At 44.9% G+C, this 118,243-nt stretch overlaps 1 protein-coding gene and 1 pseudogene across 2 annotated transcripts; both read left to right on the plus strand.

The window, feature by feature from the left end:
* The first annotated feature begins 20,735 nt into the window (after positions 1–20,735).
* LOC309552162 (activated CDC42 kinase 1-like) lies at positions 20,736–76,500 on the plus strand. Its single transcript, XM_082252975.1, has 12 exons — positions 20,736–20,847; positions 55,767–56,060; positions 56,152–56,304; positions 57,633–57,910; positions 61,453–61,579; positions 65,140–65,286; positions 67,930–68,024; positions 70,036–70,200; positions 70,282–70,358; positions 71,565–71,968; positions 73,146–73,241; positions 75,968–76,500. The coding sequence occupies exons 2-12, from the start codon at positions 55,815–55,817 to the stop codon at positions 76,097–76,099; spliced, it is 1,920 nt and encodes a 639-aa protein (XP_082109101.1). The 5' UTR covers positions 20,736–20,847; positions 55,767–55,814; the 3' UTR covers positions 76,100–76,500.
* A 9,309-nt stretch (positions 76,501–85,809) lies between these two features.
* LOC309553109 lies at positions 85,810–87,359 on the plus strand (annotated as a pseudogene). Its single transcript has one exon. The product of its transcript is annotated as an uncharacterized misc_RNA (transcript).
* The last annotated feature ends 30,884 nt before the right edge of the window (positions 87,360–118,243 follow it).

Raw genomic sequence — 118,243 nt, forward strand, 5'->3', positions numbered from 1 at the left:
CTTGTTTTTATTTTCTCTTTTATTTCACACATATGTATATATACTGCTCAATAAATTTAAAAGTACACTTTTTAATCAAAGTGTATCATCAAGTCAATTTAACTGCTGGGATATTGATCTGGTTAGTTAGGTAGCAGAGGGGGTTGTTAATCAATTTCAGCTGCTTTGGTGTTAATGAAATTAACAACAGGTGCACTAGATGGGCAACAATGAAACAACCTCCAAAACAGGAATGGTTTTACAGGTGGAGGCCACTGACTTTTTTCCCCCTACTTATCTTTTATTACTGTTTTTCACTAGTTTTGCATTTGGCTAGGGTCAGTGTCACTACTATTAGCATGAGGTGATACCTGGACCTATAGAGGTTGAACAGGCAGTCCAACTCCTCCAGGATGGCACATCAATATCTCCCATTGCCTGAAGGTCTGCTGTGTCTCCCAGCACAGTCTCAAGAGCATGGAGGAGATTCCAGGAGACAGGCAGTTACTCTAGGAGAGCTGGACAGGGCCGTAGAAGGTCCTTAACCCATCAGCAGGACCGGTATCTGCTCCTTTGTGCAAGGAGGAACAGGATGAGCACTGCCAGAGCCCTACAAAATGACCTCCAGCAGGCCACTGGTGTGAATGTCTCTGACCAAACAATCAGAAACAGACTGAGGGTGGCCTGAGGGACCGACATCCTCCAGTGGGCCCTGTCTTGGCACCGTGGAGCTTGATTGGCATTTGCCATTGGACAGAATTGGCAGGTCCGCCACTGGTGCCCTGTGCTTTTCACAGATGAGAACAGATTCACCCTGAGCACATGTGACAGACATGAAAGGGTCTGTAGAAGCCATGGAGAACATTATGCTGCCTGTAACATCCTTAAGCATGACCTGATTGGTGGTGGGCCACTAATGGTCCTGGGAGGCATATCCACAGAGGTACGCACAGACCTCTACAGGCTAGACAATGGCACCCTGACTGCCATTAGTTACTGGGATGAAATCCTTGGACCCATTTTCAGACCCTACCACCTACGCTGGTGCAGTGAGTCCTGGGTTCCTCCTGGTGCATGACAATGCCTGACCTCACGTGGTGAGATCATGCAGCCAGTTCCTGGTGGCTGAAGGTATTGATACCATTGAATGGCCCCCAGGCTCGCCTGACCTGAATCCATTAGAACACCTCTGGTATATTATGTTTTGGTCCATCCAATACACATCTGTCTGTTCAGGAGCTCAGTGATGCCCTGGTCCAGATCTGGGAGGAAATACTCCAGGACACTATTGGTTGTCCCATTAGGAGCATGCCCCGATGTTGTCAGGCATGCATACAAGCACGTGGGGGCCATACAAACTACTGAGGACAATTCTGAGTTGCTGCAATGAAATTTCAGAAAAATGGACTAGCCAGCTGCATAATTTTTTCACTTTAATTTTCGAGATGTCTTTGAATTACGCCCTCTGTAGGGTGATCATTTTCATTTCCATCAAGCGATGGGGCATCATTTTATTCCTAACACATTACCCAGTCTATACCAGTATAGATCCTAACACATTACCCAGTCCATACCAGTATAGATCCTAACACATTACCCAGTCCATACCAGTATAGATCCTAACACATTACCCAGTCCATACCAGTATAGATCCTAACACATTACCCAGTCCATACCAGTTTAGACCCTAACACATAACCCAGTCCATACCAGTATAGATCCTAACACATTACCCAGTCCATACCAGTATAGACCCTAACACATTACCCAGTCCATACCAGTATAGACCCTAACAAATTACCCAGTCCATACCAGTATAGATCCTAACACATTACCCAGTCCATACCAGTATAGACCCTAACACATTACTCAGTCCATACCAGTATAGACCCTAACACATTACCCAGTCCATACCAGTATAGACCCTAACACATTACCCAGTCCATACCAGTATAGACCCTAACACATTACCCAGTCCATATCAGTATAGATCCTAACACATTACCCAGTCCATACCAGTATAGACCCTAACACATTACCCAGTCCATACCAGTATAGACCCTAACAAATTACCCAGTCCATACCAGTATAGATCCTAACACATTACCCAGTCCATACCAGTATAGACCCTAACACATTACTCAGTCCATACCAGTATAGATCCTAACACATTACTCAGTCCATACCAGTATAGACCCTAACACATTACCCAGTCCATACCAGTATAGACCCTAACACATTACCCAGTCCATATCAGTATAGATCCTAACACATTACCCAGTCCATACCAGTATAGACCCTAACACATTACCCAGTCCATATCAGTATACTGTAGATATCCAGCATGGGATTTTTTCCGAATTGAGATCTGATATGTTTTCATATTGTTGTATAAAGTGTTCCTTTAATTTTTTTTTTGAGCTGTTTATATATATATATTGAATAAATAAGATACGCTGGGCCCAAAAGCGGTTACCTATCAACGAGCAAAAGAAATGGAACACCCTCTCTCTATAGAGGAATTGCAAACCACCATAAAACAAAATGAAAGAAGGCAAAATCCCTGGGCCCAATGGACTCACCCTGCAGTACTATAAATGCTTCTCAGAGATTTTATCGTCTTAGCTACTGTCAACTTTCAATGCCATTTCCAACCCCCAGACCTCTTCAGGATGAATGTTAGAAGCCCAAATAACTGTAATATCAAAAGATGGCAAGGATCCCACACGAGTTTCAAACTAGAGACCTAAATCCCTGCTTAATGTGGATATTAAGCTATATGCGAAGATACTAGCCAACAGATTGCTCCCGCTTATACCCAACCCTATCTTTCTAGGCCAAGTAGGTTTTTGTACCAGGAAGGGAAGCCATTCGTGCGTAACTCTCCATCGCTGGCTTACTACAGCTAATACTCAGGGCTTCTTCCTCTCCCTTGACGTGGGAAAGGCGATTGACAGGGTGGCTTGGGACTATATGCAAGAGGTCCTAAGAGTTATTGAACTTAAACCTCGCATGTTTGTTCATATAATGGCATTATACTCTACTCCCTCAGCGAGTGTATGTTGAATGCCTTTACCATAAGCCATGGAACACAACAAGGCTGCACCTTATCTCCCCTATTCTTTGTCTTGACACTAGAACCCCTCCTTAGTAGATTGAGATCTAACCCTGACATTAAGTGACTGACTATAGGAGACAGAAACTCTTGGGTCGCAGCCTTCGTAGATGACATTCTCCTCTCTTCTAAGTCACCTCGGGTTTTCTTATCCAATTTACTGAAGGATATAAAGCAATTTGGAGGTCTGTCAAACCTCAAAATTAAAGTTTCCCTCATTCCACAGAAAGTGGCCCACTGTCAGGATTCCTTCCCATTTCTATGGAAACAGGACACCATCACATACCTTTGTTATCTAGATTACATGTAAACTATCAGACCTTTACAAGCGTAATTTCCAAGTGGCCGTAAGACCCAAATGGATTTGAAGAACTGGGCAGGCCTTAATGTTTCGTGGTTCGGCCAATCGGCTCTGGTCAAAATTATCATTCTTCCACGCTTGCTCTACCTAATGCAGACTATTCTGATCAAATGTCCAACCATCCTTTTTTTGCGCTTTACAAGAAGGCCTAAATATACAAATATAAATCTCAGCACTATAGACAAAATTTAGCAAAATTTTTGCATAAACTTATATGATGTGTTAAAAAAAAAATATTAACTTCACTGCTACCACCATGAATAAATAATATAATCAAAAATAAAAGTAACAGTGTAACACTTAGAAGGTAGCACTGTGAGATAAAACACACAAAATGTATAATATGTGCTACAAAGACATAAATAAAAACACACCCAGTGCTGATCTGTGTGTGAAAGCTATAGATATTCATGACTTTTCCTCCTTGTTCCAAGTTTCCACTTTAAAACACCACTTCACGTGTAGTAAGTGATCCGGCTGCCAATAGAAGGCACACTCGCCAACTATTGTTGCCTTGCATTCTCATGGTCGGCACACCCGCTTGTATATAAAACAACTCCAGGGCAGATGTCTGAGCTATCGCTCACCGCATCGTAATGGATCAATTGTCATGCTGGATTGAGAACTGGCTACAGGGGCGAGTGATAAATGGCGAGTACTCGGAATTGTCCGGTGTGGTAAGTGGGGCCCCCAAAGTATCTATCCTGGAAGCAATTCTGTTTAATCTATTCATAAACGACCTGGGCGAGGCTGAGCTGACGAGAGGGCTCCCCTTACACTTCTTGTTCTGCTTCCCTTGGGGATGATGACAGGGGCAAACAGGGCACAGAGTGGCATGGGTACCTGTAGGAGATCCTGTTTGAAATATCTTGGAAGCAGAGCTGGAGCAGGCCAACTGGCAGTAGGAAAATACTGGATCTCAGATGCGTGGTCAGACGGGCAGAGGTCAGCAACAACCCGGCAGCAGGAGTGCAACTTCAGAAACCAGAAGCAGAATCAGAACCAGGCCAAGGTCAGCATCAAGCAAGCAGAAGATGTCCTGAATTCTGCAGTTTTCAGTGCTGTCACATGACTTCAATTCCTCTTCCTGCAGAGTCCTAGAGCACCAAGTGGGTGTGGTTACTGAAAGCTAGTGGCATCTGTTTATGAATACAATAAACAGAATTGGTTTCAGGATAGATTCTTGGGGGACCCCACTTACCACACCGGACGATTCCGAGTACTTACCATTTATCACCACCCTTTGGACTCGCCCCTGTAGCCAGTTTTCAATCCAGCATGACAATTGATCCATTACGATGCGGTGAGCGATAGCTCAGACATCTGCCCTGGAGTTATTTTATATACAAGCGGGTGCGCCGACCATGAGAATGGAAGAAAATGCAACAATAGTTGGTGAGTGTTCCTTCTATTGGGAGCGGGATCACTTACCACACGTGAAGTGGTGTTTTGGAAGTGGAAACTTGGATCAAGGAGGAAAAGTCTGGAATATAAACATCTATAGCTTTCACAAACTTTTAACACGCAGATCAGCACTAGGTGTTTTTAATATATGTCTTTGTAGCATATACTGTATTTTCTGGCGTATAAGACTACTTTTGAACCTCAAAAAAATCCCCAAGAAATGGGGGGTCGTCTTATACGCCGAGTATAATATCTCCGAGAATTTGTAAAGGAGAAATAACCGCGCTAAGGTAAACAAAAGAAATCAGAAAGCAGCGACTTCAAGTGCGACTACACCCTTAAATAACATATAGAAAAATAAGTCGCGCTGCGTGATACGGGTAAACAAATAAATGTCCAAACAAATGAGTGTCCCAAATATCAACTTGAATGACGTTGGAAACAGTGAGTAACTCCACAGTCTCTTTAGGAAATGCGCTTACCAAATAGCCACTAAAAATCAGCAAGATTCATGAGCCAAGATGTAGTCACAGATCTGGGAGATTGGAGTGATCAGAGTCCTCAACGAATGGTGTTAGTGGTGTACATAAAAAAGAAAAAACTTGCATAGTGTGATACCGTACAAATAATGATCAAATCATGAATTCCACCACCAAGGGAAATCCCTTAACAATTGTGCAGCAGCTCACCAGATAGAAGAAATAGTAGTCAGTGAATAACCCAGTGTCAGGGAGCAAGATAGGAAAAGGAACCACCACCAATTGCTAAGCCTCTTACCAGAGTTAAATTTAGTTTATGCAGACAAGGTCAATCCAAAAAGAACCAAGAAGCCAAAAATGTCACTCAAATGGCACTGCAAGCCTCTTACCAGAAGAAATAATCTGTGCAGTATGATCTCTTAACGCATTCCCATCACAGGTATAGCTTCATGACCAAACGGCATCGATACTGTTGCTGTAAACTCAGTGCCAGAGTGTAATGCACCAGCCAGAGTAAAAGAGAAAGCGCCAATAGTGTGATACAATCTTGACAGATTTATTAAATAAAAGGAATACACTTACAAACGAAGAAGATAAAATCGTGAAGGATGGGAAGCCGCCGGCCGGACGGCAAAGCGCATCCGTTCCTAGGATAACTTCCGGGATGACGTCAGCACGCCGCGACCTGACGGCGTTTCGTCCAAGAAGACGTTATCAAAGGTGACCTTTGATAACGTCTTCTTGGACGAAACGCCGTCAGGTCGCGGCGTGCTGACGTCATCCCGGAAGTTATCCTAGGAACGGATGCGCTTTGCCGTCCGGCCGGCGGCTTCCCTGAATCTTGCTGATTTTTAGTGGCTATTTGGTAAGCGCATTTCCTAAAGAGACTGTGGAGTTACTCACTGTTTCCAACGTCATTCAAGTTGATATTTGGGACACTCATTTGTTTGGACATTTATTTGTTTACCCATATCACGCAGCGCGACTTATTTTTCTATATAATATCTCCAAGGTAACCTAAGTAGAAGTATTTCCGGTAGATGTAATCTCTCAAGACGCTGGCTGTGGGAATCCTGTACCGGTATACCGCATGTACCGTAGCTTCGGCTACATACAGTGTACTGCGCTGAGCCAATCAGGGAGAGCGATGTATTCTATTATTGAATGTAAAGCCTGCTTGGATTGGCAGAGTAACATCAGCCCGCCTCTCTGACTCTGCCAATCCGAGCAGGCTTTGCATTCAATAATAGAATACATCGCTCACTGTGATTGGCTCAGCGCGGTATACTGTATGTAGCCGAAGCTACGGTACATACGGTATACCGGTACAGGATTCCCGCACAGCCAGCATCTTGAGATTACATCAACTGGTAATACTTAGGGTACCTTGGAAATATTATGAGAGATTACATGTATTACAGTACTTGGGGTACCTTGGAGATCTATGAGAAATCTGATGTTTTTCAATGGTGTTGCCTTGCTTCAGAAGGGGGGGGGGGGTAGTCTTATATGGCGAGTATAGCCCAAAACCTATGCTTTAACTTGAAAATTAGGGGGGTTGTCTTATACTCCCAGTCGTCTTATACGCCGGAAAATACGGTAATATAAATATTGTGTGTTTTATCTCACAGCGCTACCTTTTAAGTGTTACATTTTTGATTACAAGAAGGCCTGCCTGACATTTATCTGGAGAAACTCCCCCCCCACTTATTAAATACGCCTGCCTTACATATCCAAAAGCTAAGGGGGAATTGGTTTGCAAGCTCTTCATAAGTATTATCTCGCTTGACACTTCACGAGAATTATAAATTGAAATATTCCTAAGTCTAGGAAGGTATGGGTGGCCCTAGAGAACTCTTTTATGCATATCCCATGACACACATTCCCATGGATATCTCACCGGCACTGGCCACAGGAGCTCATGACGCACCCCTTCACATATCCCTCTATTGCAGCTTTTACACAGGCAACGAAATCCACAACATTCTCCTCAGTTCCAGGGCCCTTGACCAGGTTAAGGGTAAACCCTGAGTTTCCCCCAGGTGAGTTAAGCTCCTTTCTACAACTTGAATCGCCTCATGATGATGTCATCGCACACTGATTCTTCTCAAAAGGAACTCCTCTTTCCTACAAGAATCTAATGTCCACATTGCGCACTGGAACTTTTCTCTTCTAGACGTCTAGACAACTACGACACTTTCTTTCAACCCAAAAGTCAACAACCATGTGGACAAGGCAATTTACACCTTTTCAAATCCCTATGCACATGGAAACCACCGTAAAGACATTTAATATCCTACATACCTGTATATACCATACTCCTAGAAGATTATCCCCCAGTTCTGAATCCTTCACAGATGTCCTGAGAGAGGGACCTCCAGATGACCCTCACCGATGCAAAATGGGATACCATCCATGAGTGCACAGACAAGAGCACTCTGAACGTAGTGATCCAAGAAAACTGCTATAAAATTGAAACCAGATGGTACAGAACTCCATCTCGCCTCCACAAATTTCCCTCACCATACCCAACACCTGCTGGAGACGTAGGAAAGCAGAAGGTACTATGCTCCACATCTGGTGGGAATGTGATCCACTCCAACCTTTTTGGAGGGAAGTTCATGATCTCATCACACATGTTCCCACATTCACTTTAGACAATTTAGACACCCCCACACAATTTCTTCTACACCATACAACCTTGACTAAAAAAAGACTACCACAAGTCACTGGCTATGCACATGGTGAATGTGGCAAGACTCTGCATTCCTGTACATTGGCATTCCACACGCATCCCTATGATCGGAGAATGGATTTCCAGGCTCTCTCAGCTAGAGGTGATCGAAGAACTAATTCATATCTCCCAAGAGCGGATACAAAAATTCACGAATACATGGATGTGTGAATTCACTTTTTAAACCAATAAGCATTCATTCGTATGTTCCTTAAAGTGATTGTCAAGTCTTTTTTTTTGTTCCTAATAAAATAACAAACATATTATACTTCTCTCCTCTGTGTAATGGTTTTGCACAGGGCAGATCCTCCTCTTCTTGGGTCCCTGGCGGGAGCACCTGGCCCCTCCCTCCTGTTGAGTGCCCCCACAGCAAGCAGCTTACTATAGGGGCACTGGAGCAGCTCCATCTATCCATTCAGACATGCAGCTGCCATTTGGCCCCGCCCCCTCTATCTCCTGTTGGGCTAACTGGGTTTGATTTACAGCAGCCGCTGCTGTGTCTCAGCCAATCAGGAGAGAGAGTTCCGGGCAGCTGAAGCACTCGTAACAATCGTTGGAATAAAAAAAAAAAACCCCACTGTGAGGACTTGCAGGTAATATAACCAAATGTGCAGAACAATTTAAAAAAAAATATTCAGGTGCATCTCATAAAATTAGAATATCATTAAAAAGTTAATTTATTTCAGTAATTTGAATCCAAAAAGGGAAACTCATATATTTTCTTTTCAATAATTTTTTAGTGATTTTACAAATAATAAGATAGAAATAGCTATTAGTTAGGCCAACATTGCCAAGTACATTTCAAGGAGCTAGTACAAAAGTGTTGACTTTATCATGAAGAATTCCAACCATTTTCTCCTGGGCCATGATCTAGGAGCCTGTGTATTCCAGAATCCTCTAATTCAGGGGCAAGACCACTAAGTGTGGAAAAGGGAGCCCAAGTGATTGCAGCCTCTGCACAGTGGGGAGGAATCTGGGTAGATCTTAGCTAGTTGGGTGCTAAACTGGTACCAATGCTTGAAAATTTACATTTGCCTCCACCAAGGAGGTGTTTAGAATACCTTTAAAGGGACAAAAATATTTTTGGTACCACTTTTTAGGTTCCCATTCTGCCTCCAAATCTTCCTCCCAGGACTTGGCATAAAATGTTTTTTCCAAAGCCTTGAACAGGGAGGAATAAATAATGGAAATACCTCCACTCTGATCCATGATATTCGCACACCATTGTTTATAATTTGTTAGTCTGGGGCAGGGGTCTGCAACCTTTAAGACAAAAAGAGCCACTTGAACCCTTTTCCGAAGGAAAAAAAAAAAACTAGGAGCCGCAAAACCATTGCAACATTTAAAACAAATATAACACTGCATATATGCCCCCTTTCAAAGCAGTGACCAGCGTACATGCCCCTTTCAATGTAGTGACCAGCGTACATGCCCCTTTCAATGCAGTGACCAGTGTACATGCCCCTTTCAATGTAGTGACCAGCGTACATGCCCCTTTCAATGTAGTGACCAGCGTACATGCCCCTTTCAATGCAGTGACCAGTGTACATGCCCCTTTCAATGTAGTGACCAGCGTACATGCCCCTTTCAATGTAGTGACCAGCGTACATGCCCCTTTTAATGCAGTGACCAGCATACATGCCCCCTTTCAATGTAGTGACCAGCATACATGCCCCTTTCAATGGTAGTGACCAGCGTACATGCCCCTTTCAATGTAGTGACCAGCATACATGCCCCTTTCAATGGTAGTGACCAGCGTACATGCCCCTTTCAAAGCAGTGACCAGTGTACATGCCCCCCTTCAATGCAGAGACCAGCGTGCGTGCGTGCCCCCTTCAAAGCATCACTTCACCTTCCTGCCGTCACCGTGCCTGGCGTGCTGCTTACGGGAGTCGAGTCTCGGTCGGACGTCAGCTTCTTCTTCTTCCTCGACCTGCATTCGCGCCGCTGCCCTCCTCTCTGACGGCGGGCGGGAAGCTGACGTCGGGACGGTGCGTGACTAATGCACGCACCGCCCCCCACGCGACGTCACCCGGGATGTCCTCTATGATTGGCCAGGACAGCGCCACAGTGGGGGAGTGTCGGGCGCATTGCTATCGGTGGCTCTGCGTGACGCACAGTGCGCCTCCTCCCCTCATCCGCCCCGGAGCCGCGGCAAAGGTTTAATAGAGCCGCATGCGGCTCCGGAGCCGCGGGTTGCTGACCTATGGTCTGGGGGGTTCCGGCTTATTGTGCCATAGAGTCTGAAGGAAGTGAGTGATTTGGGTTAGCCTGAACCTCTCTGGGGGCATTCCAAGTTTGCTTACACAATGACTTACAGATAAGGGGCTCATTGAGTTAAACAAATGACCTATCCTAAATAAGCCCTTGTTAAGCCACCATTTGACATTTTGGATATCAATCCAAGTTGTGAAACAAGTGAGCTAAAGGGTGAATTTCCAAAATCAAAGAGGAGTGTTTATTAAGAAGATAGCAGAGGATCAGGGCGTGGGATAGGGTGGGGGCTACAGGGGCGTAGCGTGGGTTGTCAGCACCCAGGGCAAGGCAAGTAATTTGCGCCCCCCAACCCGACTTTGAGGTCACAAAAGTGTGAAAGGGGCCTTCAGTAATCAAGGTATAGTGTGCCCCCTTTCAATGCAGGGTGACCAGCGTGCCCCCTTTCAATGCAGAGTGACCAGCGTGCCCCCTTTTAATGCAGAGAGACCAGCGTGCCCCCTTTCAATGCAGAATGACCACAGCATACCCCCTTTCAATGCAGAATGACCAGCGTGCCCACTTTCAATGCAGAATGACCAGCGTGCACCCCTTCAATGCAGAGAGATCATCGTGCCCCCATCAATGCAGAGTGACCAGCGTGCCCCCTTTCAATGCAGAGAGACCAGCGTGCCCCCTTTCAATGCAGAGAGACCAGAGTGCCCCATTCAATGCAGAGTGACCAGTGTGCCGTGCCCCCCTTCAATGCAGAGAGATCAGCGTTCCCCTTTTCAATGCAGAGAGACCAGCGTGCCCCCTTTCAATGCAGAGAGACCAGCGTGCCCCCTGTCAATGCAGAATTACCACAGTGTGTCCCCTTTCAATGCAGAATGACCAGTGTGCCCCCTTTCAATGCAGAATGACCAGTGTACCCCCCTTCAATGCAGAGAGATCATTGTGCCCCCATCAATGCAGAGTGACCAGCGTGCCCCCTTTCAATGCAGAATGACCAGCGTGCCCCCTTTCAATGCAGAATGACCAGCGTGCCCCCCTTCAATGCAGAGAGATCATCAAGCCCCCATCAATGCAGAGTTTCCACATGCCCCCTTTCAATGCAGAGAGACCAGCGTGCCCCCTTTCAATGCAGAGAGACCAGCGTGCCCCCTTTCAATGCAGAGAGACCAGCGTGCCATGCCCCTCTTCAATGCAGAGAGATCAGCGTTCCCCCTTTCAATGCAAAGAGACTTACCTGCAGCGGCAGCTTCTCCTCAGTTTCCCGAGTCTCCTCGAGTCCTCCCACCTCCTCCTCGGCCAATGGCATGCATTTGCCTTTCGGCCAATCAGGAGGAGGATCCGTGTGACAATAGCAAATTTTTTATTCGCTATTGTCACACAATAGGTGGGCTCGGGGCGCACTGCTCTTCGCCCCGGGTCCACCCTTTTTTGAAGCCTATTAGAGCCTCTGGCTCTAATCAAGTGATTAAAAAAAAAAAACACTCTGTGACAGTGCCAGGCTGCTGACTCAATCGCTGCTAAACTGACTGAGAAGTGAGGAGAGGTGGCATAGGCGGGGCTTGGCTTTCAACACCACCCCACCCTACACCAATGGACAGGTGAGGCACAGTCCAGCCCTGCCCCGACCCACCATTTTCAGCCATAGGGCGGCCATGCTGGACATCTCCCAGCCTAAAGATGGAGGCAGCTGCAGACAGTGTGTGAACTGTGTATGTCAGAGTCAGACAGACAGAGTGACACTTGCGAATGCGCCTCCCCAGATGTTGCGCCCGGTGCAGCCGCCCCCCCCCCCTGCACCCCCCACGCTACGCCACTGGGGGGCTAAAATCAGAGGTCTGCGTCTGGAAGGGGTCCAGAGAAAAAAGTCTATCGTATAGTCAGGAGCAGCTTGTCTTTCCATTAGGAGCCAATCTGGTTTGGGGCTCCGAGAGTAGACTTTGAAGAGCTGAGCTAGCTGTGCTGCCCGATAATACCACCACAGATTGGAAAGAGACAGACCTCCTTGCTTTTTGGATCTAAAGAGAGCCTCCTTAGAGCAGCGACGACCTTTAGATCTCCAAACATATTGTATTATTTTAGACTGGAATAGAAGCAACAGAGTTTTCTTGATCGGGATCGGTAGAGACTTAAATAGATATAGGAGATGAGGCATGAGTGTCATTTTAAAGGAGTTTATCCGGCCTAGTCATGAAAGGTCATGTCTGGACTAGGAAGAGAGGTATGTCTGTAATTTTTTAAACTTTTAAGGATAATTAGCAGAGTATAAAAGATCGAACCTAGGAGTCAAATTGAGGAATGGCATAGATGAGGAGCTCCAGGTAAAAGGGAAGTGATCCTGCAGGCGCTCAATCAAGGAGGGAGGTATTGAGACATGTAATGCCAAAGATTTGGAGACATTCACTTGGAGACCCGATACCAGACCAAATTGATGAAGTAGTTTAAAGGAGATGTACAGCCAAAGCTTGTTTTTACATCTATGGATCTCAGGAGTGCAGTTCGTTCTGCACTCCTGTGACCCATTTTCAGCAGAGAGCAGACTTCAGCCCATCACTAAAGTCAGTCAAGGCACTGCGTCATCATGACCACGGAGTCGGGATCCGCCAGGTGCCTGGACAGACACTTGGCTCAGCCTCCCAGCAAGCCGCTGAGAGCCTGAGCCAGCCGCTGCCCCCCTCTCCACAGTCCAGCGCTCCAATGAGCGAGGAGGGGGCAGAACAGAGAGCTGTGACTGACAGTCAGCAGATCTCTGCTTGGGAGCTGTCAGAACTTAAGCGATTGGCGGTATTCAATAGCTCTGTTCCTATGTGCAGAGGCGCCGGGGGGACAGATCCAGCATCGGAGCGATTCTGCATCCGCCTAGGTAAGTATAGCTTTGGAAAAAAGCCAAACCTCATACTTCTCTTTTAAATATATTTGGGGTTGAAATATTCCATGAAGGGCGTCTCGTCCATATAGTGAGCTCCCTTAACTGCTTCCCCTTTAAGTGAAAAACACTAAAAACAAAAATAATAAATTTAAAGCAGGTACTGGTAAGCGATAATGGCTAATGTAGATATAATGGAAAAAACACATACAAATGTGTCAATAGGATGAACACAACAATACACTATTGCAATATAACCAACAGAAATTAATAAATGTGAAGCTTTCACAGTCCATATACAAAGAAGTCGTCTTAGGAGGAATAAATTAGTGCACAAATTAGTGCACAATAAATGCTGTCACACACAGCGTGCCTTCTTATTTTGATTCAAGTGCTCCACCTCGTGATAAGACTCATAAACATGCTCACCAGAAGCCTCAGGTCCCAGGGACCATACAGTGTTATCAGCAATCAGGACACCTGGATGGGTCTGTACCTCTCTAATCCCTCCCGGATAGCCGATGTTGATTATATGGAGGTAAAACAGAGACACCCATAATAGTGCAACACTGTTTTATTAAATATTAAAATGCCACCACACACACATCAATAGTTAGGCTTACATAGAATGCGCCCTGACCGTCACCAGCTCAAATCGCATAGCAATTGCATCCCCTTTCCTCAACCATGTAATGGGCTCACCCCTCTCTAAACGCTCCGAGAAGCCAGCCGGCATGCGTTCCAAGGAGTCCAGTGAAGTGACCTCACTGGTTAGTAAGGAAGTGTAGACAGGCGGACATCAATGCATTTTGCCCTGAGATTTCCTAAAGACACCATACGGTGAAATGCATTGATGTCCGCCTGTCATCTGCTGGTATTGGTTCACTGTGTTTTATCAAGTCCAAAGTCAGCGCAGCCCTCTAGCAGGAAATTCTAGAGCACTTAATGCTTCCCTCTGCTGACTAGCTTTATGGAGATGCTAATTTCATTTTCCAGAAGGACTTGCCACCCGCCCACACTGCCAAAACAACCAATACCTGGTCACATGATCATGGGATCACTGTGCTTGGTTGGACAGCAAACTCGCCTGACCTAAACCCCATAGAGAATCTGTGGGTTATTGTTAAGAAGAAGATGAGAGACCCAACGATGCAGACGAGCTGAAGGTCGCTATCAAAGCAACCTGGGCTTCAATAATGCCTCAGCAGTGCCACAGGCTGATCACTTCCATGCCACGCCTCACTGATGAAGTACTTCATGCAAAAGGAGCCCCAACCAAGTATTGAGTGCATACTATACTGTACATGGACAGACTTTTCACTAAGCCAACATTTCTGTATAAAAAAATCCCTTTTTTAAATTTTTTTTTATTGGTCTTAAGTAATATTCAAATTTCCAGAGATAATGAATTTTGGGGTGTCACTAGCTGTAAGCCATAATCATCAAAATGAAAAGAAAGATATGCTTGAAATATATCACTCTGTGTGTAACACATGTGTATAAAATATATGAGTTTCACTTTTTTACTTTTTGATGATAATTTATTTTTCGTTCAGAAAGGGAAAATCGGCGCTCGATCTCTAGAAATGGTGAACCAAGATGGATGAAGTTGTTAATAAACACTCAATAGAAGTATAAACGGTATCCTAAATGTGGTGAAAGAAGATGAATAAATATGTGATATAATAAATAATAAGTAGAATTCCGACTTAAATATCCCAACATATAAATGAATGGGGAGAAGAAAAACATCCAATAAATCAAATAAAATAAAACGGTGGAAACAATTGGGTAATAAATGAATGTGAATGTGCCAAATACACCAAAATGTTTGTGGTAATAATGATAAGTAATCCACTATGTAAATAAATATATATAATCATGCAAGTATAATAACATAAGCATAAAAAGTGCCACTATGCGTGATAAATAAATATATTGCAATAAATGTCCATGTGCAAACACAGTGTGCACCCAGCAATGTGCTGACAATAAGAACAAAAAGAACAGAAGGTGAATCTTGTGACTTTTTTTTACAAAACTTCAGTGACTCTTGTGGTTCCCCTTTAAGTGAGGGCAATGTGCTGCCAACGTGAGCTAATCCTTAATCAAGTGTAATGGCCGCTCAAATCCATTAACACTCAAAAGAGTGTTTTGGTGTTGAAAATCACCAGGTAGGGCATCAGGGTATTCTCCAGCGTATGGGGCTTTAGATTTGGACAGGTCCCTCCTTTAAGATAGTACTGTCAGTGGTGTGGTATTTGGCTGCCTCCTTATGGGATGTGGTGGATCGGGTATTCTTCTTAGGACACTCGCTCATCCGGGGGCAATGATTAAAGGGGTCTCATAGTGCAGTAAGCTTAAAACATTTATTGAAAAAAAGCACTAAAATAACTTACAGTATGGTAGAATACAGCAAACAAACCGCTGATGCGGTATACTAAGATACTTCCAGTCTCGGCCGTAGACCGGAAGTGACGTCACCCGGCTCCTCCCAACGCGTTGCGTCACTGAACACATGATTTTCTCAAGGGTAAGGCCGCTGGGTGACAGACTCCGGGCTATATTGCATCTTGGTAACCAGGGTAACCAATCAATGTAATGCCGCCATATAACAGTTAAATCATACGATGCTGAAGAGGTCAAATGGCCAAAATACATTCAGATACTCCCCCCAACATAAATGTTAATGGGAGGAAATGTATTTTTTGTATAAAGGTGAAAATAAACAGTTCTTTACAGGTCATAAATTGGCAAAAAAATATTGTAAAAATGAGAGTGATTCCAGCTTCCCGCATGCAATTCCTACGGAACAATCGTTGTGCAAATGTATTGATTCCACATTAGAAGTGTGTCACCACCGTGTTATATGCATAGGGTTGGCCGCTTACCAAATTGAATGATCCCACCAAGAGATCATATGCGTGTATATGAATTCGCCTCTGAAGTCAAGTGGTTAGCCAGCTTCATGAAGCAAACTCTGGCTCGTCCAAATAGACTACCACGCATTGCTGCAACATATCACAAAATACATCATTGATGAACTCCTGGAAGACAGCGGGCGCATTGCACAAGCCAAAGGGCATAACCAGAGATTCGTAATGATAGGTTCTGGTATTAAACGCAGTCTTCCACTCATCGCCTTCCTTGATCCTTACAAGGTTATATGCGGCCCTTAGGTCAAGCTTGGTAAAGACCGTTGCTCTCTTGAGGCGGTCGAACAATTCAGTAATCAAAGAGTCAGGTATGCATTCTTGACCGTGATGCGATTGAGACCCCTATAATAAATGCAAGGTGTCAACTCAACCCCCGTCTTCTTTATGAAGAAAAAAAGTAACCACCAAACCTGCTGCCCAGTAGAGGACAACTTTGATTAGCGGTTTATCTTTACAGGAAACAGGGATGAGGAAATTCCACCTAAGATATGCCCCGACAGGACCTTAGGTGCGAGCGTTTCCCGGACAGGTAGAACAAGATATCAGGAAATGCCCACCAAGGCCACAATACAGGCACTGGCCCTCCCTCCTCCTAAAGGCCCGCTCAGCTACGGAAAGGCGAGCTGCATGGGTTCACAGCCAGATGCACCATCCCCCATGCTGGTTTCCAGGCTCGATACACATATATAGGTGTGATAGGAGCGGAGACATATGCCTGTTAATTATTTCATTAGCGCAAGCATAGTGTTCTGCTACTTTCACACCTATATATGTGTATGTGTATATATACATACATGTGTGTGTATATACCCCTATACAGAAGTTCAAATGTTTTGCCTGCCTCCAAAGACCCCAACAAAATGCCCAAAATGGGCATTTTTTGGGGGTCTTTGGAGGCAGGCAAAACATCTGAACTTCTGTATAGGGGTATATATACACACACACTTATATGTATATATATACACATGCACATATATAGGTGTGAAAGTAGCAGAACACTATACTTGCGCTAATGAAATAATTAACAGGCATATGGCTCTGCTCCTATCACACCTATATGTGTGTATGTGTATAAATACATATAAGTGTGTGTGTATATATACCCCTATACAGAAGTTCAGATGTTTTGCCTGCCTCCAAAGACCCCCCATCAAAAATGCCCCAAAAAAAGGCCTGCAATAACACACCTGGGCGTTTTTTTTTGGCGCAGGCATTTTTTTGGGCATTTTTTTGGGGTCTTTGGAGGCAGGCAAAACATCTGAACTTCTGTATAGAGGTATATATACACACACACTTATATGTATTATACACATACACACATATAGGTGTGATAGGAGCGGAGCCATATGCCTGTTAATTATTTCATTAGCGCAAGCATAGTGTTCTGCTCTTTTCACACCTATATATGTGTAGGTGTATATATACATACATGTGTGTGTGCATATATACCCCTATACAGAAGTTCAGATGTCATGCCTGACTCCAAACATGTCCTCAAAAAAACCCTATAAACGTCTGCAGCAAAAAGCAGGCTGACAGGCGAGAAGCCATATCGCTGTTCTATAAGTCACCTAAGAGAAACAATCTTTTCTCTATAGCGGTCACCCTGAAATGGAAGGGTTTTGTCACCCTGCCATAGCAGTCAGTGTCAGTTCACCCTACACTACACTACGGTCACCCTGGCACTTAACATTTTCCCTACAGAAACTAGATTTTTTAATCTAACTAAAGTGGAAAATAGTACCCTAACTACACTAGATATCCCTTTCCTCACACTAATAATTGCTAAATTACACTTTTGAAGCAGAAGTAACAGAACTGCTTCCACTCTCTTCCACATCCCTGTATTAAAATGCTAGGAATTTGGCAGGGCTATCTTATATACTGGGGGGCGTATTCACTAATGATTGGCCTCTGGACCCCCTAGTCACTCCAATCACATTCCTAGCATTCTCCTGCCCCCTCAATTGGCTTTTACTGATGGTTCTGGTCCAATCACGGGCTTTTAAAGCCCAGTTCCTGTCCCATTGCATTTTGGTCGGTTCTGGTTGCCGAATTCCAAACTTTTTCAGAAATTTCGAACACCCAATGTTCGGGTCGAACCGATGGTCGACCCGAACCGTTCAATCATCCCTATGCATAACCATTCAAGAACACGTGCACTTGCCAAGCCTATCGCTAATGTTGGAGCCAATGGGACTATTTAAGCTGCAGTAGTTCTATTAGCCACTGTTGTCTGATCTACAGTTGGTACCCGTGTTCCTGTATCTATTCCTGTGCTTCTTTTATTGACCCGGCTTGCCCTGACCTCACTTGAATGCTTCCTGCCCTGACCTAGGCCTGTCTCATGATTTGCTCTGCCTTCTACTCATCTGCCTGATTCTATGTTGCTGACTTCTGTTTGTAACCTGACCATTCTCTGCCTGCCGTTTAAGCCTGTATCTGACCATCTGTTGCTGACCTGGCTCATCTGATCTTGTGTCCAGGTATCCATCCGTCCTGCTATGCATGCTACATGGTCCCTGCTGGTCCTGCACCTGCTGTCTGCACTACCTGCCAGCTACCTGTCAAGCACCTGCCGCCTGCTGTCTCTGCTGCCATCTGCTGTTCCTGCAATCTGTCCTGTCTCTGGTGACGCACCTGCTACCCACTGCAGCAGCTGATGGACATTTTACAGGCACTCATACCTCGCAGGACTCTCACGCCCACTGGAGCAACATCAGTGGTCTCAGAGCCAGGGCTGTATAAGAGGTCTCCCACTTCACATCAGGCTCTGCCACAAGGTATGTGTCATTGGCATTGAATTTGCAACCATTTTGGAGCTTGGCATAGAACTTGGAACCACCATCAGATGGGGGGAGGGGGGTCAATTAGACACAGTTTAACCACTTCTCACCCACCATATAGCAGAATGACGGCTGCATAGTGGTTAAGTTACCCTTGCTGGGCGTCATATGACGTCCAGCAGGATAAATTGCTCACGCATGCCCACAAGGGTGTACAGAGCAGTAAAGAGCATATGACATAGGCTTTTTTGTACCCAGACATTGTAACCAGGAAGTGCTGTTTATCGGCTTTCCTAAGTTTGGGCTGACAAGGCGCGAGTAGAGGAGAGATGATCGGCAGCTCTCCTGACGGGGGGGGGGGGGGGGGGATGTGTCTGTGCTGATATTCAGGGCATTGATTATCAGTGCAGAGCCATCAGGGTTGCCAACCTGTGCCCACCAGGGATTCCAACCCATGCCACTAGGGATGCCAACCTGTGGCCACCAGGGATGCCACTTAGTGCTCATCAAAGATGCCAATCAGTGCCTATTGGAAAATGCTGTCAGTGCCTCCTCATCAGTGCTGCCTATAAGTGCCATCTATTAGTGCCCATCAGTGCCGCCCATGGGTGCCCGTCATTGTCCATCAGTACCACCCATCAGTGCCGCCTATCAGTGCCCATCAATGTCACCTATAAGTGCCCATCAGTGCTATATATCAGTGCCTATCAATGCCACCTATCAGTGCCCATCAGTACCGACTATGGGTGCCCATCAGTGGCACATATCAGTGCCTATCAATGTTGCATATCAGTGCCCATCAATGCTTTTTCGGTCTTTTTTAATTGTTTAGCAAAAAAAAAAAGAATTGTGGTGATCAAATACCACCAAAAGAATAAGAATTTTGTTTGGGTACAGTGTTGCATGACTGCACAATTGTCATTCAAAATGCAACAATGCGAAAAGCTGAAAATTGGCAGGAAGGGGGGTGAAAGTGCCCGGTACTGAAGTTGTTAAGAAACCCCCAACAACCTCTGAAGGAACCCTAGTTGAGAATGTCTGAATTAGATAAAACATTTACTGTATATCTTCCTCAAATAATGTCATCTATATCTTTGCTGCCACTCGTTACCAACCTTTGAATTGTTCTTCAACTACAATTCCACCCGATCTCAACCTGTAAGCTTTTGTTACTGACCTTTGGCTTGTTTACTTATTATGTTTCTGCTTGATTCGTACCTGCTATTCCTGCTACTGGACCCCAGCTTGCTCACCTCCTGATGGGGCGATCCTGAGGACCGTGACCTGGTCCTAACTAATCTCCACCTTCAAGAGTGTTAGGGGATTCCCCATAATTCTAACCAGACCCCTATCAAAACTTGGATGGATGTAATCCATGTCGATCATGGTCTCTAATGATGTAATCTATATCAGTCATGGCGCACAAGGATATAATCCATCTCCACCAACAGTTTGTGTTTACACAGTGTCAACCTGCACCTGCCTACACATGTCAATCACAGCCTATAGTGAAGGGAATCCTATCACTGTCATTGATTACATTTGGTTGCTAACGTTGCCTGAATTAAATGCACCCAAATATTGCAGATGTTTGGTTCTATAATTTGTGGAAACAAATCTGCATTGATTGGTCCAAATTTACAATTATCCTTAACTTGAACTGCAGCCCTAATAGATTTCAGTGAAGAATGCTAAATGTAGAGAACCAATTCCCCCTCCCTTACTGCTCACCCCTCCCTTCCATAAAATGAATAGTCTTGATAGACAGCAGCCATATCTCACCTCTCCTACCTGCAGCTGCCTTCATACAACCTTCCTCACACTGCATACACCTGTTCCTGGGGAGCATTTCAACAAAAATAAGATTTCTCTGGATTTAGGTCATAATACTGTGGCACAAAGAAGAGGACATGTGACCCTGGAGGGGCTAAGAAAAAAAACAGAAAACCTACCGTCATCTTTCAGTCTAGTACTTCAGAAAGGTAAGTTGGCATTTAGAGTTCTAAAATATGTATTTTTCTAGATTAACAACACTGAACTTTGGGGTGCATCACTTATACCACTGAACCTTTGGGTACATTACTGATAACACTGATACTTGGGGTACACTACTAATAACACTGAACCTTGGAGTCCCCACTTATAACACTGATCATTGAGGTACACCACTAATAATACTGAACCTGGTACCTGGCTAATAACACTGATCCTTGGGGCACCCCACTAATAACACTGATCCTTGGGGTACCCCATTAATAACACTGAATCTTAGGGTACCCCCACTAATAACATTGAACCTTTGGATTACCCCAATAGTAACACTGAACCTTGAGGTACACCACTAATAACACAGAACCTTGAGGTACACCACTAATAACACTGAACCTTGAGGTACACCACTAATAACAGTGAGCATTGGAGTACACCACTGATAACACTGATCCTTGGGCTACCCCACTAATAACATTGAACCTTTGGATTACCCCAATAGTAACAGTGAACCTTGAGGTACACCACTAATAACACTAAACCTTGAGGTACACCACTAATAACACTGAACCTTGAGCTACACCACTAATAACAGTGAGCATTGGAGTACACCACTGATAACACTGATCCTTGGGCTACCCCACTAATAACATTGAACCTTTGGATTACCCCAATAGTAACACTGAACCTTGAGGTACACCACTAATAACACTAAACCTTGAGGTACACCACTAATAACACTGAACCTTGAGGTACACCACTAATAACACTGAACCTTGAGGTACACCACTAATAACACTGAACCTTGAGGTACACAACTAATAACAGTGAGCATTGGAGTACCCCACTGATAACACTGAACCTTAGGGTACCCCCACTAATAACATTGAACCTTTGGATTACCCAATAGTAACACTGAACCTTGAGGTAAACCACTAATAACACTGAACCTTGAGGTACACCACTAATAACACTGAACCTTGGGGTACCGCACTAATAACAGTGAGCATTGGAGTACCCCACTGATAACACTGATCCTTGGGCTACCCCACTAATAACACTGAACCTTGGGATATCCCACTAATAACGCTGAACCTTGGGGTGCACCACTAATAACATTGAACCTTGGGGTGCACCACTAATAACACTGAACCTTGGGGTACACCACTAATAACACTGATCCTTGGGCTACCCCACTAATAACACTGAACCTTGGGGTACACCACTAATAACACTGAACCTTGGGGTACACCACTAATAACACTGATCCTTGGGCTAGCCCACTAATAACACTGAACCTTGGGATATCCCACTAATAACACTGAACCTTGGTATTACCCCAATAATAAGACTGAATCTTAGGGTACACCACTAATAACATTGAACCTTGGGATTACCCCAATAATAAGACTGAATCTTTGGGTACACCATTAATAACACTGAACATTGGAGTACACCACTAATAACACTGAACCTTGGTATTACCCCACTAATAACACTGAACCTTGGGGTATCCTACTAATAACACTGAACCTTGGGATTACCCCAATAATAACACTGAATCTTTTGGTACACCATTAATAACACTGAATCTTGGGGTACACCACTAATAACACTGAATCTTGGGGTACACCACTAATAACACTGAACCTTGGAGTACACCACTAATAACACTGAACCTTAGAGTACACCACTAATAACACTGAACCTTGGAGTACACCACTAATAACACTGAACCTTGGAGTACACCACTAATAACACTGAACCTAACCCTAAAGATCAAGGTGGTCTGGCTGTCCCACACCTACAAACGTACTTTTTTGCTGCACAATTACAGCACTTTACAGGCTTGGACTTATCCGCTATAACAGACTTTTCCAGAGACTTGTTGATCTGCCTATCTACAGAATACTCAGCTCTGTCTCACAAGGAAATGGGTTTTCCTGGTGCCTATCCATGGCAGCATACGTGTGATAGCTCACAGGATGATCACATTTAGCGTAAATCATAGGAAAACAAGGCACGATGGGAGCACAAGAACCCTAAACTTCAGAAGAGCAAACTTTTCTGAACCGTGCTCAATACTAGAGAGCATCAACTGGGACCTAACCCTAGAAACACTGAACATGGAGGAGAAATTGGAATGCTTTAGGAACATATTAAACAAAGGCATCACACAGTGTATTCCAAAGGGAAATAAATATAGAAGAGCCAAGGTCAAACCGGGGTGGCTAAACCGTAAAGAAAAAATTCATATTAGAGAAAAAAATGGCCTTAAAGAAATATAAAACGGAGGGGGCACTGTCAGCTTTCCAACAATACAAGGAATGTAACAAGAAATGTAAAAACGAAATCAGGGCGGTTTATAAAGCCTGCGAGAGACACATAGCAGAGAAGAGTAAAAAAAACCCTTAGAAATTCTTTAGATATATTATTAGTAAAAAAACGAGGTCAGAGTACGTTGCGCACATAAATAACGATGAAGGGAGGATGGTTACAGATGACACAGAGAAGGCAACTGTACTAAATGCTTTCTTCTCCTCCGTTTTTACACAAGAAAAGGAGGGGTATACTGACATGACAGTATTGTTAGCAGCACATCACAGGACGTACTGCTGTGGCTAAAGGGGAGTACACACTTGACGAAAATCAGACGAAATATCCTCCGATTTTTCTCTCTCTTGCTCAGCGTTCACAACCATTTTTAGTTGACAGTGCATAAATGTTCTCGTCTGACGATAAAAATTTTGGTGTTTGTCCCTCCGTTTTTTTTTATTTGAAAATGTCGGCATCGGCTGCTGAAAGTTGTGTACACACTAGGCGAAAATCGTACGATTTTACCTCGAATGAGAACTTTCAGCAGATTTTCTACTAGTGTGTACCCCACTTAACGGAGGCTGGAATCAAGGAAAGATTTGTTAAGATTAACACAAATAAATCACCAGGACCAGATGGCTTACACCCGAGAGTACTCAAGGAACTCAGTCGGGTTATATCTAAATCGCTGTTCATAATCTTTGCGGACAGCATACTGACAGGAACTGTACCAGTTGACTGGAGAAAAGCCAATGTGATACCAATATTAAAAAATGGACAGAGACATATTCCGGGAAACTATAGGTTGGTCAGCCTGACATCAATAGTATGTAAAGTATTGGAGGGGATGATAAGGGACTATATCGAAGAATTTGCTGAGGACAACAATATCATTAGTAGTAATCAGCATGGGTTTACAAAGGGACATTCTTGCCAGACCAATCTGTTAACATTCTAAGAGGAGGTGAGCTGCAGTCTAGACAGGGGGAGTCCTGTGGATGTGGTGTATCTGGATTTAGCAAAGCCATTTAATACAGTTCCCCATAAACACCTTATCTACAAGCTAAGGTCTGCAGGCATCGACCACAAGGTTGGTACTTGGATAGAAAACTGGTTACAGGAGCATGTCCAAAGGGTGGTAAAAATTAAGGTGTACTCAGACTGGTCTGAAGTGGTAAGTGGGGTCCCCCAAGGTTCTGTCCTGGGACCAATTCTGTTAAATATATTCATAAATAATATAGAGTACGGGATTATTAGCTTAAGCTCGGTTTTAACGGATGACACAAAAATGGGCAGGGCAATAACATCACATCAGGATATAGAAATCTTACAGAATGGCCTGAACAAAATAACAGAGTGGGCAACTAAATGGCAAATGAGGTTTAATGTGGAGAAATGTAAGGTAATGCACTTGGGGGCTAAAAACATAAATGCATAGTACTCACTAGGGGGGGGGGAACCTCTGGGGGAATCAAAGATGGAGAAAGATCTGGGGGTCCTAGTGGAAGATAGACTAAGCAATAGCATGCAATGTCAAGCTGCAGCTGCCAAAGCTGGCAGAATATTAGCATGCATAAAGAAGGGAATAATTTCCAGAGATAAAACTATAATCCTGCCACTTTATAAGGCTCTAGTCCGGCCCCATCTGGAGTATTCTGTCTAGTTCTGGTCGCCAGTCCTCAGGAGGGATGTGCTGGAACTGGAGAGAGTCCAAAGAAGGCCAACGAAACTACTTGGGGGATTGGAGAACCTTAATTACGAGGAGCGCTTACAAACACTTCATTTATTCTCCCTGGGACCAATTCTGTTAAATGTATTCATAAATAATATAGAGGACGGGATTATTAGCTCAAGCTCGGTTTTCATGGATGACACAAAAATGGGCAGGGCAATAACATCACATCAGGATATAGAAATCTTACAGAATGGCCTGAACAAAATAACAGAGTGGGCAACTACATGGCAAATGAGTTTTAATGTGGAGAAATGTAAGGTAATGCACTTGGGGGCTAAAAACATAAACGCATAGTAATCACTAGGGGGGAACCTCTGGGGGAATCAAAGATGGAGAAAGATCTGGGGGTCTTAGTGGAAGATAGACTAAGCAATAGCATGCAATGTCAAGCTGCAGCTGCCAAAGCCGGCAGAATATTAGCATGCAAAAAGAAGGGGATGTATTCCAGAGATAAAACTATAATCCTACCACTTTACAAGACTCTGGTCCGGCCACATCTGGAGTATTCTGTCTAGTTCTGTTCACCAATCCTCAGAAGGGATGTGCTGGAACTGGAGGGAATCCAAAGAAGGCCAACTAAACTACTTGGTGGATTGGAGAAATTTAATTACGAGGAGCGCTTACAAGCACTTCATTTATTCTCCCTGGAGAAGAGACGCCTAAGAGGGACATGATAGCGATTTGCAAATACGTCAATGGTGATCCCAGCATAGGAAAAAACGATTTAGTCTCAGGGAGTGTAAGAGGACACGTGGCCACACAATGAGATTAGAGGAGAGGCAGTTTAACCTTAAGCTGCATAGGGGGTTTTTCACTGTAAGGGCAGTAAGAATGTGGAACTCTCTTCCACAATTGGTGGTATCAGCGGGGAGTATCAATACTTTTAAAAGACTCTTGGACATGCATCTCAAAGAACACAATATTCAGGGATATGGGAAATGAATATCATCACTGACACACACATACCTGCTAGGTGTAACTGGAGGGACTGTTGTCTTTAGTCAATCTTAACTACTATTTAACTATGCTACCATCTGCATAAAGACTCCCTCAGCAGAGAGCAAGCCAATTGCTGGAAAGGAAGAACAGAGAGGATAAGCTGGTACTTTGTGTTCAGCCTAAGGCTTTGCCCCTGCTGGCCATTCTCTTTAAGGTAAGTAAGTTTACCATCAATGGAGAAGAACCAGAGGAGCCAGGTAAGAAACCAGAGCAGGCTCTAGATAAGAAAGTTGCCACAGCATTTCCTCAGTCGGAAGAAGTTGCCTGCATGGCCTTCCAGGGACAGGTTCTTTTTGAGACAGTCCAGGTCAACAGCATTAGAGATGCGGCTGAAGTTGAACACTTGTCAGTACTAGTGGAAGAAGGCTACAGTACAGATTGCAAGGTCTTTTTCTCCTTCTAATTGTTAAGCGTCTTTTCTCCATTTGAGATCTCTAAATATCCTCTGAAGGTTTTCAGGGTCAAGGTGCTTTCTGCCCCAATTGTGGTGGCAAACAGTTCGCTGTCCAACAGCCCATGGTGGCATTATCTGGTATGCATCTTGAAGCTTTAAGGGGTTCAGATGCTAGTTTTCCATAGAAAACAACAACATTTTCATTGCCTCCCTTCGCCTGGGACACTTTTTGGCTTGGTGGACATCAAAGATAATTTATGTTACCATCTGGTAGTGGGCTCGGGCGTGTTCGGGATCCTGGTCCTGGCCTCGGGGGGGGGGGGGGGGGGGGCTGCGCAGTTGGTTGTGGGTGGTGGGGCATTTCCAGGTCCGCAGCTGTGCGTGCCAGGGAGTCTTATTGCCTGTGGTTTGCAGTGTCAGCTTCCTGGTGGGGTTGGGTGGGTGGGTTGGGGCTGGGGTCCTGAACGCACCTGGGCCAATCTCTATTCCCATACCTTGCTTTTGGACCCATGCACTACCATACTGGGATCCTGCCCCTTGTCTATTGGTCAGCACCTCATGTATTAGGATTCTGGACTCAGTACTAGCCTCATTACCTTTCTGAAATATTCTCATAGAGATCCTTAGATGGGGAAAAATTGGTGCAGGCTCTATTAAGCAACCTGACATGGTCCTCCAGACATTCCAGTAATTTGGATAGGTTCATACACATTCTGGTCTCAGATTCAAGCTGTCTGTACCAGGAGCGATCTGGATCTTCACTTTTGTAAGACAAGCCTAGAACCTGAGGGTAGCCTCATGTAAGGCAATTTCTTTGGCCTCTTTTCACCCAAGGCTTTTACAGGCCTCTATTCTTTGAGGAACAAGTTGACTCAGCCTTCGGTCAGGTGGTTTCCCTAATGCTAAGGCTCAGGGATCTGGCTCTTGTGCAAGTAATTCTTCTCTTCCTTTTTTAATGAATCCCCATGGAAAGACAGCTCAGACAGTGGATCATTCTGGGGAAGAAACCTAGACACCCTTGATATCAAGGGGCTTGGTTGTCTTTGGCGTCTTGTTTCCCAAAGTAACATCCAGAAGTGCTGGATTGTTTTATATAATCTGGATCCAAGTAGACAATGCCGTAGAGGTGGCATCCTTCAATTTTCAGGTGGATTCAGGGTTTTGCAGTAGCAAAAGGCTAGATTGGTATCCTTGGCAAAACATCAGTCTCCAGCCTTTTCCGGCATGAGCATTCCAGGTATACATCTTGGCAGGCAAACTGCAACTGACAGCAGTGCCTAAACCTATGAGACAGATTTCTATCACTGGAGCTATTCCTGGAGGTGTCCCAGGTAGCCAACTGCCGGAACCCTGAGTTCAAACTAAAGGCTAGGCAGTTTTGGCTCATGTGCATTGGTCCTCTGATAGGATGCTCCTGTGAATTTCAGTACTTTCTTCCCTTGTTTGTCTCACATGTTTGGAATAGAGAGCATTCCTTTATTCCAGGCAGATGTGGTACGCCAACCTAAAGGGGTGCCCGACAGTTGCTTTAAGGAATCTACTGGATCAGAATCCTCTGTTTCTAAGGAATGTGTTTTGCCATCCAGCTTCAAGTTACCTTTGACAGCTTGATAATTGAAGCTCAAATTATCCCAGCATCATGGAGTCTAGGAAACCCTTGATGCTAAGCAGGAAGGTCTACTTCTTCATGTTAAATCTATTGCTGGACATGTGGTGATTGCTTATCTTGGTGTAAGCCTCAGAACTTTCTCCCCAAACGTTTCTTCACTGGACAAGTCCTCTCCTGCAGTTAGGGCCCAAGTCAGCATTTAGCTCTTAATATTGCTGCCCATGTGACTTTGTGGGATCTTAAGTAGTTCACTCGTAGCCTTCACTTGGAGAGTTGATTGTTCAAGACTGGTGACTTTAACTGGCATGGAACCTTTCACAGGTTTAACATAAGACAAGGTTGTTAGAATCCAGTTATCCATCTTGCTCCATTTAGTTTCTGTCTTCTCAAACAGGACATCTTTATTCAGTTCTTTGATCTGCATCCAGTTAACCCAAAGGAATTTTCTGTCTCTTGGTTGGTTGTGGTCATGTTGGAAAATTTATCTCTCATCCTTTACTTTCCTCTTATATTTCAAGATGGATCCTGCACTGATGCTCTGTTTTTCTTACTCCATCATGTCAAGTTCACCATCAACCAACTCCATGGTCTAGGGTTCAGGTTCCATGCTGTCCTGACAAGATGCGCTCTACTAAATTTATGAATGCATCCTTAGCATTTGACTGCAGACTACAGTTTCTTAGATCGGCTAGGCTACCACCTAGACTTCTATCCTCACTTTCCCTGTGTTCTACCAGGGGCTTGGGGTGATTGTAGCCTGATTAACGCACTTTCTGCTGGAGCATTTGGGTGTTATCCGTGGTCTTTTTTCCATCTGCGTTGTAATTTTTGGGGCAGGCTTGGTGGGCATGTCCTTTTTGAGGGTGTGCACTACAGGGGCCTGTCCTGGGGATTTGCATAATGATGCAAATGGGGAGGGTATCACGGATAGTGCTCAATTGTTTTTCTACCAGGCAGACATTCGCCCTTATTTGAAGCCAGCTTCTGGTATAAGAAATATTGAGGAAGCTTTTCAAGCTGCAGGAAGTTCACAGCCTTGCTGTTGTCATGGCATCAAGATTGCTTTGTCCGACTTGGGTAAAGTACTTCTTCAATACATCCAGATCAATGATGGCACACTTGCAAATAGGTATTAGCAAGCCAAAATAGCTATACCTAGCTCCTTAGAAACCAAGAATGGTAGAAGGCTCCAGCGCACAATTACCTTGCAGTTCCTAAAGTTAATTCTAAGGTCCCACTATATGGCCAGGCTGCAACCACCGAAAATAATTGCTGTACGTTCCTCCAGCAACAGCTGAACATTGTGAACACCTTATGGAGAGATGTCAGACAACATGACAGGCAGAGGAGCCAATCCGGTTCCATTTTGGCACATTTTTTTTCCTGCACTATTGATGGGCTAGTAGTCTTTACTACACCTGTCTTTGGCAGGAAGCCAGTAGCCTACTCACTTTCTTATGATGGAATTTTCTGAAGCTTCCCACCCTGATAGCTTGTTTTTGATCTATCACACGTATGCTGCCATGGAAGCACCAGGAAAGCAGAAAATTGTATCATACTTACTGTGATTTTCTTTTCCTGGAGCCTATCCATGGTAGCATACCGTACCCACCCAGTTTGTTCCTAGCGATGTACAGGGAATGAGCTGTTTTGTGGGTGTTAACATTTTATAGCTATGCACTAGTCCTATGGGCGGAAATAGGCGGGGTTACTATCACACGTATGCTGCCATCGATAGGCACAAGGAAAAGAGAATTATGGTAAGTATGATACAATTTTCTGTTTTCCTACTACCCCCTCCCACTGTCCCACTGTGCAGCTAATGAGGAAACCATTGAGAAATACAACGCAGAGATTGGGTTTAACAGGGTTCCTTTCCAGAACGCCTATTTGGGGTAACCGATTTTACACGGAACTGACTAAACATAGAGCAGGGGTCCTCAAACTTTTTAACCACTTGCCTACAGTGCACTTTCACCCCCTTCCTGCCCAGACCGATTTTCAGCTTTCAGCACTCTCACACTTTGACTGAGAATTACTCATGCAACACTGTACCCATACAAAAATTGTGTCCTTTTTTTCACACAAATAGAGCTTTCTTTTGATGATATTTGATCAATACTGGGTTTTTTATTTTTTGTGCTATAAATAAAAAAAGACTGAAAATATCGTGAAAAAATGCATTTTTCTTTGTTTCTGTCATAAAATGTTGCAAATTAGTCATTTTTCTTCACAAATTTTGGCCAAAATTTATACTGCTACTTATCTTTGGTAAAAAAAAACCCAAATAAGTGTATATTATTTGGTCTTTGTGAAAGTTATAGAGTCCACAAGTTATGGTGCTATTCATTGAAAATTGATCACACTTGATCACACCTGATGTACTGAAGGCCTATCTCATTTCTTGAGACACTAAACGGTCAGGAAAGTACAAATACCCCCCAAATGACCCCTTTTTGGAAAGTAGACATTCCAAGGTATTTAATAAGGGGCATGATGAGTTTTTTGAAGTTGCAATTTTTTCCCACAATGCTTTGCAAAATGAAGATTTATTTTTTTTTATTTTTTATTTTTTACAAATTGCCGTATTAACAGGTTATTTCTCTCACACAGCACATGTATACTTGCAACTACACCCCAAAACACATTCTACTACTCCTCCTGAGTATGGCGATACCACATGTGTGAGACTTTTTCACAGCCTGGCCACATACAGAGGCCTAACATCCGAGTAGCAGCGTCCGGCATTCTAGGAGCACAAATTACACATATCATTTCCTGACAACCTATCGCACTTTTGAAGGCCCTGGAGCACCAGGACAATGGAAACCCCCATAAAATGACCCCATTTTGGAAAGCAAACAGCCCAACGTATAATTTTTGAGGCATAATGAGTCTTTTGAATATGTCATTTTTTTCCACAAGTTTTTGGAAAATGTGGAAAGAAAATGAAAACACATTTTTTTTTACACAAAGCTGTCCATTTATGCAATATTTCTAACACATCGCATGTACATAGCAAAACTTGCACCCCAAAATACATTCTGCTATTCCTCCTGAGTATGGCGATACCACATGTGTAACACTTTTTCACAGCCTGGCCACATACATAGGCCTCACATCCAAGTAGCGCTTTACACAAAGTTGTCCATTTATCCACTTTAAGACTGGGCCTATTTTTGACACTTGGTGTTTACTAGGGATGATCGAACTTTTGAAAAGTTCGGTTCGACCAGAACACCCGAACTTCACGAAAGTTCGGTTCGGATTTCAGAACCCCATTGAAATCAATGGGACCCGAACTTCTGTAATCAAAAAACACCATTTTTAAGCCCTAAAACCCAATAAATGCCCCTAAAAAGTGCCTAGGGTTCTGGGTCATGCCCCAGGGACTATTAATCACACAAAAAAAAGTTCTTAAAAATTGTCGTTTTTGATAGATAGCCAATTATTGAAAAAATAAAAAAAAAAAAAAAAAAAGAGATTTCTTTGGATTTAGTGTCTGGGGGGTCTAAAAGTTGTACCTGTGAAGTTTCAGCTCTGTAGCATGTCCAGAACCAGAATTACAGCATACCAAACCTTCAAAAATGACTTTTTTGCTTAACCGCACCTTTCTTTTGCTCCTAATCAACGGCTCAGCCAATGTGTATGATGGGGACATAATGCAGTGCACTGGGAACAAGATTAGAGGTTTTTTTGGAAAAAGGTGCTGTCTCTTTAAATGTGCATATAATTAACGGGTGTATTTCCACAATGGGGCTTTTATTACCAAATGTTTCAAGAAGTCCAAAGATGTATGTAATTGCACTTTATTTCATGTAAAATGGTGTTTGGTGCACTTTAACTTGAAATCTCACAAGAAACAGACATATATGCACGGATACATTGAGGGTTAGGGGGAGGGGCCACAATGTAGTGCAGAGTGAACAAGATTAGAGATGTTTTGGATGAATACTGTTGTCTCTTGACTTTGAATAGAAGTAAAGGATGCTTAAAAATTGGGCATTTGGTGGTGCGGACGATGCCTTGACACCATATCCCTATGAAAGTTCTGGTAATGAAAGCAATAATTGCCTTTGTAAGGAAAAAAATTACAATGATATGCATCTGTGTGACAGGTGCGCAAAAATTGTTGTTTGGGTGTTGGCGGAGCCATACCACTGTAAGCCCAAAGAGCTGGTGTTGAAGAAGGCGTAAAAATTATGAAGGTGTGCACCTGTGGAACAGGTGCGCAAACATGGTAGTTTTGGTGTTGGCGGAGCCTCCCCACCATAACCCCAAAGAGCTGGCTTTGAAGGAGGCCCAAAAATTGTAAAGGTGTGCACCTGTGGAACAGGTTCGCAAACATGGTAGTTTTTGTTTAGCATAGCCTCCCCACCTTAACCCCAAAGAGCTGGTGTTGAAGGAGGCCCAAAAATTGTAAAGGTGTGCACCTGTGGAACAGGTTCGCAAACATGGTAGTTTTTGTTTAGCATAGCCTCCCCACCTTAACCCCAAAGAGCTGGTGTTGAAGGAGGCCCAAAAATTGTAAAGGTGTGCACCTGTGGAACAGGTTCGCAAACATGGTAGTTTTTGTTTAGCATAGCCTCCCCACCTTAACCCCAAAGAGCTGGTGTTGAAGGAGGCCCAAAAATTGTAAAGGTGTGCAGCTGTGGAACAGGTTCGCAAACATGGTAGTTTTTGTTTAGCATAGCCTCCCCACCTTAACCCCAAAGAGCTGGTGTTGAAGGAGGCCCAAAAATTGTAAAGGTGTGCACCTGTGGAACAGGTGCGCAAACATTGTCGTTTTTGTTTTAGCATAGCCTCCCCACCTTAACCCCAAAGAGCTGGTGTTGAAGGAGGCCCAAAAATTGTAAAGGTGTGCACCTGTGGAACAGGTTCGCAAACATGGTAGTTTTTGTTTTAGCATAGCCTCCCCACCTTAACCCCAAAGAGCTGGTGTTGAAGGAGGCCCAAAAATTGTAAAGGTGTGCACCTGTGGAACAGGTTCGCAAACATGGTAGTTTTTGTTTAGCATAGCCTCCCCACCTTAACCCCAAAGAGCTGGTGTTGAAGGAGGCCCAAAAATTGTAAAGGTGTGCACCTGTGGAACAGGTGCGCAAACATTGTCGTTTTTGTTTAGCATAGCCTCCCCACCTTAACCCCAAAGAGCTGGTGTTGAAGGAGGCCCAAAAATTGTAAAGGTGTGCACCTGTGGAACAGGTGCGCAAACATTGTCGTTTTTGTTTAGCATAGCCTCCCCACCTTAACCCCAAAGAGCTGGTGTTGAAGGAGGCCCAAAAATTGTAAAGGTGTGCACCTGTGGAACAGGTGCGCAAACATTGTCGTTTTTGTTTTAGCATAGCCTCCCCACCTTAACCCCAAAGAGCTGGCGTTGAAGGAGGCCCAAAAATTGTAAAGGTGTGCACCTGTGGAACAGGTGCGCAAACATTGTCGTTTTTGTTTTAGCATAGCCTCCCCACCTTAACCCCAAAGAGCTGGTGTTGAAGGAGGCCCAAAAATTGTAAAGGTGTGCACCTGTGGAACAGGTGCGCAAACATTGTCGTTTTTGTTTTAGCATAGCCTCCCCACCTTAACCCCAAAGAGCTGGTGTTGAAGGAGGCCCAAAAATTGTAAAGGTGTGCACCTGTGGAACAGGTGCGCAAACATTGTCGTTTTTGTTTTAGCATAGCCTCCCCACCTTAACCCCAAAGAGCTGGTGTTGAAGGAGGCCCAAAAATTGTAAAGGTGTGCACCTGTGGAACAGGTGCGCAAACATGGTCGTTTTTGTTTTAGCATAGCCTCCCCACCTTAACCCCAAAGAGCTGGTGTTGAAGGAGGCCCAAAAATTGTAAAGGTGTGCACCTGTGGAACAGGTGCGCAAACATTGTCGTTTTTGTCATAACCAAAATGAGGTTCTGTGAACGTAAAGAGAATGAGAGGAGGGTTTGAGGGTGGCACCATGGTCCAGGCTTAAACTGAGGCTCAACTGCCACATCACAACGATAGCCTAGTCTACAAGGTCTGCATCAGGTGCATCAAAGCTTGATATCCACGACTGATTCATCTTAATGAATGTCAAACGGTCGACTGAGTCGGTGGAGAGTCTAGTTCGATGGTCTGTGACGAATCCTCCTGCTGCGCTGAATGCCCGTTCCGATAGGACACTGGAAGCAGGGCAGGCCAACAACTCCATGGCATACTGGGCCAGTTCTGGCCAGTGGTCTAATCTTAAGACCCAGTATGCCAGTGGATCGGATTCGTCACATGAAAAGCCCTCTGTGTCACTTTGTGCCCTCACGTAATCGTCCACCATGTGATGCAGACGCTGTCGATGCGATGTGGCAGCTGAGAGGCCTGGGCGGTGAGGACTAAAAAAAGACCGAAAGGCATCCGTCAACCGCACGCCTTCTCCAACGCTCCTCTCGTGACCACCAGTAGAATCCATGGTAGGTTGTCCCCGCCCCTGCACCCTACGGGAGTCGGGGAACATGTTCACCAGATTCCTCTTGAGACTGTCCTCAAGGGATTTGATCCTGTGGACTCTATGGGTGGATGGGAAAAGCTCCGAGACTTTACACTTGTACCGGGGGTCAAGTAGGGTGGCCAACCAATAGTGGTTAGTCTCTTTAATGGCCTTGATTCTGGGGTCCTTTCGCAGGCTCTGGAGCATGATGTTTCCCATGCGTCGCAAATTAGCGAAGGCCTGAGAAGCTGACTCCTCGGGGTCACTCATAACGACATTATCTTCAACGGGCTCCTCCTCCTCCCAGCCACGTACTACTCCAAAGTGTCCCGAGGGAGTCAAACTAGGCCTTGCAGATTGCCGCATGTCTTCCTCCTCCTCCTCCTCAAACCCTGCAAAAGTTCCCGCAGAATCGTCCTCCTCCTCCTCTTCCACCCCTGGATCCTGCTCGGGCCTCTGGGAGCTAGGCATAATGGGGTCAGGATTCTCAGGATAAAGGGGGCCTTGAGAGGCAAGGAAGTCCTCCTCTTCCTCCTGCTGCTCTGCCTCCAGTGCCCTGTCCATAATGCCACGCAGAGTGTGCTCCAACAAAAACAGTACCGGTAGGGTGTCACTGATGCATGCGCTGTCCCGGCTGACCATCCTTGTGGCCTCCTCAAATGGCGAGAGGACAGCGCATGCATCCTTAATCAAAAGCCACTGCCGTGGTGAAAAGAAGCCCAGGCGCGCAGAGCCAGTGCTGGTGCCGTACTCGCATAGGTATTCATTGAGGGCCCTCTGCTGCGTGTACAGGCGCTGCAGCATAGCCAAGGTGGAGTTCCAGCAGGTGGGCATGTCACAGATGAGGCGGTGTACCGGCAGGTGAAACTCGCGCTGCACTTCGGCCAAACGTGCAGTGGCACTGTACGACCGCCTGAAGTGACTGCACACCCTTCTTGCCATCCTTAGCACATCCTGCATTCCCGGGTACGAGTTCAAAAACCGCTGTACCACGAGATTCAGGACATGCGCCAGGCATGGCACATGGGTTAACTTTCCCTGACGAAGGGCGGCCAGGAGGTTTGACCCATTATCAGTAACCACCATCCCTGGCTGCAGCTGGCGTGGTGTCAACCACCTCTGGGCCTGTGCCTGCAGAGCCCCAAGAATCTGAGGGGCAGTGTGCTGCCTGTCCCCTAGACACACAAGCTGCAGCACTGCGTGACACCTTTTGGCCTGAGACATAGAATAGCCCTTTGAACGTTTACGTGGTATCTCATCATATTCAAAGGACCATTCTGCAGAGGAGGGCATGGAGGAGGTAGAGGAGGAGGAGCAGGAGGGGGTAGAAGTGATCGATCTACCCGGATCAGCGACACCACCAGCTGTTTGCAGACGTGGGGGCAACACTGGCTGCAGCACCGAGCCCTGGCTACAATCCCTTCCACTGGCAAGCAGTGTCACCCAGTGAGCAGTGACAGAAATGTACCGTCCCTGCCCATGTTTGCTTGACCAAGTGTCAGCCGTCAAGTGTATCTTACGGCTGACTGACTTGGCCAGGGATGACACTACATTGCCTTCCACATGTTGGTATAGGGATGGCAGGGCCTTACGGGAAAAGTAATGCCGACTTGGCACCTGCCACTGTGGAACTGCACATTTTGCGAAGTCACGGAAGGGAGCAGACTCTACCAGGTTAAATGGTAATAGTTGCAGAGCCAGTAGTTTAGCCAAACTACTGTTTAGACGCTGGGCATGTGGGTGGCGGGGAGTATACATTTTTTTTCGTTCCAGCATGTGTGGAATCGAAATTTGGCGTCTAGATGATACAGCTGGTGGTGTGCTGGAGGTAGATGCGACACTGCCTGCTATATCATCATCCCTGCCAGTGGAGGCTGCCAACAGGTGACGAGTGACTATAGCAGGGCCAGGAACAGACTGATGTGCAGGTGGAGCAGGTGGAGCAGATGGAGCATGAGGAGGAGCGCGAGGAGAACTAGGAGGCCGACTGACCAATCTTTGGCCCTTTTGTGGGTTCTTTAAATGCTCCTGCCAACGGGCCGAGTGGTGGGTTGTCAAATGCCTGTTTAGGCAGCTTGTACCCAGGTGGTTGACATTTTTGCCACGTTTTATACCCTTCTTACAAATCTTGCAGATCGCAACTGTTTTATCTGCATGGGATGTCTCAAAAAAGGCCCAGCAAGATGAGGTGTGTATAGTGGCCCGGGAGACAACAGGTGCGGCCTTAGATGGAGTAGGCCGTCTGCTCTCCGCTCTTGCTTGCTCTGCCTCCTCCTCAACCTCAGACCCAACATCTGACTCCATCAAAGACTGAGCATCAGGCCTGGCCTGGGAGACAACAGGTGCGGCCTTAGATGGAGCGGGCCGTCTGCTCTCCCCTCTTGTTTGCTCTGCCTCCTCCTCAACCTCAGACCCAACATCTGATTCTATCAAAGACTGAGCATCAGGCCTGGCCTGGGAGACAACAGGTGCGGCCTTAGATGGAGCGGGCCGTCTGCTCTCCCCTCTTGTTTGCTCTGCCTCCTCCTCAAACTCAGACCCAACATCAGACTCCATAAAGGACTGAGCATCAGGCTGGAGTAGATGGCCGACACTGTGGTCAAACAGCTCAGCTGACTCCTCTGCCATGTCTGAAATTGGGTCTAAGGGAGGACATGAGGTGGACATGGACTCATCTGTATTTGTTCTGACAACTGCAGAAGACTGACCACTTTTCTCTGCCTGGGTCACTGTAGTTGCAGATGATGCCGATGATGAGGGTTTGTTCATATAGTCCACCACCTCCTGTACATACTGTGGACGTATAGCTTGGCCACTGCCGGAGAACAATCCAAATGGTGGCCTGGCTGAGGACTGACCACCACGTCCACCCCTGCCTCTAGACACCCTAGAAGCTGTGCCCCTTTCCGCAGCAGGGCCACGTATGCCTTTTCTTGGTCTACCAGGCATATTTGTCACTGATGCGTTGGCAACTGTGTGCGGTGAAAAACGCACACTGCTATGCGACCCACAGTTGTCGCTGGATACAGCACAGCAGTTGCGGTTCACGCACAGTAGCAAAGCCTTTTGCACAGTGGACCTAACGCTTTGAACAACAGGCGTTAGGTTGTCACTGATGCGTTGGCAACTGTGTGCGGTGAAAAACGCACACTGCTATGCGACCCACAGTTGTCGCTGGATACAGCACAGCAGTTGCGTGTCACGCACAGTTGCAAAGGCTTTTGTACAGTGCACCTAACGCTTTGAACAACAGGCGTTAAGTTGTCACTGATGCGTTGGCAACTGTGTGCGGTGAAAAACGCACACTGCTATGCGACCCACAGTTGTCGCTGGATACAGCACAGCAGTTGCGGTTCACGCACAGTAGCAAAGCCTTTTGCACAGTGGACCTAACGCTTTGAACAACAGGCGTTAGGTTGTCACTGATGCGTTGGCAACTGTGTGCGGTGAAAAACGCACACTGCTATGCGACCCACAGTTGTCGCTGGATACAGCACAGCAGTTGCGTGTCACGCACAGTTGCAAAGGCTTTTGTACAGTGCACCTAACGCTTTGAACAACAGGCGTTAAGTTGTCACTGTATTTTGCTGCCTAGCAAGCACGTATACCTGCTGTGATACAGCAGCACTGTGCCACGTGCTCACTAAACAGAACCCTCACACTTTCCCTACAGAAACTAAATTTTCAAATCTAACTAATGTAGTACAAAGTTCCCTAACTACACTAGATATCCCTTTCCACTAAATAGAAAGCTCCATACAGCAGAAGACTGACACTGTCCCTTAAGTTTTTTTTTTTTTTTTTTTAACTCTAAGAACCAGCACAATCGCTGTATCTAACTACACTGGCTGTAAGCTAAATACAATTCTGCTATATGGAGCTTTAGAACCACTCGATATGTAGGAAATGTAGTGTAGCAAGCAGGAGTCAGACAGAACTGCTTCAACTCTCTTCAACAGGCTCTGGATAACTGTGCTAGGGGTTAGGCGGGGCCATCTTATATAGTGTGGGGCGTATTCACTCCTGATTGGCCTCTGGTCCCCGTAGTCACTCCAATCACGTTCCTAGGAGACTCCTGCCCCCTCATTGGCTTTTGCAGACGTTTCTGGGCCAATCACGGGCTTTTAAAGCCCAGTTCCTGTCCCAGTGCATTTTGGGCGGTTCTGGTGGCCGAATACCGAACTTTTGCCGCAAAAAGTTCGGTATTCGGCCGAATATCGAACATCCAATGTTCGGGTCGAACCGATGGTCGACCCGAACCGTTCGATCATCCCTAGTGTTTACAAGCTAAAATCATTTTTTTTGCTAGAAAACTACTTTGAACCCCCAAACATTATATATTTTTTTTTAGCAGAGACCCTAGAGAATAAAATGGAGATCGTTGCAATATTTTTTATCACACCATATTTGCGCAGCAGTCTTCCAAATGCGATTTTTTTGAAAAAAATTCACTTTTGTGAACTAAAAAATAAGAAAACAGTAAATTTAGCCCAATTTTTTTCCATAATGTGAAAGATAATGTTACGCTGAGTAATTAGATACCCAACATGTCATGCTTCAAAATTGCGCATGCTCACAGAATGGCGCCAAACTTTGGTACTTAAAAATCCCCATAGGCAACATTTTAAACATTTCTGCAGGTTACTAGCTTAGAGTTACAGAGGAGGTCTAGGGCTCAAATTATTGCACTCGCTCTAACGATCGCGGCGATACCTCACAGGTATGGTTTGAACACCGTTTACATATGTGGGCGGGACTTGCGTATGCGTTTGCTTCTGCGCGCGAGCTAACGGAGACAGGGCGCTTTAATTTTTTTTTTCCTATTTATTTTATTTATTATTTTTTTATTTTTACACAGTTTAAAAAAAAAATGTTTTGATCATTTTTATTCCTATTACAAGGAATGTAAACATCCCTTGTAATAGAAATAGGCATGACAGGTCCTCTTTATTGTGAGATCTGGGGTCAAAAAGACCTCACACCTCACAACTACACTAAAAAAGAAAAAAAAAAAAAAATTGTTGAAAGAGGAAAAAAAAAAAAGCAAAAAAAAAAAGCGGCCCTTTAAACCGGTTGCTAGGCAAAGTCTTTTGACGTAGCTCCGGTCCTCCAAGACCATAGAGTTGAGTGAGGGCCATCTTGCCCTCACTCGACTTCCTGTCTCTGAGGATCCGGGACCGGATAGTTTTCCCCGCTGCCGGCGGGTCCGGTAAGCTGGGAAAACGTCTGGGACGCGGCAGGAGGGGGGGGGGGGGCACCTCTTCCCCTGCACCGTAAGGGTAATTCCGCGGCGAATCCTCCACTGGGACCACCCTTATCTGAAAGCCGACCGCCCGCCGTTTCAAAAAATACCGGGGTTATGGGGGCTATCTGCTGCCATAACCCCAGTATTTAGCTTTTAATGGCCGACGCATATAGTCGTTAGGCGGGCAGTAAGTGATTGCATGTATATGGCAAACAGGTGACGATGACTGACGGGGTGACAGGTGACGATGACTGATGGGGTGACAGGTGACGATGACTGATGGGGTGACAGGTGACGATGATTGATGAGGTGACAGGTGATGATGATTGATGAGGTGACAGGTGACGATGATTGATGGGGTGACAAGTGACGATCACTGATGGGGTGTCAAGTGACGATGACTGATGGGGTGACAGGTGACAGTGATTGATGGGGTGACAGGTGACGGGCGATGGTCACTGATGGGTGACAGGTGACGGGCGATGGTCACTGATGGGTGACAGGTGACGGGCGATGGTCACTGATGGGTGACAGGTGACGGGCGATGGTCACTGATGGGTGACAGGTGACGGGCGATGGTGCATTGCTGATGGCAGTCTCTGGTGACCGGTGAACTTTAGGCTACGTTCACATGTGAGCGCAGCGATCGCGGGCAGAATCACTGCGATTCTGCCCGTGATTCAGAAATCATTGCAAATTGCGGGGCGCCTGTGTGTTGCCCGTGATTTGCAATAGCACCCCAAATGCTGTGCGATGTTGCTGCGATTTCCGCCTGCCGAATTGCGGTAACATCGCGCAAACAACGAATGACGCTTCAAAGAAACTCTTGTACCTTTTTTGGGCGTCATGCGATGTTTGCGCGATGTTACCGCGATTCGGCAGGCGGAAATGGCGGCAACATCGCACAGCGTTTGGGGTGCTATTGCAAATCAGGGGCAACGCACAGGCGTCCCGCGATTTGCAATGATTTCCGGATCGTGGGCAGAATCGCGGTGATTCTGCCCGCGATCGCTGCGCTCACATGTGAACGTTATGGGTGTCAATTTCTGGGCACTGATGAGGTGACTGTTGGGTGACAGGTGACATTGGGGGGGGGGGGGCTGAGGACTGTGTGGGGGGACCTTTATTAGTGTGATTTTTACTTTGTGACATGTGTACAGAGCAGTAACTCACTATTTCTAGCTCTGCTCCCCTCACACTGGAACCTGTATGAGGAGAGAAGAGCTAGTAACACTGAGTTACTGCTCTTTGTTTACATTTTGTGATCGGCTGTGAATGGATTCACAGCCGATCACATAGTAAACAGTCACTGTCACTGACTGTTTACTACTGCCGGTGACAGCTGTGTTCCTACGGAACACAGTGCCACCGACATGACCGCGCTGCGCGCTCCCGATCGCGCATGCACGGTCATCTGGTGGGCGCCTTCATTGTGATCGGCTGTGTCATTGGAACACAGCCGATCACGTGGGAAACAGCCACGCCCATTGGCTGTTTCCCCCCTGCCGGTGACGGGGGGTGTCCCGGGGACACCCCGACACCGGCAGTGCAGGGCGGCGCGCACGCGATCGCGCGCCTGCCCTGCTTAAAGTGCCGCCGTCATATGACGGCGGCCCAGGATAATGGTCGCTCCGCTCCGCCGTCATATGACGGCGGGCGGGCGGCAAGCGGTTAAACAGGGGGCCAGTTCACCGTCCCTCAGACACTGTTGGGGGCCAGACTATAGTTTGAAAAAAAAATATGAACTAATTCCAATGCACATATTTTTTATTGTTTTATTTATATAGTGGCGGCTGGTGCTCAAAATTTTTGGGGGTGGCGCAAACAGAAAAATGTAATAGGCATTGCTTTGCGGCAAAAAACACTGTAAAAAATTGCGTGACTTTGAGGTCACAAAAGTGTGAAAGGGGCCTTTAGTAATCAAGGTATAGTGTGCCCCTATCAATGCAGAGTGACCAGCGTGCCCTCATCAATGCAGAGTGACCAGCATGCCCCCTTTTTAATGCAGAGTGACCAGCATGCCCCCTTTCAATGCAGAGACACCACAGCGTGCCCCCTTTCAAAGCAGAGAGACCAGCGGGCCATGCCCCCTTTCAATGCAGAGAGACCAGCGTGCCCCCTTTAAATGCAGAGACCAGCGTGCCCCCTTCAATGCAGAGATCATCATGCCCCCTTTCAATGCAGAGACCATCGTGCCCCCTTTCAATGTAGAGACCATCATGCCCCCTTTCAATGCAGAGACCAGCCTGCCCCCTTCAATGCAGAGACCAGCCTGCCCCCTTTCAATGCAGAGACCATCATGCCCCCTTTCAATGCAGAGACCATCATGCCCCCTTTCAATGCAGAGACCAGCCTGCCCCCTACAATGCAGAGACCAGCCTGCCCCCTTTCAATGTAGAGACCATCGTACCGTGCCCCCTTCAATGCAGAGAGACCAGTCAGTGCACTTACCTGCAGTGGCGGCTTCTCCTCAGTCCCCTGGCGTCTCCTCGAGTCCTCCTGCCTCCTCCTCGGCCAATGGCATGAGCTTGCCTTTCGGCCAATCAGGAAGCGGGTCTTGGACCCGCTTCCTGATTGGCCAGGAGGAGGATCTGTGTGACATAAGCGAATTTTCATTCGCTATTGTCACACGAATGGGTGGGCTAGGGCGCACTGCTCTGTGCCCGGGTCCACCCTTTTCTGAAGCATATTAGAGCCTCTGGCTCTAATTAGGTGACTCATGAAAAAAAAAACATGAATGATACATCCCGGCAGGCGGGCCGGGTTCAGGACCCTGGCGGGCCGCATGCGGCTCGCGGGCCGTAGTTTGAGGACCCCTGACATAGAGAATACTCTGTGTGGCTGAATGCCCTAGTCATATACATGTCCCAACTGTCTGACAATTCCGGGCTGAAATCATATGACCAGTTATTGGCAGAATTTCCATTGCTAAAGAATTACCATGATCAGTACTTACAGCTGTGTCACGCTGTTGGTAGTCAAAGCAGATGCTCCTCCATGCACTTGACTGATTCATCTTTTCTTGAGTCCATTTTTATTGATGCAGAGAAAAAGGGTATTATAGCTAGGATTTATGCACATCTACTGACCTATATTCAGGCACCTGACCTTTTGCCCTGTCGCTGGGAAATGGGAGAGAGATGTTGGGACTTTAGATGGGAAAAAATGGAAACAAATACTTGAGGCTGGTGTCGGTGTCAGCAGCTGAATAATGATCCCTTCTGTTTATCCTACATTGCACATATAGGACTTCAGTACAGCTTCACTAATGGGGTAGATAAGAATCCCCCCATCTGCCCTAAATGTAGATTCATTCAGGGGATTTCATCTATATGCTATGAAAATGTCCTAAATTAGTGAGATATTGGAATCAGGTTGTGTCCATTATTAACCAGGTTTATCAAGTTCAACTGGCAGGGATCCACTGACGTGCCTGCTGGGAAATCTTAATGAGGAGTTCTATTCCCCTCCAGTTTAGCTCTTATTCGGCTTTTTTTACCTAGCTAGAAAACGAATAGCGAGTAAATGGCTCTCAGCACAATCTTCAACGATCACACAGTGGATCCAGATCATACCATACCATACTAGTTTGTGAAAGAAACACGTACTTTCACAGGAATTCTCTAAAGAAATGTATAAGTATCTGGCACTGTTGGCTAAACACACCAGGGGTAGCACCTCCCCCCCCCCCCCCCCCACAACTTGTCCTTGATAGATTGTTACAGACATAGTTAAGTTTAGAAATAAGGTTTCCTTCACTCTCTCTGCTGTTCCACCCTATAGTTATAGTATTCTAGGCTGTTCAGTTGTTTGTTTTATACCTGTTTTATGGGGGGGGGGGAATGAAAAAGAAAAAAATATATAGATTTTTTTTGTACTATAAGTATGAAGTATTATCCATTGGATAGAATACCTGATCTATCTACAGACAGTTATGCCATTGGTGTGGAGATGATATACATTGATATGTAGTACCTTTTATTACTTGCGCTTAATTTATAAAATAAGGTCTGCAGGTATCGACAGCAGGGTTTGCTCGTGGATACGGAGCTGGCTAAAAGGGCGTGTCCAAAGGGTGGTGGTAAATAGCGCATACTCAGACTGGTCTGAGGTTGTAAGCGGGGTGCCCCAGGGCTCAGTCCTGGGACCAACCTTGTTCAATTTATTCATAAACAGCATTGAGGATGGGATCAGTAGTTCGTTATCAGTTTTTGCAGATGACACAAAATTGGCCAGGGCAATAACTGCACAGCATGAAGCAGATATCCTACAGAATGACCTGGACAAAATAACGGAGTGGGCAACGACATGGCAAATGAGGTTTAACGTGGAGAAGTGTAAGGTTTTGCTTACTTGGGGACTAAAAACATAAAAACACAATACACGTTAGGAGGGGAACCCTTGGGGGAATCAAAAATGGAGAAGGATCTGGGAGTCTTGGTTGATGATAGATTAGGCAACAGCATGCAATGTCAAGCGGCAGCTGCCAAAGCCAACAGAATATTAGCATGCATAAAGAAAGGGATGTATTCCAGAGATAAGACTATAATCCTTCCACTTTATAAAACTCTGGTCTGACCGCATCTGGAGTATTCTGTCCAGTTCTGGTTGCCAGTCCTCAGAAGGGAAGTGTTGGAGCTGGAGAAAGTCCAGAGAAGGGCAACTAAACTAATTAGGGGATCGGAGGACCTTAATTATGAAGAGCGTCTGCAATCGCTTGATTTATTCTCCCTGGAGAAGAGACGCCTGAGGGGGGACATGATAGCAATTTATAAATATCTCAATGGGGATCTCAGCTTAGAAAAAAAGCTATTCAGTCGAAGGGATTGCATGAGGACTTGAGGGCATACAATGCGATTAGAGGAGAAGTGATTTAACCTCAGGCAACGTGGGGGTTTCTTTACTGTTAGGGCTACAAGATTGTGGAATTCTCTTCCACAAGAGGTGGTTTCTGCGGGAAGTATGGTGGCTTTCAAAAGACTATTAGACGTACATCTCAAGGATCAGGGCATTCAGGGGTATGAGAGATGATTAGGGTCACACACACCTACACAGGTTGAACTGGATGGACTATTGTCTTTATTCATGAAAAATAGTGATTAAATGTTGCGCTAGACAAGGAGAAGGAGGGAGGAAGAAGCGGGAGGAGAGGCCTGCTCTGCGGATTTGCAGCCATTTCACGTTTGGGGCTTCCCGATTCCATTGCTGGAAGGGAGTGCAGGAGAGCCAGGGCGGCGGGGGGGGGGGGGGGGGACACAGCCCAGACACCGGGCACCCCCCATCTGTCATCCCGATCATCCCCACACCCCCACTGCAGAGATGATGCCACAGCCTATAGTAATTGAGCCTGCTATCTTGCTGATGAGGAAACAATGATAAGGACAGCTTGGAGCCTCTATTGGAGATCAATGCTGAATATGACCCCCTGTAATTAAGGGGTCATATGTCTCTGGTAAGGAGTATTTAATCAGAGCACTGGGTGGAGGTTTATTGGTGAAGGCTTTTTTACATCAAGTTCAAGTCTTTTCAGATTGCTGAGACATCACTTTGCACTGAGCACTTTAAGGACTACAATATTTATTTATTTATTTATTTATTCACATGAATCACCTAAGAAGGACTGTATTGTTTATTTATTTATATATATATATATATATATATATATTTATCACTAGCTGATTTTTGGTTTTACCTGAATATTGCATTGTTGCTATTTATGGTACAATATCAGCCCTATAAGCACACAAGCACTTTTTTGTGAATTTTGATTGCTGAGCGCAATATATATTTCCTTTTGTTCATAGAATATCCGTATAGGCTTTATTAATGTTTTGTCCCCAATGTCGTCTTCCAGATGATAACCTGTGTGTCAGGTTGTGACAAAATGTCACTGACAGGGCTGGGCTGACCTAGAGGCAAGAGAGGCAACAGCCTTGGAGGCTAAAGTGTGAAGGGTGTTGCTGGGTTGGATTCTCTCCAACTGCCTCCTGAACTTTGATGACTGTTTACACAAGTAGATTGGCTCTTCATTCATAATCATTGGGGCCCCAAAGTCCATATATTGGCTGTCCCTGCACTTTATCGAAAGTACTTGAAAGCAGAGTACAGAGGATAGTCATCACATGGACATTGCAGCTTCTTTGATTGCACAGGTAGAGCTAATCTCTAATGATGTTAGGAGAGATAATCTCTAATGAAGTTGCGAGAGCTAATTTCTGATAAAGCTTGAAAAGCTGATCGCTGATGACATCAGGAGAGCCAATCTCTGATGGTGCCAGGAAAACTGATCTCTATTGAAGCCAAAATGGCTCATCTCTGATGACGTTGGGAGAGATAATCTCTGACACTGGGAGAGCTTTTCTATGATGACACCAGGCGAGTTGATCTCTGATGATGTCTGGAAAGCTGATCTCTGATGACATCATGAGAGCCAATCTCTGATGATGCCAGAAGAGCTGATCTCTAATGAAGCAAGGAGAGCCGACCACTGATGAAGCCAAAAGAGCCGATCACCGATGAACTTGGGAGAGCTGATCTCTGATGACGGCGGGAGAGCCAGCCTCTGATGAAACCGGGAAAGTTGATCTCTGATGATGTCTGGAAAGCTGATCTCTGATGACATCATGAGAGCCAATCTCTGATGAAGCAGAGAGAGCTAATCTCTGATGATGCCAGAAGAGCTGATCTCTGATGAAGCAAGGAGAGCCGACCACTGATGAAGCCAAAAGAGCCGATCACCGATGAAGTTGGGAGAGCTGATCTCTGATAATACCAGGATAGCTGATCTCTGATTACTCTGGGAGAGTCAACTTATGACACCTAGAGAGCTAATCTCTGATGACTGGGAGAGCTGATCTCTGATGACACCAGGTAAAACAAACCTAAACACCTAAGCCCAGTTTTGCTATTTTGTCATCTGTTATACAATTGTACATATCATTGTATCTAGGTAAAAAAAAATAAAAATCACGGTACATTTAGGCCTTTATTTGGTGATGCATTTTAATAGATTTTCTTGAACCCACTTTTTTGACCCCCATCTCTGACCTTGACCCTGACACTAAAATAGATCAAGCCCTGATCCAGCTATTTTATTTTTTCTTGTTCAATCTTATTATAAAAAATCAGGTAGAACATAAACATCAGTAAAGATTGTAAAATTACAGTATAGAGTGGGATTTGCCCCCACTTTAGGGATATTGTATATTGTGACAGATCTGTACATCAACATATAACAGTAGCATATAAATTGACTGGTATTGACTGATGGGAACGGAAACCAAGGGCACCGGGCCTTGTAAAGTTTTGGCAATATAAGCTAATAGACACAAAATAGGTAATCCAGGGGACCTGAGGCACCTAATAGGCTCAATAAACCAAGTAGCATTCACCAGAGAGTAAAGAGAAACAAGCAGGAAGAAGGTAGATAAGGGAATGGGGAAGAGGGAAGAAGGTCCACTTCCATTACTGGGTTGGGGCTGCACCCAGTATGCCTATGGGATACTAGAAAATTAGAGCTAAAACGTGTCGGTAAAACATTATACACCCATGGTTGCGAAACTTACCAATATATAGGGACTGAGCCCAGTAGTCACCTCAATCTTACTGTAAATCATGGTCTGTGTACCTGGTTTTTCGTCTCCATAATGTTCGGGTCTTTCAGGTCTTTGCAATAGTTTGTTTGGAGGCTGTCATGGCCTGTAGAGAGATTTTCAGCTTGGCTTTCGTGAAGTTCAGAGAGCAATGATTCAACAGTAGGAACACTGGGTCTGGCGCTGCAGAGGTTTTTTACCTACAGAGGAAAATGTTAACCGAAAAATGCTGCACTATCAGGCAAAACCAGCAGATGGGAGAGTGTGTACCCTATTCACCACAACCATTACCAGTACAAATTTGGAGATTTTTCTTGGAACCAGGTACCAGCCCATTAAGACTTTTTAGTTGACTTCTATATTTTATTACCTTTTTTATTTAATTTTTTTCATTTTGTTTTCTACTCTTCTTCTCTGGAAATACAATGTGTATTTTTTTCTCCATTTAATGGTCTCCATGCTGGGGCAAACTATGGAGTGCGCTTCCGGTACAATATGAGTTATAATGTACATTAATTTCCACGCTAAAGAATGGTTTTAGGTTGTTATTATTATTATTTTTTGGAAATTTTGGTTCTGTACTTATTATGACCAAATCGGAATAATCCAACCCACCATTTTGTCTTTGGACCAAACATGGTAATGTTAAGGCTGTTGGCCCTGCCAATAAACGCATGACATGCATTATTCATCCATCTCAGCTCCTGGGGTGGGCCATTTTGCATCTTAACCTTGGATGCCGCAGGAGCTTCTCCTGGTACCGGTCAATGGGACTGGAAGGGAGGGTAAGTCTTTCTAACTGGAATCAATTACAAGCTAACAGAGGTTTGAACCCTCCTACACTACATGCAACTCACTGATTTACAAATTGTAGCTAGAATTCTTATTTCATGTGCTGTTTAGTTCTGCTATTTAGTTTTTTTCTTTTTGTCTTACTTTTTTTATTTTTAACATGAGTTTCAATGTATTTTACAAAAACGATAGTACTACAATGGAGACCGTTCACCTTCAGTTTCATTCTAAGAAGAAATTAAGTGACTTTGACAAAAATAGATTTTGCCGTTGGCTGTTTAGGTGAAAGTTGAGAGAGAAAATAAAATCGACTCCTATTCTTATCAAAAGCTTTTTTTGTATTTTTAATTCTTTATTTACAAATTGATTTTGTTATACTTTGTTTTTGTATTTTAAATTCTTTGTTTAGTAGTTTTTTTTTTATCTATTGGATTTTTTATTCTTTATTTGCAAGGTGTGTTTTTTCGTTTTGTATTCTTAACTTTTTACTTAGTACAGTAATTGATTTTTTGTACTTTATTTTTTAATTCTTTATTTAGAAGTTGTGTTTTTTTTTTCTCTGTTGTCTTTTTTATTCTTTATTTAGAAGGAGTCTTTTAGTATAGTTTTGTATATTTCATGTGGGTTTTGTAGACTTTATTTTTGCATTTATTTATTCTTTATTAGAAAGGTGTTTTTTTTTGTATTGTATTTGGTATTTATTTTCTTGTTTTTAAAACGATATTGATTTTTTTTTCACAATATAAGGCTTTATTCAATAAGAAAAAAAATTACAACATTGTACTGAAAGAAAATAGTGAACATGTAACACAATAGTAAAGTGCAAATAAATTCAACCAAAATTGTCGAATAACCTTTAGAGCCGGTTCACACTGAGGCAACACGACTACTTACTACTTCAGTGGCGACTTGTGCAGTCCCGTGCACCACGACTTCGGAGCGACTTGCAGGGACTTCACAAAATGGAAGTCTATGCAAGTCGCTCCGAGGTCGCCCCGAAGTAGTACAGGACCCTTTTTCTAAGTCGGAGCGACTTGTGTTGCTCCTATTAGAACGGGTCCTGTAGCGGTCAATGGACCGCGAGGGAGCGCGACTTGTCAGGCTGACAAGTCGTCTGACAAGTCGCGCTAGTGTGAACCGACTCTTAACATCAAGATTAAACAAATATAATGAGCTTTCGACTCCAAGGAAGGGGAGAAGGTGAGAGTGCAAAAACATCACATTAGTATAAACTCCCATTTACATGTTATGAGTATATCTTGATAGTAGTCCAATACTCCAGTGCAGTATTTAGAGGATGAACATAGAAAAGAGGAGAAAGTTCATCTCCTATTTAGAAAGGAAACAAGGAAGAAGTTAAGATTAGAAGAAAGAAGAAAGATAGTAAAAGAGGGAGGAAAGAGGGGCGGAAAATGGAATAAGAGGAAATTATAGGGGAAGTGGGGGGGGGGGAAGGAATGATGGGAAATTATGCTTTCCAGTCATAACCTGCTAATGAGTCGTTTGTTAGGGCTTTGTGTCCATTAGTTCTTGATATTCTTTTGAGACTGTAAATAATTACCAGGGGAACCATAGCCTTTGAAAGAGATCATTTTTTTACGTTCTAATTGCCAAAGTCTCTTCCATCTCGTAAATGGACCTCACCTTAGTGAGCCATTCCGGGATGCTAGGAGTTTTTTTGGAGTTCCAGTGCAGGGGTATCAGAGCTTTAGCTGCATTAAGGAGATGTCTTGTTAGTGAACGTTTATATTTCCGGTAGGTAAGTTGGTTGAGATGTAGTAGACAGCACGCCGCATCCAATTTTAATTTGGTTTCGGTGATGTGACGTATCCAGCTTTTGACCTTTTCCCAGTAGCTTTTGATATGTGTGCATTCCAACCAGATGTGTAGAAATGAGCCTCGCGAAGAACCACATCTTCAACATCTATCCGAGCACTGACCAGACCATCGGTGAATGAGAACAGGCGTGCGGTACCATTGTGTTTAGATTTTATAAGAAGTCTCCTGTAATCTGGTGCTAAGTGAGCACTTTTGGGAGAAGTAACAAACCTTTTCCCATTGTGCTGAAGTGATGGAGCGCCCTAAATCCTTTTCCCAGATTTTTTTATATGGATCTTCAAAATCCGAAGGCGCTTCGATGAGCAATTTGTATGATTGGGAGGATGCTCCATCAATTCTGTCGCCGCGAAGGCACTGTTTTTCAAATTCGGTCAATGGTCTACTGAGTAAGTCTTTGTGTTTAAGGTGTAAAATAAAATCTCGTATTTGTATGTAGTTCCAATACTGTAAAGGCGTTTTGCTCGACCAGATATCTTTCAAATCTACATAGGGTCTGATGTTGGAGTTGTTGAAACAATGCATAATGAGTAGTGGGCGCGCTGTGTCTTTTTTGAGTTGTTAGTATAGAGCGGTTATTGACACCAGGTTGAAAATCTGGGTTATTTAAGAGTGGTGTAAGTGGGCTTGGAAATGTGGATATGTTATGTTTATGTGCAACATTTTGAAAAATGTTCAACAATTACTAGTTGGTCTACTTCTTCTCTATACTCTATCTTCTAACCTATCTCTATACACTTTACCTCTTCACCTCACCCCCCTGCCCTGTTCTACCCTTCCCTCCCCCCCCCCCTCTTCTCCAATTGTAAAAGATGGCATACTCTCATTTAGGTAAGACACCATTTCTCATATCTCATTATGTTAATGGCCTTAATTTGCCGGAAAAAAGGAAACGTTTGTTATATGAATTGAAACAAACTAAGGCCCCGGTGGTCTTTCTTGATTGTTTAACTATTGACTGCCAGTATCTAAAAAACTTTAGAAATCTCCACATCATATGGATAAGAGTCCCTGCAGCCCCGTCTCATCTAGAGCAGTCAGGGGAAGAGAAGGGCCCCCAAGTTAATCTATGGTAGGCTCTATGGACAACTGAGTTTGTTTTTGTGTTTGGTACAATGAGGTGAGAGGTATGGATTCCAGGGCCATAGACCATTCTTCAGTTGTGGGGTACCTACCTATTCCTACTATTTGGCTTCACTTTTTTCCATGGCATTGGTAGGACTTGCAGAGAGAAGGGTATTGCAGATTTTGGCAATGAGACCTCCCCTATTGACATCCCTCTGTGCTATCATAGTGATCAGGACCAATCGAGAGCAGAAAGGAGGCGCACTGTGCATTTGGGACTGTCTAGCATGTCTTAATTACAAGTACTGGAAGATGAATGCTATGGAAAGGAAAATTCCTTTTGCAGGGTACGAGTGGTACAGTATCTCTGTATTCATTAATGCAAGCACCTATTTCCGTAGACGACTGTTTAGTGGAAACGCGTCACAGAGGAGCGCCGCATCGTCATTGCAAGTTGCCGAGGACCGCACTGCAGGCGGCCACGGCCTCTCCAATATCGGTATCGGTTTCCTGTGTCCATTAGTTAACATCTAACTGTAAGTGCACTGGATACTTTTGTTTTAATAAATTGTCAAAGGTACTGCGCTATGGTCTGTTTCTGTTTCTGTGAGATACACATGGAAGCCCTCATCTGTGCGGAGAGTAACACCCAGAACAAGAGTGGACCGGGATTGGGTTGAGACACCGAAAGATCAGTGAGACAGTCGCCTTTTGGTTTGAGCGATCCGGTAAGAGGCCACACTTACTATCTGATTATTTCATGGTGACCTCCCTGAATTCCCAAGACACTACTGGGCCGGTTATCCGTCCTTAACCTCTTTTCTCTATGGTAAGGGGCTAATCCCCACAAAGGTGGTGGAACCCATCTGCACCCCACGGATCTAGAGGAACCCACAGAGTGGATTTTACTTTAGCCTGTGAGGGGACGATTGGGACTTTATGCACTTTTATATGTATATGGACTATACACTGAGGTGGCAACCATTGAAATATTGGACACTTTTTCTTTGAATTACTTGTGCACTTTGTTGGTTTATGTTGGTATCACATTATCCATTTATCATCACCTATTCACCATAACACACCCAAGTATATGCACCAGGGTGCATAGTATTTACTGTACACCCATTCAAGTGCACATCAATTTTGGAAACACATCACAGGTATATGGGGGACACTCATTATAGTGTCACACCTTTTCCTGATTTGTGACACTAGTGAATTTTAGCGCACCTGATTTCTTTTCTACACAATTTTATCACCATTTGGTTCGAAGGTTGCAGCTATTCACACTACTGATCCTGCGCACTTATTTCATTTTATACACACCTGAATATGACCTGATATCGGCAGAGTTAAAACTAAGAGAAGGAACCATTCTCACCATTTTCTCCCCCAACAGATCTGCACCTTCCAAAATTTAGATGTAGTCTGTCCCTACAGTAGAGCCAGTAGCAAACTGAAAAGTCCACCTAGTTCTTCATAAACCCAACTTTCTCCTTCTTACACCAGTTTATTCCATTGCCTCTTTGGTGTGGCCCCTGGCATAAGAAGTTTTTCTGAAAATACTACATTAGGGGTCCTTTTCTTCAACTTGGTACCCAAGTCACTGAAATATATTTTTTTAGGATGCTCTATTGTCCTTCATATCATTATGTACCATGGCACCTGGGTTCTCCCCAACCCCACCCAACAATAGGTCACCCCGATTCGCATTGTGCCTGGTAAATTGTTGGGTGATCACGGTCCTGGTGACAGATTACAATGTCCTTTGAATAATGGAGTCTCCTACCACTGGTATCTGTTTATCTTTGCCCATACGTACATGTGCTCCCATCCTTAGTGGAGCAGTCATTCCCCTGGCAGCTGCAGGGCATATTGTGCTCCATCATCTTTATTCCTAAATGGATGTCCCCAATATCATGCAACCGGGCATAACTACTGGGGTGTATCAACTCAGGTCTAGCTTCTCTAACACTTTTCCCTCTACAATATCTTCTAATGGTGACCCAGCTACCTATTTCTGGATCCTACAACTCATGTCACCACTTAAATCTATACTGGTCCCATCGCCCCACAAGGAGGTGGGCAAGCCACAGTCCAGCAACAGATATTGCATGTAGGGATCAAGTTGAAGTGTAGTCAGTAAACAATCTAACAGTTGGTAACAAGTGGTTGCAGGTGGGGATCAAGTGAAGGTGTAGTTGAGAAACAAGCTAAAGGTCGGTAGCAAGTGGTTGCAGGTCGGGATCAAGCAGAAGTGTAGTGGAAAAAAAGGCAAAAGAAAGTTGAAGTTGAAAAAAAGGTTGCAGGTAGGTAACAGGTGGTATGGCCGCGCTTTAGCTTTGAGCTCTTTTATAGGCAAGGGGAGGGGGCACCCGGTTATGTCACCAGATGGCACTGCCCCTTCTGACGTCATGTGGCGTCGTGTGACATCATTAGGGGCAGTGCCACTGGGTGACGTAACCGGGTGGCCCCGCCCCTTGCCTATAAAAGAGCTGTCAAAGCTGAAGAGCAGCCATACAGCGGGTAGCCTCAGAAGAGGCGGAATAGTTTTTAAATTTTTTTCTATTTTTTGGGTCCGGCGGGTGTCGTGATTGACAATGGATTTACATTGAGGGACATTATTTTTTTTATTTTTGTTTTTGAATAAATGACTTGTCAAAAACTGTCTTATGTGTTTATTTTTTTGTACACTTTGTTTGGTGAATGGGTAAGGGTACTTGGTAAAGGGGGCTTCCAGATTCCGATAAACCCCCCCCAACCAGAGCCCCCACAACCACAGCCCAGGGTTGTCTGGAAGAGGCTCTTGTCCCCATCAACATGGGGATAAGGTCCTTCGTGGGGCACCCCAAAGAACCCTCCCCATGTTGTGGGCAAGCAGCCGGCATGGTTCGGGGGGGGGCGCTCGCTCATCCCCCCCTTTACTGGCCTGCCAGGCTGCATGCTCGGATAAGGGCCTGGTATGAATTTTGGGGGGGGGCCCACGCAATTTTTTTATTACATTTTGGCATGGAGCTCCCCTTAAAATCTACACCAGAAGCAAAGGGCCTGGTATTGATTTGGGAGGGACCCCATGCGTTTTTGTTTTTTTGATTCTATCATAGAGTTCCCCATAACCACCTAAATACAGGGCACTTTTACCCACTTCCTGCGTAGACTGATTTTCAGCTTTCAGAGTTCATTGGCATCTATGGGAAATATTGGTCAGCTTGGCATTGCATTGCTCCCTGTTGCACTGCTCCCTGTCTTTAACATTGGCATCTATGGGAAATCTTGGTCGGCTTGGCATGGCACTGCTCCCTGTCTTTAACATTGCCGTCTATGGGAAATATTGGACAGCTTGACATGTCACTGCTCACAAACTATAAGTGACAGGAACACAAAACATTGGGAGCACTGAGAGGGGACCCAGGACTACAACATATATATACATTTTAAAAGTGGGGCATGCCTGTACACTACACTGACTGCACTAATCTAACTCAACTCACTATCCACTAACTACCTGCCTAATCTCTATTGTAACACACTATACAGGGCTGCCATATAAGCAGTAGCCTTATATAGGGGGGGGGGGGAGTTGATGTAGCCCCTGAGCCATGATTGGCTAAAGGCATCCTGCATTTGGCCAATCATGGCTCTGACAGGACATTGTGCTGTGATTGGCCAAAGCATACAGGTCAGGTGCATGCTTTGGTGAATCATCAGCAATCAATGCACTGCAACAGTGCAGTGCATTATGGGGCGCTCATCGGAGGACAAACGTTCCGCTGAGCGCCCCATTTGTTTGTGTGTTCAGCAAACACACGAACGGCTGATGTTCGAGTTGAACTTACATTTGACTCAAACACAGAGGTAATCCCTAGCCAGGATCAAGTGGAAGTGTAGTTGAGAAACAAGCCAAAGGTTAGTAACATATAGTAGTGAAGGAATGGATCCTTCTGTAGTCAAGGGAGCAGTGATGGTTTGTTTTGGGCAGTTCAGGGTTTCACAGGCTGGGAGTTTGACTGTTTCTCCTGGCCTCTGGAAGAAGCTTCCAGAGCTTAAGGCGGGAGATTCAAATAGCTGGCTTAAATATTTATCCTGCTCCAACTAATCCCAGAAGAGGAGCATCCAGTAGAGGGTTGTAAAGATTATATATAGTCTGAAGCCCTGGAATGCTGAGTTCCTTCTCCCCAGGAGGGTTTCAGAACCTTGGGGGCTGCTGCCGTTGGCAGCCTATGGAACGTGCAGCTGTTCTGGAAGCCTCAGCATTGTCAGGGCTGAGGGCCTGGATTGATCTCCTGAGAAGCTGATTGCAGAACCTCACCACAGGGGATCTGCTATGGGGAAGGACTGTCTCACTCACTGGACCATGTCTGGAGGAAGCTGAAAGGTGGCAGCTGTCCTGGGGACTTTTGAGTTATAACCCTGGATTGATCCCTGTGACTGTGCAGTGTTCTGGGAATTGCATTGGCTACCAGTAATTGTTCAATGGTGCAAGGTAATCAGACACCAAGGAGACTTGCCTCATGGTCCCCAAATGTAAGGCCTTAGACTGTGCGTTATTCATAGTTACCTAAGGAGAGGACTGTCCTCTCATTGATGCTACTGAGCATTTTGGAGTAACCTCTCTCCTGTTTAGGATTTCTTTAAACAATAAATCCTAAAAAGACATCCCCTGGACTGTGTTAGGAGCTGGTGTGAATGGACTGGTGCCTCCAGTGGTGTGCAGCCACTGCTATCAGAGAAGGACCAGTTATCACCTGCTGTCCCTATGAGGGTAGTAGCAAGACATTTGCATCATCTTCTCCAAACAAAATCTGCCCAAACCATGAATTTGCTGAATGCAACTCAGTGGAGACTAAATATTGTCTTATTTCTGCTTTTCCTGTTCTTTAGATTTTTACATTGAGAAGACCAGAAGCCCATCCACCACTTCTTGAAGACATGATTAACTCAAAGCGTTACCGGTCATCCTCTGCCCAGTCTCCCACTTCCCAATCACCATCTGGCCTATTTCCTCCATCCCTATCACCCACAAGCTCAGTTTCACCTATCACCCCTCTAAGGGACACTGATAGCTCCCTGAAGTGTCTTATCAATGAACGAGACCTGCACCTGTCAGAGCATCTGGGGGACGGCTGCTTTGGGGTAGTCCGGAAAGGAGAATGGAGGATTTCCAGTGAAAGGACAGTGAGTATCTCTTTCCTTTTATCTCTGTTGGTTCTCTCAGTTCTCTGCCCTCCTGTCTTGTTCTTTCTCTATCATCTACTACATCTTACAGGTGAATGTTGCAGTGAAAACCCTCCGTGCAGATACCAGCTATGACCCTGCAGTTCTTCAGGATTTTCTGAAGGAAGTGAATGCCATGTACGCCCTGAATCACCCACATCTTATCCGACTCTATGGCGTAGTTCTTACACAGCCAATGAAAATGGTAAGTGACTGACATTTGTCACAAACTGAGATGTAGACCCTCCTGCTTGCCATGGGAGTGGATTCTAAGGGACAACAGTGTTCTGATTTGTCATTAGAGCTTAGATTTAGCTGCAAGATACTGCTGGAGGCAGGAGTGAGGCTAGGAGCTGCAAGTGCAAAGAAGGCACAGCAGAGGCTCAGACTGTGAAAACTTTGGGTGCAGAAATGGTGAGACCAAGATTGTGGGTGCTTCTGAGGCTGCAAGGCACCTGAGGAGACACAAGGGGCACTTAACAGGTGCAGGGGTGGTATAATGTACCTGGTGGTGGAGCCTAAAGAGCAGGGGAAGGCCTCTCTTACAGCCCTGGCTCTGGAGTCCCTGGTAAGATGACAGGGAATGCTGGAGCTCATAGTGGCATGAATACCTGGTAAGTCTCTTGCTGGCAGGTGCTAGTGTGCATCTGGAACACGGGTATAACATGACCAGACACGCTGGTAGAAAAACAGGAGCCAGTGAAGAATGCAGATTGGCAGGTGCAGATGCAGGATAGGCACAAGACAGAGTCAGACAGTCTGGGTCGGCAACTAGCGAGCAGATCAGGTTCAGGCAGGAGAGTAGTCAAAAGGCAGGCCAGGGTCAGTAACAGCAGAACGGACGAGCAGAAGGGACAGGCAGAAGCGTATTCAAGGGACAAGCCAGGGGTTGGTATGGGCGGCGTTCAGGCAGAGTCAGAGGCAGGATCAGGTCGGCAACAGGAACTGGTAACAGGAACACAGGAATGTAATAGACCAAACAGCACTGACACACTGCACTAGTACAGTGTAAATAGCCCTTCTGGCGCCAATACACTCTTGCGCACGCACCCGCGCCCCCTTTAACCCCACTTTCCCGGCAGGGGAAAGTGGGTGCAGTCAAAGGCAGAGTCAAGGGTGGGGGGGCGGCAAAATTAGATTTCGCCTAGGGTGTCAAAAATCCTTGCACCGGCCCTGGCTGCAGAAGGACCAGGTTTTTGTGAAGAGGAGATTTGGGCTATGGTTGCAGTAATGGCTGGGCTGTGGCTGCAGGGGAGACATTTGAGTGCACATGCGCAGCAATGGCATATTTCAAAAAAGAAAACTATCCTGGCTAGGGTAACTGTAGAGGAAAAAATTTAATATACACTAAGGGAAATGGCATCTACACAAAAGGGGTATCTTTACAGAAGGGAGCTATGAGTCTCAATCCGAATTTCAAGGTGGCATAGAAGAAAGTAATGAGTCTACCCACCCTGCCTCTGATTGGTTACAGAGGTAGGATATGTATAACATTATAATAAGGACATTTTGTCTTTCTTTCTTGTGTCTCAGGTTACAGAGTTGGCACCTCTTGGATCCTTACTCAGTCACCTGCACTCCTATAATGGGGTGTATTCTCTGCAGCTCTTGTGGTCATATTCCATCCAGATTGCCTCTGGGATGAGCTACCTTGAGACCCATAATTTCATCCACAGGGACCTGGCAACTCGGAATGTATTGGTGGTCAGTGAAAAGGTGGTAAAGATTGGAGATTTTGGATTGACAAGGATACTGGCAACAGATGATGATCATTACACCACCTCTCCTGGCCAAAAGATACCCTTTGCATGGTGAGGGTGGAATTCCGCACATTGTTGTGTCGCAAAGTGTAGGATCTAGCCTTCATTGTAACAATTAGGATTAATTTGGGGCTAATATCAAATGAGCAATGGGAAGAAGCATATCAGGTGGTGGGGTACTTGCTCTTTAACCACTTTCCCACTGCTCACTGTGCTGCTACTGCGGCACAGTGGCTCGTTATCGTCTGGTGACGTAGACCTACGTCACCAGACATTCCCCTCTCTCGGCGGCGCGCGGCGCCGGAGGCTCGCTCCCGCTGTATTCAGTCACAGCGGGAGTCGGGCCAGGGGAGGAGCGGCGGTGATTACCGCCGCTCTTCCCCGATCGTCGGGGATCGAGTGAGGAGATCCGCCCGCTTGTGTAAACAGAGCGGGTGGAACTCCTAAGTGACAGGCAGGGACAGATTGCAGGATTCAGCATAGCTCAACCTGCAATCTGTCCCTGTGTCACATAGTCCCCTCCCCCCACACACATTAGTAAGCACCAGGCATACATTAACCCCTTGATCACCAATAAAAGTTAACCCCTTCCCTGCCAGTGTCATTTTTACAGTAACAGTGCATATATATAGCACTGATTACTGTAGTAATGTTACTGGTAACCCCAAAAGTGTCAAAAATGTCAGTCAAGGGTCCGATCTGTCCACCGCAATGTCGCAGTCCCACAAAAAAAATTGCAGATCGACGCCATTACTAGTTAAAAAAAAAACAATAAAAATGACATAAATGTCCCGTTAGTAGCTGCGATAACTTTTGCGCAAACCAATCAAAATATGCTTATTGTGACTTTTTTTACCAAAAATATGTAGCAGAAAACAAACTGGCCTAAAATGTTAAAACATTTAGATTTTTACATTTTTTGGGGGGGAATTTCATATAAAAAAAATGTGAAAAATATTATTATTTTTTCAAAAGTGTCGCTCTTTTTTTGTTTATAGCGCAAAAAGTAAAAATCGCACAGGTGATCAAATACCACCAAAAGAAAGCTCTGTTTGTGGGGAAAAAAAGATATCAATTTAATTTGGGTACAGCGTCGCACGGCCGCGCAATTGTCCGTTAAAGTAACGCAGTGCCGAATCACAAGATATGGCCTGGTCAGGAATGGGGTAAAACCTTCCGTCTTAAAGCGGTTAAAAATACGCTCATTGAGAATTTTTTTGTCAAAGACATGTAGCTAAATACATTTTGGCCTAAATATATGACAAAAATTGAATATATTGGATATTTTTTTAACTGTCAAAGTAGAAAAATATTGTTATTTTTTCAAAATTGTCGCTTTTTTTATTAATATCGCAAAAAAAATCGCAGAGATGATCAAATATCACCAAAAGAAAGCGCTGTTTGTGGGAAAAAAAGGACGTAAATTTTGTTTGGGTACGGCGTTGCATGACCACGCAATTGTCAGTTAAAGTTGCACAGTGCTGAATCGCAAAAAGTGTCCTGGACGTAAAGCAGGAAAATCCTCCGGTGGTAAAGTGGTTAAATGCAGCACAGAAGTTGTCACAGCTGTATATTCTTTTACGTGCTCACTATACTCCCCTGAAGCTGAGCAAGATGAGATATGATATGGAGTCACACTGTCCTAGGTGCAAAAGAGACCATGGGGACTTGATCCATCTGCTATGGAGATGTCCAAAACTCCACCTGTACTGGAGCCAAATCATAAATACCCTAAACATGATATTTAAAGTAAAAATCCCAATAGATACTATATGCTGTCTACTGAACATCCTAGAAGGTGTTATAGAGGAGGAGCTGTGGGAGGGGCCCTTTTCCATGCCCGGAGGTTAATTCTAGTAATGTGGAAATCCGCTGATCCCCCCACTACTTTTCAGCTCAGCAGATCACCGATCATCATCCTCCATAAACTCTTATAACCGAAATGGATGTAAACTTATCAGATGCAAAACATTCCCTACTCCTCCACAAGTACCTCGTGAAAAAAAATGAAGGGGGATCCAATAGTGTAATACGTCCAAAACCAAATGTATTGATAAAGAATAGACAGGTACTCACATAATGCTTGAATGAAAACAACATGGAATATCCAAAATGGCCGTGGCGGAAGCGTGCTTACGTGCGTCATACATTTCTGACGCGTTCCGTCATCATAGACGTTGTCAAAGGTGTTATATCTTTCACTTGGATGTTATAAGTTGCACTTGGTAAAAACTGAGTCTGTCTTCATTTCAGGCTACAAAGTCTGTGTTGATGAAGATTGTTGGTATGCCCGAATTAACCATAGAAAATGAAGATATGTCTTTAACCACTTAAGCCCTGGAAGATTTTACCCCCTTCCTGACCAGGGCCTATTTTGCGATTCAGCACTGCGTGACTTTAACGGACCTAAACGAATTTGACGTCCTTTTTTTCCCACAAACAGAGCTTTCTTTTGGTGGTATTTGATCACCTGTGCGATTTTTTGATCATGCGCTATAAACAAAATAAGAGCGTCAATTTTGCAAAAATAACAGTATTTTTCACATTTTTTTATATGAAATTCCCCCCAAAAAAATGTAAAAATCAAAATTTTTTAACATTTTCGGCCAATTTGTTTTATGCTACATATGTTTGGTAAAAAAAATCGCAAAAAGCGTATTTTGATTGGTTTGCGCAAAAGTTATTGCGTTTACTAACAAAGGGAAAGATTTTTGTCATTTTTTTCTGTTTTTTTTTTAACGGGTAATGGCGGCGATCTGCAATTTTTTTGCGGTACTGCGACATTGCGGCGGACAGATCGGACACTTGACTGCCATTTTTGACACTTTTGGGGTTACCAGTGACATTACTGCAGTAATCAGTGCTATACATATGCACTGTTACTGTAAAATGACACTGGTAGTGAAGGGGTTAACTTTTTTTTAGAGGGAGGGGTTATGTGTGTCCCTAGGGGCGTGATTCTAACTGTGATTGGCTGTGGCTTGAGGTGTAGGAACAGTGATCAACGGTCCTAAATAGTAGAACCATATGATCACTATTCCTACACAGGGGAGAATGACAGGCGGCTTGTTTACATCAGCCGCCCGCCTTTCTCCCTCTGCACCGACGATCGCTGAGTGACCGGCGGACATCGGGTCCGCCGGTCACACGCGCGGGGGGGGCCCGTGACCGTGCGGGAGCGCGCCTCTGGCCGCGCGCGCTTGCTTCCCAGAGCCTCACAGGCTAGTGACGTACCCATACGTCACTTTGCCTGTGAGGGGCTGACCGCTGCAGTATATGTACTTGCGGCGGTCGGCAAGTGGTTAACAGTTGCATAACAATTGCTGCACTTCTTGTGGATTATTCGTTGGGTTGAACTACAATAGTATAATTTCTGATATATATGTAATGTTTTGACCGTATACAGATACCAATATTTTCATGACATCTATGCCCAAAAATGTAACCCTAAAAAATAAAAATAAGGGGAGGGTTGCCAATGTACTGTGATTGTATTATATTGTATTGTTACATTAGGGGTTGAGGTTAAGGTTGGATTATGTTTGGAAAGTCATAAACACTAATGATTCCATTATTATCCCTCTGGTTGGTAGGTGTGCTCCAGAGAGCTTGAAGTTTGGCAACTTTTCACACTCAAGTGATGTCTGGATGTTCGGGGTCACCATGTGGGAGATGTTCACCTATGGACAGGATCCGTGGCTTGGCCTAAATGGGAGACAGGTAATGTATCGATCACATATGTGTGAGTGAGTAACTCCTACACTACCAAGTGATAACTCTCAAATTATAAAAATAAACCTAATAAAAAAAATCAACTAACAATCCGTAGGTTGCTGCATGCACAAAATTGTGTTCAAACAATTCATAATTAAAATACAATAAAAATGTGCCACACTCCCAATCTCCAAAAAATATTAATGTGCAATATCATACAAAACAACGAAATACCAACTGATTAACAAGAATGTCCTTCATACACACTCACCGGCCACTTTATTAGGTACACCTTGCTAGCAGCGGATTGGACCCAATTTTGCCTTCATTCTTGGTGGAATAGATACAATAAGGTGTTTGAAACGTTCCTCAGAGATTTTGCTCCATAGTGACATGATGGCATCACGCAGTTGCTTCAAATTTGTTGGCTGCACATCCGTGATGCAAATTTCCTGTTCCACCACATCCCAAAGGTGGTCTATTGGTTGGAGATTTGGTGACTGTGGAGGCCATTGGAGGACAGTGACCTCATTGTCATGGTGAAGAAACCAGTGGTGAGATGATTGGAGCTTTGTGACATGGTGCATTATCCTGCTGGAAGGAGTCACCAGAAGATGGGGACACTGTAGTCATAAAGGGATGGACATGGTCAGCAACAATTTTCAGGTAGGCCTTGGCGTTTACACGATGCTCAATCAGTACTAAGGGGCCAAAGTGTACCAAGACCATACATACCATTACACCACCACCACCACCAGCCTGAACCATTACCCCCACACCATTATACCGTCAGCCTGAACCATTACACCCACACCATTATACCGTCAGCCTGAACCATTACCCCCACACCATTATACCACCAGCCTGAACCATTACCCCCACACCATTATACCACCAGCCTGAACCATTACCCCCACACCATTATACCACCAGCCTGAACCGGTGATATATCACAAAGTAGAGAAAGTATGGGTTTTCAGGGCCCAATTGAAAAAGGAAAACCAAGAATCCATAATTTATAAAAAATTGAACATTTTATTTATTTTGATCATAAAAGTGTAATGTAGTACATGAGGGATTACTAGAAGAAAAGAAACGAATCCCCCATATATTCACCAAAAACATTAAAAACCACAGCACAGAAATATACCCCTCGTGGGGGGCTAATAAATGCTTCAAGCTGATGTTGGTGCAAGAAGTCTCTGTTGATATTCGGTTTGAGGGTCCCAATGAGGTCCCGGTGATACAAGGCAGGATGGATCCATGCACCAAATTCTGACCCTACCATCTGAATGCTGCAGCTGAAATCCAGACTCATCAGACCTGGAAACATTTTTTCAATCTTCTATTGTCCAATTTTGGTGAGCCTGTGCCAATTGTAGCCTCAGTTTTCTGTTCTTATCTAAGAGTGGCACCGGGGTGGTCTTCTGCTGCTGTACCCTTCTGGTTCAAGGTTGAATGTGTTGTGCATTCAGAGATGGTATTCTGCATACCTTGGGTGTAATGAGAGGTTATTTGAGTTACTGTTGTCTTTCTATCTTCTGGAACCAGTCTGCCCATTCTCCTCTGACCTCCGACCATTTCCTCCACACAACTGCCGCTCATTGGATATTTTCTCTTTTCCCCACCATTCTCTGTAATCCTGAGAGATGGTTGTGTGTGAAAATCCCAGAAATACTCAGACCAGCCCGTCTGCCACCAACAACCATGCCACGTTCAAAGTCACTTCAATTCCCTTTCTTCCCAAAATTCTGATGCTCGGTTTGAAGGTCAGCAAGTCGTCTTCACCACTGGTCCAAATCGTGGTGTGGGGGTTGTTTTTCAGGGGTTGGGCTTGGCCCCTTAGTTCCAGTGAAGAGAACTCTTAAGGCATCAGCCTACCAAGACATTGTGGACAATTTCATACTCCTAACTTTGTGGGAGGAGTTTGGGGATGGTCCTTTCCTGGAAATTCTGAAGAATTATTTGATATACTTCCCAATTTTTTTTTTAGTTTTGGTGCAGAATGAGTAGTTTCATCAAATTCTTTATTATTTTCCAACTACTCATTCTGCACCAAAACTAAAAAAAATTTGGGAAGAATATCAAATGATTCTTCAGAATTTCCAACGGAACGATGTGCCAGAAAGAGACATCAGAATCGTCGCTGTCCTCACTTTCCGTACCTGGTGACAATTTTTCCCACGAATCGCTATCGCTCAGTTCTTCAAGTAACTCGCTTAAGTTTCGCTGTCGCTGTTTTCCAGTTTGTCTAAAAGCGCTTTTAGCTGTCGCTGTTTTCCAGTTCGTCTAAAAGCACTTTTGCGCAAAAAGAACACTTTTTGAACGCCATGGTCATTCTCTATTTTCCAGGCACAAAGAACTGGAAAAGCATAGGCAGAGCACTGGAAAAGCACAGGCAGGGCACTGGAAAAGTCACCAGGTGAAATCCTGTGGTGAAATGGGATGATACAGTGTAATCCGTTAGGATAACAGCTTTCTATCATCTCATTTGGTATATTTACATTTTTGAATTTGCCGCCATTTCCACCCCCCTGCATCACAACGCTCGCAGGGAAGGGAACCGGAAGACCGGTGCCGGCATCGGCCAAGCACACAGCGGGAGGATAGCAGGAGGATGGCTGGAGGATGACGGGGGATCGCAGGGGAAGGTAAGTTTTATTATGGGGGTGACTCAGGGTTACCGCTTTTGGTACTCTATATTAACCCTGAGCCACACTCGGGAATACCGCTAGGGAAGTTAAAGTGTTAAAGCCACTCTAAAACTAAAATCCCTCCATCTAAGCTCTGCAAAGGACATGGCCGACAGCGGCTGTAAAATGAATGGGAAGTGACGTCACCCATAGACTAAAGCCCCGTACACACAAGTCAAAATTCGGCCGGGAATTTTCGTCCGATGACCGATCTGCCGATTTTCGGCTTGTTAGTACGATGCTTCCGACAACCGACTCCGACTTTTCGGCCGAAAAAATTCTGGTGTGCAGGCTATAAAATTTTTGTCCTCCGTCAAAACACGTCCGATTTTCGTGCAGTCAGTACAGATTTTGATGGGGAAAAATCTTATGAGCAAGACTAGGCATGCTCAGAGATGAAAGAACACAAAGAAAGCAATCCAACACATGACATCACTTCTGAAGTAGAATTCTGTCATGCGGGAAAATTTGTGTGCAGTCTAGGCACAATCCAACCAACAGACACCACTCTGGACAAAAGACGGACGACCGGTCGGCGGAAATTCATTGCGTGTGTACGAGGCTTTACTATAGGACTTCGATTGTCAGCTGTGTCCTCTGCACCCGCCTACACAGTGAAGCCGCGACTGACAGCTCAGCGTGGGATCGGGTCGAATCGGCTTCAAAAAAGGTAAATATACTGATTTCTTCTTTACAGGGCTAGATAGGTTAGTGTTAGATCCTGGAGGTCTATAGATAGTGGGAGTTTAGTGTTAGGACGGACTTCTACTTAAACGAAGAATCCAAAACGAAACAAAACCAATGTTTCTGTGATGCACATCTCTACCAATTACCTTCCCATCCTGAAGTTGGTAACGGTCTCTATTTCTCCAGATTTTAGCTGCAATTGAAAGAGGTCATGAGCGGCTGGAGTGCCCGGAAGATTGTCCTCCTGCTTTGTACAATGTGATGATGAAATGTTGGGCGTACATACCGAAAGAGAGGCCAAATTTTACCACTCTCCTGAGCCTTCTACAAGAGGTGAGCGATCTTCCAATTGTATTAAAGAAATTTATCTCACATATTGTCTTCTAATTTGAAAGGACTGTCTCCAATATTGTCCTGTAGGGCTGGGACAAGTGGAGCCTACAGAACAGTATGTGGACCCTACAGTGGGCAAAAGAATGGACACAGGGTGGTACACCTATTCTACACCATCTATTACCGGGGGGGGGGGGGGACACATAATTCTGGATCTTTGCCCTGGGCACTGGTCAACCCTATCCTGGTACTGCTGTCCTGTAGTGTATCCTCTGATGGATTCAGGGGGAGCCAATGTTTGGATTCAGGAGATCCATCTCTGCTATCGGTCTCTGCACTGGTCTGTAATGGATCTAGAAAGACTTTTACAGTTTTTGCCCTCAACTCTTATCTTTCATGGGTCCTACTAAAAATCTGTTTTTAACATTGGTCTGTACTCTAATGCAGGGATTCCCAAACTACAGCCCTGCAGTTGTCTAGGAACTACAATTCCCATCATGCCTAGTCATGTATGTGAATGTCAGAGTTTTACATTGCCTCATTGGATGTGTAGTTCTGCAACAGCTGGAGGGCCGTAGTTTGGGAATCCCTGCTCTAATGTAAAATGTACTCAGGACATCTGTCTCCAATATTGCCCTCTACTCTGATTTGTGATGGATCTAGGAGGACTTTTGCTATTTTTGCCCTCTACTTCTATCCTTCATTGGTCCTGCTGGTCTGTCTTAAACACTGGCCTTTACTCTGAACCGTAATGGTCTAGAGCAGGGATCCTCAAACTACGGCCCTCCAGCTGTCGAGGAACTACACGTCCCATGAGGCATTGTAAAACTCTGACATTTACAGACATGACTAGGCATGATGGGAATTGTAGTTCCTGAACAAGTGGAGGGCCATAGTTTGAAGACCCCCGGTCTAGAGGTGTATTTCCACACTTGCCCACTGCTTTTATTTTTCATGAATCCTTGATGGTCCGTCTTTAACATTGGCCTTTTTTTCTGGTGTAAAATAGATCCTGTAGACAATAATCTTCAACAGATGTGGGATTTATATTTCCGTTTCTCTCTGCTCTCATCTTGAAGGTCTATTATCAATATTACTTTTTATATTATAACAATTTCAAGGAGGTGAAACATCCTATGTCCACAGCACCACCCCAAACCTGCTCTCCTGGTCTTTATTGCAAAAAAGACCCCTTATGTCTCATGGTTTGGTCATATATGTTTTTGTTGTTGACTTAGATTTTGTTTTACTCTATAGACTCTGGTAAAAATTCATGCATATTTCTCCTGAAGAAGCGGCCTAGTTCGCGAAACATGTAGAGAAAACTGTGGAGATATTCCGACTACTCTCCACATTTGTGTCAATTTTAGTTGTCATCAACTGTGTCAATTATATGTAATCCTGTCATAATTGTTGTTATCATGTATTCTCTGATTTTATATTCAATAAAGATATATTTTTTATAAAAACAATGATATCTAAGCTACATTTAACCTAAAGGTATTGGTACCCCAAAATCCAGCTTTCTTCCCACTCCCATTCCCCCTTCCCAGTGAGTTCCTCTAGATTTGGGGAGATTGAGGACTCACTTATCCCTTTACCCCATTTTTTGATATACAGAAAAAGTTTAAACTGGCGACGTGTGAGATCAGGTGGCTTGTGGTTCAGGAACGCAGAAGCAGGATCAGGAATAAGGGATGTGTGGAAGATAGTAGATAAAACCTGATACACTGCGGACCAAAAGGCACCTATCGTGGTTAATCTTTTTTTTTTTTAAGCTAAATTGTGTTGTTATCTTTCTTAATCCATGTTATGCTTGCCTCATTACCAACCATATTGGGTGAAAAAATATATTAGGTTTGTGTTTACTACCTGGTTTTGTGCCCATTCTCTTTGATATAGTATTACTACCAGGAGCCAAGTATTACCTTCAATCATTTCCTGTGATATTTTATTAATGTACCCTCAGCCTGGTGTGTCAGGGAGGCTGGGGTTCTTGAAAAGTTTGAGGCAAAGAACAGAGGACCCATCCTAATCAGCGGCTCCTAAGAGGGTTTCGCTTCATAGATGAATGAGAGCTGCACTCCGATCTCTGCTCTTACAAGTAATTTAATCAAACATCTTTATTATAGCTGCAGCCATAGTGTTTCCATTCCTGAAGCACCATCACCCTAACGTGTTTCACCACGTGTTTCGATGTGATCAAGCTATTTGTTGATAAAACACATTGTGGTTCTGGGGGGAGATACTGTGTCTGCAGCTATACTGTGGATGTTTGAATACATTATTTTTCATCCAATTTCTAGGAGGTCTTTCATCTGTATGTTATGCTTTATTTTTGGAGGAGAGCTTACACTTATTACGATGATCTAAGACAGTGTTTCTCAACTCCGGTCCTCGGGGCACACTAACAGGCCAGGTTTGCAAGAAAACTGAAATACATCACAGGTGATCTAATTTGCTGCTCAGTGATTGCAGTATTCTAGTCTGCATCTCCCCGAGGTAATACTTAAAATCTGGCCTGTTAGTGTGCCCCGAGGAACGGAGTTAAGAAACACTGATCTAAGATGTTACTTATGAAGAAACTCAAATTGTCCTCTCTTGTTAGCCCTTTATTTGATAGACAATGTCTTCCTTCTGCAGATGAAACCTCTGGAGGTTAAGCTTCTAAAGGAAGTTAACCATTCTTTTCAGCTGCCCCTGGATGCTGGGGATGTTGTCACTGTCATTGAGGCTGGGTAAGTTAAAAATGTATGTTCTCTATGTCTATGTACAACCATCAACCTTTCATCTCCCATCGTACATGGTTCATAACTTGTCATGATCAGGGGTCAGGCTCAAAGACCAGTTTCTATAGCATTAGCTTGCATTTCACCGACCAGCAGGATAGGTACATAGGCAGTCACCCTGGGGGATGACATGGGCTCACCTGAGGTGCAGAGTCTAAGTACTAATTGGTGTTCACCAGAGCTCCAGATGGTGAAGATGGATTTTGCTGCGTGTTAGTACCAGGTTGTGGGCCTCAGGATCACCCCACCAGAAGGTGAGCAAACCAGGGTTCAGTAGTGGATAAGCCGGTAAGGATCAAACAGAAGCTTAGTCCGTAAACAAGCCAAAGGTGAGTAATGAGTAATTACAGGTTGGGATCAGGCATAAGTGTAGTCAAAGAACAAGCCAAGGGTCGATAACAGGTGGTAGCCGAATATGGGTGGCAGCAGCTAAAACAAGAACGAGATACTGGCTGAAGAGAGTACAATAATCTGGTAAACAGGATGTGCAGTGACATGCCTTGAATCAGGAAGTTCATGGGAGGAGCAAAGAGTTCAAGATTCAGCAGAAGTCAAGGCAAAAGGCAGGGTTATCCAATGAATCAGACAGGGTGCTGTCCAGCAACTCAGGTAGCTCAGCAAAAAGCATCATTGCCAGACACAGTAGAGGTTCTAGGTTAAAGATCAGGCACTGACATAACTGCTCATCATTTATCTTCTGCAATTAATTATCTGCTTTTCAAAATTAACATCCACCATCAATATTTCCTTATCTCTTGCTGATCTGTCTTTATCAATCCATCTTTACCACCTGTTACTTCTATTTACCATTCTTTATCCATTGTCCATTTATTTCGTCTGGAAGAGGTCGTGTAAGCAGCAGGCCAATCAGTGCAGGCTTTTATTTGCTTTGCCATAGACTCTAGTTTGCCATAAGTTGATTCTAAAGTTAGGTTGCAACCTTTTCTTCAAGCCTAACCTGAACACTTTAATGGCGCGTGGCAATTTTTTTTTCTTTTTGTAGTACACAAAACAAATGAAAAAGGAAATGTAGTACAAATGGATTTAAAACCTGTATCTTTTTAAAAATTGTGCTGCACCAAAATGCATAGTATTTTGCTACCAAACGTTTTGCCGCAGGTGAATCAGCGCAAAAGCAAGGTGTGTGGTTGTGCCAATAAGATTTAATGGCACCACTGCACACCTGTGAAAGGGCTCTGCGTGTTTTTGTGCATTGCAGGAATGCACTCAATTTTGCGCACATTCCCCCCTTACAACTGGTGTACCCATCAGAATTCCCCTATACATCAGGTGCCCTCATCAGAGTTCCCCTATACACCAGGTGCCCCCATCAGAGTCTCCCTTAGATCAGCTGTCCCCATGAGAGTCACTTCACACATCATAATTCCCCCCCTACATCAGGTGCCCCCAGGTGTCCCCCATTTACACATCAGAGTTGTCCCCCCCCTCCTTTCCCTATGTGCTCACAGATAATAAACTGCAAAGAAAGTCCCTCCTTCCTCTTTCTAGTCCCCAGACAGACTGTCTTTACTTCACTGCAGTGCCACGCTGAGACTCAGGTGAGTTCTTAGTCTCAGTGCAAGCTCTCTATTGGCCACTGCAGACTGGAGGGCGGAGAACATCTAATCCTCTCTCCAGCTATCTTAGGGAGCCACAGTCCGGTCTAAATAATGTGTCCGGTCACTGAAAACCGGAAGTATGATTCAAAACCCGGGCTGTCCTGATGAATCCCTGACAGGTGGCAACCCTATTCCTAAGAGTTTAATTCTGGGCCTGGTACTCAATATTTAAGATGTCCAGGACTGCTCCAGCACAAGCTTTTTAGATGGCAACTACAGTGTGTGTGTATGTATGTATATCAGACCCTGTCCTTTTCAAATTAGATTCATTTTTAATTCTTACTAATACTTTTATGTTCATAGTATTGGTAGATAAGACTTTTCTAAATTCCCTCCCTTAGGTTAGACACCAACCTCTGGAGAGGACAGAGTCAACGGACTCTTAAGATTGGACCTTTTCCCGCTGCCTCAATCTGCCCAGAGGACTTTGCCAATGCCTGTACTTCTGCACACTTGTCCAATCATCTGGAGAAGCTTTCTCTTAGGAATCATGAAACACAGAATGAGTAGGTCTTTTACTACCTCCAAGTAAAGGAAGTCAATGTACTTCTCACATACTGTACTTATGAGCTTTTTATTTCTTTCAGCATAAGAGCCAGAGAAAAGGAGGACCACAGGTTTGGTCATGGGCAAGATAGAGGTAGAAAAGGAATGCTTAGTCGAGGTAAGTGTATATATGTTGTATTAATTAACCACCTCCTCCCCTCTTCTTCACCTCAGTTCTGTCACAACTACCCCTAGCATAGGTGGTCAGGCACTATAGCTATCTCTGTGTTCTTCACCTATAGCAGCCCCCGTTTCCATAAGGCAAGCAGGCCTTCAAGGACTTGGTTGCCTCAAGGCCTTATACACAACGCTATAGTGCCTGGCTACCACACCAGGGTGTGTGCAGGTTAAACACAGCAAACAGGTACTTGTAGTTGGCAGACAGGCAGAGTGGTGCAATTGGAGTCTGGGTTCAGGCAGGCAATGTTCAGAGAATAGGATAAGGAGAAAAAGAGGTGCCTCTGAGTGTAGACTTGTAAACACATTTATTTAATAAAAGTATGCACTCACATCTAAAAATCAGCAGGTACGCATAAAAGACCCTCCTGGAGGTTCCAAGATAGGTGGGTGGTAGGTAGTGTCATCCAGTCTGTACAGCCATCCTGCTGGGACTGACTCCTCTTCACCGGGGCCGGCAGTGACGGCGGAGTAGGGGCGAGAGCGAGGCTCGGAGTCCGGCGATGGAAGTGAGGCTTGGTCAGCAGTCGTATGTGGATGACGTCACTGGAGGTGCGACGCGTTTCTGAGCATGCTTACTGCCGGGGGGACGCTCCTTCTTCACAGCTTATGCGCCTGTTACATGTTTGGTTTTTCCAATGTTCAGAGAATAGTCAGGGTCAAATCCATTGTCAAAAGGCAGAGTTCAGAGAGTAGTCCAAAGTCCCATCCGAGGTTGATAACAAGGAAATCCAATCTAGCTGGAAGGATGGGGATAAAGTGAAGGCAAAGGTCAAGGCATGGGAACAAGGCAGGCAAACAGGGAGCTTGAACCCCGAATGCAAACACTATCAAAAACATAACACTGAGGGTTTGGAAGGCTATAAACAGGTTTGGTCTGCACCAAGAGGCATTGTCTAAACCAATTACCCTGCAGGTGGACAGTCTGACAGGACAGGAAGAGTGCAACCCAGCCAAAACCATGATGCTGGATTGAGACCAGCAGCTGCCATGGAACGGGAGCGTTACATGCTCCTGAAAAGTTAAAATACATTACACATTTTAATCTTCCAACCATCATCATTATTTCTATTTACTTAGGTCTTTTTTTTTTTTTGTCATTCTTCTCTTTTCCTTCCTCTCACATTCTTTTGGATTGCACCTATAGGTATGTCTAAAAGTATGGAAAACATTCCTGGCTGGGAGGTAAATGTCAAGCATCATGGGCCGCTCACACCTGAGCCATGTCAGCAAGATTTGGATTTCATAACACCTCTGACCCGTAGGTCCTCTATGAGAAGAAGTAGGCAGCTCCCACAGCATTTAGTGGATAATCCCCACTGCTCAGCTCCTCCTAAAACAACATCTTCCAATGATCAGTTTCTGGCTGTGCCCACCACCACGCATTGCCCCAGACGGTCCTCGAGCTTCAATAGGAGAGATAAAGTTTCGTCTATTGCATCCTTGGGTCCAGGAGAGTCTCCAATTGTCCGTCGACCTTCACAAGTATGTCCATCTCGAAGATGCAGCAGCAAGATGACGCAAAGCGAACTGCAGAGAAGGATCAGAGAGGTGAGGACACCAAGTGGTTTACATGTTAATAAAGAAATTGTGCAAACATTTTGGGTGGGCAGGAGGAGGGAATTTGATTGAAGTGTGAAGTTTTTTTAGCTTTTCAGTTCTGGGGTTCTAGTGACAAGCACTCCCCCATCTCTCCTGATGTCCCTTTGCCTCCTCTGGCTCCTCATAGTCTTCTGTCAGACACGTGACTGGAGGAGATCAGAAACAGAAAATTGTATGTGTGAGAGCTTAAAAGTGGACAGATGGAGCTGAGGGGCACCCCTGCCTCTCCCCAGCCAATCTACATGGAGTAGGCCTTCATGAATTTTCTCTTCCTTTTTAGATGTAACTCCATCATTGATTCCTTCATTTAAATGATTGGGTGTCTTGGTGATCCTCTGACTTCAGTACTTTGTGAGTAGTGATGAGCGGAAAGTTACATAGGAGATGGGATTTGGCCCAGGTTAGCCTTACATGTGGATGTTTTTTATTGTTTGCTTATCCATTGTCAGGCTGGCTTAGGCTACTAAAATGGTCCTGCCTTCCCTTTTGAATGGAGTAATAGGTGTTTTCCTAGTGTATAAACAGGGGCACAGCCATATGAGTGTGCTACATCGTCATAATGTAGACTCATTTTTAGGGCCTATAAAGGGCACCCTCACCAGTCCACTTCGATGCTGACAGATCCACAAATAATCCATTCAATTAAATGTGTGGTATAATCAGGTCTTTGTTTGGTTTTGGGATTAGAGACATGTTTGCTAATAGCATTTCCTCTGGAAAATCATTTCCTTGTAGTATATGAAAAAAAAAGCGGTGTTCATTTTGGGGTAAGGGAAGTAGAGAATGTCTTATAATATAGAGAAGAGTAACCATCTGGGCCAGGGACCGAAGATTTTTTAAGAGTTTTAATTGAATTTCCTACTTCTTCATTGGTGATTGGGGCATTTAAAGAGTCTAGCTGAGAGGGGGATATTTTCGGGATAGGTACATTATCGAGCCAAGTTTTAGAGATTGAAGAAATGGTGAAGTGAATTTATTCATGGCTGCTTCTCAGGCACTGACCCAGAACAGCAGCCTCCATGTTCCTTTCATTACAGGTACACTTTAAAATAAACAATGCATTTTGCAGGCCCCCTGAGTCCTGGCTGATGTGGACATCTAATACTTATGATCTACTTTGCTGCAGGTGGAGGAGCAGGTCCGTGGCGTGACGCCAGAAAAATGCCAGGAAGCGCTGCTTTTCTTCGGAGGAGACGTGAGGCGGGCCGTCCAGCACTTAAAGGTGACAGTTTTTTTAATAAACCAACAAAATGAATGCGAATTGGGGGTCGCCGATAAATGTCTCATCTTCATCTGTGGTGTTGGGCTCAAAGCTGTGTAACAAGAACTTCATGGGGCATGAACCCATTTATTTAATTACTGAGGTCAATTGTAGCGCCATAACATCTGGGACGGGGGTAAACTTCACACCATACACATTATCAACCAAAAATCTAGACAATTTTGCACCCTTAATTAACTGACCCTGATTTTAGGTACCCAAAAATTTGGATTGTCTAGAGCCAGAACAGTTTTTTCGGTTTGAGTACAATCTTTAGAAATATTCCCTGGGGGCCATGGGGAACCTTCTTCCGATGGCCATTAAGAACCTCCTTCTGAGAATACTAGTTTCCGGGCTGGCTACAATATTTTCTGCTTCATTGACCTAGAACAAGCATGGAGATCAGGAAAGTCTTTTTCCCTCATCTTTATACTTGGCCAGGTCAGTAACTGAAGCCAATGGATCAGCATAACAGCCTGGAAGGTGGCATTTTTACAATAAGAGGTTAGAAATGGAAACTATCCCAGATGGGAGCTGAAGATTTACGAAAGATAATGAGGAATTTTAAGCGGAGTTCGGTATACATAAAGACCCTTGTCGGGAAAACTGTTTTCCAGATAAGCTTCTTGCTGGCTGGACTGGTACAGCTCTTCACCATACTGTGTGGTTTGGAGATAAGATGTCAGCACCACCACTGTGACCTTCCAGGCCATTACTTTAAATAAATTATTAAAAGGAGAGTTTATTTATTTTTTTATATTATACAGGATCTTTAGTCTTTAAGCTTGGGTTATATGCAGCTATCTTTCCGGTGATTGGACACTGGCAAAAAAGAAAGCTGCAGAGACTTCCGTAATATAACCCCTTCCACTTCCAGCCAACCCTTTTTTTTTTTGCTAGTGTCCAGGTAATGGACTTCTTCTCTGTACAGAGAGAACCCTACTTTTTATGTAGAGGTTTTTTTCTCTTAAATATTCTTTTGTCAAATTCCCAACTGCACCATAGCCACTGCAGCTGCCTTTGCAGCTTTTGATATGGTTGAGTCTTGGAGGACTATCCCTGGACTCCTCATCAGAAAGATGTTGGGCTGACCCATAATATCCTTTGGGCATCGGATCTTGCATGGGAACTCACTTTTGCACATGATGCATCACTAATAATCTAAAAAAGGTAAAAAAAAAAAAAAAAAACCTATATAAATAAATTAATAATAAATTAAGTGCTACATACAAAAGTGGGATATTAATTATAAATTATCAAAAACTTCCTTACAAACCAAAACTGTATAAAACAATGATCAATGAAAAAAAGGGCGTTTTGATGAAAAAAGAAATGCAAAAAAGTGTAAACATTAACATAAATCCACTTCCAGTGTCCAAATTAGGGCCCTAAAGGCCAAGAAAATATCTGTGTATATATTGGGCACATAAATCCGGCAGGCAGTGTTCCCGGGCCACCTCACAACAAAAGTGCCACCTTCTAAGAGCCGGTTCACATTGCCGCCACTTGTCAGGCGACTTGTCAGCCTGAAAAGTCGCGCTCCCTCGCGGTCCATTGACCGCTACAGGTCCCGTTCTAATAGGAGCGACACAAGTCACTCCGACTTAGAAAAAGGGTCCTGTACTACTTCGGGGGGACCTCGGAGCAATTTTCATAGACTTCCATTATGTGAAGTCCCTTCAATTCGCTCCGAAGTCGTGGTGCATGGGAATGCAAAAGTCGCCCCCGAAGTAGTAAGGAGTCGTGTTGCCCCAGTGTGAACCGACTCTTACTGGATCTCAATATTTTCAAAACAAAAGAGATCAGTAGTGCTTGGACATCTACACAAAGTCACTCCAGAGCACACTGGCACTTTTAGGGCACTTCCAAACCTTCACTGAGTACCAAGGGTCAACAGCTCTCCTTAGTGATAGTGGGAAGAGAAGAACAAAGGACTATAGAGTAGTGTCGCCAAAACATCCAATGTATTGCATATATATTACACTCACAAGTATCACAAGGTACAGTATATAAAAGCATAAAAACGAATCTCCGTTGTACACCAGCGGGCATGATGACGTCATAGACCGCTTGCCCTTCCCAATGCATTTAGTCTGCAAATGGGAGTCTTCAGGGGACAAACAACGAGTTATATTTTCCTGTATCTGGGATATTAGGTGCAGTGTTTCCCTATTGGACTAAGCGCACACAAATATTTGCTTTTAAATTATGCATCACATTCAGTTAGCCGCAGCGTGCTACACAGGTCCATGGCCATAGACTGCCAGGGACAGAGCCCTATCCCTGAAGACCCCTTTGGGGGATACCCATAATGTAGGGTGAAGGCAGGATGGGGTCCTGGTCCCCTAAATCCTGCCAGGCGTAAAGTAAAAGAAGCAGGACAAAGGCAGAAAAATAATTGAAATTAAGGTTCTAACTTGTCCACACACCATCCGAAACTAAAAAAACGCAGAAAAGTAGGATAGTGAGGAAAGAGACAGAGGAGAACAGGCAAGGAATCCTGAAAAGTTGACAATAATCATTGTATTAATGATAGTGGTCAAAGCCTAGAAGATAAGCACAATAATTAGGAAAAAAAAAAACAATCTCATGAACCCTACATCAGTTTGAATTAGAAGTGACACCGATTTCTCAATGTAAGTGTCTTCTCTTTCTGGGTGTCATGGAATACTTTCTTCTCTTTCCAGGTAGTTCATCTGTACAACTTGACCCGGTACAATAAGGAGGAGTGCCGCCAAATCCTGGAGAAATTCAACTGGAACCTGGAAGCTGCTTCCCTCCATATCATATACATAGGGAACCTCACTAAAAAGAATTAATGAAGGTTCTTCCCTTTGAGGAGAATTCCTGCCTGCCTAAGATGGTGCCAGGGGACATACCTTTAATCACCCTCCGGCCTCCGCTTTGAGAGCTGCTGGTTTTTAACAGAATGGTTTCCCTTCCTACTGGTGATTTTCCTTTTAGCTGCGCCCAGACAACAGTGACATAGAGACTTCCACTCCATTGATCTGCTTTTTGTTATTTTATTGACCTGGTTGCATAAGGGGAGAGGATTTGGGGTACAAGTCAGGTTAGAAACTCTTTATGCCTCTGCCACAGGCTAGTGTACATTCAGTAGGCCTGTAGCTAGGACCCCTCTCACAGTCTTGCCTGCACAGGACTCTTTTACAGGTTATGCTTTCTCTCCCAGAGACAGGGCCATATAGACATATACTGGACCTCTCAGCGGCTATACCTATCCCAGGCAGCAGGACTCTGGACTCACAATCTCCCCAGGCAGCAGGACTCTGGACTCACAATCTCCCCAGGCAGCAGGACTCTGGACTCACAATCTCCCCAGGCAGCAGGCCTGGGAAGGAGATATTCATATTTTTACAATACCTTCAGACGAAGTCTGGGATAAAAAAAAAACCTTTGCAGAAGTACATACTCTATAGGAAGAAGCCTAGACGAAAATAACCTTTATAGAAGGTCTCCCAAATATTTATTTATTTTCCCAGCCAAAATCACTGGGTTAAACCCCTCGATGGGTGGCCAAGGTAGAATAAATATATAACCCAATCCATTGTATCTTCTTGCTCTGCCTACTGAAGAACACGCTACAGTAGTATGCAGAATCATACAATGTCCTTGGGCTTAGGGAAACCCAATGAACTCAAATAATGTAAATAGGCAATACTCAGGCTGGCTATAGCTTAGTTGTCAACACAAAATTTGAATTAGGGACCCTTTGGCTTAAGGCTTCCCCAAGGATGGACCTTCCTGCGCTTGATCTAACCCAAGACGGGTGGGAACAGTTCTTCTCTGTGATGCCAATAGATAATGGTTTCTGGACTGTGTATTTGGAGTTTCTTATGTATATTACTTCAATGCCATGATATAGAAGCTGTATTAGGTTATCTTTAAGTAAAAGAAGAAGAATTTGGCTTCTGGCTGGAGGCGTGTTATTGACAGAGGATGCCTGAATACCTGAGAGATAGCTTGCAAAGTGGATCTGTACACAGTTAGGCCGCAGGCGGCTGGGTGGGTGCTGTCTCATATTATGAAACACCGGTGCAGGTGAATGGATCCTGAATAAAAGTAACAAGTGTAAACCTGGTCAGGTCTGGAGTTAGAGGTGGCTAAGAGAAGAGGTCATCCTCCTGGGGGTGAAGAGAGGACCCCTCAATAGAACATGCAGGGGGGCTCAAGTCATCCTATGCATGTTCTATTGAGGGGTCCTCATGAGCCTCAAGTGTTCAGCTGGACTTTGGGAGCCTTAATCACAAGGTCAATACAAGGTCTTGTGGTGTAAGTAACTCCAGACTGAATGGAGCGGTCAGTGCTCCATTCAGTGGACCAGGGGGTTGCAGAGCAGGATTTAGTACCCACCAGCTGTACACATAGAAGCAAACAGAAAAGGTTGGGGGGGGGGGGATTAGAGGCAATTATGGTATAGAGCAGTGTTTTTCAACTCCGGTCCCCAGGGCACACTAACAGGCCAGGTTTTAAGTATTACCTTGGGGAGATGCAGACTAGAATACTGCAATCACTGAGCAGCAAATGATATCACCTGTGATGTATTTCAGTTTTCTTGCAAACCTGGCCTGTTAGTGTGCCCTGAGGACCGGAGTTGAGAAACACTGGTATAGAGAAGTCTTCCCTTGGAAAGTCCTGCTACTAGTTTCCCTTGTTATAAAAGAATGGGTTTAAAACTGCCATTTCTCAGTGTGCAATGGAGTAGTTTTCTTTGGGTTTTTTCTCTTTTATTTTTATATATATATATATATATATATTTGATAAAAATTGCAGCGCTAAATAAATTAAGTTCAAAGTAAATCAATTAAAAATAATCCATATAGTGCTTGGACACTTACATAGTGGCAGATGAAAAAAAAAGTCCATTGAAGTAATATCCAAAGAAATGTGATTGTTTAGATGAATATCCACCTGGTAGACCTCCACCATAATAATAAACAGGATGTGAGCTTACCAGATCTCTAGACTCCACGTTATAGAAGTCTAGACAAGCGTTTAAATCATGATCCAGCACTCACTGCAAATCCCTCAGTGTTTAGACTGAGCCCCCCCTGCCCCAAAGCACCCCCCCACCATGTTAAAGGCATGTAGCCTGGTATGGTGCAGGAGGCGGGGGCACTCGCTCGCCCCATCCCCATCCTGGCCAGCCAGGCTGTGTGCTCGGATAAGGGTCTGGCATAGATTTTAGGGGGAACCCCATGCCGTTTTTATTTTAAATTTTGGCACTTAAAATCCATACCAGACTGGAGGGGTCTGGTATGGACTGGGGGGGGGGGGGGGAGCATGCCGTTTTTTGCAGAAATACTGACATAAACTGTTAGAAACTGAAGTGCCTTTATATATATATATATATATATATATATATATATATATATATATATATATATATATATATATGTATAACTTTGTGGTATACACTGCACTATCTGATCTCAACAAACTGTAAGAAGCAAAATCTCTCTCCCTGCTAGCAATGTATTATTAATTATAAAAGTCCACTTATAAATCACCCGCTGGCCAAGGGATTCAAAACCACCACCATTGCAATTGTATGCCTGGTATTCTACCAGCTATGCCACCGTCAAGTATGCTTAGGTTGAGCACACTTTCCCTGCCTAACTAACTAACTCCTATCTCACCCTACACACAGTGGATGAGATAAACGTTAGGGAAAGTGTGTTCATCCTAAGCAGGCTTAACGGTGGCATAGATGGTAGAATAACAGGCTTGCAATGAGAGAGCTGTGAGTTTGATTACCCCAGCCAGCCAGTGATTATTGGAATTCAGAGGTCAGAGTCCATGATAATGCGGGAACTCAAAGTTCCTGTGAAGAAGCCTATTTGTTCGTCATTCGAAGAACAAGCAAACAGCCAATTTTCATCCCTAATCCTAAATCAGATTCCCACCGTTGTAGGGGGGCTGATTTAATAAAGCTGTTTTTGTGTTGTAGGATGGTGTAGAAGAGTGATATCCCTTTCTGGTGGGGTAGCATTAAAAAAATGCCCAAGCTTGCTGAGGTATCTTGTAAGGCCAAGACGGAAGCAATGACACACAATGCTTTGTCCGGATGTAAAGAAATACATCTTTGTTGGGTAAAAGATAGACTTTTTGTAGGGCTGCAAAGGACTTAGGGGAAGCATTGTCAAAGAGGTAGTTAATATGATGGGGTTGATTTACTAAAGGCAAATAGACTTGTCCACTTTGCAAAGTACAGTTGCTCCAAAGCTTGGTAAATTAGGTAAAGCTTCACTTTGCAAACAATACCGTCAAGTTAAAGGAAAAAAATGCATTTTTGCTTGCACATGACTGGACGATGGAAGTCAGCAAAGCTTCTGCTCATTTACTAAGCTCTGGAGCAACTGCACTTGAAGAGTGCAACTACATTTTGCAAAGTGCACAGTCTATTTGCCTTTAGTAAATCAACCCCACAGTATTAATCTTGCTTGCCAGGAGCAGAATGATACAGAGTCTATAATACGCTTTCAGGCTGAGATAGGTATTTTAAGAGTAGATGTATTTGAGTATGAATGAGCCTGCTGGACTAATGTTTTCCAGGCTCGTACCAATGCAAATGTAGCACCCTTCTAGGTGGGTGTTAGAAAGTATTGTTTGAGCTCTGTCTGTTACCAGAGGATCTGCAGGTAAATCTATATCATTCTCTGCCTACCAGAGAGCAGTTGAGGTCTGGGTGCATGGGCTTTTGATACAGTCCTGATGATTGGCAGAGGGAAAGTCACCTTGGTGCATGTTGGGATACTGTATAAAAGCCAGGAGCACATGTGCTCGATGTCTTTCTTTGAGAAGCAAAGTCCCAAAGGGAGGGGAAGACACTGGAGGTCCTGTTTCTGCAGTATCGTGAGTACAGGAACGTGTGTCGAGGTGCCTGACCTGAGGGGGGCCACCCCTGCTCCTAGGATAGTCAGTGGATGGGTGTGAGCAGAGAGCAGATGCTAGTGAAAGTGTCCTGAAGATAAGATATCAATCACCAAGTCATCTTGTCAGAGAGTAAAGAGGGCAAGAGACTAAACCCCATCTACACTTGTGGCAGTGTGGATTAACAGTGTATAAGTAATAGCCTCTATATGCAATCGAGGCTACCTACAGCGCTTGCTAGGGTGGGATATGAATAACCATAAATAATTCAGTAATACAAATTGTGCAAATATGCATCAGCAAACTCCGTGCAATAAAGTTCATATCAAATTATATAAGTGCTTAGTACTATTTCCATCCAATAGGTAATTGAATAAATATACTTCAAACTAAATCAATAAATGTGCATCAAATGTTCTGTGCAAATAAAAAAATGATATAGTAAAAATCAATATGCATCAAATTATTCCATGCGACTATGACATAAGTAAACAATTGATGGGTGCATATAATGAAGTGCAAATAAGAAACTATAAAATTATAAATATGGTGCCTGAGGTATATACAGTAAGTGCAAGTGTCCAAAACGTGTTGCTTCAAGTCCATAAATATGTGAACAATAGTGACTGGAGTGATCACAGTTCAAAAGAATATTCCTTGTGCAAATATGCTCATCCGATACAGTTCAAAGTGCAGGTGCTCAGTGTGGATCTATCCAATCCGCCTTGTGACATATGAATGGCACAGGTTCCTCTCCATCGTGGTATGCAGGGCCGTCTTTAACACAGGGCAGAAGGGGCAGCTGCCCTGGGCCCAGTCATTGTTTTTGGGCCCAAAGCAGCAGCCCCTTGAGCCTGCACTGCCTGCAAATAGGTAATAAGTGGATTTTGGAGGGCCCAAGAAAATATTTGCCCAGGGTCCAATCAATAATAAAGACAGCCCTGGTGGAATGGGTAAAGATGGGTGACTTACCAAATGATGTGGGTCTCATATGCCATATAGCATTTGAACCACTCACGCTTGATTGGCCCCCAAGGCCAGGGTGGGTCCCCTCCGTGACACTCCGATACTTGGGTCGTGGCGGGTCCCTCCTTTTCCTCTCCCCGCATCAAGTAAGGGCCAGAGTAAAAAAGAAAAGCTCCAAATAGTGTAGTATATAGAGGTATACATTTTATTTCCCATCCATGGGTAATTGCAGGTTAAAACAATCAAATTGCAGCTTCCGTGACCGTAAACAGTCTGAGCGCAGAGTAGAGAGCGGTGATACTGGCTTGCGTTCAACCTACTTCTGTGACGTCACGATGTGTATTCCAACTAACGCGTTTCGTCACTCCGTATGATGTCTTCAGAGGTCTGTTTATTTCTGTGAGGAGCCAACAGGAGCGATGAGGGATTTAGGAACTTTATCTACTTATAACTGTGTGTTGGTAACCAGGGGAGCCCGTAGAGTTAATATACAGAAGTTCCTGCGGGGGCAGTGCTACACAAACATGGTGGGGGGTATAAATAGAATAATTTGAGCTCCTAGGGGTAGACTAGTTAACCAGATGAATAAAGAGTGTCCAGGGATATACGATGATCCTATAATTCCCCATAATTTTTTCGGAGGAGGTTGAATCCATTCTCTAAGTTGGGTGAGTATTGTAGCTAGGTAGTAGTTGGAAAAGTCTACATAGACGGTTCCCCCAACAGATCGGTGCTTAATTAGCTTTGCATTGGCACAGCGAGATTTCTTTCCCTGCAAAATTAATTTAGATAAGATAGACTGTAAGGGTTTAAAATAAGTAGTGGCGATTGGGATTGGTAAATAGTTTTGTGGGTACGATGATTTAGTTGACTTTGTTAGCTGTATCCTAGGGCCTTTTTTTTTTCATTTCAGGGTGTGCAAGGTGCTCTTGTCGTTGTCACCAGCAAAGCTGCCCTTTGTTTGCACCATATTGTCACATACTTGCGTGACAAAGCAATCTGCACAGAAGCAACAGAGATTTATTTACCTTATTGCCACAGCTGTCATTAAATGTATGCAATCTCCTAATCAAATGTGTCAGAAAGGCCTAAAGGGAGAGGCAGAGGTAGTAGTGGGTGAGCAGGTTCTGCAGGACAAAGTGTTGATCAGCCCCACCATCAAGAGGCAGGGTAGCGTCTGCTTTTTCTGTCTCAGAGTGCCAGTGTTATACAACCAAAGCATGCATAGGAGGTAGTTGAGTGGCTGGCAAAGTCTTCCTCTTCTTCCTCCTAATCTCATGCGCAGAGCAGTCATTTTCCTCTTCTTCCTCCTCTTCCCATGTGCAGAGCAGTCATTTTCCTCTTCTTTCTCCTATTCTCATGCGTGGAGCAGTAATTTACCTGTTCTTCCTTCTACTCCCATGCGCAGAGCAGTCATTTTCCTCAACTTCCTCCTTTTCCCATGCGCAGAGCAGTCATTTTCCTCTTCTTCCTTCTACTCCCATGCGCAGAGCAGTAATTTCCCTATTCTTCCTCCGACTCCTTTGCACAGGACAGTCATTTTCCTTTTCTTCCTTCTACTTACATGTACAGGACAGTCATTTTCCTCTTCTTCATTCTCCTCACATGCGCAGAGCAGTCATTTTCCTCTTCTTCCTATGTGCAGAGCAGTTATTTTCCTCTTCTTCCTCCTCTTCCTCCTCTGCAGAGCAGTCATTTTCCTCTTCTTCATTCTCCTCACATGTGCAGAGCAGTCATTTTCCTCTTCTTCCTATGTGCAGAGCAGTTATTTTCCTTTTCTTCCTCCTCTTCCTCCTCTGCAGAGCAGTTATTTTCCTCTTCTCCCTCCTCTTCCTCCTCTGCAGAACAATCATTTTCTTCTTCTTCCCATGAGCAGTGTAATCATTTTCCTCTTCTTCTCCCTACTCTCATGCACAGAGCAATCCTTTTCCTCTTCTTCCTTCTCTTCCTATGTGCAGAACAGTCATTTCCCTCTTCTTCCTCCTCTTCCCATGCACAGACATTTTTCTCTTATTCCTACTCTTCCCAATGCGCAGAGTAGTAATTTTCCTCTGCTTCGTCCTACTCCCATGCACAGTGCAGTAATTTTCCTCTTCTTCTTCCTACTACAGTGCACAGAGCAGTCATTTTCCTCTTCTTCCTCCTCTTCCCATGCGCAGAGTAGTCATTTTCCTCTGCTTCCTCCTACTCCCATGCACAGAGCAATAATTTTCCTCTTCTTCCTTCTCTTCCTATGTGCAGAGCAGTCATTTTCCTCTTCTTCTTCCTACTACAGTGCACAGAGCAGTCATTTTCCTCTTCTTCCTCCTACTCCCATGCACAGAGCAGTAATTTTCCTCTTCTTCCTCCTCTTCCCATGTGCAGAGCAGTCATTTTCCTCTTCTTCTTCCTCCTCCCTTGCACAGAGCAGTCCTTTTTCTCGCTCCAGACATGCCCGGCGACAGGAGAGAAAGGACTAGGCATAGGGCATACATGAATGGGTGAGAAAGGGAATCGTGCAGTAAAGGTCAAGTGGGGGACAAAAGTAGGTGGGTAAAAGGGGGCACTTACCTTATTGGTCAGTTGTCCAGGCAGGGGGTGGAGAGGTTGAAATATAGGTCTAGGGTAGGAGGGGTCAGGTCAATCCTGAAGGAGAAAGCGTGGAAGAAAAGTGGTGTGTCCAGCTGCTGCGTCTCTGCTTGGATCTGCAATAGAGGGGAGATGAGTGAATTGGACGACCTGCTGTCCGGTCTCCGGGAGTTGGCTGAGGTGCATGGCTCAGACTGGGTGCAGGGACAGGTGGCCAGCACCTTGCAGGGGGCCGGGGAAGGCCCCTCGAAATTGAGGCCTTCCTCCACACGTGCTAGGAGGTCTAGGCCTCCGGAGGGCTCAGCGTCGCCACGGGAGCCCCAATAGGGACCCTTCAGCCCCCCCTGCGAAGCGTGCGCCCGCTTCGGCGGGTGGGGAAGCTGGGAGGAATCCCCTTCCTGGACGGAGCCCACGGGGGAGGGACACTCACCTTCCTGCAGCCCGGGTCCCTTCCTCCATCTTCGTTCGGCCGGATCGATCGGCGGGTGTCCCTGGCGAGGTTCCGGTTGGGGCATCCGCTCGGCGGGGGAGAGCTAGTGCTGCGGGTGCCGGCCTGCTGCCTGGGGCGGCCGGGGGCCCCATCCCGGATCGTGATGGTCGCCGAGTGAGTGGGGGGAGCCGATCGGGTGCCCTGCAGCCGACTGAGAGGACCTCCAGGCCTGCTCCTAGGCCTGGGAGAGCGGAGGATGTGGAGGAGAGCGGGGCGCACGCTGATGACGTCATCGAGAGGCGCGGCTTCGGCTTAAAGGGACCACGTCTGCAGCAACCTGCTTCTACAGGATCGAGCTCCAGGCTGTCTGTGAAGAGGAGATCCGTCCAGAGGAGGGGGAAGACGGCGTCGGCGGAGGTTCCGGTCCACAGTCCAGAGGTCATCCGATCGGAAGGGGAGGTCAGCAGCTCGGAGGACGGTGAAGTCGCAGATGCTGTTCCTGTTGCAGCGGGGGATGCCGGAGTGGCGGCTGGGGGGGCGTCCAGCCCTGGGCAGCCTGGTGAGTGCTCTATGTCTGTAATGTCTTCTGCTGTGGCGTCTGATGTGTTGTCTGGCTCGGGGGGGTGGGGGTTTGTTCCGGGGTGTTGGGGGGGATGTGTCCACCCGGGTGGGTCTGGAGGTGTTAGGGAGCCTGCGGGACTTGGTGAGGCGGCTGGAGGCCAGTGCTTTGGCGGCCCCTCCCTCGGTGGCGGCTTGGGCCCCGCCGGGACTCGGGGCAGTGGTGGGGGGCTCCCGCCCGGTTCCGGGGTCGGCGGTGGCGGGAGCCCAGGCAGGAGTGACGGTGGCGGGCACGCAGACGGAGGTGGTGTCGCTGGCTCCGGTTGCGGCTGTGATGGACAAGTCCGGGGACGGGAACAAGGACTGTGACAAGGTAAGGTTGGCGGACGCGGCGAGGTGCGAGGTGTACGTCTGCTTCGAGGGACCGTTGGGGGCTCACCTTAAGCCCGAAGTTCGCGACAAGATATGGAAAGGTGACTATGTCGAAATTTTTTCCCTGCTCCCGTTGGAGAAGTTTAACCTGGATGGGGTTAAGCCGGACGAGAGCAAGAAGGAGGAGGAAGAGAAGCGGCGGTATCGGCTGATCCCCCGTACGTTTGCCAATTGGTTGCAGGCTTTTGCGATTTTGGCAAGCGTTATAGGGGAGAAGGCGCCCGAGAATTACTCGGCGTTGTTCTGTTACCTGGATGCGATTGGGGAAGCCCACCGCATGTACGGGGGGTGGCCTGGTTGCGTTATGATGAACAGTTTCGGCAGCGGAAGGTGGTCCGGCCCTCCATCCGGTGGGATCATAAGGATATCAGCCTGTGGATGAAGTTGATGACGTCTGCCCGGGCGGGGGGTCAGTTTTTTCCAGGGGGGGCCGGCGGCACTTCGACCTCGGTTTCATAGGCCGATAAGAAGAAGGGGGTCTGTTGGCAGTTCAATGAGGGCATGTGCAAGTTTGGGAGCTCCTGTCGTTTTAAGCACAAGTGTTCGGGATGTGGCGGCAGTCACCCCCTGTCCCGTTGCTTCAAACGGGGAAAAGGGCGTGGTGGGGAGGTCCCTGGCAAGAGGGATGACTCCGGTGAGGGTGGCAAGGATGGTTCCGTTCTTAAATAGGTACCCCGATCGGAAATGGCGGCTGGCCGTCTTGAAGTGGGTTTTCGGGAGGGTTTTCGCTTTCCGTGTTCTTTGGAGGGGATTCCGCCCTTGGCGGGCAATTTGCGTTCTGCCCGACTTTACCCGGAGGTGGTGGCGGAGAAACTGGCTAAGGAAGTGGTGTTGGGCAGGATGAGTGGGCCTTTTGCTTCGTCCCCGCTGCCGGGGCTGGTGGTTTCACCGTTGGGGGTGGTCCCTAAGAAGGAACCGGGCAAGTTTCGCCTGATTCACCATCTGTCGTATCCGCGGGGTGGCTCCGTCAACGATGGTATTGACCCGCGGGCGTGTGCAGTTACCTATACGTCGTTCGATGCGGCCATTTCTTGGGTTCGGAAATATGGTAGGGGGGCCCTGTTGGCCAAGGCCGACGTGGAAGCGGCCTTTCGCTTACTGCCAGTTCACCCTGACAGTATGCACTTGTTGGGGTGCCGTTGGCAAGGGTCTTATTTTGTGGATCGCTGCTTGCCGATGGGATGTTCCATTTCGTGTGCCTTCTTTGAAACCTTTTCTTCCTTTCTGGAGTGGGTGGTTCGAGATGTGTCGGGGGTTAGTCCCATTATCCATTATTTGGATGACTTTTTATGCATTGGGCCCTCGGGCGCGAGGACCTGTGCGGTCCTCCTGGGGACGCTGCAACACATCGCCGCCCGTTTTGGGGTTCCTTTGGCTTCGGACAAGACGGAGGGCCCTGTGACGGAATTGGTTTTCTTGGGCATCACGATTGACTCACTGGCCATGGAATGCAGGTTGCCGTTGGACAAGTTGGTGCTTTTGAGGGAGGAGGTTAGGAAGGCGAGCGGTTGTCGCAGGATCACGCTGCGGGAGTTACAGTCCTTACTCGGTAAGTTGAACTTTGCGTGCAGGATAATTCCCATGGGGCAAATTTTTTGTCGCCGTTTGGCTGCGGCCACGTCGGGGGTCCGGGCCCCCGGGCATTCGGTGAGGCTTACCAGGGGGCTTCGGGCGGACCTGAAGATTTGGGATATGTTCCTGGAGTCTTACAATGGCTGCTCGCTGTGGATGGACGGTCCGTTTAGCAACGGGGACTTAGCTCTATTTACGGACGCGGCTGGTTCCGCGGGGTATGGGGCATTCTTTCAAGGACAGTGGAGTGCGGAGCCTTGGCCGGAATCCTGGGAGTCGGCGGGTTTCCTGCGTAACTTGGAGTTAGAGTGTTGTTGGAGTTGTTTCCGATTGTGGTTTCGGTGGCTCTATGGGGGGCGGGCTTTGGCAACAAAAAGGTGCGTTTTCATTGCGACAACATGGGGGTGGTGGAGGCGATCAATAACATCTCGGCGTCTTCCCCCCCGGTGGTTAGCTTGTTGCGCCATCTGGTCCTGTTGTGTCTGCGTTTCAATGTTTTTATTTATGCTGTGCATATTCCGGGGGTTTCTAACAAGGTGGCTGATGCTTTGTCTCTTTTCCAGTGGACCGAGTTTCGCGTGTTGGCGCCGGCAGCGGAGCAGCATGGGATTCCCTGTCCGCGGGATTTGTGGACGGTCCCCTTGGAGGAGCAGCGATTCTGATTCGGCGGTCTCTGTGCCCCGCTACTTGGGAGGCGTATGTCAGGACGTGGGCGGAATGGCGTTCCTTTTTGGAGGAGGTAAGGGGGACGGATTTGGGGGTGGACATGTCCGCTCTGGTGCTTTACTTTGTGTGTTTGAATTTTGGGCGGGGAGTTTCGGCGGCGGCCATGAATAGGAAACTGGCGGGCATGGCCTTTTGGTTCAAGATGACAGGGGGGGTGGATTTCACCAAGGCTTTTCAGGTGCGGCAGGCGTTGAAGGGGTACCGGAAGTGTAACCGGGGACGCGATTCCCGGCGTCCGGTGTCTTTTTCAGTGTTGGGTGTCATTTTGGGGAAAATGGGCTCTATCTGTTCGTCCTCTTATGAGGGCTTGCTGTTCAGGGCAGCCTTCCTGTTGGCTTTCTTTGGGGCCTTCCGGATTGGTGAGCTGGTTAGTCCATCGACGAGGGTGGCTGGGGGGCTTCTGCTGGAGGACGTCGTGCGCACTGCCTCCTCGGTTCGGATTCGTCTCCGAAGGTCCAAAACGGACCAGGAGGGCAGAGGTAAGTGGGTAGAGCTGTTTCGGGGCAACGGAGCTGATGTTTGCCCGGTGGGGGCTCTGGATAGTTATCTTCGGGTTCGGCCTGCGGTTGGTGACGCCTTGTTGGTTTACTTGGACGGTTCTTGTCTGTCCAGGTTTCAATTTGTGGCGGTGTTTAGGAAGTGTTTGCTGGCCGGGGGCTTCGACCCGGCGGCTTATGCGTCACATTCTTTTTGCATCGGGGCGGCCCGTTGGGGTTTGGGAGAGGACGTGGTCCGGTGCATTGGGCGGTGGGAGTCACATAGGTTCCGATCCTACGTCAGGCCCCACCTGGTGCAGTAGCCTCTGCAGAGGGGGAAGAGGGGCCTGTTTGTGTATGTTTTCTGCGTGTTTTCGTGTTTGTTTAGTGGTGTTGTATGTGTGCTTTGGGTGTAGGGTGCACTGTGTTTGTTTCTTTTGCAGGTATCCGGCAGTGTCTGATTTGGATCCTCGGCCATTCTTATGTCTTCTGGGGGGCCAGGCGGGCGGAAGTCAGGCCTAATGGTAGACAGTTGGGAGTTCCCCGGGAGGATGGCAGGGTTAGGTGGATAGGTGTGCCTGGCATGCTGTGGAGCAGGGTCGTGCCGGAAGTCTCCCGCTTTGCCAGGTTGGACAGGGCCCCGGATATCCTTGTTTTGCATGTGGGCGGGAATGATTTGGGTCTCCGCTCCATGCGTGAGCTCATTCGGGATGTGAAGTTCGACTTTTTGAGGCTTCGCACTTCCTTCCCTGATATGCTGGTGGTGTGGTCCGACATTGTGGCCCGCACTTCTAATAAGGCCCGGATTAAAGTGAACAAGGAGGTGGGGAGGTTCGTCGGCAGGAACGGTGGCCTGGTGGTGCGGCATTTGGAGCTGGAGAGAGATACGTGGCAATTCCTTCGTGGGGATGGGGTCCATCTCAATGCTATTGGCACTGACCTGCTGTTTTTGGGTTTGGAGGACGGGATCCACCGGGCCTTGAGGGTGTGGAGGGGCGCACAAGTGTAAGGGGTCACACTTGTGGCGCTGTGGCGGTTTGAGGTCCTTGACAGGGGTTCAGCAAACTGTTTTTTGGGAAAAATGGTGGGGACCCATCCGAGGTATGGCGTCCTCTAAATTGTACAGGTGGGTGTCTGGGTCGGCTGTGTTAGTCCCCGAGGCGGTGCTTAGCGGCTGGGGAAGTCACTAAGCCAAATGGTGACCCAGACACAAAAGTTGGTTTTTATATGGTACTGTCAAGGACCACAAACATAGATCTGGGTTATTGTTATTATTATTATTGTTATATTGTTATTTCAGTATTTTATATTTAATTAAAGGCCATGTCGGCCATTTTTACTCCAAGATGAGTAGTGTGTTTTGTATATAGTTTAAGTGGGTGTGGGTATTGGGGAGTTAGCAGCTATTTACAGTAGACCAGCACGGGAGCTCTGATCTACCCAGATCATGTTGGCTCTTCACAGAAATAAACAGTCTAGGGGTGTAGGTTTTTTGTTGTTTATTTTGTAATTGGGATAAGGAGAAGGGAATAGTGGAATACTCCAATGGAACTATTCACATAGATGAGGACTTCAAACGTCAGAACTTCTTTAGTGATCAGGAACAGCCAGGCTGTTTATCCACACTGCCACATGTATAGATAGGGTTTAAGTCTCTTACTCACTTTTCTCTCTGACAAGACGACTTGGTGATTGATATCTTATGTTCAGAAAACTTTTACTAGCATCCCCTCTCAGCTGACACCTGTCCACTGACTATCCTAGGAGCAGGGGTGACCCCCCTCAGGTCAGGCCCCTTGACACAAGTTTCTGTACTCACTGTACTGCAGAGACAGATCCTCCAGTGTCTTCCCTCTTAGTCAGCTTCTCTGGACCTCTGGTTTCAGCTCCTCACTGCTACTCTTCTGGCCCTCAGGACGACTCTCTGAGGCCGCATGATACCTCTACAGAGAAGGAGGCAGCTGCCCCCTCCCTCCGGGACTCCGCTCTCCAATGAAAGTCCCCGAGCACATGTGCTCCCGGCTTTTATACAGTATCCCAACATGCACCGAGGCAGCTTTCCCTCTGCCAATCGTCAGAACTGTATCAAAAGCCCATGCACCAGTTCGTCAGGTTTCTTCCCACTGTCCAACATGCCTCCCTATTGGACCAGTGTGAAACACTCTCTAGACAGAATGAGTTGCACTCTGAGCACAATGAGCAGACCTCACTAACAGATCCTGCTCTCTGGTAGAACAATATAACGTTACCTGCAGCTCTTTCGGTAAGCAGACAGAGCACTAACTATACTCAGTGCCATCTTACCAGCAATAAAGGCCCCGGGCAATGCAGTGCACTGGGGCCCTGCCTACACAATCACCCATGAGAATAAATATGCAAATTATCGAAAAAGGCAATATTTATTGGTACAGCAGTGCCAGGCTTTCAAGTTCGGTGGCTAGGTCCAGTGAACACACAAATGGACGGGAATCAGACTCGACTGTCCTGTGTGCGCCTGTTCCCGTGGAGGCGGACAGGCATTCCTGCAGTTGTGTGCTCCCCCTCCATAGCCCAAGTGGCCTGACAGCAGGGCATGGCCGACAGGCACTTGCCACCTGCTAAGTTCGGCAGCTGGATGCACAAGGAAATCTGGACTAATGCTTGGCTGGGGCTGGGTCGCTGGGCAGGTGGGGCCCCCAGGCAACTGCCCAGCATGCCCATTCGGTAAGATGGCCCTGACTATACTCTCTGACTAGCACCTACTAGAGTAGCACATTAGTCATGCTGCGGAAGCTACTACAGCAGAAGTGTGCTGTTAATGAGTACCTGTGTGATTATGTAGTACAGTTTAGAATGTGTGCAGCAGTTGTGTAACTTTTGAAGAGTTGAGCCAGACATTTGTGATATAAATCTCTTGTGTTCCTTCTAGAGCACTCCCTCAATGGCCTGATAGACCGGCCTGCTGCCCCCAACGTTGTGAAGTAGAGGCAGCAAGAGACAGAGGTGGCATATAAAGAAGAGGGTTAGGGTGCTGGTGGTGAGGAGGACAAAATAGGGACAACTCAGAGGGGACATTTCACTATTCCCAAACAACCAGGAGTTGTACATGGTTATTAGGGTGAGGCTGTTGAAGACCTTGTTATCCTCAGTGGCACCAAAGACATGGGCAGGGCCGATCCTAGGGTCACAGACGCCTGGGTGCAGAAATATTTCTGGCGCCCCCACATGGGAGTGGTCATCTTACTAACTCCTTCCCTTTACAAACGTTTCTATGGCAACGGCTTAAACACAGAGATGCTCCCCTAAGGAGTCTTTCTTACCCCGGGACCCTGCCATGATCTTTTAACAATAAACAAATTACAGGAAGAGAAGCAGAGTACTCTAATGGGAACTGGAAGGGGGTCTCTCTAATGGACACAGAAGGGGCCTCTGTTAGAGAATCTGTTAGACAGAGCCCCCAGACAGGAGATGGTCAGAGACTGCAGACTTGATACAAGAGATGGTCAGAGACTGCGGATATGATACAAGAGATCAATGCATTGATGCAGTCTTACCAGTGCCCACCAAATGCAGCCTATCAGTGCCCACCAAATGCAGCCTACCAGTGCCCACCAAATGCAGCCTACCAGTGCCCACCAAATGCAGCCTTCACTACCTCCACCTAACCTCCTAACCCCTCCCCTACCTCTTCCCTGCAGCATGCATGCCCCCCAATACTGCACCTTTACTACCTCCACCTAACCCCTCTCCTACCTCATCCCTGCACCATGCATGCCCCACTCCATACTGTACCTTCACTACCTCAACCTAACCTCCTAACCACTGTCCTACCTCATCCCTGCACCATGAATGCCCCCCTCCATACTGCTCCTTTACTATATCCACCTAACTCTTCTCCTGCCTCATCCATGCACCATGCATGCCCCCCCCCCCCCCATACTGCTCCTTTACTACCCCCACCTAACCTCCTAACCCCTCCTCTTACCTCATCCCTGCACCATGCATGCCCCCAATACTGCACCTTCACTACCTCCACCTAACCCCTCTTTTACCTCATCCCTGCACCATGCATGACCCCCTCCCCAATACTGCAGATTCACTACCCCCACCTAACCTCCTAACCCCTCTCTTACCTCATCCCTGCACCATGCATGCCCCCCAATACTGCACCTTCACTACCTCCACCTAACCTCCTAACCCCTCTCTTACCTCATGCCTGCACCATACATGACCCCCTCCCTAATACTGCACATTCACTACCCCCACCTAACCTCCTAACCCCTCTCTTATCTCATCCCTGCACCATGCATGCCCCCAAATACTGCACCTTCACTACCTCCACCTAACCTCCTAACCCATCTCTTACCTCATCCCTGCACCATGCATGACCCCCTCCCCAATACTGCACATTCACTACCCCCATCTAACCTCCTAACCCTTCTCTTACCTCATCCCTGCACCATGCATGCCCCCCAATACTGCACCTTCACTACCTCCCCCTAACCTCCTAACCCCTCTCTTACCTCATCCCTGCACCATGCATGATCCCCTCCCCCTCAACACTACTGTACCCGCACTCCTCCCCCAGTCCCCCCACCACTCTGGTTAGGGAAATAGTAGGTAGTAATAGGAATTCTTATAGCCGGTGAAGCTGTATAGGAGATGGAATCCCTCACTGACTACCATCGAAGGCGCCGTCCAAGTACAGTGGAGGTAACGAGGGGTGGGCGGGGCGGATGGGAGGTTACTGGCTGCGGTCCTCAGATCTGTATAGCGGGGAGATCTCCCTATAACTATTTGTGTTGTATTGCTTGTCAACTACAAGCAGGTGGAGGAGGGAGGGGAGGACTCTGCCACTTGAGCTTCGGCGCCCCTCCTCTGCCTCAGCTCGCGGCGCCTGGGCTTCAGTACACCCCGTGCACCCACCCAGGATCGGCCCTGGACATGGGGACCTCTGCTGCAGGCAATCTGTGACAAATGCTAAAATGCCTAAGCAAACATCCCAGGATTTGGGGTATCAAGAAGATATTGAATGGTCACTCTTTTGGATCCTCTATACAAGAGTAAATTGGACAATCTACTGCCACCATCCTGTATATGGCACTTTGAGGAAGTACTGCATAAGAACCCTATGGTGGCAGGATCCCCTCTGATGACTAATGTGCATCTGATCCTATGATCATTGAAAGAAGGATCAGCACTGATGGCAGCTGCCTCAGCACCGTTTTCCAGAGTTTTTTGTAAACCACAGCAGCAAGATTGGCACAGGAAGCACCTGAAGAACATCAGATCCTGGGCTAATACAGATCTGGTATCTGCCATCATTACCTGCTACTGCTATCACCCCCGGCTTATTACAGAGATCAAACACTGTAAAGGTTCCAGCTAATGTTTCCACAGCTGGACTTCAGCTGACGAAATTTGAATGTTTGCTGCAGGGTAAATGTTGTGTCGCACCGTAATGTTTGTGGCCTCTCCTATAATAACTTTTAAAGTGATATTAAAGCTTCAATTATTTTTTTGTATTAAAATAACAAACATGTTATATTTACCTGCTCTGTGCAATACCCTTACCTCGATCCTCCTCTTCTTGGGTTCCCTGTCTGCACTCCTGGTTCCACCTCTTCAATGAATGCCCCATAGACAGCCTCTTTCTATGGGGGCACTCATGCGGGCTCATTCCTAAGCCGCCCCGTTTGCGTCTATTGACATAGACAGGGCAGCTCTGCCTCAATCCCCCCCCCCTGCCCGCTCCCTCATCACAGAATTTGATTGACAGCAGCGGAAGCCAATCTGCTCAATGAGAAGAGAGAGAGCAAGGAGAGCCTATGCTCTCATACACATCGCTGGATTGAGATTGGGGGACCGGTAAGTATGGGGGGGTGGGGGCATCCTCTGGCACTGAAGGTTATTTCAAGATAAAACCTGATTGGTAGCTCCCTCTTACACTGCGGCCTAATCAGGTTGCTTAAATACTGTCCAGCCACTGAACAATTTACACTATATGGTCAAAAGTATTGGGACGCCTGCCTTTACACGCACAAGTATTTTAATGGCATCCCAGTCTTAGTCCGTAGGGTTCAATATTGAGTTGGCCCACCCTTTGCAGCTATAACAGCTTCAACTCTTCTGGGAAGGCTGTCCACAAGGTTTAGGAGTGTGTCTATGGGAATGTTTGACCATTCTTCCAGAAGCGCATTTGTGGGGTCAGGCACTGATGTTAGACAAGAAGGCCTGGCTTGCAGTCTCGGCTCTAATCCATCCCAAAGGTGTTCTGAGGTCAGGACTTTAGGCAGGCCAGTCAAGTTCCCATACCCCAAACTCGCTCATCCATGTCTTTATGGACCTTGCTTTGTGCACTGGTCCAAATCATTTGGTGGAGGGGGGATTATAGTGTGGGGTTGTTTTTCAGGGGTTGGGTTGGCCCTTAGTTCCAGTGATGGGAACTCTTAAGGCGTCAGCATACCAGGAAATTTTGGACAATTTCATGCTCCCAACTTTGTGGGAACAGTTTGGGGATGGCCCCTTCCTGTTCCAACATGACTGCACACCAGTGCACAAAGCAAGGTCCATAAAGACATGGATGAGTGAGTTTGGGGTGGAGAAACTTGACTGCACAGAGCCCTGACCTCAACCCAACAGAACACCTTTGGGATGAATTAGAGTGGAGACTGGGAGCCACGCCTTCTCGTCCATCATCAGTGCCTGACCCCACAAATGCACTTCTGGAAGAATGGTAAAACATTCCCATAGACACACTCCTAAACCTTGTGGACAGCCTTCCCAGAAGAGTTGAAGCTGTTATAGCTGCAAAGGGTGGGCCAACTCAGTATTGAACCCTACGGACTAAGACTGGGATGCCATTAAAGTTCATGTGTGTGTAAAGGCAGGCGTCCCAATACTTTTGGTAATATAGTGTATGTAGCTATTGTCAGAAAACACGCTCCAATTTTCATTTCTGGATAAGACCTGCATCATCTCTTTTTATTTGCTGCCTATTCAGGTGTTCCTGTTCTGTCCTGATGCTAGCCAGTTTCTACCAAACACCTTCCTGAAGTCTATATTTTAAACATTTTGGAAATAATTTGGGATACAGGGGTGAGAGGGGATTCGGGGAATGATTTTGTGCCCTCTGTTTTGATAATTGCACGGGCGTCCGCAAGGGGGGCACCCCTGGAAATTTCCTGGCCTGATCTAAGAGGGGAATCTATGGGGACCCTGGCCTGGCCTGCTCTAATGGGGGATCTCTTGGGACCCTGGACTGCCCTAAAGGGGATCTATGGGGATCCTGGCCTGCTCCAAAGGGGGTCATATTGTGTATATATATATATATATATATATATATATATATATATATATATATATATGTAGAATTCTTTGCAGGGAGTGCCTGGAGTACCTGGTGGTGCAGGAAAACCTGGTAGCATGGGGAATATAGGTGAAAAGGTAAGACTAAAGAGGGATCTATGGGGACCCTGCTCTAAAGGGGGATTTATAGGGGACCCTGGCCAGGCCTGCTCTAACGGGGATCTATTGGGACCCTGGACTGCCCTAAAGTGGATCTATGGGGATTCTAGCCTGCTCCAAAGGGGGTCATATTGGATATATATATATATATATGTGTAGAATTCTTTGCAGGGGGTGCCTGGAGTACCTGGTGGTGCAGGAAAATCTGGTAGCATGGGGAATATAGATGGCCTGCTCTAAAGGGGGATCTATGGGGATCCTGACCTAAAGGGGATCTACGGGGAACCCTGCTGGACTGGCCTGCTCTAAAAGGGGGATCTATGGGGACGAAAAGGGGTGGAGCATGGGTGATCTTAAAATTATGCCCCCCCCCCCCCCCCCCCGAAAAAAGGTCCGCAGATGCCAATGGACATTGGACAGTGGACGTTGGTTTAACTTTTAGGATAATGCAGTGTACAAGTATTTTGTCTGAGCCCAACAAAACAGGCCCCCGACTATACAATCGATAGTCAGATATCGTGACCAGTGGAATTTTCTGCAGGCAAGGAAATATACTCCATTGCATTCTCAGGCTGCTATTTTGGGAATTCTTCTGCCTTGGTGGAAGTAGCTCTACTTTCACAAGGCAAGGTGTGCACAGCGACTGTGTGCAAGGTTTTATTTTCCAACAAAATCCAGCAGACAGTAACTGACAGCATAGTCTCCTCTCTCCGAGAGTCCATGTGTGCATGTCATTCGTTTTATTGTCCAGCCTTTGTCACATCTTCCTTGCTGTAATCTCTGTCACCGTGGGGAATGATCAATCTGTGAACATTCACGGGCCAAAAGAAATGCTTAGATGGTTCCAGAACTGCTTCCTGAACTTCAGAAAGAAACCGAATTGTGGTGAGCTACCAGGAAATAACATAAAGGCCTTCAGATCCAAAAAACTGCTGCTGAGAACGTTTTCATTGTAAAGGGTTTATGCTGTTTGCCGAAGTTCAAAGTCAAGAAACACTGCTGTTCCGTTAACTCGCACCGGCTCAGGTGTGGCGGATGATTGATCTGTGATTAGATGACAATGTTGCGTGTTCTCTACTCAAGGATACATTTTCTGGTCTATTATTAAATCCAGAACAATGGACCTCTATGGAATATTAACGTTGCCGTGCCATGAAAAGTAGAAGCTAACACCCATCCTCACTCAATAATGATCAATATAGTACATGCAAACTATCTCCTGTCCTCATCCGTGCCACTACAGGTCTCCATTTCATTTCAATCCCAAAGTTAGAAGAGCGGATCTGCTTTCAGCTCCAATAAAGTTCATGCCATTCTTTTTGCTATCATGTCCTACAGTCCCTGTACATAGAAGCCGCTATCAGCTCTTTATTGCTTCCTCTTTTAGGTCACGGCTCTCCAGCAGTCTCTAGATAGCAGCTGTAAAAACTCTGTGTAAAAACCCACTTTACCTTCCTGTTACCACTCTCTTCCTTGGTTCCTGCTCTTCGGTTATCAGATTTCCTCCTCTGTACCCAATCTCTGCTCTCCACTCTCCTCCTCTATGCCTGTTCTCCACTCTTCACCTCTGTTCCCAATCTCTGCTCTCCACTCTCCTCCTCTGTGCCTGTTCTCCACTCTTCCCCTCTGTTTCCAATCTCTGCTCTCCACTCTCCTCCTCTGTGCCTGTTCTCCACTCTTCCCCTCTGTTTCCAATCTCTGCTCTCCACTCTCCTCCTCTATGACTGTTCTCCACTCTTCCCCTCTGTTTCCAATCTCTGCTCTCCACTCTCCTCCTCTGTGCCTGTTCTCCACTCTTCCCCTCTGTTTCCAATCTCTGCTCTCCACTCTCCTCCTCTATGACTGTTCTCCACTCTTCCCCTCTGTTTCCAATCTCTGCTCTCCACTCTCCTCCTCTGTGCCTGTTCTCCACTCTTCCCCTCTGTTTCCAATCTCTGCTCTCCACTCTCCTCCTCTATGCCTGTTCTCCACTCTTCCCCTCTGTTTCCAATCTCTGCTCTCCACTCTCCTCCTCTGTGCCTGTTCTCCACTCTTCACCTCTGTTTCCAATCTCTGCTCTCCACTCTCCTCATCTGTGCCTGTTCTCTACTCTTCACCTCTGTTTCCAATCTCTGCTCTCCACTCTCCTCATCTGTGCCTGTTCTCTACTCTTCACCTCTGTTCCCAATCTCTGCTCTCCACTCTCCTCCTCTGTGCCTGTTCTCCAATCTTCACCTCTGTTTCCAATCTCTGCTTTTCACTCTCCTCCTCTGTGCCTGTTCTCTACTCTTCACCTCTGTTTCCAATCTCTGCTCTCCACTCTCCTCCTCTGTGCCTGTTCTCCACTCTTCACCTCTGTTTCCAATCTCTGCTCTCCACTCTCCTCCTCTATGCCTGTTCTCCACTCTTCCCCTCTGTTTCCAATCTCTGCTCTCCACTCTCCTCCTCTGTGCCTGTTCTCCACTCTTCACCTCTGTTTCCAATCTCTGCTCTCCACTCTCCTCATCTGTGCCTGTTCTCTACTCTTCACCTCTGTTCCCAATCTCTGCTCTCCACTCTCCTCCTCTGTGCCTGTTCTCCAATCTTCACCTCTGTTTCCAATCTCTGCTTTTCACTCTCCTCCTCTGTGCCTGTTCTCTACTCTTCACCTCTGTTTCCAATCTCTGCTCTCCACTCTCCTCCTCTGTGCCTGTTCTCCACTCTTCACCTCTGTTTCCAATCTCTGCTCTCCACTCTCCTCCTCTGTGCCTGTTCTCTACTCTTCACCTCTGTTCCCAATCTCTGCTCTCCACTCTCCTTCTCTGTGCCTGTTCTCTACTCTTCCCCTCTGTTCCCAATCTCTGCTCTCCACACTCCTCCTCTGTGCCTGTTCTCTGCTCTTCACCTCTGTTCCCAATCTCTGCTCTCCACTCTCCTCCTCTATGCCTGTTCTCCACTCTTCACCTCTGTTTCCAATCTCTGCTCTCCACTCTCCTCCTCTATGCCTGTTCTCCACTCTTCACCTCTGTTTCCAATCTCTGCTCTCCACTCTCCTCCTCTATGCCTGTTCTCCACTCTTCACCTCTGTTTCTAATCTCTGCTCTCCACTCTTCTCATCTGTGCCTGTTCTCCACTCTTCACCTCTGTTTCCAATCTCTGCTCTCCGCTCTCTTCCTCTGTGCCTGTTCTCCACTCTTCACCTCTGTTTCTAATCTCTGCTCTCCACTCTCCTCCTCTATGCCTGTTCTCTACTCTTCACCTCTGTTCCCAATCTCTGCTCTCCACTCTCCTCCTCTGCCTATGATCTCCACCCTCTAGCTCTGTCTCTACTTTTCTCCTCTGTGCCTGATCTCCACTCTTTATCTCTGTTAACGCTCTCTACTCCACATGCTCCTTCTTTGCTCCTGCTCTCCATTTCCAATTTTCCTTTGCACCCATTCTTTATCCCCCACTCCTCTGTACCCCATCTCCACTCTTCATCTCCATTTCTACTCTCTGATCCTCACTCTCTTAGTTTGCCCCTGAACTCCCCTGTCCACACTCTCCTCCTCTGCACCTGATATCCATTTCCTACCTCTTTTCCCACTCTCTGCTCTCAGTCTTCACGCTCTTCCTCTAGGGGTGTCCAAACTATGGCCCTCCAGCTGTTCAGGAACTACAATTCCCATGAGGCATTGTAAATCTTTGACATTCACAGACATAACTAGGAATGATGGGAATTGTAGTTCCTGAACAGCTGGAGGGCCATAGTTTGGACACCCCTGCGTCTATTCCCATCCTCCTCCCCTATGCCTGATATTCACCCTTCAACTCGGTTTCCATTCTCTACTCCTCATCCTACACCTTTGTTTCTGCTCTCCAGTTCCCCTGTTTCCTCCTCTGAACCCACTCTCTGCTCCCTACTTTCTACCTCAGCTGCTAATCTTCACTTTATTCCTTGGTCCCTACTCCCTACTTTCCTGTTCCGCGCCTGATCCCCCCACTCTTCTCTTCCATTTCCACTCTTCTCCTCTCTGTCTGACATGCGCCCTTCACCTCTGTTCCCTCTCTCCTTTGCATCTGCTCACCAGTTCCTCTGCTCCCACTCCTTGTTCCCCACTTTCCTTCTCTGCACACAGTCTCCGATCCTCTGCATCTGATCTCTGCGCTTCTACACCTCTGTTCCCACTTTCTGCTCCCCACTCTCATCCTCTGCCCCTGTTCTTCACTCTTTTGCTTTGTTACCCCTCTCTTTCTTTGTTCCTGCTTTCTAGTTTCCATTTATCTCCTCTGCACCTACTCTCCACTCCCCACTTTTCTCCTCCACACCTGATGTCAACTCTTCATCTCTTTTCCACTCTGCTTCACACTCTCTAACTGAATTGCTATTGTTTGTGATTTCTGAAGAGTTTGCCTATGGCAAGAAACACTCATATATGTAATTCTCAGGTGTGACTGATCATTAATCTATTATCACATGACAGTGTTGTGTGTTCTTTACTCATAGTAATCTTTCCGGATCTGTAACTGTACTCCAAACAATGAACTTCTATGGAATATGAGGGTGCTATACCATGAACAATGGGAACCTGGATCGAAATGTATGACCTAACACCCATCTTCATTCAAGGAAACAATACTGCACATCTACACTGCCCTCATCCGCCCTGCTTTAAGTCTTTGCCTAATTTAAATCCCTTTATAATTAAACTCTGTATTGCTGCCTATTTTAGGTCAAAGCTTTCTGCCAGTTGCAAAAACCCTGTGTGAAAATCTTCATTACCTCCTGCTTTCCACTTTCCTCCTCTGTTCCTTCCTTCCACTCTTCCTTCTCCTCCTCTGCACTCACTCTCTGCTGTCCACTCTCCTTCTCTGTTCCTGCTCTCCACTCCCCATTCTCCTCCTCTGCACTCACTCTCTGCTTTTTACTCTCCTTCTCTGTTCCTGCTCTCCACTCCCCATTCTCCTCCTCTGCACCCACTCCATGCTCCTCATTCTCTTCCTGATCTCTAGTCTACACCAATGTTCCCACTCTCTGCTTTCCATTTTCTCCTCTGTTCCTGCTCTCCACTCCCCATTCTCCTCCTCTGCACTCACTCTCTGCTTTCCACTCTCCTTCTCTGTTCCTGCTCTCCAATCCCCATTCTCCTCCTCTGCACCCACTCCATGCTCCTCATTCTCTTCCTGATCTCTAGTCTACACCAATGTTCCCACTCTCTGCTTTCCATTTTCTCCTCTGTTCCTGCTCTCCACTCCCCATTCTCCTCCTCTGCACTCACTCTCTGCTTTCCACTCTCCTTCTCTGTTCCTGCTCTCCACTCCCCATTCTCCTCCTCTGCACCCACTCCATGCTCCTCATTCTCTTCCTGATCTCTAGTCTACACCAATGTTCCCACTCTCTGCTTTCCATTTTCTCCTCTGTTCCTGCTCTCCACTCCCCATTCTCCTCCTCTGCACTCACTCTCTGCTTTTTACTCTCCTTCTCTGTTCCTGCTCTCCACTCCCCATTCTCCTCCTCTGCACCCACTCCATGCTCCTCATTCTCTTCCTGATCTCTAGTCTACACCAATGTTCCCACTCTCTGCTTTCCATTTTCTCCTCCTTTCCTGCTCTCCACTCCTCATTCTCCTCCTCTGCACTCACTCTCTGCTTTTTACTCTCCTTCTCTGTTCCTGCTCTCCACTCCCCATTCTCCTCCTCTGCACTCACTCTCTGCTTTTTACTCTCCTTCTCTGTTCCTGCTCTCCTCTCCCCATTCTCCTCCTCTGCACCCACTCCATGCTCCTCATTCTCTTCCTGATCTCTAGTCTACACCAATGTTCCCACTCTCTGCTTTCCATTTTCTCCTCTTTTCCTGCTCTCCACTCCTCATTCTCCTCCTCTGCACTCACTCTCTGCTTTTTACTCTCCTTCTCTGTTCCTGCTCTCCACTCCCCATTCTCCTCCTCTGCACTCACTCTCTGCTTTTTACTCTCCTTCTCTGTTCCTGCTCTCCACTCCCCATTCTCCTCCTCTGCACCCACTCCATGCTCCTCATTCTCTTCCTGATCTCTAGTCTACACCAATGTTCCCACTCTCTGCTTTCCATTTTCTCCTCTTTTCCTGCTCTCCACTCCTCATTCTCCTCCTCTGCACTCACTCCCTGCTTTTTACTCTCCTTCTCTGTTCCTGCTCTCCACTCCCCATTCTCCTCCTCTGCACCCACTCCATGCTCCTCATTCTCTTCCTGATCTCTAGTCTACACCAATGTTCCCACTCTCTGCTTTCCATTTTCTCCTCTGTTCCTGCTCTCCACTCCCCATTCTCCTCCTCTGCACTCACTCTCTGCTTTCCACTCTCCTTCTCTGTTCCTGCTCTCCAATCCCCATTCTCCTCCTCTGCACCCACTCCATGCTCCTCATTTTCTTCCTGATCTCTAGTCTACACCAATGTTCCCACTCTCTGCTTTCCACTTTCCTTCTCTGTTCCTGCTCTCCACTCCCCATTCTCCTCCTCTGCACTCACTCTCTGCTTTCCACTCTCCTTCTCTGTTCCTGCTCTCCACTCCCCATTCTCCTCCTCTGCACCCACTCCATGCTCCTCATTTTCTTCCTGATCTCTAGTCTACACCAATGTTCCCACTCTCTGCTTTCCACTTTCCTTCTCTGTTCCTGCTCTCCACTCCCCATTCTCCTCCTCTGCACCCACTCTCTGTTCCTCACTCTCTTCATGATCTTCAGTCTACACCACTGTTTTCACTGTCTGCTTTCCACTCTCCTCCTGTATTCCTTCCTTTCACTCTTCCTTTTCCTCCTCTGCACCCACTCTCTGTTTCCATTTCTTCTCTCTTGCCCTCCACTCCCCATTCTCCTCCTCTGCATGCACTCCATGTTCTTCACTGTCCTTCTCCTCACCTGATCTCCACTCTACACTACTGTTTGCACTCTCTGCTTCCCATTCGTCTCCTTTGTTCCTGCCCTCCACTCCTCATTCTCCTCCTCTACACCCACTCCATGCACCTCACTGTCTTCCTGATCTCCAGTCTACACCAATGTTTCCACCTTTTAAACATGATCCTCTAACCCTCATACTAACACCCCCCCCCCCCTACTGCCACATTTGGCACTTTTTGAAAGGGGAGGGGGGATCAGGTACCTGAGTTCGATAGGTACCAGCTCCCACTTCCGGGTAAGATCTGAGAGATTTTTTGGCCCTTCCTCCTTGCCCCTGCTGCCTTCTGGGACACACACAGGTCCCAGGAGATGGCGGGACCATTTAGAAAGTGCAGCACCACTCGTGAATGCGCAATAAGAAAATGGCTGTGAAACCTATAGCCTTCACTGCCCGTTTCCGTTACTTACAATGCCGGCATCTGCACCCCAAGCGGATTGACGAATCAGCTTATGGTGTCGGCGTCGCTGGATCCCTGGACAGGTAGGTGTCCTTATATGAACCATAACCAACCAACCCTAACCCCCTAAATACAACCCTAACCCCCTACCCTTTACGATGAACCTTACCCTTTTCCCCTTAAATGTGACCCTAACTGTCAGGGCCTGGGCTTAATCCTGGGACCTCTGCTGTGTCTGGCAATGACCCTTCTCACTGAGCTACCTGAGATGCTGGACAGCACCCTGTCTGTTCCATTGGACAACCCTGCCATGTGCCTTGACTTCTGCTGAACCTTAAACTCTTTGCTCCTCCAGTGAACTTCCTGATATAAGCCATGTCTCTGCACTTACTGTTTGCCAGAACATTGTGCTCTGCACATTATCCTGCCCGCTGCCTCAAGTTTCCTCTATTGCCACTTGGAATTGACCTTGGCTTTTGACCCCCAACTACGAAACTCTTCTCCTGCACTGACCTTGACTTGTGACCCCGACTACGAAACACTTCTCCTGCACCGACTTTAGCTTGTGACCCCTGACTATAAAAATGTTATTCTGCACTGACCTTGGCTTCTGATCCCCGACTACAAAACTCTTCTCCTGCAATGACCTTGGCTTGTGACCTCCCCCCCCCCCCCGACTATGGAACTCTTCTCCTGCAATGACCTTGGCTTGTGACCTCCCCCCCCCCCCGACAACGAAACTCTTCTCCTGAATTGACCTTGGCTTGGGATCCCTGACTACAAAACTCTTCTCCTGCATCCACCTTGACTTGTGACCTCCGAATATAAAATTCTTCTCCTACACTGACCTCGGCTTGTGGCCCCCGATTACAAAACTCTTCTCCTGCACTGACCTTGGTTTTTGACCCCCTGGCTGTAAAACTCTTCTCCAGCGCTGACCTTGGTTTTTGACCCCCTGGCTGTAAAACTCTTCTTCTGCGCTGACCGTGGCTTATGACCCCTGACTACGAAACTCTTCTCCTGCACTGACCTTGGTTTTTGATCCCCTGGCTGTAAAATTCTTCTCCTGCGCTGACCTTGGCTTATGACCCCTGACTACGAAACTCTTCTCCTTCACTGACATTGGCTTGTGACCCCATTCACTACAGATATTCTCCTTACACTAACATTTTACCCTTAACTATTACCTTACCTTACTTCTCTTAACTATGACTCTAACCCCTACCCTAAACTATGACCCAAACCCTCTACAATTAACTATGACCATAACCCTCTATGCTTAACTACTGTATAAACCTAACTCTCTAACTCTAACTCTGAAAAATAACCATCCAGTACTAACCCTCACTATGACCATAACCTCCATGCCCTTAACTATGACCCTAACCCTCTACCCTTGACTATGACCCTTACCCTCCACTCTTAACTATGACCATAACCCCCAAATCCTTAACTATGACCCTAACCCTCTACCCTTGGCGTTGACCCTTACCCTCTATCCTTAACTATGACCGTAACCCCCATACCCTTAACTATGACACTAACCCTCTATCCTTAACTATGACTATAACCCTATACCCTTAACTATGACCTTGACCCCCTACCCTGTAACTATGACCATAACCCTCTTCCCTTGACTATGACCCTTACCCTCCACTCTTAACTATGACCGTAACCCCCATATCCTTAGCTATGACCCTAACCCTCTACCCTTGACGTTGAGCCTTACCCTCTACCCTTAACTATGACCGTAACCCCCCATACACTTAACTATGACACTAACCCTCTACCCTTAACAATGACCCTAACCCCCATACCCTTAACTATGACACTAACCCTCTACCCTTAACAATGACCCTAACCCCCATACCCTTAACTATGACACTTACCCTCTACCCTTAACTATGACCCTAACCCTCTACCCTTGACTATGACCCTTACCCTCCACTCTTAAATATGACCGTAACCCCCATATCCTTAACTATGACCCAAACCCTCTACCCACGACGTTGACCCTTACCCTCTATCCTTAACTATGACCGTAACCCCATACCCTTAACTATGACACTAACCCTCTACCCTTAACAATGACCCTAACCCCCTGCCCTTTACTATGACCCTTACCCTCTACCCTTAACTATGACTCTAACCCCCAACCCTTAACTTTGACCCAAACCCCTTCCCTTAACTATGACCCTAACCCTCCACCCTTGACGTTGACCCTTACCCTCTACACTTAACTATGACCGTAACCCCTATACCCTTAACTATGACCCTAACCCTCTACCCTTGATGTTGACCCTTACCCTCTACCCTTAACTATGACCATAACCCCCATACCCTTAACTATGACACTAACCCTCTACCCTTAACAATGACCCTAACCCCCTACCCTTGAATATGACCCTGACCCTCTACCCTTACCTATGGCCATAACCATCTACCCTTAACTATGACCTTGACCCTCTACCCTTAACTATGACCTTGACCCCCTACCCCAAACTATGACCTTGACCCCCTACCCTTAACTATGATGATCATAACCCTCTTCCCTTAACTATAAACCCAATACTCCATCCTTTACTATAACCCTAGCCCTCTAACCCTAAGTCTAACCCTAGCCTTCTAACTCCAAAAGAATTTCACTCCAGGGCCAGATGTGTTTTGGGTGAAACACACTGGAGTCAATGTAAATTCTCCTCTGTAATCTGCTGACAGAAGACAGCATAAGTAGAGCAGAATGTCCGAGGAACATTTCCAGCATTGAATTTATGCCAGTTCTGGGGACAGCAGGGGATCTCCTCAATGACTAGACTATCCATACCTAACCTAGTGGCCATGCAGTGTGCATAGCAATTGATGAACTAGGAATAGTCCCAACGGAGGTCCCCCATGTCTCTTTAAAGGAGCAACAACATCAGAGAGTACTAGAGATAGGCAGGACAGCTGGACCCACCCATGTGCGCCTATAAGGTCTGAGCTCTGCCTGTCCTTGTTGTCTGGCCTCATTGTGAATGGAATGTAACGATGATCCCCATTTCTACCCTCAATAATAGTCAGATACGGCCTATGGAACGCTCAGGAAATCTGAAGTCTCCAGTGGAGCTCCAACTCATACTGGGAGTGCCAAGATATTGTGACCCCTAAATGGAAACTCTGCCAGGGACATGCAACCCTTCACAATAACTTGCATTCACCAATGCTGTCCAGATTGATGTCAGACAGTGATAGTAAATTTATAGCGGAGGCAGCCATTGAGTCAGGGCACAGTGCAAAGTGTCATACTCCAGGATAAATGTGAAACTTCAGCTATTGGTTTTCCACTGGTGATTACTCAGCAAGGGCAGCATAAAAGCACATAAACATTCATGGTTCACTTCCCTCGGAGTGTTTCTGCCCTGCGGTTGGATGTTGTTCTTGCAGAACCGGTTTCCTCTTCTTAAGAAGTCAGGGGCATGTTGATGTGATGAGGCAGAACATGTCCCCCGCCTGGAGGGAGATCGGAGGAGGAGGAGGAGGCACATATTTTACTTTACTGGTTTCACTATTCTCCGCTCTCGAGGCATCCTAAAACACTGACATTCACAGCCATGACTAGGCATGATGGGAATTGTAGCTCCCGAAAAAGCGGAGGGCCATAGCCTGGAGACCCCTGGTGTACACAGACCAGAAAAATAAACATCTCCATAATATACCTAATACTGTATAAACAAATATAATAGAGAAATATAATATAGACATATATACTGTGTAATATATATACTGTGTAATATATATATAATGTGTATATATATATATATATATATATACAGTACATACACATATATATATATATATATATATATATATATATATATATATATATATATATATACACACAGTAAAAACACACACACATATATATATATATATATTATATATATATATATACATAAATATAATATAGAGATATATACTGTGTATACAGTACATACACACACACATACACATATATATATATATATATATATATATATATATCATCTAATACATACTGTAATAAAGTCTACTATATATATATATATATATATATATATGTGGGTGTATATATATACATATATACATATATGTATATATATATATATATATATATATATATATATATATATATATATATATATATATATATATATATATATATATATATATTAGACTTTTTTTACAGTATGTATTAGATTAAGTATATGTAATATATATATGTGGGTGTATATATATACATATATACATATATATATTTATATATATTAGACTTTTTTTTTTTTTTTTACAGTATGTATTAGATTCGTTTTTTTATTTATTTATTTATTTTTGTCCTGTTGAGGAGAATTCTCTTCATTTCCTGGGGACACAACAGAAAAAAAAAAGGAAAACTTCAATGTTAAAAAAAAAAAAATATATATATATATATATATATATATATATATATATATATATATATATATACATTTTTTTTTTTTGTATCTCTTAATATCTGTAAAAATTTTCAAATCAAAAATACTAATTCTGATACTGTTTGGAATGGTGATTTGACCTTGGTTTAAATGTTTTTTTTATTGGTTGCTTTTGTTGTTGTTTATTTGTTATAACAATTTTCAAAAGTAAGATCTGAATTAAAAAAAGTAAAATAAATTGCCTTTAAATTAAACCGTCAAATACGTCAGCAATGAGTTCTACATGATCTCTAGACCTGGTAGGGGATCGCTCTGAAATCAGAGGGAAGGCAGAACAAAAAGACAACACGTTTCAGGAGATGAATCCCATCCCTTTCATCTGCAGGCTGGTTGGTAAATTGAGCTGGGATTTTTTATTTATTTTTTTTTGTGTAATATGATCTAACACTGCAGTATAGGCTCAGAATCAGAATATTTTATTAATCTCAAAGAAAAATTATTTAGCTATAGTTACATTCAACAAAAACAACACAAGATCACAATAATGAACGGAACAAGATGGAATAACATTATCAATAACAGCAATTTGTACCAAATAAAACTAAATGAAAACTATACTCTAATAAATCAAAATCATTAAAATACAACATAGAATAAATAACACATATTGAAAAATAACACAAAATCAAATGCAACACCACTTTCTAAAGCATTGACCAAAATAATAATTAACATAATGCCAACATACTATAAAAACTACATAAAAATCTGGATAATAATTCAGATTAAATCCTCATAATGCATGATAATCTGAAGAAAATGTAAAATAATAATAATATTAAATACAATAATAATCTGCATGATAAAATGAAGTAAGAGTAAACTAATAATAATAATAATAATAATAATAATAATAATAATAATATAAATAATAATACAATAATATGCACTATATATGCATAGTGCATGATAAATTGAAATAAGAGTAAAATAATAATAATAATAATAATAAAGACAATGATAATCTGCATAATAAGATGAAGTAAGAGTAAACTAATAGTAATAATACAATAATATGCACCATAGGATTAAGTATTAATAAACTGATAATGATAGTAGTAATAATAATAATAATAATAATAATAATAATAATAAACATGATAAGATGAAGTAAGAGTAAATTGATATTGATAAACATATAAACACAGTAACAATTATCAATTCCATCATCATTCGCATGATGAGGTAAAGTAATCACATAATTAGCCTGGTTGAAAAGAAACACATCCATCCAGTTCAACCAATAGAAGGAAAGAAAATATATATATATACACACACAATCCTATACCCACAGTTGATCCAGAGGAAAGCTAAACCCCCAGCAAACCATGATTCAGTTTGTTGCAGCAGGGGAAAAAATTCCTTCCTGATCCCTCGAGAGGCAATCGGATTTTCCCTGGATCAACTTTACCCATAAATAATAGTAGTAGTAAGAAAAAAAATATATATATTATTATAATCATTATCATCTGCATGATAAAAATATTATGTTTGCATGATAAAATAAAGTGATAGTAGAAAAAAAAACATAATAATTCAAATAATATGTATTACAAAATGAAGTAAGAATAAACTGACGGTGATATGGTGATAATAATAATATTATTAATAACGATGATAAGATGAAGTAAGAGTAAATTGATATTAATAAACATAATAACAGTAACAATTATAATTTCCATCATCATCATTTGCATGATGAGATAAAGTAATAGTAAGAAAAAATATTATATAATCATCATCATCTGAATGATAAAAAAAGTAGTTTGATATTAATGATGATGATGATAATAATAATAATAATCATCATCATCTGCATGATAAGAATAAAATGATATTAACAAAATAAAAAATTAACAAGTAACAGTATCAATTATCAATACCATCGTTATCGTCATTAGCATGATATGATAAAGTAATAGTATACAAATAGATAATAATAATAATTATCAACATTTGCATGGTCTACTGTATAATAATAATAATATTCTGCATGATAAAAAAGTAAATTGATATCAAGGATGATGATAATAATAATAACAATAAGAATAATCTGCATGATAAAACCAAGAGAAAATTTATATTAATAAAAAAATTTAAAAAAAGAATAATATTAACAATTAATATTATCATTGTCATTTTATGATAAGTAGAAAAAAAATCATAAGACTAATAATAATATTAATTATTATAATTATATGTATGACAAAATGAAGTAAGAATAAACTGATGGTGATAGTAATATTATTTATCATGCGCATGATAAGGGGAAGTAATAGTAAAGTGACAGAAAATGATCAGCTCCATCAGGGGAACATATCCTCCCTGCCCCCCCTGTGACAATGTCCTCCCTGCCCCCCCTGTGACAATGTCCCCCCTGTGACAATGTCCTCCCTGCCCCCCCTGTGACAATGTCCTCCCTGCCCCCCCCTGTGACAATGTCCCCCCCCTGTGAAAATGTCCTCCCTGCCCCCCCCCCTGTGACAATGTCCCCCCTGTGACAATGTCCTCCCTGCCCCCCCCTGTGACAATGTCCCCCCTGTGACAATGTCCTCCCTGCCCCCCCTGTGACAATGTCCCCCCTGTGACAATGTCCTCCCTGCCCCCCCTGTGACAATGTCCTCCCTGCCCCTCCCTGTGACAATGTCCTCCCTGCCCCCCCCCCCCCCTGTGACAATGTCCCCCCTGTGACAATGTCATCCCTGCCCTCCCCGTGACAATGTCCCCCCTGTGACAATGTCCTCCCTGCCCCTCCCTGTGACAATGTCCTCCCTGCCCCCCCCCCCCCTGTGACAATGTCCCCCCTGTGACAATGTCCCCCCTGTGACAATGTCCCCCCTGCCCCCCTGTGACAATGTCCGCCCTGTGACAATGCCCCCCTGTGACAATGGGATTTCCTCATCCTCTTCTCTTCTGTAGATGTAGGAATCCTTCCAGTGTAGAAGATGATTTTATAGAGACGGTTTCAGAGACAGTTGTGGGTGTGGACGGGTCTCTGTGAAGGTGAATAATGAAGGAAATTCTACAGAAAAATGTAAAAATCAGGATATATGGAGGAGGTGTGCGGGCCGTGGGGGGGGGGGGGGGGGTGGGGTGGCTGGTGTTGGGCCAGGGGAAGGGGGGGGGGGTTCTGGTCTATAATTATAATCTGCATGATATAATAGTCATTTGATATTCGAGATAATGATGATACTAATAATAACAATAAGAGTAATCTGCATGATAAGATGAAGAGTAAATTGATATTATTAAATAATAGTAATAATTATTATTATCATTGTTATCATTGTTGTTTACATGATAAGAGAAATTAGTAGTAATAAATAAATGAATAGCTAAATATAATAATCTACATGATAAAACGAATTAATAGTCAACTGATAACAATATTTTTAATAATAATAATGATGATGATAATAATAATAATCTGTTAGGTAAAAATATACAGGGTATATTACACGCGCCAAACGAGGGAACCTATAAGGTATTAAAGGGCCTAAAAATAAGTTATAAAGTGACTTTAATAAATAAATAGTGACGTATAGAAAAGTGTGTAGCAGCAGCTATAGTAAAGTGCTAGTGCTAATTGTCACAGAAGGGAACGCAACCCGACCTGGAGAGGGTCATTTAAGCACGATAGGTCCTAGTGCCATAAGGCATATAGGACCCACGTTTTCCGGTGAGAGTGAAATTTATCTATTTCCAACGGTGAAGGGATACCAGGGCAAGAAAGAAGCACCTGCACTTTAATATATTTATTATTATCTTGGACATTTTTCACCAGAAGTCACTGTTTTGTGTGTGTGTTTTTTTGCACCTTTTTTGCATCATTTTTTTGTATTTTTTATGGACTGTTTATTTATTATTATTATCGTGTGTGCACAACTTTAAGATACACAGATACTCATTTATTTACTTCTTGAAAGTGATATTATATGGTTTTAGAAAGTGAATTATATAATTCTTAATTAATTCAACATTTAAAAAGCACTTTATTTGTCATATTTTTAGCAAGTTTATTATATTGTCACAATATATATATTTTATAGATTGGTTCACCAATTTGTAGCAAGCACTGTAGGTAATCACTTACACATTGATTACTTTATTCACTAATAATAATCTGTGTAATAAAATGAAATAATAGTAAACTGATAATAATAATAATAATAATAATAATAATAATAATAATAATAATAATAATAATAATACTAGTAATAATAATCTGCATGAAAAGATGAAGTTATAATAAACTGATAATATTAATAATAATGGTAATAATAATAATAATAATAATAATACTAGTAATAATAATCTGCATGAAAAGATGAAGTTATAATAAACTGATAATATTAATAATAATGGTAATAATAATAATAATAATAATAATAATAATAATAATAATAATAATTAAAAAAGATTCTGCATGATAAGATGAAGTAATACTAAACTAATAATAATGATAATTATAATAATAATAATCTGAATGATAAAATGAAACAATAGTAAACTGATAATAATAATAATAATAATAATAATAATAATAATAATAATAATAATAATAATAATACTAGTAATAATAACCTGCATGAAAAGATGAAGTTATAATAAACTGATAATATTAATAATAATGGTAATAATAATAATAATAATAATAATAATAATAATAATAATAATAATAATAATAATAATAAAAAAAGATTCTGCATGATAAGATGAAGTAATACTAAACTAATAATAATGATAATTATAATAATAATAATCTGAATGATAAAATGAAACAATAGTAAACTGATAATAATAATAATAATAATAATAATAATAATACTAGTAATAATAACCTGCATGAAAAGATGAAGTTATAATAAACTGATAATATTAATAATAATGGTAATAATAATAATAATAATAATAATAATAATAATTAAAAAAGATTCTGCATGATAAGATGAAGTAATACTAAACTAATAATAATGATAATTATAATAATAATAATCTGAATGATAAAATGAAACAATAGTAAACTGATAATAATAATAATAATAATAATAATAATAATAATAATAATACTAGTAATAATAACCTGCATGAAAAGATGAAGTTATAATAAACTGATAATATTAATAATAATGGTAATAATAATAATAATAATAATTAAAAAAGATTCTGCATGATAAGATGAAGTAATACTAAACTAATAATAATGATAATTATAATAATAATAATCTGAATGATAAAATGAAACAATAGTAAACTGATAATAATAATAATAATAATAATAATAATAATAATAATAATAATAATAATAATAATAATACTAGTAATAATAACCTGCATGAAAAGATGAAGTTATAATAAACTGATAATATTAATAATAATGGTAATAATAATAATAATAATAATAATAATAATAATTAAAAAAGATTCTGCATGATAAGATGAAGTAATACTAAACTAATAATAATGATAATTATAATAATAATAATCTGAATGATAAAATGAAACAATAGTAAACTGATAATAATAATAATAATAATAATAATACTAGTAACAATAACCTGCATGAAAAGATGAAGTTATAATAAACTGATAATATTAATAATAATGGTAATAATAACAATAATAATAAAAATAATAAAAAAAATTCTGCATGATAAGATGAAGTAATACTAAACTAATAATAATGATAATTATAATAATAATAATCTGAATGATAAAATGAAACAATAGTAAACAGATAATAATAATAATCTGCATGATAAGATGAAGTTATAATAAACTGAAAATAATAATAATGTTAATAATAATAACAGAAGCAAAGCACATCCCTTGACAAGGAACATTTTTGGGACTTTAAATGAGGCACCAAGGGCACCTCCATCCCTATACTGAATACAAAAAGGAAGAGGTTTGAGACTTTAAATGAGGCGTGTGCCACGACCAATGAGATAAAAACATGGTTATTGCAGCAGAGGTAACAGTAAAAATGACAATACATATACAACAGAGATAACAGAAAAAAATAAATATATATATGACAAGGCATATAACAAAAATAAGAATGAATAACCAACAGACTTGATTTGTATAAATTGAATGCGTATGACTGAATCGCATGATGACAAGACAGGTTCAAACAGTATGTGTCGTGGAACAGACAATGCAGAATACTGAGATTGCATCAAAGTAGGCCCAACGCGTTTCTGTGGACTGCATTCCACTTCATCAGGGGCAGATGTATGGTGAGTGTCTGTGAGGGATATATAAATATGTATCAAATATACAAAGATGATGTATATTAAAAAAAAAGGGGGAGGAAGGTGATTCAACCCTCATCGACTTACAATGAAGTTTAGATCTATTGTCGCATGCTAATATGGTTAGCCGGGCATGGCTGGAAGTACGTCTCTCCCAGGAGCTGAGGGGTAAACATATGCAGGACAAAGTGTGAGGCGACAAGAACTAGAGAAGAAATAGTGAAGATGAATAGAGGTGGAAATAGAAGGCTTGCAGTGGTGGGGAATGTGAATGAGAATGAGGGTAGGGAATTGATAGCCACATAGTGATCCCATGGGGAAGTATATTAGTGCATATATATATATATATATATATATACATAAGTAGCAATCAGTGATACCACTGATATATAGCATGTTGTCCAAACAAACATGGTGAGAGAGAGCATACATGGACTGAGTGAATAGAAGCAATGTTTGAAGATGACCATTGGGTGGAGAACCCACGGTGTCAGAAAATGGGACACTTTGGGGTGCAGGATAACATAAGAGTGGAGAAACCTCCACTTACAGCCATGCCCGGCTAACCATGTTAGCATGCGACAATAGATCTGAGCTTCATTGTAAATCGATAAGGGTTGAATCACCTTCCTCCCCCCTTTTTTTTTTTTTTTTTTTAATATATATCATCTTTGTATATTTGATACATATTTATATATCCCTCACAGACACTCACCATACATCTGCCCCTGATGAAGTGGAATGCAGTCCAAAGAAACGCGTTGGGCCTACTTTGATGCAATCTCAGTATTCTGCATTGTCTGTTCCACGACACATACTGTTTGAACCTGTCTTGTCATCATGCGATTCAGTCATACGCATTCAGTTTATACAAATCAAGTCTGTTGGTTATTCATTTTTATTTTTGTCATATGCATTGTCATATATATATTTTTTTTTCTGTTATCTCTGTTGTATATGTATTGTCATTTTTAATGTTATCTCCGCTGCAATAAACATGTTTTTATCTCATTGGTCGTGGTACACGCCTCATTTAAAGTCTCAAACCTCTTCCTTTTTGCAGTTAATAATAATAATAATAGTAATAATAATATGCATCATAAAATTAAGTAATAGTAAACTGATAATAATAATAATATTGTTAATAATGTTAACAAGGATGATAATAATACTACTACTACTAATATAATAATAATAATAATAATAATAATAATAACAATAATAACAATAATAATAATAGAAATAATAATAATAATAATAGAAATAATAATATTAAAAATAATAATAATAGTGATCATATTCTGCATGATATAGGAATTAATGCTATGTCCTCCCTACAACCTCCCCTATGACAATATCCTCCCTGCCCCCCTGTGACAATGTCCTCCCTGCCCCCCATGACATTGTCCTCCCTGCCCCCCCATGATATTGTCCTCCCTGCCCCCTGTGACAATGTCCCCCCTGCCCCCCTGTGACAATGTCCTCCCTGCCCCCCTGTGACATGTCCCTCCTGCCCACCTGTGACAATGTCCTCCCTGCCACCCGTGACATGTCCCTCCTGCCCACCTGTGACAATGTCCTCCCTGCCCCCGTGACATGTCCCTCCTGCCCCCCTGTGACATTTCCCTCCTGCCCATCTGTGACAATGTCCTCCCTGCCCCCCTGTGACAATGTCCTCCCTGCCCCCCTGTGACAATGTCCTCCCTGCCCCCCATGACATTGTCCTCCCTGCCCCCCTGTGACATGTCCCTCCTGCCCACCTGTGACAATGTCCTCTCTGCCCCCCTGTGATAGTGTCCTCCCTGCCCCCTTGTGATAGTGTCCTCCCTGCCCCCCTGTGACATGTCCCTCCTGCCCACCTGTGACAATGTCCTCCCTGCCACCCGTGACATGTCCCTCCTGCCAACCTGTGACAATGTCCTCCCTGCCCCCGTGACATGTCCCTCCTGCCAACCTGTGACAATGTCCTCCCTGCCCCCGTGACATGTCCCTCCTGCCCCCCTGTGACATTTCCCTCCTGCCCACCTGTGACAATGTCCTCCCTGCCCCTCTGTGACAATGTCCTCCCTGCCCCCCATGACATTGTCCTCCCTGCCCCCCTGTGACATGTCCCTCCTGCCCACCTGTGACGATGTCCTCTCTGCCCCCCTGTGATAGTGTCCTCCCTGCCCCCTTGTGATAGTGTCCTCTCTGCCCCCCTGTGATAGTGTCCTCCCTGCCCCCTTGTGATAGTGTCCTCCCTGCCCCCCTGTGATAGTGTCCTCCCTGCCCCCCTGTGATAGTGTCCTCCCTGCCCCCCTGTGATAGTGTCCTCCCTGCCCCCTTGTGATAGTGTCCTCTCTGCCCCCCTGTGATAGTGTCCTCCCTGCCCCCTTGTGATAGTGTCCTCCCTGCCCCCCTGTGATAGTGTCCTCCCTGCCCCCCTGTGATAGTGTCCTCCCTGCCCCCCTGTGATAGTGTCCTCCCTGCCCCCTTGTGATAGTGTCCTCCCTGCCCCCCTGTGATAGTGTCCTCCTGCCCCCCTGTGATAGTGTCCTCCCTGCCCCCCTGTGATAGTGTCCTCCCTGCCCCCCTGTGATAGTGTCCTCCCTGCCCCCCCCCCCCCCCCCCCCATGACAATGTTGGATTTTAGTGAAGGTATATACCATACACTGTATATATCTGTATGTATTAGAGATGATTGCAGACATGGTTCTGGGTGTGGTCAGATCTCAGTGAAGGTATATACCGTATACTGTGTATGTATGTATGTATGATGCAGAAGAATCTCCAGGAGGAAGAAGAAAATTCTTTAGAAAATGTAAGAATGAGGATGTGATGAGGAGGAGTGGTGGCCCCGGGGGGGAGGGGGTTCTATAATAATTTATAGGTGTGGGGGCGTCGCCATCACTCAGCACATTCCACCCACATCACTCACACACTACCAGAGAATTTAAAGGGGAACTCCAGCCTGTATTCTTTCTCTTTAGCATTGTGATGTGTGTGTCAGACTCTCATTGCTGCCTGTGGCCTCCGGGGAGATTTCTTCTCCTCAGCAGGGACACAGAGAGGTCCTCACTACGACACCCACAACTACACACAACTATTTATACTTTACATCACTAAATGACTTCCAGGATATATAGCGAGGACCACATCCAGACATCCCCGGGACCTCCAGTGACCCTGTCATGGGAGAGGCACAAGAGGGTGTAAAGGTGCCTTATACTGCATGTTACAGCAACGCAAATATCTCAAGAGGTGCTGCAGCCGCTGCCACCAATAATAGAGGAGGTGTCACATGATCCCTTTATTGTTCACTCTACAGTCCTCCTCAACTGTCCTCCTATGCTGTCCTCCACTGTCATCTGTTCTCCCCTCTCCAATCTCTTCCACTACTCTCCTTCCTTTCACCTCCATTCCCCTCCTCTGTTCTCCTTCCCTTCACCTCCAATCTCCTCCTCTACTCTCCTTCCCTTCACTTCCATTCTCCTCCTCTGTTTTCCCCTCTCCAATCTCCTCCTCTACTCTCCTTCCCTTCACCTCCATTCTCCTCCTCTGTTCTCCCCCTCCACTCTCCTCCTCTGCTCTCCTTTCTTTCACCTCCATTCTCCTCCTCTGTTCTCCTTCCCTTCACCTCCATTCTCCTCCTCTGTTCTCCTTCCCTTCACCTCCATTCTCCTCCTCTACTCTCCTTCCCTTCACCTCCATTCTCCTCCTCTGTTCTCCTTCCCTTCACCTCCATTCTCCTCCTCTGTTCTCCTTCCCTTCACCTCCATTCTCCTCCTCTACTCTCCTTCCCTTCACCTCCATTCTCCTCCTCTGTTCTCCTTCCCTTCACCTCCATTCTCCTCCTCTTTTCTCCTTCCCTTCACCTCCATTCTCCTCCTCTGTTCTCCTTCCCTTCACCTCCATTCTCCTCCTCTGTTCTCCCCCTCCACTCTCCTCCTGTACCCTCCTTCCCTTCACCTCCATTTTCCCTCTCTGTTCTCCCCCTCCAATCTCCTCTTCTACCCTCCTTCCCTTCACCTGCATTCTCCTCCTCTGTTCTCTTTCCTTCACTTCCATTCCCCTTCTCTGTTCTCCTTCCCTTCACTTCCATTCTCCTCCTCTGTTCTCCCCCTCCACTCTCCTCCTCTACTCTCCTTCCCTTCACCTCCATTCTCCTCCTCTGCTTTCCCTGCCCACTCTACTCATCTAATCGTGTTCCCTTCACCTCCATTCTCCTCCTCTGTTCTGCCCCTCCACTCTCCTCTTCTACCCTTATTCCCTTCACCTCCATTTTCCTCCTCTGTTCTCCCTTCTCCATTCTCCTCCTCTACTCTCCTTCCCTTCGCCTCCATTCTCCTCCTCTGTTCTCCCCCTCCATTCTTCTCTTTACTCTCCTTCCCTTTACCTCCATTATCCTCTTCTGTTTTCCCCCCTCCACTCTCCTCCTCTACTCTCCTTCCCTTCACCTCCATTTTCCTCCCCTATTGTCCGCCTCCACTCTCCTCCTCTACTCTCCTTCCCTTTACCTCCATTCTCCTCCCCTATTGTCCCCCTCCAATCTCCACCTCTACTCTCCTTCCCTTCACCTCCATTCTGCACTTCTGTTCTCCCCCTCCAATCCCCTCCTCTGCTCTCCTTCCCTTCCCCTCCATTCTCCTCCTCTGTTCTCAATCTCCAGTCTCCTCTTCTACTCTCTTTCAATTCACCGCCATTCTTCTCCTCTGTTCTCCCCCTTCCACTCTCCTCCTCTACTCTCCTTCTCTTTAACTCCATCCTCCTCCTCTGTTCTCCCCCTCCACTATCCACCTCTACTCTCCTTCCCTTCAACTCAATTTTCCTCCTCTGTTCTCCCCCTCCACTCTTCTCCTCTACTCTCGTTCCCTTCAACCTCATTTTCCTTCTCTGTTCTCCTCC

This window comes from Pelophylax lessonae (genome assembly GCF_965119305.1).
Source record: "Pelophylax lessonae genome assembly, chromosome: 4".
In the NCBI taxonomy this organism is placed as follows: Eukaryota; Metazoa; Chordata; class Amphibia; order Anura; family Ranidae; genus Pelophylax; species Pelophylax lessonae.

What these genes read in the sequence shown, in the direction of transcription:
- LOC309552162 (XM_082252975.1), top strand. Translation starts at nt 55,815, where the DNA reads ATGATTAACTCAAAGCGTTACCGGTCATCCTCTGCCCAGTCTCCCACT. An exon ending in TTACACAGCCAATGAAAATG is followed by an intron (nt 56,305 to 57,632) that starts GTAAGTGACTGA and finishes CTTGTGTCTCAG; the next exon opens with GTTACAGAGTTGGCACCTCT. An exon ending in AATCATGAAACACAGAATGA is followed by an intron (nt 70,201 to 70,281) that starts GTAGGTCTTTTA and finishes TATTTCTTTCAG; the next exon opens with CATAAGAGCCAGAGAAAAGG.